Genomic DNA, 144,179 nt, shown 5'->3' with positions numbered 1-144,179 from the left:
GATTCAGTGCCATTCCATTTAACAGGTGTTTTCTGAGCACCTACACTATGCTAGGCATAGAATCTCGCATATATTGCTTCCAAACCTCAGAAAACATAGCCTCAGAGAGGTTGAGAGACTTGCTCAGGTTGCACAGCAAATGTGGGCCAAGCCGGATTTGAACCCAGATCCGGCTGACTGCAGAGCCCACATGCCTTCTGTGCTATGGTTCCTACCCATCAGGAACCTATATTTTAGTCAGGCCAGTGCAAAAACAAATCATCCCAAAGTAATGAAGAACTCATTCATTCATTCTTTAACTCAACAAGTATCTCGTTCATCCATTCACTTGGCATTTCTGGAGCACCTGCTGTGTGTGGGGCCCTGTGCGTCTGGAAGGCATGGAGCAGAACTTCAACAGCAATGACAAGGAGCTGCAGTAGGGTCCAAAGCCCCCCATTTAGAGAGGCAGAAGGGTCAGGTTTGCGTCTCGGCTCTGCCACTTGCTAGCTGGAAGCCATCAGGCGAGCTACCTAACCTTTTCTGACCCAGAGTTTATTCATCCCTAAAAATGGAAGATTGAATGAGATGGTGGAAAGAGGGCCTAGCACTGTACCTGGCACATGGTAGGTGTGCTATCGATGGAAGGAGAAAAGGAAGGTTAGTTAAAGTCCACATGCGGCACCTGGCTGGCTCAGTAGGAGAAACACGTGACTTTTGATCTCAGGGTTGTGAGTTCCAGCCCCACGGTGGGTGTAGAGATCACTTAAATAAGTAAAACTTAAAAAAAAAGGGAGGGGGGAAAGGGAAGGTGTCAGTTTTATACAAGGGTTGCTCATTTGCTTGTTTATTCTAGTTTAAACACTGGTTCTGCTAGAACAAGTTCACCAGAGGATTACAGAGCAAGAGATAGGATGGTTTCTTGTTTATTCGTGAAACGCACCAGCACCTAGCAAATGCCCAGCTTAAATGAAGTACGCTGGGAACATTTCCTAAATGGACAAACTAATGAGCTAATCAGCATTTATGGTTGAATAAACGAATGGATGAAATTAAGTAGGGGGCTATAGGAAGTGGAATGTCTCTCTCTAGCCCCCACACCCACCCCCTGGACTTACCTGCTTTCCTTTGCTGGTGAACACACATCAGGGCTGATATTTAAAATGAGTGAATGCCAGATGCTGGAACTTGACCTGTTGGATTCACTGTTTCCTCTTTGGTTCGGGGCTCCCATGGCGTGGGCAAGAAAAGGGAACTTGGGGGCAGGATTCCTGGGCCATTGCCATGCCCATATCACCTAGCACCATTTCATATTATGGGCAGAGAGACCCTCCCTCATAATGAATCATTGATTCACTCCAAAACAATGATGAAGCTCCTACCAAGAGCTAGGCACTGTGCCAGGCTCTCTGGAGGGTGAATACATCCTCACTGGGTCCTAGTTCCACAGGTGGGAGATGTACCCAGTTGATAAATGAAGATGACTATCACCCAATATTAATGCAGTACAGACCTGCACCATCCAATACAATAGCTGCTGGCCACATGAGGCCATTGAGCAATTGAAATATGGCCAGTCAGCACAGCAATCAGACAAGAAAAGTAAGATAAGGAAGAAGTTAAACTGGCCTTATTTGCAGGTGAAATAGTACATAAAAAACCCTAAAGACTGCCCCAAAAAACTATCAGAAATAATAAATGAATTTAGTAAAGTTGCAGGACACACAATTAATACCCAGAAATCAGTTGTGTTTCTATACACTAATAACAAAATAGTAGAAAGAGAAATTAAGAAAGCAATCTCATTTACAATTGCACCAAAATGGATAAAATACCTAGGAATTAACTTAACCAAAGAGGTGAAACACCTGTACTCTGAAAACTACAAAACACTGATGAAAGAAACTGAAGAGGACATAAACAAATGGACGAATATCCCATGCTCATGGATTGGAAGAATGAATATTGTTAAAATGTCTATACTAACCAAAGCAATCTACAGATTTAATCAATCCCTATCAAAATACCAACAGCATTTTTTCACAGAACGAGAACAAATAATACTAAAATTTCTAGGGAACCACGAAAGACCCCAAATAGGCAAAGCAATCTTGAGAAAGAAGAAAAAATCTGGAGACATCACAATTCCAGGTATCATAATCAAAACAGTATGGTCTGGCACAGAAATAGAAACAGAGATCAGTGGAATAGAATGGTGAGCCAAGAAATAAACCCGAAATTATGGGGCCAATTAATCTTCAACAAAAGAGGCAAGAATATACAATGGGGAAAACACAGTCTCTTCAATAAGTGGTGTTGGGAAAACTGGACAGCTACATGCAAAAGAAAGGAACTGGACTACTTATACCATATACAAAAATAAATTCAAAACAGATTAAAGACCTAAATGTGAGTCCTGAAACCAGAAAACTCCTAGAAGAGAACATAGTAATTTCTCTGCTATCAGTTATAGCAACATTTTTCTAAATATGTCTCCCAAGATTGGGGAAATAAGAACAAAAATAAACTCTTGGGACTACTTCAAAATAAAAAGCCTCTGCACAGTGAAGGAAACTATCAACAAAATAAAAAGGCAACCTACTGAATGGGAGAAGGTATTTGTAATTGATATATCTGATAAGAGGATAATATCCAGAATATATAAAGAACTTATACAACTCAATGCTAACAAACTAATCTGATTAAAAATGGGCAGAGGACCTGAAGACACCTTTCCAAAGGAGACATACAAGTAACCAACAGACACATGAAAACATGCTCAATATCACTAATCATCAGGGAAATGCAAATCAAACCCACAGTGAAATATCACTTTACACCTGTCAGAATGGCTAGAAACAAAAAGACAAGGAATAACAATTGTTAGGGAGGATGTGGAGAGAAGGGAACCTCGTGCACTGTTGGTGGAATGCAAATTGGTGCATCCACTGTGGAAAACAGTATGGAGCGTCCTCAAAAAAAAATTAAAAACAGAAATACCGTACAATCCAGTAATTCCACTATTGGATATTTATTCAAAGAAAATGAGAACACTAATTCAAAAAGATATATGCCCCCTTATGTTTATTGCAGCATAATTTACAAGAGCCAAGATATGGAAGCAACCCAAGTGTCCATCAATAGATGAACAGATAAAGAAGATGTGGTATATATATAAAGTGGGATATTACTCAGCCATAAAAAAGAATGAGGCCTTGCCATTTGTGATAACCTGGATGGACTTAGAGAGTATTCTGTTAAGTGAAATAAGTCAGACAGCAAAAGACAAAGACCATATGATTTCACTTATATGTGGGATCTAAAAATCAAAACAAGTGAAGAAACAAAGAGCAGAATCAGACCTATAAACACAGAGAACAAACTGATGGCTGCCAGGGATGGGGGGATGGGAAAAATGGGTGAGGAGGGCTGGGAGATGCAGGCTTCCAGTTAGGGAATGAATAAGTCACAGGAATGAAAGGCACAGCATAGGGAACATAGTCAATGATGTAATAGCGTTGTGAGGTGACATAGGGCAGTTACACTTGTGGTGTAGACTTGTTGAATCACCATGTTGTACACCTGAAACTAACGTAACATTGTGTGTCAACTATACTCAAAAAGAAAAGAGAAAGAAAAAGAAATATGGCAAGTCTGAACTGAGACATAAGTATAAAATACACACAGGATTTTGGAGACTTAGTGTACAAAAAGTAATGATTTTCAATATCGATTGCCTGTTGAAGTGACACTGTTTTGGATATAGTGGGCCAAATAAAACGTATGATTAAGGTCGATTTCACCTGTTTCTTTTTGCCTGCTTTAATGGGGTTGCTAGAAAATTTCAAGTTGTATAAGTGCCTTGTGTTCTGTTTCTGGCCAGAGCTCATCTGCGGACCTGGGGTGGGATGCGGGAGGGTGGAGGGGTCTGGGCCAGCTCTGTGGCCTTCAAGGATGGGCTGGAGGAGCAGAGAGAAGGACAGACAAGGTGGTCCAGCCCAGGGGCAATTTTAACCAAAGTCAGTCCCCAGCTTCCCAAGTAGACAAAACAGAGAGGCATCTCAAATCCAGCCCCACTTCTTTCACTGACGGGGGAAGACAGCAGCCCGCCCCCCCCAGCATCTCCGTCCTCCACAGGGAGCTGGGGTGCAGAATGCTTAGTCAGAAACCCATGCACGGCTGCCCGAGTCTCTTCCACACAGAGGGGAAAGTGTCTCCCGCTCCCCAAGCCCCCAGCTCCGTCTTGCTGGCCACCCCCACTTGCTTCTCTTCATAGGAAACTTCCACAGCTCCAGGCACGGCCTCCAGAAGGTAATTGCTCTTTCTGCTTCCTTTGTTGGCTGTGCCTCCAGAGTCTGATGAACTGATTTTAATTAAAGCGCTGATTGCATTGGGAGGAAATGGTGGGGGACAGTGCGGGTCCGCTGGGGAGGGTGGCAGGGCTGTGACGCCACAATGAGGATGCTTCTTCCTCCAGCTCTGCCTGCCCCGGCAGCTGCCGCCCATCCTCCCCCCAGGAAGCCACACGGACGGACGGTGATGATCAGAATCATGCTGTCACCAGGCTGTTCCCGTTTTTCCGTGCATCCATTGCCCAAGCCCCTTTGTGCCCACTTCTCGGCCACTCCAGGCAGCTGCCCTGCCAGGGCGAGGTGTCTGCATGTGGGAGGCACCATTCAGGGAGCAGAGCACCTTCCCCGAGGTCACGAGCTAAGGAGCAGAGGGGCGGGACTTGAACTTAGCATCTGGCCTGGTGATCTGTTCACTGCCCCCGCCTCATAGCCCAACCCCCAGGGAGTAAGATGTGTCCCTAGGGGACTTCCAGGGTCAGAGACCAGCCACATTTGGCCTCTGCCTCTACCTAGACAGCCGTGATCTCTGGGAGTCTCGATTTCTCTGTTCTGTCAAATTGGGCTACTGTCACCGACCTGACAGGACAGTGAGAACTGGAGAGAAATCAGCACCTCTAGTGGAGCCTGGCACACGCCCTCGCATGGCTCCTTGTGACATCCAGGACAGCGTGTGAGCTCCTCCGCAAGGCTTTCCCACCTCCCAGGTCTGCCCCTGCCAGCCTGTTTGGATTCCTCTTTCACATTTCCTTCTGACTTCTCTGCTCTGGTCCTGCTGAACTGTCTTGACAAATCCAAACGAGCCCCGTTCCCTCTCTCTCCCAACTTTTGTCCTGTTCCCTTCTGCCTGGAACCTGTCCCTCCCTCCTGTCCCTGCCCCCTCCTGCCTGCATCCTGCTCATCTCTCATGGCTGCATGCAGACACCCCTGCCTCCAGGAACCTGCCAGTGACTGGGTAATGCCCGGTTTCCATGCCCACCCTCATCAGAGCACTCATTGCTTACCTTGTGTCTCCCCCCACCGCAGAAGCTCCTGGAAGGTCCACACCCGGCTGCCTCTCCTCTGGGACCCCAGTAGCTGTCTCCCAGACCTGAGACCAGAGGTAACAGAGGACTCTGGGACCAGGCCTGGCTTGGATGCTGTGGGCTGAATTCTGTCCCCCCAAAAGATATGTTGAGGTCTTAACCCCTAGTACCTGTGAAAATGTTCCTCAAAGGGAGGGTCTTGCAAGATGTAATTAAGCTAAAGTATGGTCATTAGGGTGGGTCTTAATCCAACGTGACTGTCTTATAAGAAGAGAAGAGCCCATGGTCACGTGATGATGGGGCAGAGACTGAGACACAGCTGCAGGTAAGGAAGCCCAAGGACAGCCGGCTGCCACCAGGAGCGGGGAAGAGAAGGAGGGAGGTCTGCCTAGAGTCTCAGAAGGAGTACAATTCTGCTGACACCTTGATTTCAGGCTTCTAGCCTCCGGAACTGTCAGAGACTATATTTCTGTTGTTTCAAGCCATCCGGTTTGTGGTTCTTTGTTACAGCAGCGCTGGGAACCTAAAAGATGCCCAGCCCTACAACCAACGACAATGTGCTCTGTGCTCCAGTTTCTTATGGTCATTATGGGACTCACCTTGTAGAGTTGTGAGCCGTGTAAATGAGTTAACAGTGTGAAGCCTAGGAAACACTAGGTGCTGTAGAAGAGTTAGCTGCTCTTATTCTTTGTAATAACAGGTGCTCAAAAATTTCTGTTGAAAAAATAAGCTGATAAAAGCCACACAGTGGGGGATGCAGAATTGCTCATTCCCTTTTTCTGGCTGCTATCCAGGTACAGCTGCCATGAAAGTTTGGAAACTGAGAGGGGAGGTGTATTGTTTGTGTCTGTTCAGCAACCATTCTCTCTCTTCTGATGACAACATCCCCATTTTCCTTGGGTCATCCCTGTCCTTGTCTCTCTGTCCATGTGGCTCTGGCAGGACCGATGCCACCCCCAGATGCCACAGGAATTTGATTCAGGGGTGAACATGCAATCCCAGGTTGGTCCGATGAGAGTTAGCCCTGGTGTTTTACCTGGAAAGAGAAGCTGTCTCTCTGTGAAGTTGCTAAGCTGGTAGAATGCAGATCTGGAGGGGCCAGTGGTCCTCTTCCTGCCCAAGCCAACCCACAGGGAAGCAGAGCTGAGAGATGATGGGAGAAAGTTCCCAATGCCATCATTTGAGCACCTGGATCCTGTGGTGCCTGAAGGTGCATCTACCTCTGGACTTTGCAGTTACTGGAGAAAATAAATAAGAGTTTTGTGTCCTGAAACCAAAAGATCTGGCTCAGTATTGAAATTCATAGTAGAAGTGGGGTGTTGCAAGTAACAGAACCTAAGATGAGGAATCAGCTGAATGGCAACTGGTGGCGAGAAGTGAGAATTTTTAAATCTACAATGAGGAAGTTATTTGGAACCAACCAGCTGGTTGAGAGTCGCTTGCTTCTCCTGGGACAGGGGCCATGTACCTGCTGGTACTCGCTTTAAGAGACATGGTGGAGAAAGGATATTGGAGCAAGCTTGTTGTGGACATCAGTAAGTTCTTACAAGAAAGAGATGAGCTTTGCTGGAAGCTGGCCCACCCAAAACATGATGGAGAATAAAAGCTGCCTTTCCTTTTCTGCCCATGGTTAATAACACAAGTTGACTAAGAGGCAGGTAAGAGAACAGACGGAAGCCTATTTATCATCTGTAGAATTTCCCAAGCCATGGCCTGGCTGCAAGGACCCCAGCTCAAGCAGAATTCTAACTTCGGGTGCTGGTCTGAGGACTTGCCCTGAAACAAACAGACCAGACTCTTAATGAACTTGTCAGTCATTGGGCTTCTGGAGAAATCCCAGTAGCGGACAACTGAAAGCCTGAGTTACTCATCCCTGGAGGCAATCATGGGGCCTTGAACCTCCTTGATCAGAAATTGGATTATCAGGGACATACAGCTTTCAAAGGAGAATCCTTCTTCACCCAGCAATGAGGGTCAGCAGATGAGGAAGATCTCCCCAGAGAGCAGACTAGGGGCAGCCAAAAGTGACCACCAAGGACTTTTCATTGCCAGGAGGGAGTCCCTGTGATCATTCCTAAGGTAAACAATATGACCAAGTAGTAGTCTTATATTGTTTCTCCTTATCTTCTTTTCCAAAGGGAGTTTTGTTGCAATTTTTCTTTTTCTGTCTCCACTGTTGCACCAGATATGTTAGGAGAGAGAGTTAATTTATCATTCAGCTGAACGTTAGCTGGACATCTGGAAATCATACTCAGATCTAATCGAGATTCATAAAATTCACCCAGGGGTCATGGATTCAGATCTGGATCTGGACATGCCTTTAGGTTGTCTCTGGGGCCAGGGGAGAGGGCAGTGTTGGATTGTACATGATTTTGTTGCATCCTGTTAGGTGGAGACATTTTGAAGGTGTGGGAAAACTGTGGTATGTGCAAGTTGGGGACTCAAAGTGCAGGGTGGAGTTGACATGTTGTTTTTACCCTCCCTCCCCCCAATCCATCCTTGCCTTTTCTGCTCTCGGCACCCTGTTATTCCTGAGGGGAAAAGATCTCCCCAGCCTCACCCAGAGTGCTTGATCACATTGAGAGCTTCTCTACCACCCACCTTCTCAGCCTTAGGGGTCGCTCTATGACCCAAAACCTAGACAATCAGTGATTACATCCCAGAGCGCATCAGGGATAGACATATTATTCCAATAAAAGTCAAGCGAGTACTCTCGCTCTGAAACTACTAGGGAAAAAGAGGTTCCCCTTCCCCTGAGGCCATGAAGGCAGTAGAAGGCAAGTCTAGAGCTGCTGGTAGCATCTTCCTCCTATGAAGGGAGAGTCCGCCTGAAGGCGGAGGTCATCAGAATGGAAAGACAGAGTGAGACAGACTTAGGACAACAGCCTCGGAGCCCCCCGCTCCAGAGTACCCGGCAACCTGCAGCTAAGTGAGCCAGTAAACCTCTTTTGCTAGCCAGCTTGAATTGAGTTTCTGCCCTTACAGTGGAAAGAATCTTGACATAGAAGAACTCAAGCTGATTCTTGGGGTGAGGGCATTTGGAATAAAAGAGCCCTGGGGATTTTTAAAATTTTTTTATTGTTATGTTAATCACCATACATTACATCATTAGTTTTTGATGTAGTGTTCCATGATTCATTGTTTGTGCATAACACCCAGTGCTCCATGCAGAACGTGCCCTCCCCAATACCCATCACCAGGCTAACCCATCCTCCCACCCCCCTCCCCTCTAGAACCCTCAGTTTGTTTTTCAGAGTCCATCATCTCTCATGGTTCGTCTCCCCCTCTGATTTCCCCCCCTTCATTCTTCCCCTCCTATCTTCTTCTTCTTTTTTTTTCTTAACATATATTGCATTATTTGTTTCAGAGGTACAGATCTGTGATTCAGCAGTCTTGCACAATTCACAGCGCTCACCATAGCACATACCCTCCCCAGTGTCTATCACCCAGCCACCCCATCCCTCCCACCCCACCCCCCACTCCAGCAACCCTCAGTTTGTTTCCTGAGATTAAGAATTCCTCATATTAGTGAGGTCATATGATACATGTCTTTCTCTGATTGACTTATTTCGCTCAGCATAACACCCTCCAGTTCCATCCACGTCGTTGCAAATGGCAAGATCTCATTCCTTTTGATGGCTGCATAATATTCCATCGTATATATATACCACATCTTCTTTATCCATTCATCTGTCGATGGACATCTTGGCTCTTTCCACAGTTTGGCTATTGTGGACATTGCTGCTATAAACATCGGGGTGCACGTACCCCTTCGGATCCCTACATTTGTATCTTTGGGGTAAATACCCAGCAGTGCAATTGCTGGGTCGCATGGTAGCTCTATTCTCAACTTTTTGAGGAACCCCCATACTGTTTTCCAGAGTGGTTGCACCAGCTTGCATTCCCACCAACAGTGTAGGAGGGTTCCCCTTTCTCTGCATCCCCGCCAACATCTGTCATTTTCTGACTTGTTAATTTTAGCCATTCTGACTGGTGTGAGGTGGTATCTCACTGAGGTTTTGATTTGGATTTCCCTGATGCCGAGCGATGTTGAGCACTTTTTCATGTGTCTGTTGGCCATTTGGATGTCTTCTTTGGAAAAATGTCTGTTCATGTCTTCTGCCCATTTCTTGATTGGATTCTTTGTTTTTTGGGTGTTGAGTTTGATAAGTTCTTTATAGATTTTGGATACTAGCCCTTTATCTGATATGTCATTTGCAAATATCTTCTCCCATTCTGTCGGTTGTCTTTTGGTTTTGTTGACTGTTTCTTTTGCTGTGCAAAAGCTTTTTATCTTGATGAAGTCCCAATAGTTCATTTTTGCCCTTGCTTCCCTTGCCTTTGGCAATGTTTCTAGGAAGAAGTTGCTGAGCTGAGGTTGAAGAGGTTGCTGCCTGTGTTCTCCTTTAGGATTTTGATGGACTCCTGTCTCACACTGAGGTCTTTCAACCATTTTGAGTCTATTTTTGTGTGTGGTGTAAGGAAATGGTCCAGTTTCATTCTTCTGCATGTGGCTGTCCAGTTTTCCCAACACCATTTGTTGAAGAGACTGTCTTTTTTCCATTGGACATTCTTTCCTGCTTTGTCAAAGATTAGTTGACCATAGAGTTGAGGGTCCATTTCTGGGCTCTCTATTCTGTTCCATTGATCTATGCATCTGTTTTTGTGCCAGTACCATACTGTCTTGATGATGACAGCTTTGTAGTAGAGCTGGAAGTCTGGAATTGTGATGCTGCCAGCTTTGCTTTTCTTTTTCAACATTCCTCTGGCTATTTGGGGTCTTTTCTGGTTCCATACAAATTTTAGGATTATTTGTTCCATTTCTTTGAAAAAAGTGGATGGTATTTTGATGGGGATTGCATTGAATGTGTAGATTGCTCTAGGTAGGATTGACATCTTCACAATATTTGTTCTTCCAATCCATGAGCATGGAACGTTTTTCCATTTCTTTGTGTCTTCCTCAATTTCTTTCATGAGTATTTTATAGTTTTCTGAGTACAGATCCTTTGCCTCTTTGGTTAGATTTATTCCTAGGTATCTTATGGTTTTGGGTGCAATTGTAAATGGGATTGACTCCTTAATTTCTCTTTCTTCTGTCTTGCTGGTGTATAGGAATGCCACTGATTTCTGTGCATTGATTTTATATCCTGCCACTTTACTGAATTCCTGTATGAGTTCTAGCAGTTTTGGGGTGGAGTCTTTTGGGTTTTCCACATAAAGTATCATATCATCTGTGAAGAGTGAGAGTTTGACTTCTTCTTTGCCGATTTGAATGCCTTTTATTTCTTTTTGTTGTCTGATTGCTGTGGCTAGGACTTCTAGTACTATGTTGAATAGCAGTGGTGATAGTGGACATCCCTGCCGCGTACCTGACCTTAGGGGGAAAGCTCTCAGTTTTTCCCCATTGAGAATGATATTTGCTGTAGGTTTTTCATAGATGGCTTTTATGATATTGAGGTATGTACCCTCTATCCCTATACTCTGAAGAGTTTTGATCAAGAAAGGATGCTGTACTTTGTCAAATGCTTTTTCTGCATCTATTGAGAGGATCATATGATTCTTGTTCTTTCTTTTGTTAATGTATTGTATCACGTTGATTGATTTGCGGATGTTGAACCAACCTTGCAGCCCAGGGATAAATCCCACTTGGTCGTGGTGAATAATCCTTCTAATGTACTGTTGGATCCTATTGGCTAGTATTTTGGTGAGAATTTTTGCATCCATGTTCATCAAGGATATTGGTCTGTAATTCTCCTTTTTGATGGGGTCTTTGTCTGGTTTTGGGATCAAGGTAATGGTGGCCTCATAAAACGAGTTTGGAAGTTTTCCTTCCATTTCTGTTTTTTGGAACACTTTCAGAAGAATAGGTATTAATTCTTCTTTAAATGTTTGGTAGAATTCCCCTGGGAAGCCATCTGGCCCTGGGCTTTTGTTTGTTGGGAGATTTTTGATGACTGCTTCAATTTCCTTAGTGGTTATAGGTTTTCTATTTCTTCCTGGTTCAGTTTTGGTAGTTGATACATCTCTAGGAATGCATCCATTTCTTCCAGGTTATCTAATTTGCTGGCATAGAGCTGCTCATAATATGTTCTTATAATTGTTTGTATTTCTTTGGTGTTGGTTGTGATCTCTCCTCTTTCATTCATGATTTTGTTGATTTGGGTCATTTCTCTTTTCTTTTTGATAAGTCTGGCCAGGGGTTTATCAATCTTGTTAATTCTTTCAAAGAACCAGCTCCTAGTTTCGTTGATCTGTTCTACTGTTCTTTTGGTTTCTATTTCATTGATTTCTGCTCTGATCTTTATTACTTCTCTTCTCCTGCTGGGTTTAAGCTTTATTTGCTGTTCTTTCTCCAGCTCCTTTAGGTGTAGGGTTAGGTTGTGTACTTGAGACCTTTCTTGTTGCTTGAGAAAGGCTTGTATTGCTATATACTTTCCTCTTAGGACCGCCTTTGCTGCATCCCAAAGATTTTGAACAGTTGTGTTTTCATTTTCATTGGTTTCCCAGAATTTTTTTAATTCTTCTTTAATTTCTTGGTTGACCCATTCATTCTTTAGTAGGATGCTCTTTAGCCTCCATGTATTTGAGTTCTTTCTGACTTTCCTCTTGTGATTGAGTTCTAGTTTCAAAGCATTGTGTCTGAAAAGCCCTGAGGATTTCTTTTTTTTTTAAATTTTTTTATTGTTATGTTAATCCCCATACATTACATCATTAGTTTTAGATATAGTGTTCCATGATTCATTGTTTGTGCATAACACCCAGTGTTCCATGCAGAACGTGCCCTCCTCAATACCCATCACCAGGCTAACCCGTCCTCCCACCCCCCTCCCCTCTAGAACCCTCAGTTTTTTTTTCAGAGTCCATCGTCTCTCATGGTTCTTCTCCCCCTCCGATTTCCCCCCCTTCATTCTTCCCCTCCTGCTACATTCTTCTTCTTCTTTTTTTCTTTCTTAACATATATTGCATTATTTGTTTCAGAGGTACAGATCTGAGATTCAACAGTCTTGCACAATTCACAGCGCTTACCAGAACACATACCCTCCCCAGTGTCCATCACCCAGTCACCCCATCCCTCCCACCCCACCCCCCACTCCAGCAACCCTCAGTTTGTTTCCTGAGATTAAGAATTCCTCATATCAGTGAGGTCATATGATACATGTCTTTCTCTGTTTGACTTATTTCGCTCAGCATAATACCCTCCAGTTCCATCCACGTCGTTGCAAATGGCAAGATCTCATTCCTTGAAAAGCCCTGAGGATTTCTATAAGGGGTTGATCTTCAGCGTTCTTCCTCCTCTGACTCCATGTGAATGACTCAGAAAACTCCCCATCACCAACTGCAATATTTCCACAGCTGTGTGAACCCAACAGAAATGTGGACCTAGTTAGCCACCAAGGTGTGGAAACCGTCACTGTTTGACTGAATTTAGCTTTCCCCCCTCCCATATGGGGTGTATATGAGTGAACATAATTATCTTGCAGCTCTAGAGGGTCGTTCTTTATTTTGACATAATTCTAAACACCAAAGAGTCACAAGAATACTACCGTATATCAATTCCAAACACCAAAGAGTCACAAGAATACTCCCATATATCACCTGGATTCACCAATGATTAACATTTTGCTGCATTGGCTTTATTATTCCCTCTCTCTATCTATATCTAAATTATTAATTTTTTTCTGAACTACTTGAGATTAAGGTTGCAGATATTGTGCATCTCTAACCCACAAATAGATATCGTGTGTTTTTAAGAACAAGAATATTTCTTATAGTATGATCAAAATCAGACAATTTAACATTGATATAATATTATTATTTAATCTGTAGAATTTATTCAAATTTCATCAATTGTCTCCTCCTTGATGGTCATTTTTATTCTAATCCAGAACCCTGTTTTGGGATTAAGCATTGCATTTAATTTTTATTGCTTTTTCTTTTCCTTTAGCCTGGAATGGTTCATGAGTTTATCTTTGTTTCTCTTGACATTGGCATTTTTGTTTTGCAGAATGTTCCTTAGTTGGTGTCTTAGTCCGCTTGGGTTGCTATAACAAAATACCATAGACTGGGTGGCTTATAAATGACAGAAATGTATTTCTCACAGTTATGGAGGCTGGAAGTCCCAGATAGAGGTGTCACCTGATTCTGTCTCGGGTGAGGCCCCGCTTTCTGGGCCACAGATGACTGCCTTCTTGCTGTGTCCTCACATGGGGAGAGAGAGAGAGCGCACACAATTTGTGTATCTTTTTATAAGAGCACCAAGGGCTCTTGAGGGCCCGTCCTCATGACCTCATCTAATCCTGATTACCTCCCAAGGCCCCATCTCCTTGGTTTAGAGCTCTAATATGTACATTCAAGGGGACATAATTTTATGCAGAGCAACTACATTATTTTGATGTTCACATTGTCTCAGATTTGTCCATTGGAAACCCCTTCAAATTTGTTCACATTGGTTTCTGTGTCCTTTTTACATTTTCTCTTTCTTTCTTTCTTTGTTTCTTTCTAGCACGTATGCATTTTTGAGACACAATTTGATGTTATAGACTTACATCATACTTTTTTTGTCCCAGCCTGGGGCCAGACATTTTTCAAAGATTTGGTTTCCTTCAGTGTGACTGGGGTTTAGAAATCAAGGTCTAGCGGGGCGCCTGGGTGGCTCAGTTGGTTAAGTGGCTGCCTTCGGCTCGGGTCATGATCCCGGGGTCCTGGGATCGAGCCCTACATCGGGCTCCCTGCTCGGCGGGAAGCCTGCTTCTCCCTCTCCCTCTGCCTACTTGTGCTCTCTATCTCTCTGTCAAATAAACAAACAAACAAAAAAGAAATCAAGATCTAGCAATCATTGTGCTTTTGAACCCAGAGTGGGCAACTTTTGAAACCCTGATGAGCTTTCTAGAAGCTCAGAGACCTTGGGGAAACTCTTAGTTTCTCATCTGTAAAATGCAAACATTTTCCAGTTGTTTCAACCATTTTATTTTTAGCTATGGTGTGCTCTATTCAAAGAAGCCCGATGGGTAAAACAGATGCGACAGGGTGAGTGTTTGAGAGATTAGTTGATTTCTGGCTTTTTGGGTTGCTGGAGATACTTCAATAAGAGTGAAGAGGGATTTGATCCCTTCCCTGCCCCAGTAGGATGGGCAGCCAGGCTTTGAGTGCCAAGGTGGGGACTCTCTTGGCTCAAAGAGGATTTAATGGCTTTTGTGTTTCATAATTAAGTTGGTTCTTCTCATAGAGGGAGGAGTTGTTTATTTCTGAGCTTTGAGGAAGGGTATGAAGTTGCCATGAGATTGGAAAGGGGCAGATTTTGCATGTTCCCAGAGTGGAGATGCCTGAGTTCTGTTCCTAAAAGCAGCCTCCATCCATGGGGATGGTGAACACAGGTGCCACAAAGTAGGGAGCTAGGTCCCTCCCCAAATTTTATGGTCTGAGTAAGCCTTGGGGTTTCTGGTATAACCAGAGGGGGAAGGAAGGAGTCCTCCAGTATTAGATATCAGAAACTTCTTAAAAATTTTATGAGAAGAACTCAGAGCTGGATCTGATTTGATTTTTTAAATGTGGAATTTTGTGTTTATACGTGTTGGTTGGGGGCTATCAACACTTAGCATATAGATAATAAGAGAGTTCTCTTGTTGAAGGGGGATATCCAAGGGTGTATGGAATTTTCCATATTCTATCAACACTCCACTGAGATTTGACCTGTGGCATCACCGTGCCCAGTCCTGGGTGTTGCAGTGGAGACATTTCAGGACTTGGAATCCAAAGTTTTATTTGTAAAGTGAGAACAATGATAGTACATCGTAGGCTTTCTTGTGAATGTTAAATGAGAGGATCCATGAAAAGTGCTGCCCATAGAACATGCTCAATAAAATAGGCTGTTATTCTTAGTTTACTAGTTAACTGACTACTTTTTTATTCATTCATGGGGCTCCAGGTCCTTGTTCTTTTCAGTGTGTTCTTAAAGCTTTGGCCTGCTTGACTCGCTTCCTGGTCTTTGGCTCAAAGTATCTGATAGACAAGGGCCCCAAGTAAATACTAAGGCCATCATAAATTGTCCATCTTCCTTGGGGCGCCTGGGTGGCTCAGTTGGTTAAGCGACTGCCTTCGGCTCAGGTCATGATCCTGGAGTCCCTGGATCGAGTCCCGCATCAGGCTCCCTGCTCGGCGGGGAGTCTGCTGCTCCCTCTGACCCTAACCCCTCTCATGTGCTCTCTCTCTCGCATTCTCTCTCAAATAAATAAATAAAATCTTTAAAAAAAAAAAAATTGTCCATCTTCCATTTTTCTATAGGGAGTTATTGTCTCACACTCCACACATGTCAACCAACCTTGACATCAACAAGGTGGGAGGGTGGGCTTGGGCATGTATATTTGAGCCACTGGCTCCACCTTGCATTATTTGCCAGAAAGGAGCCACCTTGCATTGTTTTGGAAAGAGTTCTCTGCCCTCTGATGGGGCACACCTGGGTATTGTTGGCATCCTGCCTTCTCTTAAGGTTGTACACCCCAGGAGGCCCGGGAGAAGCAGGCGTGGGAAGCAGAAGAGAATCCCAGGAAAATGACCTTGATTCCCAGTACTGGATATTATGTTAACTAGGTCATTGTTTCTCAAGTGGAAAAATCATCACTTTGGGTATCTACTGATGCATTCAACCCAAGTGAGCCTGCATTATCACCATGGATGCCCTCATGGACCTGCTGACTGAGGCAGCACAACTGTCCATCCCACACTGGGGAGGAGTTGGAAGTCTTCAAGATGAGGCCCTGGGGAATGTTTTGCTTCTAATGAGGTGGAAGATAGTGATGCTGAGGGTCTGTATCCACACCACACCACTTGGACTCAACTGAAAACTATTTTTCAATTGCCACAGTGGTGACTGAAGCCTCAGAAGTAGCACGAGGGGCAAGAAAAGCAGCTGACATTGCAACAACTTTCCAGGTGTTTTCTCTAGACACACTCAGAGGAGCCTGGTAGAAAGATCACCAGCCAGAGGGTCAAGAGGCTTAGGGCCTCACCCTGCTGTATAGCAGCTGGTTGAGGGACCCAGACTCCTCTTTCTAGTAGGGCTGGGTTAGAGGTCTGTGAGCCTTTCAGAGGCAGTGCAGAGATGTGGTCAAGAGTGCCTGAGGTTGACTCAGCTGATCACGGTGTCTGCCTCTCTGCACTGTACCTTTCTCTCTTGTAAATGGGGATGATCACGGTACCTGTGTCATTGGTAATTGTAAGGATAAAATGAGATGATGAATTAAAGCGAATTGCTCAGACATAATTTTCAGGAGCTATTTCTGCTTTATTTCCTATGCTGCTGAGGTGGGCTCCACAAATGGTCTACATTGTTCTGTGGAGAGAGTCCTGTGCTATTCTGGAGTTGCTTACCATGTCCTTCCTTTCCGTATTTCCTTCCTAGAGACCCTATTCCATCCTCAGCTCTGGCACCAGGAGTCCTTGTGATCCTGCCCATAGCTTAATGGATATCTAGCTGGAAGTGGGCCCATTAGATGCTCCCTGTCTTAAGAATTCGGCATTGAGGTGAAGGCTGGGTTATCAGTCATGTGTGGGGGGAGGCTAGGTGAGTTAGCACTGAGCGAGAACACAGATGGCAAGCAGAGAGCAAGATATGAGAAACCACACAGGCTGGGAGAGATGAATGTAGAAATTGGGTTGAGTTAGAGGTAGAAAGAATAGGGAGTGCAATATTTAGGATGTAAGTTCAGCTGCCATTGTAGAAAACCAAAATAACAGTGAATTAAATAAGACTGAAGCATATTCTCTCTCACAAAGTAGTTCAAGTTGGTTGACTTGGCTTTACTCTGCAAAGTTACTTGGGTGTAGGCTCCTTCCATGTTGTTATTGTACCATCTCTTGGTACAATATTATTATGTTTAAGTTTTCTCCTTATAATTCAGAATCAGAAATGTACATGCTATTGTTAAGACTCTCACCAGAACTGAGCATCTCAGCTCAGACATCAAGCTCGTCCTGTCCATTACAAGGATGTGAAAACTGACATTATTTATCTTTATACTGTCAAAAGGATGGCAGATAACATTTTGAAAAAAAAAATTATATATATTTGAAACATTTGATATATATATTTTTTCATTGTAGTAATTCCTTTTTACCCTACAATCTTTCCACCCCTAAGAGTAGACTCAGTGGCTGAGGCTTATGGCCTCAGGGGAAATTATTGATCTGTGAGAGAACACATTTGTCAATTGCGTTAATAAGTACATTATTTTTATACTCCTCACTAAGGAGTACAATCACGAAAGCTAAGGTTTCAATTGATTGTAAAAGCAAGTATCTTGTTTAAGTTCCAAAGGCATCTTTCAAAAGATAACACTGCTTGGGCGCCTGGGTGGCTCAGTTGGTTGGGCGACTGCCTTAGGCTCAGGTCATGATCCTGGAGTCCCTGGATCGAGTCCCACATCGGGCTCCCTGCTCGGCAGGGAGTCTGCTTCTCCCTCTGACCCTCCCGACCCTCCCCGCTCTCATGTGCTCTCTCTCTCAAATAAATAAATAAAATCTTTAAAAAAAAAAAGATAACACTGCTTGCTAATTGGAAAATGGCATGAAGGAGGGCACAGAAGTTAAGAAAGAAGTTGGGAGCAAGTTACAGCCATTTTGGAACACAGTCTGAAGATAGCTGTGACGACATGATGGATAGAATCAGTGGTTTCCAAAGGCATTTATGAAAGATGGTTGGGAGGTGGAGTCAACAGGACTGGGCACTGATAGGGTATGGGAGACGGACCTAAAAAGATGATGCCTGGGCTTCTGGTGTGGCCAACCAAGTGGGTTGTTTTGCCATTTTTAAGGTGAGGGCACTGGAGGAGGAGAAGGGAAGAAACTAAGATTCCATTCATAAGCATGTTGTTGTTGAGGGGTTGATGGGCCATCCCAGTGACGATGGTAGGCAGGCAGACCTGAAGTTCTAGGGCTCAGGAAAAAATCCCAGAATGGAGAAAGAGAGGTTGAAGGAGGGCTCCAGCAGATAGATGTTTGATTCCAAAGCTTGTGAGCATAGATATTCATAGACTGGTGAGATGAGACTGAGTCACCTGGAGGGATTGTATATTTAACATCTACTGCACAACTCCTGTGTGCCACACTGAGTATTCCACAATTAATAACTTCATCCATGGTCCCTTCCTTTATGGATGTAGTGGGTCCTTCCTAGTTTCAAGACTCCATGGCTAAATATATGTTAAAAAAATATGTATGTATTTCTGTCACTTTGGGAAATTAATACTTCCTAGGGATTTCCAATAGGACAGAAAAAGCCTGCATGAATCATCTGTGCATAGTAAATAAAGCCACCAATTGTGGTAACAGGCTATCCAGCATTGCTTAAAACATAACAATGTTGCTGCCCAAAAAATCCCATGTAGCTTCACAATCAAATCTATCACCCACCTCATGAAAGACAGGATTGTTGGAAACAAGATAAATGAACCACAGAGGGGATATATATCAGCCCATTCAATCCACCAAACAGGGCAACGATGCTGGAGACAAGTCTTTGAGTAAAAAAGTAACCAACCCGGGGTGCCTCAGTCAGTTAAGCCTCTGCCGTCAGCTCAGGTCATGATTTCAGGGTCCTGGGATCAAGCCCCACGGCAGGCTCCCTGCTCAGTGAGGAGTCTGCTTTTCCCTCTCCCTTTGCCCCTCCACCCACTTGTGTTCTCTCTCTCTCAAATAAATAAAATCTTAAAAAAAAAAAAGTAACCAACCCTTAGACAATGAAACTGAGCAGCAGTGCTCAGTGTTCAGCCCCATATTGGGCTGTAGAGGAGAGGTTCTAGGCTGCCACTGGGTAGAAGAATCCCTGAGTGTTGTCTATGGTCAGCAGAGCACTAAGGGTAAGACGTGACCCAGGAATTCCATTTGTAGGTGTGTGTCTTTGAGAAATAAAAACATGGTGTAAGGAGGCAAGAACAGAAATATTTATGGAAACAATGCTATAAGAAGAAAGGAAAGGAAACACTCTCAGTGCTCACCAATTAAAGAATGGATGAATAAACTAGGATATATCCATAGTGTGGAGTGCTCTGCAACACTCTAAAAAATGAGGTGGTGTTCCAAACACTGACATGTAAGATTTCTAAGACATTAAAGAAAAATTACCCACATTTTGTATTGTTATAAGGCACATAAAGTCAAATTTATCCTTTTCGGTGTGCAAGTCTGTGAGTTTCGACAAATGTAGGTGGTTGTGTAACCCCCACCACTATCAAGATATGGAAGAGTTCCATCATCTCCCCAAAGTACCTCCCGCCATGTTCCTTTGCAGTTTACCACTTCCCACACCCTCAGTCACAAGTAACCACAGACCTGTTATCTATCTATACAATTTTGTTTTTGCAGGAAGGTCCTAGAAATGGAATTATACAGTATGCAGCCCTTTGAGTCTGTCTCCTTTCACTTTACCTAATTACCTAATTAATTTGAGGTATAACCATGGTGCTGTATTTCAGCAGTTCCTTCTCCTTTTTATTGCTGAGGAATATTCCACCGCATGCATGTACCAGTTTGTTTATCCATTCTCCGCTTAAGGAACTTGAGGTGATTTCCTTCCTTCCTTCCTTCCTTCCTTCCTTCCTTCCTTCCTTCCTTCCTTCCTTCCTTCCTTCCTTCCTTCCTTCCTTCCTTCTTTCTTCCCTTCCTCCCTTCCTTCCCTCCCTCCCTCCCTCCCCCCACCCTCCCTCTCTCCCTCCTTCTCTCTCTCTCTTGCTTTCCTCCTCCTCCTCCTGCTTGGCAATTACAAACAAGCCACTAGTTTGATTTTCTTTCTCCTGCATCTTAAGATGTAAGGTGAGATTCTTTTTTTTTTTTTTAAAGATTTTATTTATTTATTTGACAGAGAGAGACACAGCGAGAGAGGGAACATAAGCAGGGGGAGTGGGAGAGGGAGAAGCAGGCTTCCCGCTGAGCAGAGAGCCCGATGCAGGGCTCGATCCCAGGACCCTGGGATCATGACCTGAGCCGAAGGCAGACGCCTAACGACTGAGCCACCCAGGCGCCCCCTGTAAGGTGAGATTCTTGATTTGAGACCTCTTTTCTTAAATATAGGCATTTATAGCTATACTTTCCCTCTACCACTGCTTTAGTTGAATCATACTAATCTTGGTATATTGTGTTTCCATTTCTATTTATTCAAAAATTTTAAATTTTCCTTGTGATTTCTTCCTTTATCCATTATTTAAGAATATATTGTTTAATTCCCATATATGTGAATTTACCAAATTTCCTTCAGTTATTGATTTTCAATTTCATTCCATCAAAGCCAGAGAAAGTAATTTGTATGATTTCAGTCCTTTTAAATTTTTCAATATTTGTTTGATAGTCTAACTTATGATTTATTCTGGGAAATGTTCCATGGGACATTTGTGTTCTTTGGGGATAGACCTATTTGCCTTATAATATTGTTCAAGTCTTCTATCCTTGTTGATCTTCAGTTGTTCTTTCTATTATTGAAATTGAGGTGTTGAAATACACAACTATTATTGTTGAATTGTTTATTTCTGTTCTTAATTCTGTCATTTCTTGCTTTCTGTATTTTGGGACTCTGTTCTTAGGTTCATATATGTTTATAATTGGTATGTCTTCTTGATCGATTGACCCTATTCTCATTGTATAATGTCTTTCTTTGTCTTTAGTAATATTTTTTTTGTCTTAAAGTCCACTTTGTTTGATATTAGAAGATATGTATATATATATGTAGTAATCTAGTTCAAATTAATACCAATTTAATTTTAATAGTCCACCAAGTCTTTGCTCCTACATAGCTCTGTTCACCTTCCTTCTCCCTTGTGCTATTACTTTTTTCCACATGCTATTATTATCATACAAATTGCATCTTTATACATTTTATGTCCATAAACACAGACGTATAATTTTTGCTTTATGCAGTTTTTAAAATCAGATAGAAGGGGGCAAAAGTTACATATAAAAAATACATGTTTGCCATCTTTTATACTTACCATAGAGTTACGTTTACCAGTGCTCTTTATTTCTTCATGTGGACATTTGGATTAGGGTTATTGTTTATTGTCTTTTTCTTTCAGCCAGTGGGATTCTCTGCAGTATTTCTTGTAGGAAAGGTCTACTAGCAACTAATCATCTAAGTTTTTTATTTATCTGAGAATATATTAATTTCCATATCTATAGTTTGGGATTTTATAGCAAATTATACCCATATTTTTGCTGGATACAGAATTATTTGACAGGTTTTTGCTTTCATCACTTTGAATATATCATCCTACTGCCTTTAGGGCTCCATGGTTTCTCTGAGAAATCATTGGTTAATCTTATTGAAAATTACTTGCATTTTTGCTGCTTTCAAGATTGCCTCTTTGTCTTTGGATGTTGAAAGTTGGATTATGATATATATGTCTAGGCATGGGAAGTTTTGAATTTATCCTACTTGGAGTTTGTTAAGTTTCTTGGGTGTACATATTAATGTTTTTCATAAAAATTTACCAAGTATTAGGCCATTCTGTCTTGAAATATACTTTCTGTCCTCTTCTTTCTTTTCTCTTCTTCTGGTGCTCCCATTATGTGTGTTTTGTCACATTTGATGGTGTTCCACAGTTTTCTGAAACTTTGTTTATTTACCTTACTCTTTTTTAAAACTCTTTTTTATTTCTGTTCCTCAGAAAGGATAATCTCAGTGAAATGATCTTGAAGTTTCCTGTTTCTTCTGCCAGTTACTTGTTACTTGACACTTGTTAGCCTGGTGGCAGGATCAACTATGCAAACTGAAGTGAAAAATGAAAATGTGGGGCATTCTGGTAAAAAAAAAAAATTATTAAAAATTTTAAGCTGGCAACAGCAGAGTGTTAAACCAAATACAGGAACTTTTAAAACATGGGTCCTCTGTGACTGCATACCTCACATGCCTACAGTATCAGTCCTGCCTCTGGTGGGGTTTGGGAGACACTTTTTTTTTGTTCTGACTAAGCCTTAGTTTTAGGCAAAAGCTCTGTCCCTAGGTCTTGGGGGTGGGGCTTATCTTGCCTACCTCCACCTGTAGGTTTGGTCAGTGGACAGTGATCACGCACCTTCCCCAAAAGCAGAGGACTTTTTTTTCCTCTTGCTCAGCTATAATGGGTTTTCACCAGTGCCCCAAGGGTGATAAGCGTTATTGCCCTATGGCAATAATTGGTTGCCCTCTGACCTCAGCTCTTAAGAAAAGCTATAACTTACAGATTGTCTGACATTAAAACAATTTTTTTTAGAAATTTATTTGAGAGAGAGAGTGCAGAGAAAGAAAGCGAGAGAGGGAGAGAGCGAGAGAACACAAGCTGGGGGTGGGGGGTGGGGAGAGAGAGAGGGAGAAGCAGGCTCCCCACTGAGCAGGGAGCCTGATGTGGGGCTCGATCCCAGGACCCTGGGATCATGACCTGAGTGGAAGGCAGATGGTTAAATGGCTGAGCCACCCAGATTCCCTTGTCTGACATTTTTGATGTTGTAAAAATGGAAGCAGTGTTCTTTCCATTTTCCTATATCCTAAACAAAGGCTGGAAGTCAAGAGTATCTAAAAAACTTTTAGTATGGTAAATTGTAGTTTAATGAACCTTATCGCCCAGCTATAGCAGTTGTCCATCCAAGACCCCTCTTGTTTCATCTCACTTCCTCCCACTCCAGTAGAATTATTTTGCAGCAAATCCTATACCTTATCAAATTTTAAACATAATATGTCATTATAAGATATATTTTAAGTCAATAAGTATATCACAGCAATGACGTAATAATTCAGTGTGAACAAATTTGTGCTCAAATAAATATATGTTTGTAAATGCATGGATAGAAGTTTGGAAAGGGACACAGAAGATTGATGTAAGAGAGGGATGGGGGCGCCTGGGTGGCTCAGTGGGTTAAGTGTCTGCCTTCAGCTCAGGTCATGATCCCAGGGTCCTGGGATGGAGCCCCGCATTGGGCTCCCTGCTCAGCGGAGAGTCTGCTTCTCCCTCTCCCTCTGCCCCTCCCCCCTGCTCATGCTTGTTCTCTCTCGCTCTCTCTCAAATAAATAAATAAAATCTTTTAAAATAATAAGAGAGGGGGGCGCCTGGGTGGCTCAGTTGGTTAAGCGACTGCCTTCGGCTCAGGTCATGATCCTGGAGTCCCTGGATCGAGTCCCGCATCGGGCTCCCTGCTCGGCAGGGAGTCTGCTTCTCCCTCTGACCCTCCCCCCTCTCATGTGCTCTCTCTCATTCTCTCTCTCTCAAATAAATAAATAAAATCTTAAAAAAAAAATAATAAGAGAGGGATGGGATTGGGTGGGAGTCTAGGGTGACATATGTTTTATCTTGAATGTCTTTAATAACAATGAGAAGGTATTCTTGTATTGTTGTGTCATCTAAAAAGTATGAAAAGGAAACAGGAAAAGAAAAGAATAAAAACAGACTTTGGAATTTGACATGGGTTTGAATCCTAACTCCACTGCTGACCATATATGTGTGACTTTGGACATGTCACCCTAGGGCTTGGACATCACCTCTGGGGCTAAGAGATGGGGAGGGATGGAGGTGGGGGAGCTTGAGGGGCAGATAAGAATCCCTTACAGGATTAAGAGGATTTACTGACCCACCCTATGTAAACTTTCTGACATACAGTAGACACTCAATAAATGTGAAGAACCTAATTTCCTTCTGTGTCTCCACCTAATGTCAAATTAGGAACAGGTGCAAACTCATTGAAGAATAAAATCCTAGATATAATGAGCTTCTTCTGCCCCTGTGTGGCGTGTTTAAGTTATTGCTAGGATTTTTCTAACTCATGGAAAAATCAAAATGAACATTGTTTATTTTCCTCTTAAACTGGAATTCAACTCTTTTACCCCTTGGACTCCAAGACTGATTCTGCAGTGTCTTATTTAGGTTTCTGTTACTGACAAGGGCTTATGATATCTCTGTTTCCTCCAGTTGCTTGTAAACCCCTTGAGGGTAGGAACTTATTTAGTTCTCTCTCTAGTATCTCTCTAGATATTATAGTATCAAGCCTGCATGGCTGTTGTGATGATTGCATTGCCTCAAGTCTGTGAAAACATTTTGTAAATTACAAAGCACTTTCCAGATCTCTTCCTTTGCTCATTCACAACTTTTGCTAACGATGCCTGCCAGTTGCACACTGCACAGTTTGGAGGGCACAGCTCATATCCTTAAAGAATTGGTGGCCTCGTAGGTAGTACAAGAGAACAACTGCTGAAAACCATAGAGACCATAGTCCAGCTTGTGCAAAGTGCTGTGGGGACCTAGTGGAGGAAGGAGGACTTCTGTTGGGGACAGAGGACAAGCAAGAAGTTTACACAGCAGATCCGAGCTGCACCTGGAGGCCACAGCAGCAGTTCACTGTGTACAGAAAGATGATCAGTGGGGTTGGAGACAAAGAGGCATGCCAGGGCCATCTCAGGGTCCTGTTGTGGCGGGGGTGGGTGGTGGGGAAGGAATTTCCCCTGCTGGATGTGGCTGGAGAAGGGTCTGAATGGTAAGAGCTACACAAGAAACATGAAGAACCTTGAACTGTATCGAGAAATATGGACATAGATCTTCAAGCTTAGCCTGCTGCCTTCCAGAGGGTAGTCAACAGTTACCCATGCAGTTGAATTAGATGGATGTGAAGGTAGGAAGCTTCATTGTTTCTATCTTGAACTGTCTGTTGTCTTTTACTTAGAGGCAATTTTCAAAGTTTCAGCCTTACCATGCCTGCTTTAACAACAGCCTTGCCCCCAACACATTCCCTAAGCCAACGTGTGAAATGGATATTCATTATAAAGAAAAGTCTTGCGTCTTAGGAATCCATCAAAGTCTTAGAGAACACAGGTAGCAACCTCTTCGACCTTGGCTGCAGCAACTTCTTGCTAGACATGTCTCCAAAGGCAAGAGAAACAAAGGCAAAAATGAACTATTGGGACTTTATCAAGATAAAAAGCTTTTGCACAACAAAGGAAATGTCGACAAAATCAAAAGACAACCGACAGAATGGGAGAAGATATTTGCAAATGACATATCAGATAAAGGGCTAGTATCCAAAATCTATAAAGAACTTATCCAACTCAACACCCAAAGAACAAATAATCCAATCAAGAAATGGGCAGAAGACATGAACAGATTTCTGCAAAGAAGACATCCAAATGGCCAACAGACACATGAAAAAAGTGCTCAACATCACTCGGCATCAGGGAAATCCAAATCAAAACCACAATGAGATACCACCTCACACCAGTCAGAATGGCTAAAATTAACAAGACATGAAACAACAAATGTTGGCAAGGATGTGGAGAAAGAGGAACCCTCTTACACTGTTGGTGGGAATGCAAGCTGGTGCAGCCATTCTGGAAAACAGTATGGAGGTTCCTCAAAAAGTTGAAAATAGAGCTACCCTATGACCCAGCAATTGCACTACTCTATGACCCAGCAATTTACCCCAAAAATACAAATGTAGTGATCCGAAGGGGCACCTGCACCCCACAGTTTATAGCAGCAATATCCCCAATAACCAAACTATAGAAGGAGCCCAGATGTCCATCAATAGATGAATGGATAAAGAAGATGTATATATATATATATATATATACAATGGAATGTTAACTGAGCCATCAAAAATCTTGCCATTTGCAATGATGTGGATGGAACTAGAAGGTACTATGCTGAGCGAAATAAGTCAATCAGAGAAAGACAGTTATCATATGATGTCACTGATATGTGGAATTTAAGAAACAAGGCAGAGGATCATAGGGGAAGAGAGGAAAAAATAAAACAAGATGAAACCAGAGAGGGAGACAAACCATAAGAGACTTAATCATAGGAAACAAACTGAGGGTTGCTGGAGGGGAGGGAGTGGGGGATGGGGTAACTAGGTGATGGACATTAAGGAGGGCATGTGATGTAATAAGCACTGGGTGCTATATAAGACTGATGAATCACAGACTTGTACCTCTGAAACCAATAACACATTATATATTAATTAATTGAAATTAAATTAAAAAAAAGAAAAAAAAGAGAAAAGTCTCATGTCTTGACAATGTGATGATTTTTTCTCAGAAAGTGATCTTTAAAAAAATACGGCTTTTTATTTTTTTTATTTTTTTATTTTTTTTAAAGATTTTATTTATTTATTTGACAGAGAGACACAGTGAGAGAGGGAACACAAGCAGGGGGAGTGGGAGAGGGAGAAGCAGGCTTCCTGTTGAGGAGGGAGCCCGATGCGGGGCTCGATCCCAGGACCCTGGGATCATGACCTGAGCCGAAGGCAGACGCTTAACGACTGAGCCACCCAGGCGCCCCTAAAATACGGCTTTTTAAAGGGGCTAGTACACATGTGTACTTCTTGGGATACAAAAGATTCAGAAATCATATCTAGATTTTGCAACATCTAAAAGCAGAGCTAAATGCCTTTTTGCAGGAAGATAGATTTCTCTCAGAAGAACTTGAGTATTATTTTAACTGTTGACAGTAAGCTTTCATCAGATTCGTTGCCTTGAGGCTTTTAAGAAAAAGGAAGAGGATGGAATCCAAGCGTCAGACTCCATGCTCAGCGCAGTCTGCTTTAGATCCTCTCTCTCCCTCTGCCTCTGCTGCTCATTCTCTCTCTCTCTCTGAAATAAATAAATAAATCTTAAAAAACACATTTAAAGTTTTATGGTTATTATGGTAGAAAACAAGCCTCCAACTTGCTCCCACGTTACCTTTGTAGGTTGGTTATTATCCAAACTCCCACTTGATGGAGAAGCCAAGTTTAGTTAGTAGAAAAAGGAGCAAGGAAACTAGGCATGTCACAAAACATGGGGGGAAATCAGCAAATATATGAACAAAAATGTGTCCTAATAGAGTAAAACAATATTCAGTTTTTACCTGTGATCCTGGCAGAGATTTAAAAATATCAATCATGAATGTCACCCGGGGAAGGATGAAATGGGCACAAACGCTGGTGTAGTCAGTGGATGGTGTAGTGCGCCGTCGGATTTCCATGGAAGGACGGACGCACTCATGGCCCAGCTGCTGGGAGAGTTGGCGGCTGGCAAAAGGCTCACAACCTAGTCCCTCCCTGAGATGTGTCCCCTGGGACATCTCACAGCTCCTGACTGGTCCACACAGGGACACAAAAGCCCGAGCCCTTTGCCTGGATTCAGGACAGCTGCGGGTACTGCTTCAGCTCTAGAATTGCCTGGGAGGTCTGTTCATCACACTGCAGGTCAGCGTCCCTCTCTCCAGTCTTGCTTCTCCCACTCCCTCCCCGACAGGTGTCATTGTGAGAGCCCTTCCAGTAAAATCTCCGTCCTGTGTCTGTTTCCATCTAAGGAAACTGCCATGCGAAAATGAACATATTTCCGCTTGTCAAGCCTACTTGACTTGATTAATACTTTCCCTTATGAAATCTTATTTTGGTTCTACACGTATAAAGTGTTTTCCACCAGGAATCAAATTAATGTGCACCTGTATTTTCTTTGTTTTAGTAGTTCGTATTTCTATAGGTAACTCTAGAATTCCTATCAGTGTAGTCTGTGAAGTGGGATCTAATGAAATCTCCTTCCACGGTTGACTGCCAGCTCTCATTATCAAAGAAGCCACCTTATTCTGGGTTTTGTTTTTTGTTTTGTTTTTTTTTTAAAGATTTAATTTATTTATATGACAGAGAGAGAGGTAGCGAGAGCAGGAACACAAGCAGGGGGAGTGGGAGAGGGAGAAGCAGGCCTCCCGCCTAGCAGGGAGCCCGATGTGGGACTCGATCCCAGGACCCAGGGATCATGACCTGAGCCGAAGGCAGACGCTTAACAACTGAGCCACCCAGGTGCTCTTATTCTGGGTTTTGAATGGTGTGTGATTTGGTTTCACAAATAAGAAGTCTGCACATCTTCAATTGGGAGCTTTCCCGTTTAGAAGGTCAATGTAGGCAGGACCATCACTATCCATATACAGCCAGCAGGGGGCTCTGGTGCATAAGAAATGGGCCTCTGCCTACAGGCTAAATTCCCCCAATAAATAGTTTGCTTTCTCTGAACAAAAGGAATTCTGAAACAGGCAGCGCAAGACTCTTCCCAGCTCCTGGCTGGGGTCCACGGAGGCGAAGCCTCTGTCTGCTGTCAATGGTGTAGACAGCCTAAAGTCCAGGAGAGAAGGATTTGAACGCCACTCCGCAGCATCCCCACACAGGATATTCTGTCTTAAATAGTGCGTTTCCTGCGCTGGAGGGCTCAGACAGAAGCTCCAGAAACTATTTCTGTGAGCCTTCCAGAGACCCGAAGTCTGACCATCCACCTGCTCCAGGGTACCCTTACGTAAGCGACTGTACTTGACCTTAGAAATGCAAAGTACCTAATGATATTCTTTGATGACATTTTCTCAGCAGTGACCCAGTCACTGTTTTGTAATGATTCAAGACTTGGGAGAAAGACCTCACCTGCCCCCAGCTCTCTCTTGTCCCAGCCCCTGCGCTGACGTCACCACAGACCGATTCCCTTGGCTCCCAAGAGTGCTTTCTTTGGGGACTATGCTCTGTAAGAAGAACAGCAGGGCCCCTTGGCAGACAGGTCCTGGGCCCCGATGGTCAGCCGGCAGCCGGAGATGACTTTTCTTCCATCACAGTTTTGTGGAGATGTGGCCATGGCTGTGGCAGTGAGAGCAGGGTCAGAACGTAGCTTCTAATCCCCGCTCCGCCACTGGTGGACTCGGGCTGCAGGTGCAGGCAAGCTCCTCCCTCTCTGAGCCTCAGCTGTGAATGAAGGCATAGCACGAGCTGAGCCCTTGTTTTCTTGGAGGCTCTAAATCTGGATTTTCTGAGATGATGGTGTGAACACCACTAAACACCACTGAAACTCTGTGGTGCAGTTGGCTCTTTGTTTGGCGGGGCGGGGATGGGGGCGGTTGGGGTCAAGGTGCTGTCCACAGGCTCCCCCTGTCTCAGAGCAGGCAGGGCTCCCAGGACCCCATGCACAGGGCTCACCTGGCTGCCTGTCAAACATGCAGACTCTCCCCCCCGCCTCCTGCCCAGCCTGGCCAAGCCAGCAGTGCTGGTGTGGGCCCCGTGCCCTGCACGTAATTGACCCCTGGGGGATCCTGATGCTCAGTAAAGTGGGAGACCGCTGCCCACAGGATAAAGCCCAGCCTCTCTCTGGCTCGGCTGACCAGCTCTGCCGAATCGGGCACCTGCCTAGCACACCTCCCTGGGCACCCTTCTTCCAACAACACCCCCCCCCACACACACACACTGGAACCTGGCCATCCTCAGATACCTGGACTTTGAAGAATGCACCTGAATGATTCATACAGCTGTGATTTTGCTCATGCTAGTTCCTTCTTCTGAATGTTTCCCATGCCAACCCACCAACCCACTTCTCCTGGAAACCCAAGATCAGCTGCTCATGCTTCATGTTTAATTTGAGCTGTCACCTCCTTCCTGAAGCCTCTCTGGAGCCACATGCCCTCAGAATACATCAACTCTCTCTTCCCTTATAACCTTGTGCCATGTCCAGGCTCCTTCACCTCACCTGTCATCCTTTGGTGCCTTGTATCCATCCTTGTGTCCACCTCCCAGTTCCCGGCCTACAGTCCATTAAGGCAGCACCAGTGTATTATCTCATTGTAGCCCCCAGGGCCTACCCAATGGTGCCCAGCACGCTGAATGGACTCTTTAAGTGTCTGCTGGATGAATGAATGGATGAGTTGTTGTCTACAGAGCTCCTAAGAACAAAGAACACAGTGTGCAGGCAGCTGAGTTCCAGGAGACTAGGCAGTGCATTGGCCAACTTTGATGAGGAGAAGTGAGAGCCATATTGGAGAATGGTGGAGAATCCTGTGGGGCACCGTGAATACACTGGTATCAGAGAACAGCTCGAGATGTTTGCAAAATAAGGAATGTTTGTGGCTGAATTGGGAAGGGGACATTGACCATCTGGGCTTTTGTCTTTCATTCAATGGAGATCAGCCTTGATGATTTAAATGGTGCAAATTTCAGGAAGCTGATTATCTTGATTTTATTGCATACTTCTTGGTCATCCCAGACCCTCGCTAGCTAGCACAGTGCTTGGTACATGGTAGCAGAGGGACAACGATGGCCGAGCGAAATTGGAATGGTGCAGAGTTGACTTCTAACAGGGAAGGGACAGAGCAGCAGGTGCAAAAATAAACTGTTGTTGAAATCCAACAAATCTGGTTTTCAATCCCAGCTCTGCTATTTGCTGTGGATCTTGGGCCAGTCACTTAACCTCTCTGCGCTTCGGATTCCTCCTGTGTAAATGGAGGTGGAAACTTCAACCATAAATTGCTGTTGAGATGATTGGAGATATGTTTATGAAGTTCTGGGCAGAATGGGTGCTCGGTAAGCAGTAGGTATTGCTATGTGAAGTTCCTGTGGGGCATCCTTGGAACAAGGAACAGATGCTCCTCAAAGAGCTCTGAGTCTCAGAAAGGGTAAGAGTCTTCTGGCCTAGGTGCACTGGAACTAAGCTATCACGGTGTGGAGAGTGATGTTCCAAGAAAGCTGGCTCTGGTTGGAGCTGCAAACCCAAGGAGAGAGTCGTTGCCCAGGCTGATTGGGTTGAGAAAGGGTGAGGATCATTTGCTGGGTACCCATCACTCTTTCCTGGTGGGATGAGCAGTGAAAGAGGGGACTTCATGAGGGTGCTTTGGGCCACACAGCTTAGTGAAGGGCTGGAATCAACAAGAGGAGGGAGGACATCGGTGAGTCCTCCTGACTCTCCCTCATCCCTCAGAAATAACAGCAGAAAAAAATGAGTCTAACCAAAAGAGGTTCCAGAAGTCCAAGGAATAGCAGGATTCGAATTCTATAAGATTCTGGAATCTTTGTAACAACCTAATTGTGTTACTTTGTTATCCAAACTCTGTTTCTACTCAGTGACCAGAGGGAAGTGGCACATAGTAGGAATATTAGTCAGGACAGGGTAGGCCGTGCTGCAGAAACAAACACAATTCTCTGTGACGTGATGCAGTAAAGTGTGAAATGCAAGGAACTTTGTGTAAACATCAGTGTGCTCAGGGGGCCCTCCTGCACCTTGTAGCTATGTGACTTGGTGCACATTCCCTCTGCAAGAGAGAAAGACACATGTGATGTCATTTGCAGGCTATTGGTCAGAACTAGTCATATAGCCCCAACCTAACTGCAAGGGAGACTGAAAGATGTAGAGAAGCACACAGAATACCAGGTGAGAACTATCTCTACCAGGAATGCTCTCTGGGCTCCAAATGTCCCTTTGATCTCTTCCCCACTCCTCCCTTAACTCCTCCTCCAAAATCTCTTCCAGTTGCTACATGCAGTTTCAGACTCAGGATTTCCAAATGATGTTCAACCATCTTCCCATCAGGTTTACATGGCTCCTCTTGGTCTAGAGGAATCTGAACAGAAAAAAAGAAGTATCTTGCTTAATCCTACCCTCAATGTATTCTAATAGAGCTGGGAAAATATGACCTCAATGACATTACTCTCTGGGAGATGCTCCTTGTTAATTGTTCTCTGTTAGTCCTGATTCTACCCTTTGGGTGTTTTTTGGTTTTTTGTTTTGTTTTGTTTTTGTTTTTGTTTAATGCTCCTTCTTGGTAGCATGGAAGTTGGTCACTGAGGAATAATCCCTCTTTGGGAGACTGCTTGGCTCTTTGTCCCACTGGGTGTTCTAGACGTTTGGCACAAGGATTGTCTTAAGTCTTGAACTGTGAAAGGCTTGCTCAGTCTGGCTGTGTGGTTCCTTTGGTAATATGACCCTCACAAACAGCACATTTCTGATATATTAGCTTCCAGCTGGGTCCATGCATCAGTAACTGCAGCTAAACCTTGTTCTGAAACTAGTTCCCAGTCTGATTCTTTCTTTGCTCCCTTGCCCCATGTCCCTCCCTATTAATGGAGGTCCCATTGAGGTTATCTGGAGCTGTAGGTTGGCAACCTACACCCTTACCCTGATCTTGGCTGTAAATTTGATCTTTATTGGGAAGTTTGGCTGGACTTTGTAACTTAAAGCCTCTTTTGATTCTATTTCTTCCTGTTTTGCATCTAAAGAGAGTTGGATTTTTTTTTTTTAAATCCATGCAAAGCCCCAAATTTCTGGACTCTTTATTTCCCCATTTTTTGGTCTGAGTTCATCTCTTCTTATAATATCTTATCAAATCCAGCCAATAGCAGTGAGCACACAACACAACAACAATGATATTTTTCCAACCCTTACCCTAGAACTGCCAATTCAGTAAGCCCATGGTCTGCCTCCCACATAACTGCAGGCAACAGTTTCACCATATGTTGTGCTATTTTATAATAAGCTGAATTGACATATTTCCATCCTGTATTAATTTTCCTCAATGCCCATCACCCTACCACTAAGGAAGTATCATGTATATCAGGTTTGTTGCTCTGGCTGGATTCCACTCCTAATCCCAATTTCTCTTGTGATAATTAATGCCAGTTGCTACAACAAACCAACCCTGCAGTTGCTTGGCTTATGTGACTATTGGAAGGGTTTGGGCGGCAAAGACCAGAGTCTTAGATTGGGTTCCCTGGAAACAGGCTCTGAGGATTTGTGTGTGGAAATTTATTGGAGTGTTCTTGGGAGATACACCTGTAAGGAAACAAGGAAGGGAGGATTGGGTGGAGGGAGAAGCTGACTTGCAATGTGTTGCCTGGAGGCCTCAGCCAATCTAATGGGGAGCTCTGGATTTGGGATGGCCCTTCATCGTTGTCCCAAACTGGAGCCAGAGAGCCAGGCCTTTGTATCCAGGCATCAGTCAGTCGCTTGGGAGGATATAACCTTGGGTGTGGATTTACCGCACTCAGAGGGCAATTCCCAGTGAGACATGTAGCTGTGAGCTATCTGTCAGCAGCCAGGAATGTGTATATCATCCCCAAAGAGTGGGTTTGGGAGGGGACACCATGGTGCCCATCAGAGGTAGAATGAAGGTCTAGATGTTACAGGAAGGGAACCATCACTGACTCCCTGCCCACAGCACTAGAGCAACCCGACTCCAGTGGACACTGAGGTGAAGGGCATTTGGTACCGATAATCCCAGCCACCTGCTCCCAATTTCCCTCAAGTAATAATGGCTTCTTCCCTTTTTCCTTCCATTGTCAGTGGAGTCTCTCAGTTGCAAAAATGAAATAGGAACCATATTGGAAGAAGATTTTGGGAAATTTGGCCTGTGTATTTCCCCTGCAATGAAAGTAGAAGGAGGTGGGGATGCTGCCAAGCTGAAACAGACCCCCTGACTGTGTAGAGGTGTTCCATAAATGGTCAAAGATATGAACGATCCAAAAATTGGGAAAAGCTTTATGCCCAAAGATATTAATTCTGGAATCATTTACAAAAGGGGAAATCTGAACCAGCCCAAACATTCAGTAATGGAATATTTGAGTGAGTGTGGGTATGAAATCATATAGCCAGGCTGCACGCTCTTTGGAAGCCAAGACAGACCTAGCAGAGTGCCCAACTCTGACATGCAGTGAGTGTGTGACAGACGATCTCATGGCCCACTTTCTGGGCCTTTGTGGGTATCAAAAATAACAAGCAGCAACTAAATACAACTGATGATATTGAGTGGGCATGGTATTGAATGGGAAAGCAGGATTCAACATCTTAAGCTCACAGTGATTAAGATAGTTGAAGTATATATGCAGGGGAAGCAGGCAGGCAGTGAAATGGGAAAGAGAGCCACTCCAAGAGCTCTGGGCAGTGTCTTTGGAGGCGGAGAAGCTGGAGGAATCAGAGAAAGAGTCGGGGTGGCCTTCCAGAGGGAGGGGGCTGAGGGTGGGTCAGGGGAGCAGAGCAGTGAGCCCCGACACAAATGGTCAGCCTGAGGGGTGCCTCAGCTCAAGGTGAGTCAAGCCAGCTTAGCTCAGGAAGGGAGCACACTGGGGGTGGATGGGTGTACTCGCCTTCTTCATGGGTCCCAGTTGGTCATAAAGGCTTTTCTGCCGACTGTTCTCTGGGCCCAAATTTTCCTCAGAGACCTTATGGGGAGTGATAGCCAGTCAGAGGCAGAATTGGACGATCTCTTGGTTCTTGGGATGCATATTGTCTAAGTCTCTTGGATGAATAAAGCTCAGGTGGGTGAAACTACTTGCTATAACATGAGGAAAGCAGGATGAGAACTCGGATGTGATGACATCAGGTTTATATCCTTGTCACTGCACATCTTTGCCTCTCTCCCAACTGAGTATTGTCAAAGCAGCACCTGTGGGCATGTCCTGCCTTCATCATATCATCCTCATGCCATCAGTGTCCTCCTCCCACCCTTTTCATCATTATCATCCCATCAGTATCATCATATCATGGTCATCCCATCATCATCATCTCATCGTCATCCCACCACCACCACCACCACCACCATCATCATCATCCCATCATCATCATCATCCCACCACCACCACCACCATCATCATCACCTTCATCATCCCACCGTCATCATCATCCCACCACCACCACCATCATCATCATCACCTTCATCATCCCACCATCATCATCATCCCACTTTCTTCATCTTCATCATCCCATCATCTTCATCTTCATCATCCCACCACTACCACCACCATCATCATCATCCCACCCTCTTCATCATCCCATCTTCTTCATCATCATTATCTTATCATCATCATGATCACCATCATCATCCCACCATCTTCATCACCATCATCCTATCATGTTCATCATATTGTCCAATCAGTCAGAGGCCTTAAGAGTAAAATATTGAAGTTTCCCAAAGAAGAAATTCTGCCATCAAACTGCAGCACCAACTCCTGCCTGAGTCTCTAGCCTGCTGGCCTGCCCTACAGATCTCAACGTCCACACTCATGTGAGCCAGTTCCTTAAAATAAATCTCTTTATATCTATATTTATATCTGTAGAGATAGATATATAATAAAGATATATATAAGGAAATAGAGACACGGATATGTGTATGGATATATATATGGATAAGGATTTATAGATATATAAAGATATATAGGGATATATGATATCTCTATGTAGATATAAAAGGTATATGAGGATATATATATTACATATAAACATATATTAATATATAGAGAAGTAAATTATATATATATAATATATATATAATCTTACTGGTTTTGTTTCTTCAGTGAACCCTGACTAGTCTAATGCTTTCATGTGATGCATGAGAGACTAAGCAGCAAGGGGAAGTGACATGCCCAAGGTCACACTGTGAAGTGGCAGCTGGATCCTATGTTTCCTGGCCCACAGAGGCTCTTTCTTGCCCTCAGAGGACTGTTCCTGGGCTCTGTAGTGGTGAGAAAGCTGAGCCCCCCATTGCTGTCTTTCATCTCCTTTCAGCTACAGCCCTTTCATTATGTGCAGAAGCCATGGGGTTGGGTTAAAGTGGATTGGTTTTCATGTCTCAGAACCTCAGCCCCAGAGGAAAGGAGGGTAGCGTGGAGTGAGGGACATTTTCCCTGATTCTCATTTCCTTAAGATTTTGCATAATTTTGGTCATTAACTTAGGGGGGCATTGTCAGACCGTTCAGTCCCCCAGGGGGCAGTAATGGCGTCTGCGGTGCGTGAAATGCTGTTTCAGGTAGAAAACTCCAGGCAAAGAGAACGTTCTGCATCATGAGCTGACCCAGTTCTTCAAAGAACCCGAGAGGATTTGCTGTGCTTAAAATCCCGCAGTTCCATTGTCCCTTGTCAAAGAAATTTCCCCTCATTGTCGCTTCTGCCGTCCTTGCCCTGGACACAGCCCATCGTGTCTCGGGGTTTCACAGCTCCACTCCCAACCCACACAAGGGCAAAGAGCTGGGGGCCCATCTTTTGCTGATGAGGTGGGAGTACTGGACTGGGAGTCAAGGCACCTGAGGTTCAGCCTCAGCTCTCTTCTGCCTTTGCTGTGCAATTTCACGGGAGCCACTTACCCTCTCTAGTCCTCCCCAACTCAACCCGTTCTTCTTGAGTATCTCACCGGCCATGGTTTATGCTGAATAGTAGTTGCAGGGTCACATGGTGGAGAGCTCAACTCTGGGCAGAGAGATTCGGTCTGAGTCCCACATGGCACTTTAGCCTTGTGATCTCTAACTTGTTTCTAAACCTCAGTCTCCTCATTTGTAAAATGGGGATATCACAAGAAATGTGCCGGAAGGCTCTTGAGAGAAATGATATAATGCCCTGGTGACTCGGGAGCTTTCTGCACCATGATCAGTATTTCAGGTGTCTCTCTCTCCTGCTAAATCGTGGGCCCTATAGAGCAGGGCCTCGCTCTTTATGTTTTTGCCTTTGATGTCTAGCCTGGCACATATGGGATCTTCAAAAAGTGCGGAATGAATTCTTAGATAAAATGAAAATACCCATTCATGGATTAGTCAATGAATGAAAATAGGCATTCATGAACAAACAGAGCTGGATAGGAATATTCTTAGGAATACTTGCGACCTCTGGTTTTTAAACTCATGTTCAGCAGTGCTACTCTATTGAAATGAAATTGTTTGCAGAAATCTAACATATCAGAGGGGAGAGTAAAGTCCTGACGGAGGGGAGGCAGGGCTGCCTGGACCCTCCCAGCTCAGCCTACCTCTCTCCTCTCACTCTCCCGGGAGCAGCAGTGAGCACCATCTCTGGGTTTCCCTGAGAGCCCCATGAAGATGATGCTTATAAAACCCAGCTTTAGCCCAGCCTCTCCCATCCACACACCCAGGGACCTATCCATCCATCCTTAGGAAATACTCCCCAAATAGCAGAACCCTTCTTCATGAAAATGTTCTCTGTGCTGTTATTTATGGTGGCAGAAATTTGCAAACAACTAAAAAGAAACAGCAGTAGGGATATTTACACCACAAAGTAAATTAGGAAGTTCCACTCAGTGGAATAAACCCTGGCTGATAACAACCATAACTCTGAAAATAATCTGCAACACAGGGAAAGACTAAGTGAAAAGTGATTGGAGCTTTGTAAAAATATGTCTCCATCTGAATAAGGGTTGCAGGGGAACATGGGGGAATGAAGACAAAGTGTTGTCCTGGACTGGAGGGATTCCGGCCGAATGTTTCCCCTTCTTTCTCATTTCCTTTATTGCTAGCATAAAGCTGCATGTGCAATGTATACAAACCAGGAGCGAAAAAAAAAACTAGTTTTTTTTTTTTTATTACAAAGGCATTCACTGGGAAGTTCTCATCCTTTCCTTCCATGTTAAAGCTGTTTCGTGAGTCCAACATACATTCAAGTAGGAAAAGGTATTGTGCATTGTATGTGTGTGTGTATGCGTGTGTATTTTTGCATGTGTGTACATTTACATGTATGCATGTGTGTGTGCATGTGTATACGTGCGTGCATGTGCACACATATGCACACGTGTGTGCAAGAGGCTGTGTGCACATCGTGCGTGCCTGTGTGTATGTGTGTGCACATGTGTACGCATGTGTCTGTATGTACATGTGCGTGCACGCATGTGCGTGCGTGTTCGCGCGGGTGTGCATGTGTCCATGTGTGCATAGTGCGAACGCATGATTGTCTAACAGCTCTGATTCCCAGGTGACTCCCAGCCCTGCCTCGGCGGAGAGACCACGGGCCTCTCTCTGCCTCCCCTCTCCAGTCTCAGCCCACGGCCAGGGCAAGCTTCGCGAGGCTGGTGTTCCCAGCTCAGGGTGTCCCACACATCGTGCCTGGCCTATTCTTAGTTCAGGCAGATTCTAGAGGAAGAAAATGAATTCCTCCCCTGCTCAGGAACCGCAAGTTCATTCCAAGTAGTGTCACCACAGGGAGAAGCAAATGCTATCAAGCCTCATAAAATAACCAGACACTCCTGGACAGAGTGGATTGTTGTGGGTTTTTTTTTTCCTAAGAAAAAAAATTTTTTAAGGAATATCTGTGTTCAGCACGGTGCAGTGCGAAGATTATGACCCTTGGAATAAGGGAGATCTCATCTTTGCCGCTCTGGCTGTTGGACTTCGAGGAAAATATTTAATCCCTTTGAGTCTCTCCTCTATAACTGCTTTCTCATCTGTGACTGGGGGGGACGAACTTCATGTTTGTGTCCCCCCCAGCAAAATTCATATATTGAAACCCTACCCCAGCTCTGATGGTATGTGGAAGTGGGGCTTTTGGGAGGTAATCAGACTTAGATAAGGTCGTGAGGGTGGAGCCCCCAAGTTAGGATTAGTGCCCTCATAAGAAGAGGAAGAAACACCGGAGTCCCTCCTCTCTCTCTCTGTCATGTGGGGAACACAGTGAAAAGACAACCACCTGTAAGCCAGGAAGAGAGCTCTCGCTAGGAACTCATCAGCTGCCACCTTGGCCTTGGATTTCCCAGCCCCTGGAATGTGAAAACCAAATGTCTGTTATTTAAGGCACTTGGTCTGTAGTGTTATATTATAGCAGTTGGAGCTAAGACAACTGGGGATAACTACATCTGATTCTAAGGTGGATGGGAGGATAAAAATGACATAATATACAAAAGCATTGATGTCTGCCTATAGGCAGATGGTAGATGCTCAATTAATATCAGTCCCAAGTTGTTTCACATCTTGATCCATTTCAAAATGCTTCTCCTTTCTTATCTCCCTGTGCCATTCTCCCTCCTTCTAATATTTAATAAATGATGATAAGGAGGGAGGATCTGGAAATGCGTAACCTGAACAGGCTCCTGTCTCCCTTCTCCATTCTGTTGGTCACACCTGTGGGGTCCAGGGACAGCTGAGCTCTGGTGGGGCCCTGGGCTTTGTGGCAATTACAAGTGTTTCCCTTGTGGGATGGAGCAAGGACCCAGAGACCAGCTTCTGGGAGTTCCAGGGTGCGGGCCGGGTGTTTTAAGATGCTCAGGGGGAAGAACTTGGCCCTCAGAGGCATCAAGATTTTGGGAGGATAAAGGAGAAGCTGATGTTTGCCTGCATGAGTGGGCCTGGTCCCCTCGGCCATTAAGTGCTGAAGAATTCATGAAACAATGGGCTATTTTCCCCCTGCCCTCGATGCCAAGTTAGCACAGGAAGCCTTGTGGGCGGGGTGGCTTCTCCAGCTGAGATCCTTAGCAGATGCCTGTTAGTCTGTCACCGGCTCTACCTTCTTACCTGCAACACTGCTGTTGCTTTGAGCACATTAATAATCAAATTAAACTAGAGTCCTAGGGCGCCTGGGTGGCTCAGTTGGTTAAGCGACTGCCTTCGGCTCAGGTCATGATCCTGGAGTCCCGGGATCGAGTCCCGCATCGGGCTCCCTGCTCGGCAGGGAGTCTGCTTCTCCCTCTGACCCTCACCCCTCTCATGCTCTCTCTCTCATTCTCTCTCTCAAATAAATAAATAAAATCTTTAAAAAAAAAAAAATTAAACTAGAGTCCTAAAGGAGTGACAATAACCAATCTTGAGGTTTTGGAGCCGGAGGGAGGGAGGTAAGTCAGGATACAGAGAGCAAAGATCTCTGGCAGAGATAAATGACAACTTGAATTTTAAGATAAAAGAGTAACATAAAGTGATTCAGGTAGTAGGATGAATAAAACTCTCTGGGACTGAGATGTGTTGTCTCCGAGCTAAAAGAAATGAGCAGGAGATGTTGATCATGGTAGAGACCCAAATTATTGGTCTAGAGAGGCAAGCGTATGAGATAACTGAGATCTCAAAACAAAATTATGGAGATTTGGAATCATGAGAGAAAAGACAATGCAGGAAGGTTAACATGTGAGCAACAGGACTTTCTCTGCTCCAAATATTTTTTTAAGATTATTTATTTATTTATTTGTCAGAGAGAGAGAGAGAGCGAGAGCACAAGCAGGGGGGAGCGGCAGGCAGAGTGAGAGAAGCAGGTTCCCTGCTGAGCAGGGAGCCCGATATGGGACTCGACCTCAGGACCCTGGGATCATGACCTGAGGCGAAGGCAGGTGCTTAACGGACTGAGCCACCCAGGCATCCCTCGGCTCCAAATACTTTTAACAAAATATATACCTGATGAAGACAGCAGGCCAAGGGTAAGTAAGCACTGATGGAGTGGAAAAAGCTAAGAGAGTTTCCAAATTAATTTAGCTGATATTCGGGCCAGCCTTGGCCAGTGTCTTTTTCTGGGGCATTTGCCCTTTGCACAGTATAGCAGAGATGGAGGAGGGAGAGATATCTATGGGACCAGGGCTCCTCCTAGGGGACCCTGCCAGGGAGGTGGGTGTTGGCTAGCAGGGTCTTGCAAGCAGGGCTGTGGGTTGGATTCTGTCTGCAGGCAGCGAGTCCCTACATCCTTGTGATGAGAGCCACACTCTCAGAAGGGAGGGAGGGAGGGAGAAGGGGCTGGACTCGGGGAGATCACATGCCCTGGCGTTTTGTTCTCTGCTTTCCAAGCCAGTCCTAACCAGCAGCACCAGACCAGGAAGGCCCGCAGCCATTCCTTACATACAGTTGAATGGGGTATGTCGGCATGTGTGTTTTCCTGAGGACAGGGTTACTGTTCTCACTGGGGTCTCGGAAGAGTCTGTACCCCCAAAACGTTAAGAATCACTATGTTAAGGTAACATTTTTTTTTCTTTGGAAAAATTAATCCACAGTCATGGGTTAATGACCCGTCCTGTGTTGGAAAGCTCTTCCCCAGCATTAGAGGCTTTCTGTTTAAACAGAGGACTCTGGGGTCCCCCCTATGCACAGCCCAGTTTTCCCGGTGTGGGAGCAGCCTGCCTGCTACCGTGGCAGTGTCCAATCTAAGAAGCAGCTAGAAGCCGTCTCACCCCCCTCCTGGGGATTTGCAGACCGGTTTTCTTTTTTTTTTTTTTTTTTAATCTAAATTCAATTAATTAACATATAGTGTATTATTAGTTTCAGAGATAGAGGTCAGGGATTCATCAGTTGCATATAGTACCCAGTGTTCATCATACCATGTGTCCTCCTTAATGCCCGTCACCCAGTTACCCCATCCCCCCACCCACCTCCCCTCCAGCAGCCCTGTTTGTTTCCTATGATTAAGAGTCTCTTATGGTTTGTCTCCCTCTTTGACTTTGTCTTGTTTTATTTTTCCCTCCCTTCCCCTATGAACCTCTGTTTTGTTTCTTATATTCCGCATAGGAGTGAAATCATATGAAAATTGTCTTTCTCTGATTGACTTATTTCGCTTAGCATAATACCCTCTAGTTCCATCCATGACGTTGCACGTGGTAAGATTTCATTCTTTCTGATGGCTGAGTAATATTCCATTGCATAAATACACCACTTCTTCTTTATCCATTCATCTGTCCACGGACATCTGGGCTCTTTCCATAGTTTGGCTATTGTGGACATGGGTGGTATAAACATTGGGGTACATGTGCCCCTTCAAATCACTACATTTGTATCTTTGGGGTAAATACCCAGTAGTGCAATTGCTGGGTCGTAGGGTAGCTCTATTTTTGACTTTTTGAGTCCTTACTGTTTTTCAGAGTGGCTGCACCAGCTTGCATTCCCACCAACAGTGTAGGAGGGTTCCCCTTTCTCCGCATCCCCGCCAACATCTGCAGTTTCCTGACTTGTTCATTTTAGCCATTCTGACTGGTGTGAGGTGGTATCTCATTGAGGTTTTGATTTGTGTTTCCCTGATGCCGAGTGATGCTCAGCACACAGACTGGTTTCCAAACTTCAGGCGTACAGGGTTCCCTGAGGGCTGATCAACACGTCAACATTCAGGCCCCACTCGCAAGAGTCTGGGTCAGAAGGTCAGGGGCTAGAGTGTTTGCCTTGTTAGCCGCACCCCAGAAGGTTCTGATGCAGAAGGTCTGCAGCCCAGGTTTTGAGGGACAGTGCCCCCAAAGCTAGGTGGACAACTGTAGGGCTTCCTGTTCCAGACTGTCTTGTAGCATCAGGCTAGACTCGGAGTTCTCCTGAGACACTTGCTATAAATAATAATGATGTGCATACCCGCGTTCACAGCGGTGCTACTCACAACAGCCAAGAGGGGGAAACGACCCACATCCATCAACAGATGAATGGCGAAGTAAAATGTGTATCTTTTATATACATTTGGACCCATGCTACATCATGGATGAACGCTGAGGACATTTGCTGAGTGGATGAAACCAGACACAAAAGGATAGCTATGATATGACCCCACTGACATGAGATACCTAGAGTCGCCAAACTCATAGAGACGGAAAGGAGGTTCAGGGCCTGGGGAAGGGGAGTGGGGAGCTAAATGGGACAGAGCTGCATTTGGGCGAGATAAAAACACGTAAAGAAGGGCCGTACAACAGCGTCTACGTACATAGCATTACTGAGCTGTACACTTAGCTATGGTTAGGATGGATTTTATGTTACGTGGGTTCTTCTTTTTTTAACCAGAGTTTAAAACAATAAAATAAGAATGCTACTTACTGAGCATTGACTCTGGGCTTGACACTGACTGCCACGAAGTGGTCCGTGGGTAAGTCCTCTCGTCTTTATAGAAAACCAGACTGGGGCTATTAATACCATCAGTTCACAGGTAAGAGCACCCTGGCATTCCAAAATGTTGAAAACAGCATCTCACTTGATCCTCAGAAATTATTCATCCATTCCACACACATGGGATAAATGTCTACGCTGTCCTGGATGCAGCCTTAAGTAGGAGTGGACAAGGGGACCCCGGGCTCGCCGCCCTCATGGTTTAGGCTGTACGCAGGGTTAGGAGTCAGGGGACAGAGTGAGGACGGGACGGTCTGTGCCCGGGATGATAGTCTGGTGGCATCGCAGCCACCCTCTGTCTTTCGAGGGAGGGGGCCACTGTTCAGCTCACTGCAACCCGTATCCCCTCTCTGGGCCTCGGCTTCCACCTGCCCTGTGGTGGGGCAGGACCAGTGCTGTCCCTGCTGCTGCGGTTTTGTGGGGGGCAGGCTTTCATCCTGGGGGAGAGGAACCTGGTGCCTGCTGAAAACAGCATTCCTCGTAGTGTTAGTGGTCCCCTGGGTGCGAGTGGCAGGAAGCTCTCTAAAGAGTCTTCTTTTTTAAAGATTTTATTTATTTATTTGAAGATAGAGATACAGCGAGAGAGGGAACACAAGCAGGGGGAGTGGCAGAGGGAGAAGCAGGCTTCCCGCCGAGCAGGGAGCCCGATGCGGGGCTTGATTCCAGGACGCTGGGATCATGACCTGAGCCGAAGGCAGACGCTTAACGACTGAGCCACCCAGGCGCCCTAAAGAGTCTCCTTCCAGCGGTCTCATTTTCCCCTCAGACTTCTCCTCCCACCAGACCTGGGGAGAAATAAAATGTGCAAAATGAGCTGCTTCCCTCCTTCCTAAATACTGAGTAGGTTTGCAGTGTTGGTTAAATATGGCAAACATGGGTAAAAGCCCAGGAATGATGTGATGCAGCACTCAAGGGCTGCACCGAGATTTGGGGATGCCTCCTTCAGAGGAGGGTGCCCTGTGGCAGAGCAGGGGCCGGGACGCCTGGCCTGGGGGGACGCCCTCCTTCCAGCTCAGGAAGCCTGCCCCCCGCCGGGATCCATCCTCAGCAGCTTGGGAAGTGGTGCCAGCAGGCGGATTTCTGGTTTGGTTTCATTCCACTTCAATGTTTCTTCCTCTTTTATCTGTTCTTCCTGATCCAGTTGTCCTCTCCTTCCATACACACCACCTGTCACCTGCTGTGCGCCCTTCCAGACATGTATTTCCCTGTGTGTCTCCAGGAAATCCTATAGCATCATTTGGGGAATATATGTGTCTCATTGATAAGATGGATAGTAGATTAGATTCCACTTTCTTCGCGTTTGTCACTCCACGTTCGGGTGAGAAATCAAGCTGACAGCTCTGTGGTTGTGTCCGCCGCACGTCCCTCTCCACAGTGGTGGTGGCCCAGGCTGCTTCCAGTCCTTTGCTGCTGTGTGAGAGCAAAGTACTGTGTAAATTACCGTGCAATGAACATCTTTGACTATTGTCTCGTTGGGCGGTGGTGAGAATGTCTCCGAGGCTGGAGGCTGAAGCGGGAGTCGCTGCTCATCGAGTGTGAGCACACCCAGGATGGACAGCTTTAGGCCGCCGCTCTGCAGACCGGCTTCTCCAAGTCCATGCGCATCAGCACAGCGCGAGAGACCCCACTCTGCTCTCATCCAGGCTCGCACTTGCATGACCCAACAATATTCTCATTGTGCCCCTCTGCGGAAGGCAGTGTGGGAGCTCGCTGTCATTTGTGCTTCCTTGGATACTGAATGCTAGCTGTCTGGTCCCGAGCTGGCTCCTTCGTCCTTTGTGTCTCAATTTCCTCATCTTAGGAGGTTGTGGAGGTGTACTGAGTTCACTCCTATAAAATGCTTACACTATGCTTGGCATAGAGTAAATACTCGATTAATGTCAGCTAAGCAAAGTCAGTCAAGTGTTTCAGCTTGAATACATCCAGTGATGGGGAGCTCACTATGAAGGTACCATTTACCCAAAGTCAGAGAGCAGCAGGTGGTGGAGTCAGGTTCAAATCAGGGGGGCCTGCTTTTGAAGGCCATGCCCTGTCTCTTGTTCCGATCGAAGAGACAGAAGTCAGTGGGTAGGGTTATAACACATGACGCCCCCCGACGCCCCCCATCTGGCCATGCAGGAGCACCAGTGCCCTGGGAATTTCAGCCCAGGGGCAACTGATGATGGACATTGGACCAGAAGGACAGTGTGGATTTGGGGCTTGGTGGTAATGGACACTTGTCAAGAGATAGACAGAGACAGAGAGAAACAGAGACAGAGAAAGAAATAGAGAAACAGAGAGAGAGAGAAGTAGAGGCACACAGAGACAGAGACACAGAAAGAGACATGCAGACACGAAGAGCAGAGAGACAGAGAGAGGCAGAGAGAGATACAGAGACAGAGACAGAGAGACGGAGACAGAGAGGCAGACAAAGAGAGACAGATAGACATAGAGAGAGGAGAGGAGGAGAGAGACAGACAGACAGATGCATAGGGAGAACAGAAAAACCATAAAGAGGGTTCCTAGCTGCTCCCATGAGACTGGCTCTCTTGGTTCCCAAGTATCCCTATCCCTCTACCCCTACACTAAACTCCCCCTTTCTTTTTTTAAAGATTTATGTATTTATTTTAGAGAGAGAGAGAGAGAGAGCACAAGTGGGAGGGGCAGAGGGAGAAGGTGAAGGAGAGAGAATCTCAAGCAGACTCTGAGCTGAGCACGGAGCCTGACGTGGGGCTCGATCTCATGACCCTGAGATCACGACCCTGAGCCAAAATCAAGAGTCGGATGCCTAACTGACTGTGCCACCCAGACGCCCCTAAACTCCCCCTTTCTTTAGTTCTGCCAGCATGAGTGAGTTTCAGTCCTTGCAAATAGATGCACCTTGATTGAAGCTGAGGGGTGGAAGGAACCCAGGGTCTCTACTTCTCATTCTACCCTCTAGCAGTTATTTAAAAATAAAAAAAGGAAAGTCCATCTGGTTAGCATCCTGAGTAGCTGTTCTATCAGTACGAATGGATTATTCCAGTGAAAAATCAGAAGCTGTCCGCGCACCCAACCACCAGAGAGGCTGCAGAGTCAAGCTGTCTCTATGGCAGAAAGGGATGCAGTCATTTAAAATGATAAGTGTAATGATTACGCACACAAGGAGAGACCTGCCTGTCAATGAAAGAGTTAAGTGGAAAAATGTAGGAAGCAGGAAGAGATATTGATTACAAAAACATTAAAACAATGCTGATATGTTGATAATGATCAGCAGAGGCCCTGGAGAGATATCACTGGTTGTTTTGGTAAGATAATGGAATTTTATGTTTTTATGTAATGCTGATGCACAAAGAAGATATGAAATAATATTATCTGGGTCAGTATTAAAATACATCTTTAAAGCATTACCTGATAAAACACCTTGGATATGGAATACACAGTGTGCCCTGATAATGCCCTCCATGGGGTCTGTGCCACCAGGCAGGACGGGTGGGAGAGAAAAGCCAGGCGCTTGGAGCCAGGGAGACCCGGGGTGAGTGCTGGCTCCACGTTAAGCTTGCTGCGTGAGACCATTGTTATTACTTGCCCTTGGTCCATCCTAACCTGGTGGGTGATGGACTCACTGCTCTCAGCTGATTGCTCTTGTCTTCCTCATGCATTGTTCTTTAATCAGACAGAACCTGAGCAGCCAATGCTGACACTTGCTTTTCTGAGCAGCTTTCATGTTTCCTGTAGGGAGCTGGCCACGGGGATACAAAGGTGAATACAGAATGGGTTCAGGGGTTTCAACTGCGAGTGACAGACCCCGACGGACTTAGCAACCTGGAGCATACCTGGAGGATCCAGAGGTGCCACGGGGTCATTGGGATGCAGTTTGTCCCATCTCTCTCTTCTGGCATGCTCAAGGCTGCATCCACATGGAGGCTGGTTTTCCTCATGGTCAAGGAGCCATTGGGCTAGTGTTCTTCCTCATTCATGGCCAGTGGGGGGAAGGACGGGAGAGACACAGAGATTGAGAGAGAGAGAGAAATCTTTTCTGCCACTCTACAGGCAAAGCCCTTGTCTTCCTCTGACTGGATCAGATCTCATGCCTGTGTCTGAGCCAGCAACCATCTCCGTGGCGATGCTATGTGCTGATTGGCTTAGCCCTGGGGGCTCGACCATCACCACTGATGAGGATGTGGTGACTTCAGTAGCTTGGACTAATATGTGCCCATCCTTAGCCCTGGATCTGTTTCTCAATTTCCATTCTGCTCCACAGTGGGGCGATGGGGTGGGGAAATACTGGGCAACCAGTGCCCATCGCAAAGGCTCTCTGTGCTTGGGACTCACAGCTTAATGGAGGGAGTAAGCCAATCATCTGATACAGGAGCTAGCAGAGGTCCACATGAGGCTCCCCTCCGGGGCACAGAGGAATGATGGGTGACTCAGCCTGGGATCTGAAAGATGCCTGGGGGTCCCCAGCAGCGTGGGGCAGGGGAGGGTGGAAAGCCATTCCTGACAGGGAAGGGGCAGAGGCAAAGTACAGAGGTTGGAAACGCTCATGCTATGCGTGCCTAACTGAGCAGTTTTGCAGGGCTAGAGCAAAGGACATGGGTTAGAATGGTAATCACATGGAAGGCAAGTCTGGAGCACAGGGTGACCAGACCTTGGTGCCCTGCTATTCTGGGTAGGCAGCCGGGACCCAGCTGGTGAGGCAAGCAGAGCGTGGTGGTCTCCAGTGGTAACCAAGTACGATCAGACGGCACCCTTACAAACCACACTTCCCCTCTGGAGCCGGAGATCCCTATTCGGCCGTCCAGGCAGGAGTCTCCTAAGGGGGGGAGAAGGCCCGTCTCTCCCAACTTTATCGTCCTTCGGCGGGTCGGCTCTTACACATGTGCCCCAACGAGCCGGTCTGCAGGAGAGCCTGGCACCCGGGACGTGACTCACGGGGACGCTTGCACAAACCTGAAGCTTTACTGAGCAGCACGTTCCTCCACCTCAGCCAAGTGACAGCCAGTGACTAATGTGTGTGCGCAGAGGTGTTGCCCAGAGCATACACTGGAGGGAAGATGAATAGAATCAATACTTGTCCGCATTTGGGGTTTGGGGGTCAGGGAGCAACAGTGAGTCATGATGTTTGCTTTCACCTTTTGATCGGGCTAAATAAAGCACAGCCTTGATTCAGACTGGTGAGCCCGCCTGCTCGAAGGGCTCATCCTTTGCTCTGTGCGCCATAATTGTAGTAGTGACTCAGTGATGCAGAATGTTCTCGCTTTCCTGTTAGTGTCTGTGTCCTTAAGTCTCTGGCTTGCAACAGTTTCCTTCTCTCTCGGTCTCTCTCCCTGTCTTTCTCTCTCCCCCTCCCCTCCCCTCCCCTCCCCTCCCCTCCCCTTTCCTCCCCTCCCCTTCCTCTCCCTTCTCTTCCCTTTCCCTCCCCTCCCTTCCTCTCCCCTCCCCCTCCCCTCCCCTTCCCTTCTCTTCTCTCTCCCCCACCCCACTCTTGGCAGCATTTCATGTGGATACGCTACACATCTGTGCCTGATATTATCAAGGATTCAGAGAATATGAATTCATGATTCCCAGTTTTATTGTGGAGACAATTTACATAGCTGGAAAAAGTCCACAATAACACACAGAAGGCGTGAAATGAGGATGTCAGCTGTAAGTGCAGGCTGCTCGACCATGGCTGGGCCTGTGGGGCTGTGCCCGGGAGGGTTTGGATGGACAGAAGTCAAAACCGCGTCCACCGAGCACCTCCTCTGCGGCTGGCCTGTGTTGGCTTCTGGAGATACGGATGAGGGAGGTGCAGCCCCCGCCTTCAGGGAACCCAGGATCCAGGCCGAGGGACAGGTGCCCAGCATGAGTAGCCAGATGCTGCTGGTCCCGAGCAACTGGCCCTAGCTGGATGCTGGCAGCCCCCCTCCGTCCCTGGCACTCAGAGTCCTCATGTGCAAAGGACTCCATGACCTTGCAGACTGTCTCACATTTAGTGTCTCTGAGTCTCTGATTTCTGTTTTCTGGAATCAGAAGTAACTGCCGCTGTGCATGCTCTGACGAGTAAAGAACACTGGAAGCAGGATGGGAATTTCTGGGAATCGGGGGCCCCAACGTCTGTCTCAGATGTTCTCCGTTACGGCCCACCCCAACCAACCGACCTCTCGTGAGCCCCGCTGGGATGGGCAAGCCATGGAGAGGCTCCACTTGCCTATCAGAAGAGAAGAGCAGGCCCAGGACTCCGTTCTCCTCTTTATGCACCAAGGCCTGGGCTCCAGCAGCTGCAGGGCCTGGGGGATGGGTCAGGGCACGTGGCTCCGTGAGACTCGTGGTGGCTCAGTCTGAACTCCGCCTCAGATTCTTTCCCTGCACTCAGGGGACTATGTGGCAACCCCAGGGTTAGAACCCAGGTCTCCGGGTGGCACTGAAGCTAACTCCCTGCCCAGCCTCCTGCCACGTGCTAGCAGCATAACCACCCGTGGGCATCCTCTGTGACACACTCCGGGCCGGAGCCCTGTGCGTGAGCCGGGCTCAGGTTAGTGTACAAATCCAGACAGGACGCGATGAGGGGACCTGGGATTGGCGGGTCACATGCATGATGCCTTCTGGAATTTCTCAGCCTACCCCCCGTCCCCACTGTGTTTGTGATTTGGGAATTTCAATTTTGCTTCCATATTATGCACGCATTACCCGGAGGAGCATGGAGATGTTAGGTGTAATTACGGCGAATCGTTTAGCAAACAATTAGGGGATGAGAACAAACAAGTCCGTGTTTCCAAACCCCTCTTTAATCACTTTGCATATCCTCTGAACCTGGAGCAAATATTAAGATAATTAATCGTGGCCAGCCTGAGTAGTCCTAAGGACAGCACTCCCGATTAATTATGCAGAGGTGGTGCTGAGTCCAGGAGCGGAGCGAAGTTTTGTTCAAGGTCATGCTGAATTCTGGATCCCCTCTCTGTGGGCAGAGATTCAAGTCAGCTCTGAGGCTCCCTCCAGGATTATCTGCTCCTGGTGGGGCTGTCATCAACGGTGAATTCCGCACAGTCTCGCAATTTCATCCAAGCACCTTCCATGTGTGACCTTGTGAAACCTACCACGCTCGGAGGGGGAGGGAGGGACTTCCCAGCCATTTTATGGAGGTCGGGTTGTGGTGCTTTTGTGACACACGGGCCATTTGGAGAATCACATGGGTGTGGGAGAGTCAGAGTATTTGGAAGCAGAGTGAGGGGGTGCCAGGCAGTATGAGCACCCCCTCCGGCTCTGAGGCTGGCCTCAGGAAGCAGGGGAGTTCTCACGGGGGCAGTTGCAGAGGGCCGAGGGCACAAGGGCAGACCCCAGGCTGGAGTGGCGTGCTGGAGACTCAGCAGCACTTGTGTGGGGTCCTGCACATGGTGGGAGATAGTAGATGTTAATTTGGATCAATGGATGAATACACGAATTCAAACTTTATGCCTCAGTCCTCCGTGCAGAACAGGTGTAAGTTGAATCAAGCTGTTAGCTCCTTGGGGAGCTTGCAGTGACCTCTTTTTCTGCATTAGAGGTCCTCCCTGAACTTGCCCTTTCCCCCTTCCCCTCATCCCAGCTTGGACCACACTGCACAGAGACAGCCTGCTTATCTGCCTGTCTTCCAGGGACTGAGAGCTCCTGGGCGGCAGGGACTGCATTCCTGGGGTCCACTTAGGACTCGGTGCATAATAGGTTTTCGGTCAGTGTTTGTTGAGCAAACGAAGGAACCTGAAAATTAGAGACAAGCAAACAAAAAACGGTAACTGAGTGTAGAGTGGTTGCAGATATATGTGTGTGCAAACAGGAAAACGTCCTAGCAATGCCCGAGGGACCCTGGAAACGTCGGCTGGTGGGGAGGGAGCAACATGGAGAAGCCCCTGAGGCAGAGGTAGGCTGGGTATATTGCATGGGTCAGCGGGCAAGGGCAGAGCTGCAGGAGGCTGTGGCTGTGGGGGGGCCTGTGCTTGTCATGGTGGGTGAGATGGCTCACAGCGCTGTCTGCACTGGGCAGGGAGTGAAGCTGTGGATCTCCTCCTTGGCCACTGAAATCATTATGGCCCCAGGCCACCGCTACTGGATTGGGTGGCAGGAGCCAAAAGCCTTGACTCTAAGAGGACGAGCACACGGTCGCAGGTGCTTATCTCCCCCACCTCCTGGGCTCTGGACGCTGCCTGCCATGAGCCCTCGTCTGGCCGTTTTGATCCCAGCTGGCCTGTCTGGGCTCATCCCCCATGGCGGCCGCATGCCCCTGACCTTCTGGGCATGGCTTCCACTGCCAGGACTCACTCTTAGCTGTGGATCAGAACCGTGTGGCACAGGGGAGGGAGCCCTAACTCAGTTTTGAATCCCAACCTTACTGCTTACTGCCGTTGGGCTGTGAGATGAGTTTCCTCATCTTTACTAGTAAAATTTGAATTAAAGAATGCCTATCAAGGTCCAATAAAGGCTGGTGAACAAAGGCAGATTGAACAGATGTGTTCGGCGTTGCTCCCTCCTGAAATCCCATCAAAACCACAGCAAAGGGGTTTTTAAGAAGACTTAGCCTCTCAAGGCCAAAAAGGGAAGGAGAGGAGACAGCACATTCGAGAACTGGAACCACGAGCTGGAGAGCAGGTGGATGACAGGAGACGGCTGAGCAGCCCAGAGGCACGAAATCCTGAGCCATCTGGGCCTGGGAAACAACAGATAACACAGCTGAACCCCTGAAGACTGGAAGTGGTGTGCGGATTTGGGGCTGGAGACAGGAGAATGGGTTGAAAATTTGAGAAGTGGCTAGATTTCTAGGTCCCTCCACCACTTTGTTGGGCGTGCCCTGTCCCGCTCTAGCAGAGGATAAGAGCCTTGTTTTCTGGGGAGGTAAAGTGGGGGGCTCTGGACTTAGGGTGTCCAGGGCGCCACACTGGAAAACAGAGGCGTTTGCTGGCGAGCGCCACCTGCCGGAGGTCCGTCAAGTCCAAGGACAGGCGGTGGAAGGGTCTGCCTTGGACACAGGCAAGAAGGGCACACATTGTCTGTAGGGAATGTCACAAAAATTATAAAACTGATTAAAAGTTGGTCTGCTTCGCACACATTAGGATGGTTACTATAAAAAACAGAAAATATTAAGTGTTGGCAAGGACTTGGAGAATTTGGAACCCTTACACGATTATTACTGAAAATAAATTTTTCATATAGAGGAGGGGGTTGTAAATATGATCCATCCTGGAAATAGTCTGGGTATGGCTCTGCTAACAGGATTGAAAACGATGGTTATCTTCCTCCGTCGGCATCCGGAAAGATATCAGGAGTCTCTCTGGGAAATGTCACCAGTCTGATACTAAGATCTGGGATTTCCCAAGGAGAATGCCCAGCCAGATCACCCAATATGAGCACCATCAAGAGCTCACCCACCACCTCAGCTAGACTTCCCATCAGCTTTTTAATGACTACTTGTAATACCACCGATCAGCCAAGAAAATCTGAGGACGCGTTTAGTATATAAAAGCTATCAAAACAAATGAACCAAAGTCACTTGAAAGAAACAGAAGCGATGCAGAGAGGAGTAAACTTCAAATAAATTATCCTCTCTGGTCTTAACAATTAGTATCATTAACATCTTCTCTTGCGGGGAAGAATGCTTTAAGCAGAAGGAAATGCTATAAAAAGGACCATTCCGAGGCTGAAAGAGAACTCTCAGAAATTAAAAGATATGATTGCAGAAATAAAAGTTCCATTAAGGGGTAGCATGGTAAAAAGGTGAGAAATCTGGAAAGCAGAGGAAAAGACAGGGCTGGAGGGTAGTTCAATGATAAGAAATGTGAGGACTGGTTTAGGAGGTCCGATATCTAGATAAAAGCAGTGGCGAAGAAGGAAAAGAGGAGAGAGGAGGAATTCATCCCTAAAAAAATTCAGGTTGCTTTCCCAGGTTTGAAGGAACGGGGTTTCTGGTCTTTAGAGACCCATTGAGGCCCAGGCCAACGGAGGGAGATAGGCCCACCCACACTAAGGCACACGGCCCCAAGGTTGCAGAACGCTGTGGGCAAGGAGGAATCCCATGAGCTTTCAGAGGGGGCACAATTTCACGTGAAGAACTGAGAGTCAGGGTGGCTTCAGACTTCTAAACACCAGCACTGGATGGGAGGAGACAGTGGAGCCGAACCTTCCAAATTCTGCAGGAAGAGCAGATCCTCCTCACAATGTGAGGATGGACTAAAGACAGTTTTATAGGTTACAGCTCTTGTACCCCTCCTCGAGAAGCTTCTGGAGGATGTGCTGCACCAAATGAGGGGGTAAGTCATGGGAGAATGAGACATATAAACCAGGGAAATGGGGAGCAGCAAAAGGGAGAGGTGAAGTAGAATCCCCAGGATGCTGGTAAAGGGAGACCCCAAGAAGTCATCTGGTGGCAGGTGGAGGGAGGTTAAGTCCAGATTGGGGCAGGTCAGAGGTTCCAGGAGAGGCTACCTCATGATGAAACTGACAGATCACCTGGTGTGCTGGGACACATCAGGGAGAGACTGACCTATCAGGAGAGTCCAGGGTTGAATTAGTGATAAGCACATAAAAAATCTAGACAAAGGGTGTAGGGGGAGAAACAGTGATTGACAGGTCAGGTTTGATGAGAAGGACCCCGAGATGGAATGAGGCGTTCAAGAGACGGACTGGGGAGACCCTGTGAATGACAAAGAGGGAGGGGACAGAGAAGTCAGGAGAGCCTGCAGGACGTATGCAGGGCTAACCCAAGAATCTGGACTGCATGCATTTCCCTGAAAGAAGCATCTGGAGTGATGGCAAGTTCTCCAGCCAAAGATGCCCGTTGGAAGAGCTTTGAGTTTTGCAGGAACAGGCCTGTGCTCAGTCACTGGGCTGCAAGGGTATGGTCTGGAGCCCATGTGGCAATGGACCCAGAGGGGCTGCAGCCAGGGCTGCCAGCCAGGCAGACTCCCTTGGCAGCGAGAGATCTGAGAGGTGCATTCTTGGGGCCACCACACCCAGGAAAACCAAACGTGCAGCGTGACTCGGCTTGGTTTTGCCTTCCCATAATAATAATTCAACACTGGCTGCTGATCTAAACACAATGACGAACGAACCACAGGGAGGGTGAAGGCAGGAAGTGTGTGCATAGGGGGTGTGGGAGGTGGTAAGAGAGAGCCACGTTCTGTAGCAGAAAGTGAACAGATGATGCCCCAAACCAAGCATGTACCTGTGCAAGTGAACGTGCAACGGACCAGCAGACAGGATTGCAAACGGCTGGCTCCGAGCAGTGGGACAGTGGAGAAGGCAGAAGGGTGCCCTGGCAGCAAGCATGTGTGAGTGGGAGCTGGAATCAGGAAGCCCGATCAAGCCCCTGGCACGCAGGAAGTGCTCTCTAAGTCGTGGGCACGATGACAGCGACTTGGTTCGTGCACCCAGTGCCTGACCCGTAGAGGTCTTCACTTAAGCATTCGTCCCATCTGCCCTTGAAGGGTGAGCAGCGAACAATGGGTGCTCGCTTTTATGGATTCCTTATTGAGTGATCAGAGCCTTTTAGGATCCATCTGCCTCTCCAACCAGCCCCCTTATGGGGAGCCAGCCCTGATGTTTCCCTGCACATTAATTTTGGATGCCCTCTCTCCCTCCCTCCCTTTCCCGAGCAGGCTGAGTCTCTGCTGCTGGAGCAAACCTCTCAGTGGTGCAGGAGAGGAGGATGGCTCGTGTGTTTTAATGAGCAGAGAACACCGGGGTGGGGCGGGGGTGGGGGATCGTGCCCAGCTCAGGTGACGTCAGCCCACAGAGGGAGCTGGGGGGTAAGTCGAGGAGCCACACCTGCTCCAGCTGCGCCCGTGGGGGGAGCCAGATGGGGCACGGGGGCGGGAGAGATGCCACGCACACCTGGAAGTCTGCTGCAGTGGACTGGCCACGGCGGGGAAGGCCTGCCTTCACTGCACCGAGAGGACGTTCCTGAGGAGGTCTGGGCTCTAACCCCGCCAGCTACAGCCGGAGCAACGTGGAATCTTCGAATCTTCGGAAGACTGGCCAGCTCTACCCATCCCGTGGCTCCAAGGCTCCCCTGCATTTGCAGACCGAGGGCCTGGGCTTGTGTATGCCGGGTGGTTGGCAAAGGCTAATGCATACAAAGCGCAGTCCCTCTGCTGGGGTTTGAAACCGGCTCTGCTGCGATCTATAGAGACCTGGCAGTCTCCTCCCTTTTCTGGGCCTCAGTTTCCCCACTGGTAAAATGAGGGGTTCCTCCTCATGCATTCCGGAGCTGGCTCCGTGCGCACACACATCTGCGAGCGCATGAATGAAGGCTGTCACCTGCTCTGGGGGCGGCTGTTTGGAACAGTCCTTCCTACCTCTGGAGTGTGAGACACAGAGAAAGCGGGGAGGATGGGGTGCCGGCTGGGACATTTAAGGACAAACAGGGAAACCCGAAACGTGGCTTTACTGGGGCCTCCCAGGGTGGGGCGGGGGGGGGGGGGCGGAAGAGGGCCACATACCCAGCACGCAGGGGAGGCACAGCCCAAACAGGCAGGCAGATGCCCGGGCGTTACCATGGCAACAGCAGCTGGGGGGGGGGCAGGCAGCCAGAGGATGCCAAGAGCAGAGCGGCTTTTCTCCCTTCTTCTTTTAAATGACCAGATTCTTTCTGCAAGGGAGAGAGGAGGGGAGGTAACAGGGAAGAGGGCCCAAACAGGGGAGAGTTGGGGTGGGGGCAGGACTCACCTTTGAACCTGTAAGGTTCCTTTTTAAGCAAACCGGCTGAGCTTGCTTTGTGACTACATTCCAACAATGGCAGCTCCATGCGGCGCGCTTCCCGCCCAGCCCTTCCCCCCCCCCCCCCCCCCCCGTGATTCACCGAGGCCTCACCATGGCTGCCATGGAGGTAGAGGATGGGCCCATTTCACAGGAGGGGAGACTGACCTGCGGATGGGGTGAGCGCCTGCGCCCAGCACAGCACTCAGGTCTGCCCGGCTCCCGGGCCTGCCACGTGCCGTGCTTTAACGCGGCGTAGCTGGTGGTGAGCCGCAGTGACGATTCTCCGTGTTCTTTTCAGGGTGGGATCCTGAGCCCTGTGTCGTGTAAAGACTTTTGCTTCCTGCGCTGGAGTGCCCGGAATGTCCTCTTTTCTCGGAGTTCATGAGGTCAACGTGCGGTGGGGAGGGGCGGCATCAGCGGGGTGGGCAACGCACAGGCTCTGAGGGTCAAACCCTGCCCCTCCCGCTTAGCAGTTATGTGCCCCGGGACCATGCCTCAGTTTCCTCTCCCGTCAGTGGGGACAGTCATGAACCTTTCCAGAGGGCTGTCTCGATGACTGAAGGGGCTAATGCCCGTAGAACCCTCTGGAGCATCTGACCCACAGCTCGTGCTCAACAGACATCAGGCATTTTACTGAACACACTCATTTTAGGGGAGAGGGAAGGGAAGCTAAGAGGAAGGGTGATTCCCCAAAGTCTCACAACAAGTTAGGGCAGGGCGGGTGGCCTCAGCCTGGACTCAGCCTCCTGGTTCTCAGCGTGGGAGTGATGCCCACCCCACAGCGGAGCCACTGACCCGCACGTCCGGTGCACGCAGCCCCTCACCCACCATGAGCCCAGCTTCCGGTCACAGGTATAAGAAGAACACAAAGAACACAGCACTGGTTCTCTGGGAGCTCCTAACCAGGGAGGGGTTCTGAATACCTGGAACCATAAGCCCGAGAAGCCTCGTTATATCCCCTACAGCACCACCTCTCTCTAGCTAAGGTTTTGCAATGAAAGTTCTAGTAATTCATTGTGCATATGTAGTCACACTGGCATAATTCAGTCATCAGTTTGGACTGCCCTTTTGTTTCATTTAAACAGGCCACTGCTCGGAGGGGAAGAATGAAGGGGGGGAAATCGGAGTGGGAGACGAACCATGAGAGACGATGGACTCTGAAAAACAAACTGAGGGTTCTAGAGGGGAGGGGGGTGGGAGGATGGGTTAGCCTGGTGATGGGTATTAAAGAGGGCACGTTCTGCATGGAGCACTGGGTGTTATGCACAAACAATGAATCATGGAACACTACATCAAAAACTAATGATGTAATGTACGGTGATTAACATAACAATAAAAAATTAAAAACAAACAAACACACACACACACACACACAAAAGAAGCACCATAATGTCCCTCCTCTCTCTTGAAATGACAAAGCAGCTTTTGTGGATATTATCTGTCATAGATGACATTTTCCCTCAACTTCAGGGCTATTTTCCATGCATGAGGGAGAATATTCATCAATCCATCCATCCATCCATCCATCCATCCATCCATCCATCCAATCAATGGTTACTGTATGCCAGACACTCTTCCTGGTGCTGGGGCTCCAGTATACACCAGACATTTAAAATCTCTACCCTTCCTGAGCTTCTGGTTCAGTCACAGGACCTTCAAAATGCTGCTGGGGTTAGCGGTAGTAGATTGACAGGCTTCCAAGGAGCTCCAGGCCAAGGATATTGGGTGTGCTGGAATCTTCCACTCACCCCCTAGATCTGCTATCTAGCCAATTCCTTCACTGACCTGCCTGGACCATCAACAAATGTCCTTGTCCTCTGGCTTCCACTTGGTCCACCTCATGGGAAGTTCCAGCAGGAGACCAGGGAGTGGGAGAGGAATCAGGAGGAGGCCCACTAGCTCCCTCCCTGCTGTACTGCCTGGGTTGGCTGAGTCCTCACAGCTCCTGTCAAGCAGCCCTCCCTTGTGGCTACTCCACCTGGGCTCTGGAGACTTCCCCCTCCAGTGTGCTTTCAGGCTAAGGGAGGGGACAGCTCTGTACTATTGCTAGCTCTGGGCTCCTGCTCCATTCTGTTTTGTTTCTCTTAACTGACCCAGACCTTTGAAAGAGCTGCTTCGTGCTCGCTGAGCCTGGAAGATGTCTAAAGCTGATTCTTCCTCCCAGAGGACACTTCTGTGGATTCTTCAGAGATTCCATCCCGCTCCAGTATGAAGGACCACTTACTTCTCATTCCCTGGACCAGAGCATCTTCCTCTAGCTGTCCCCAGCCTCTATTTTTGGCAACCTCCTCCACAAGGCTCCCCTTGTAGAAGTCCATTGCCCCTCTAGGTGGTCCTCTTGAGCAGGATTGGAAATGGGTTCCCCTGGCTGTCACCCTGGTGTCACTCATGTAGCCCACGGGAAACATGGTTCCTATGTCCTGACAAACTCTGAGTGCAGCCAGTCCCAACACAGCCACACTGTGTTGGCGTGTGCCAATGGTCAGTCAGTTAAACCCTTGTCCTTAAGACACTAGTCCTCTAGTATTATGTTGAACAACAGTGGTGTGAGCGGGCATCCCTGTCGTGTTCCTGACTTTAGGGGAAAAGCTCTTAGTTTTTCCCCATTGAGAATGATATTCTCTCTGGGCTTTTCATATATGACTTTTATGATATTGAGGTATGTTCCCTCTATCCCTACACTGTGGAGAGTTTTAATCAAGAAAGGATGCTTTATTTTGTCAAATACTTTTTCTGCATCTATTGAGAGGATCATATGGTTCTTGTCCTTTCTTTTATTAATGTGATATATCATGTTGATTGATTTGTGAATGTTGAACCGTTCTTGCAGCCCAGGAATAGATCCCACTTGGTCATAGTGAATAATCCTTTTAATGTACTGTTGGATCCTATTGTATTTTGGTGAGAATTTTGGCATCCGTGTTCATCAGGAATATTGGTCTGTAATTTTCCTTTTTGGTGGGGTCTTTGTCTGGTTTTGGGATCAAGGTAATGTTGGCCTCATAGAAAGAGTTTGGAAGTCTTCCCTCCATTTCTATTTTTTGAAACAGCTTCAGAAGAATAGGTATTAGTTCTTTAAATGTTTGGTAGAATGGGAAGCCATCTGGCCTTGGACTTCTGTTTGTTGGAAGATTTTTGATTACTGCTCAACATCACTTGGCATCAAGGAAATATACATCAAAACCACAATGAGATACCACCTTACATGAGTCAGAATGGCTAAAATTAACAAGTCGGGAAACAACAAATGTTGGTGACAATGTGGAGAAAGTGGAATCCTCTTATACTGTTAGTAGGAATGCAAGCTGGTATAGCCACTCTGGAAAACAGTATGGAGGTTCCTCAAGACGTTAAAAATAGAGCTACCCTATGACCCAGCAATTAATTGCACTACTAGGTATTTACCCCAAAGATACAAATGTAATGATCTGAAGGGGCACCTGCACCCCAATGTTTATAGCAGCAGTGTCCACAATAGCCAAACTATGGAAAGAGCCAAGATGTCCATCGACAGATGAATGGATGAAGAAGATATGAGATATAGATGATGATAGATAGATAGATAGATAGATAGATAGATAGATAGATAGATATAGATAGAGAGATAGATAGATAGATAGATATAATGGAATATCACTCAGCCATCCATCAGAAAGAACGAGTACTTACCATTTACATCAACATGGATGGAACTGGAGGGTATTATGCTGAGGGAAATAAGTCAATCAGAGAAAGACAATTATATGATTTCACTCGTATGTGGAATATAAGAAACAAAACAGAGGATCATAGGGGAAGGGAAGGAAAACGGAATGGAAAGAAATCAGAGAGGAAGACAAACCATGAGATACTCTTAACTGTAGGAAACAAACTGAGGGCTGATGGAGGGGGACAGAGGGAGGGTGGGGTAACTGGGTTATGGACATTAGGGAGGGCACATGATTTGATGAGCATTGGATGTTATATGCAACTGATGAATTGAACTCTACATTTGAAACTAATGATGTACTATATGTTGGCTAGTTGAATTTAAATTTTAAAAAATGAAAAAAAAGACACTAATCCTCTGTGTTACCCACTTTCAACCTACAGGAGCCCCCCATTACTCTCTGAGTCATCTCCTTGAAGCCCCTTTTTAGAAATGAAAGGGGAGACATTGCCCATCCTCCAGAAAAATGGGATTCACTGCCCCTCGTCTTTTCCCTGCAAACTCTTTCCCAAGCTTCATGCTTGACCCTTTCATGCCCCAGTGTGAGCAAGGGGCTATCTCAACACCCACTTTGATATCTAATATCTGTTGTACCTTGGTGCCTCAGTCAAAGCTATTAGACATCCCATTATATAATTTTTGTGTAGTAGCTACAGGGGAAAGCTGGAAATGGAAGGCAACTTTAAGATAGCTTGACCTCAAAGCTAAGATACCTTAGAAAGGATCAGAGTGAAGGATGGAGATTTGGAAGGTCTGCCCATGGGAATGCGGGCAAGGGTACCTCATCCCTGAGTCCTTGTGTTCTCGTTAATATGACTTCGGAAGCACTTCATGGGGTGTGATTAAGGCTCAAGGAGGCCATGAATTGCACAGAGCCATAGCAGGCCTTCATCATAACAGCAAATCACTGTTCTTGGTTATTCACACGTACGAAAACTCATTTAATTTTCATAACACAGTTATACAGCAGGCTCTATTGTTAATACTCCCACCTCACAAACAAGATCATTAAAGCACAAAGAGGCTAAGTAACTTGCCAAGGTTTTCTGGTTAGTAAATAGTAAAGACAAGATCTGAACCAAGAAGTTGAACTCTAAGACGTTGGTCTTTTTTTTTTTTTTTTAATTTTATTATGTTATGTTAGTCACCATACAATACATCACTAGTTTTTGATATAGTGATCCACGATCCATTGTTTTCATATAACACCCAGTGCTCCATGCAGTACGTGCCCTCCTTAATACCCATCACCGGGCTAACCAATCCCCCCTCCCCCCTCCCCTCTAAAACCCTGTTTGTTTCTCAGGTCCATAGTCTCTCATGGTTCATCTCTCCCTCCAATTCCCCCCGCCCATTTTTCCCTTCCTTCTCTTAATGTCCTCCATGCTATTCCTTATGTTCCACAAATAAGTGAAACCATATGATAATTGACTTTCTCTGCTTGACTTATTTCACTTAGCATAATCTCCTTCAGTCCCACCCATGTTGATGTAAAAGTTGGGTATTCATCCTTTCTGATGGCTGAGTAATATTCCATTGTATATATGGACCACATCTTCTTTATCCATTCATCTGTTGAAGGGCATCTCGGCTCTTTCCACAGTTTGGCTATTGCGGACATTGCTGCTATGAACATTGGGGTGCATATGGCCCTTCTTTTCACTACATCTGTGTCTTTGGGGTAAATACCCAGTAGTGCAATTGCTGGGTCATAGGGTAGCTCTATTTTTAAATTTTTGAGGAACCTCCACACTGTTTTCCAAAGTGGCTGTACCAACTTGCATTCCCACCAACAGTGTAAGAGGGTTCCCCTTTCTCCACAACCTCTTCAACATTTGTTGTTTCTTTCCCTGTCCATTTTTGCCATTCTAACTGGTGTAAGGTGGTATCTCAGTGTGGTTTTGATTTGGATTTCCCTGATGGCTAATGATGATGAACATTTTTTCATGTGTCTGTTAGCCATTTGCATGTCTTCTTCAGAGAAGTGTCTGTTCATCTCTTCTGTCCACTTTTTGACTTGATTATTTGTTTTTTGGGTGTTGAGTTTGAGAAGTTCTTTATAGATTTTGGATACCAGCCCTTTATCTGTAGTGTCATTTGCAAATATCTTCTCCCATTCTGTGGGTTGCCTCTTTGTTTTGTTGACTGTTTCCTTTGCTGTGCAGAAGCTTTTTATCTTGATCAAGTCCCAAAAGTTCATTTTTGCTTTTGTTTCACTAGCTTTTGGAGATGTATCTTGAAAGAAGTTGCTGTGGCCGATGTCAAAGAGGTTACTGCCTATGTTCTCCTCTAGGATTTTGATGGATTCCTGTAAGACGTTGGTCTTAATCACTGTCCTCTACAATCTCCTGATCAGTCACAACTCCATTCGCCTGCTCCTTGAATTGAGGTTAATTGGCTTTTCCCAGACCTTCCTGCCATATTCTCTACACCCGGTTCCGTCTTCATTGTAGCTTGACGAGCTACACAGCCCTATGAGGTCAATTGTGCCAAAAATTTGGAGTTAGAGTCCATGGATGGATATTTATCAGGGTTTGCACAAGTCTGGGTTTTAGAACAAATCTGGTTCTTTATATACCTGACAGTCCGCATGCAGACTTAGGATGCCAACATATATTCTCCACTTGGATAGGGATTCCAGGGCATAAAACCTAGCAGCCAGCTGTTAACAAAGAAAATAAACATTTCACATTCTTTGGCAGGAAGGAGTGCCACATTTCCAAGTGGCATCAGGAAAATGGGTTGTGTCTTCTTCCCACCAACTGGCAGCCACATCCTCTACAGAGGTAGCCAGCCTGTAGCCCAAAGCAGCTTGCAAAGTAGGAGCCACACTAGGCCTGGCCTTTCCACCTGGTGTCATTAGGCAGGTAAGTAGTTCTCATCTGGTCATGCCACTTACTCAGAGTGCGACTTTGGGCTAGTCACTTCCCCTGCCTGAGCCTGTCTCCCCAACTGTAAGGGGAATACTAGAGAATGCTGAAGGTCCCCTAGCTATGTATGTATAGTTGTTAATTCATGTGCCCCTGTGTGCTGGACAGCGAGGGGTTCAGATGCTGAAGAAGGTCCACAGGATGCTAGCAAATGGAAATCAGCATTTTGTAATCAGATGTGTTAAGTAAAGGATGGTTGGGAGGGAAGGCAATGTTCAGGTTATCAGGATCCCAGGATAGGTTCATATCTTTTCTTCCTCCTATCCTGTCGTACATACACTCTGACAGAATGTGAGAAGAGATTTGATTGCTGGTGACAGGTAACACAAAATTTTTCTAAATTACCAGAACCACAGCCCAGGAAGGGAATGATGCACCTGAGCCTGAATGCCTCCTACTCATCTTTGTGTCCTGTTGCACGTGGGCTCTACTCTCTCAGATGGGCTCCCTCCCACAGCAGAAATCAAATAGGCAATGTAGAGTAGTGATGAAGCATGGGGGCCCTCATGTCAATCTGCCTGGACTTGAATTGCAGCTTTTCTACTTACTAGCTCTGTTCCATCAGCAGGTCTGTTGACCTCTTCATGTCTCAGTGTTCCCATCTGTATAATGTGGATGATGTTGGAGCCTACCACATAAAATAGAAATAGTATTGCAAATACTATGGAGCAGTCAGCAAATTTTGGTGACGATGATGATGATGACAATGATGTCTGCTGGCATCTCACGGCTTTGCCATCGAAGGGACGGATACTCTTCCTAATCTTTAGTTCTAATTGTCCCCACTTGGGTCAGGTGACTATCCCCAAACCATTCAATGCTGGGCATGCAGGAGGTTACTCTGATTGGCTCACCCATGATCCAATCAAGAATAAGGGGGAGTGCAGAGAGGTGGGGTCAGGAAGAAGATGGCAAGTCCTGCTAGACCCACATCAAGTAGGAGAAGAGCACTATTGAGAAGAATGAGTTGTTTTTGCAAACAAGGTTGTAGGTGTCTGCTGTAAGATCCAGTAGCAGATTCCCCATGAACTAACAAAGCCAACATTTCAGTTCATTTCCCCATGAACTAACAAAGCCAACATTTCAGTTCATTTCCCCATGAACTAACAAAGCCAACATTCAAAGCATTATAAATTTGGCCTTTACATTGGCCTCAGACTGACCTGAACAGACTTTTTACAAGGCCCTTGGTGGGGCACCAACAATGTGTTCACAGGGTCATATGTTTTTGTAAAAGTAAAATATTTTAACCACAATTGGTTAATACTGCTGTCTCTTTCCAATCTGACTTCCCCTCTGTCACATCCCCTTCTGTATGAGGTGACAGTGGAGTGGCTGTGAACATTTTTGGTATCTGGCTAAAAGGATGTTGAGCTAGGGCTACATTTATTTTTAGTTTGGTGAAATAAATGTATGTCATTCACAGCTACTTCCATATATAGTTAAGCTATTACTAGCTTGCCCAATGCAGGAAGAGCTTCCAGGAAAATTGCCTCTCATTTAACTGACTTAACTGGCATTATGACCAAAAGTGCAAGGCCAGAGATGGATTCCCAATATGAACATGATCTGTGGCACCAGCACCAGAAGCGTGTGGTTAATAATGGAGGAGAAATATGGTTTGAAATATATAAGAAAGAAGCTTCTCTGCAGAATTTCTGATTCTTTCAAGCTTCCGAAGTCTCATAGTTGAATGGTTTTAAGTGCACATGACAATTTGGACTTTAGGAGCAAAGAAAAAATCCACATTTTATGAAACTGTACAAGCCTTGCTCTGTGAGTGATATCTCAGAAAGCCTGGTGAATATTTTTGGAGGCTCAGAAGACACAAACAAGATGGGAAAACTTTATCCAAAACATGGGTGTGTAGTTGGTATTTTAAATTTGTATTTCCCTGATGATTAATGAAGTTTTTATAATGATTGGTCATTTGTATGTCTTCCTTTGTGAGATGTTTGTTCAAGGCTTTTGCCCATTTTTGAAAAGTGGGTTGTCTTCCTCTTTACTATTGAATTGTATAAGGTCTTCATATATTCTGATTACAAGTCCTTTGTCAGATTAATGTATGGTGAGTATTTCCTTTTAGTCTGTGTCTTGACTATTCATCGTCTAATGGTGTCTTTTGATGAGAAAAAGGTTTAAATTTTATGAAGTATAATTTATCAATGTACTGTTTTTTAGTAAGTGCATTCTGTGTCCTCCCTGGGAAATCTTTGCTTATCCTAAGGTTGAATAGATATTCCCTTGTGTTTTCTTGTAGAAGTATTATAAATTTGGCCTTTACATTGGCCTTTGACTCACATCAAATGAACTTTGTATTATTTGTATGAGATAGGAAGTCAAGGTTCAATTTTTTCCCTGATACGGATTTTCAATTGATCAAGGAGTTCTTGATGAAAAGATTTTAATCCCCCCATTAAACTGCATTGGCACCTTTGCAAAAAATCAGTTGGCCTATTAAGTGCGGCTTTATTTCTAGATTTTCTACTCTGTTCTGTTGATCCCTTTGTCGTGCTTTATACCAAGACCACAACATCTTATTAATTGTAATTTTGAGTGGTCTTAAAATTAAGTGGTGTAAATCCTCAGAATTGTTCTTTTAAAAATTATTTGGACTTTTACATGTCTTTTGAATATCCATATATATTTAGAATCAGTTTGTCAGTTACTACCCAAAAAGGCTGCTGAAATTTGATAGGGATTGTGTGGAATGCATAGGTCAAACTTAGGGAAAACTGAAATCTTACCAATGTTAGTTTTTGAATCCATGAATGTGGAATATCTCTCCATTTATTTGGATCTTTTAAAATGTCTCTTAGCAAAAATCTGTCATTTCAATGAGCAGATGTTGTCCATATTTTTGAATTTACTCTTAATTACTTCATATTTTTTGCATTGGCATTTTTCTTCCAAGTTTAGGGGGAAAGCATTCAGATTTTGGCCATTCATTGTAATTTTATCTATGGATTTTCTTATTATTATCCTTTAACACTTTAAGGAAGTTTGCTTGTGGCGCGCCTGGGTGGTTCAGTCAGTTAAGCATCCGACTCTTGATTTCAGCTCAGGTCATGATCTCAGGATCACTAGATTGAGCCCCATGTTGAGCTCTGAGCTCAGCGGGGGGTCTGCTTGAGATTCTCTCTCCCTCTCCCTCTACCCCTCCCTCTGTGCTCTTTCTCTCAAATAAATAAATCTTTTTTTTTTTTTAAAGAAAGTTTGGTTATGTTCCTAATTTGCCAAGATTTTTTTAAAAAAATATGAATGGGTGTTGAATTTTGCCAACTGTTTTTTCTGCATCTATTAGGATGTGATAATCGTTTGCTTTTCCTCCTTTATTCTGTTAATATGGTGAAGGACAGTGACTAACTTTAAAATATAAAACCAACCTTGCATTTCTGAGAAAAATTACATTTACTTTGTCATAGCATATTATTCTTCTTATATATTGCTGAATGTGATTTGTGAATTTTAGAAGGATTTTCCCATCTATGTTAGTGAGAGATGCTGTGTAGGGGCTCATCTCAAGTATTTCCCTTCTCTTGGGGATCGGTCCTGTGTTGTTTGTTGCCTGATGATGTTGGAGACAGTAGGTTCATTTATTTTGTCTAGTTTTTAATTGTTTATGGCAAGAAGTTGTTTACTAAGCAAGTAACTGGTACCAGTTACTCCATCTGGCCAGAACTAAGAAGTCTGATCAAATTTTTAAAATCCAGCAATTTGTTGTTATGTATTTATCATTATAAATAAGGGTTCACTTTAGCACCTAATTTTGTATTTGTAATTCTGTGTCCTTTTTCTTAGGGAGGGCCCCACATTGTAAAAACTGAAGACCCCCAAAACTGAATCTGTCTCTCATAAGATTATTTTCTTGAATTAAAATACGAATTTATACTCTCTTCCTCAGCGCTGCCTGCAGAGGTGGCGACCATCTGCTACTCATCATCAAGGCCTCCCTCAGACCTCTGGTGAAGCCCAAGATCATTAAAAAGAGGACCAAGAAATTCATCCTGCACCAGTCAGACTGATATGTCAAAATTAAATGCAACTGGCAGAACCCAGGAGCGTGCGCAGAAGATTCAAGGACCAGATCTTGACGCCCAGCATTAATTATGGGAGCAAAAAGGAAACAAAACCTATGCTGCCCGGTGGCTTCTAGAAGTTCCTCGTCCACAATGTCAAGGAACTTGAGGTGCTGCTGAGGTGCAATAAATCTCACTGTGCAGAGATTGCTCACAGTGTCTCCTCCAAGGACCACAAAGCCATTGTGGAGAGAGCAGCCCAGTGGGCCATCAGAGTCGCCAATCCCAATGCCAGGTTGTGCAGCAAATAAAATGAATAGACAGCTTATGTGCAGGTTATATTTGTGTTAATGAAACCACTGAAAAAAGTTTATTGCACAAATACAAAAAAAATAAAATAAAATAAAAGAGCTCCATGAAAACCCAGGAGGAGGAATGAGGACACAGCCAGGTTTGGGAAAATTCCAAGTTCAAGTGTCAGAAATAGAAGCTTCTCCCTGCCATGGTATATCCACCTTGCTCTGCCTTTATCAGTCAGCTATTGAAGAGAGACAACCACAGAAGCTCAGGGGTATACAACAGTAATGACTTATTTCTCATCGCATGTCTTCAGGTTGACAAGGGTGGCTCAGGCTGCAGGGTGGCCGGGGAAATTCTGATCCTGGTGACTCATTTTCAGACTCAAGTTGCAGTGGCAGCAGATACCCAGAGTATATTCTCTCATGACTATGTCACAAGCTCTAAAGAGAAAATCCAAACGCAAAAGCAAATTCTAAACCTCTACTGGGATCATGCGCACTAGCATTCCTTTAGCCAAAGCAAGTTACGTAGCCAAACCAAAGTAAAGGCTGGGAATTAACGATGGAAGGTGGGAAAAGAAAAGAGAGGGTATGATACTACCATATAGAAGTGAAGAATCAGAACCAGTAATTCAATCTATCACACTGTCCATATGTTTCATTTGCCTCTTCTGGTCACTGTATTCAAGCCTTCAGGCTGTGGACATGGTCCCTAAGATTTTCCCAGCCCTCTCTACGTCATGGAAGCTTTCAGTATATTTATCCTTCTGACTAGATCTTTCTTGCAAACTTCTATTTTTATGTCTTGGGAATTACATTGGCCCAGTCCATCTTTCTGAGTCAGGCTATGTATATCAAGGGTCCTGTCAGTGGAAAGGCCACCTTTGGGCCAATCATCCATCCCTGGACCTTTGGTGGCTATCCCTGAGCCAAGAAGAGTCTGGTATTGTTTCTTGCAGAGTATGATTGGTGAGGCATCCTCAGCTAGAAGGGGAAGTTGGGCACCATGATTAGCTTATCCTGTGATAGGAATCAGTGCTGGGTAAATCATAAGAACTTCTGCCGCAGATTTTTTCTCAAAGATTCTTCTACCTGGAAGGAAGCAGGTGGTGGGGGCTGACAAAGGCTGGGGGATAGTGGCAGAGGATAAAGCAAAGAGTGGTGTGTACTGGTCCTTTGTGGGAAGCCTGGGGATAAGGTAACAGATGGAGGCAAAGTGATAACTTAAAATATCTACTCATCCATATGGCATGGGAACTAGCTAATGAGAAGGGGCTATCGGCGTTAAATCTTGGTGTGTCCCTATCCATCCCTGAAGATTCTATTCAGGTAGCATTGCCTCTTCTAAAAAAAAAAAAAGTGCCCAGACAAGTCATTTGTCTCAAGGTCATACAGCTAGTAAGTAGTAAAACCTTTCAACTCCTTACATTTTCCAATGTGAGATCACTTAGGAAAAAGGGTCTAGAATGCTGTGTTGGAAGAGGTGGTTACTAAGGCTGACCTCAAAGGAGCTGAATCGAGTTCTTTACTTCTATGTCTTAGGGAAATAACGGTAATAACTCCCATTCAGTAAGCACCTTCTATGTGCCAAAGCACCTGCCAGGCACTGGACAAGCATGATCTATAAATCTTTACCAGATCTTTGCAAAGCATCATCCAATTTTACAGATGAGCTGAGGCTCCAAGAAATGACATACCTCAGGAATAGACATGCCATACACTATTGCAGACCAAGAGCACTATGGTGACCCTTTCTAGAAGCCATGACTAAGGCTCTGTCTTCTCCTGCCACAGTGAAGAGACAGCATAGGGGACAGAAGCACTGGCCTGGGGATTCAAGAAGGATGTGGCTAATTCTTGATTGAGGCTGACAGTTGGTCTCCTTCTGCCCCATAAACTCCACAAAGATTCTTCTGATGATCGCCTGGACCACAGGGGGTTAAGGTACACGACAAGTTCTATCTATACAGAAAACTTAAGCATTTCCCATCCTGTCATGTTATTTACAACACACACACAGCTTTGTCTTCCTAAACATTTTTCTGTGTTCGTTTTCTTCGTGGGTAGAAAACAGAGCTAGAATCTTGAATGACTTATGAAGAGCTCACTGTGCTCACATTTCAATATGCAGCTACTTCCAAGTGCCTAATATTTAGTTTCTTCAATTAAATAGACCTTTGCTACCATCCCAAGTGAAGCTACACAGTTACTTTTGTCCGTAAAAGGATTTTGAAACATTACTGAATCTGATTCTTATAACCTTATCATTATTCCTTAGTAGAAAAAAATGTTTTAAACACACACATTTTTTAATTGCTGTTCATAGCTCATAGAAGCTTATGTTCTTTAGTTCCCCAAATGGTATTACATAAAAATGTAATCTACATAATTACACTGAGGGAACAGATTTATTAAATTCATGACAAGAGAATCAAAGTTCAAAAATATCAAGATTCTGATCCAAGCTCTATGATTGATCGGTAGCAGACTGGAGACTTGAACACAGATTTGTCAGGTTCTGAACCCCATCCTCACTTCAGGATGACTTCCTGGCTCTCAGAAAAAGCTTGGGGGTAGTCATGGGCGAGGACTGAGTGATAAGCTTTCTGCACACGTTTATTGCTCAAATACCCAAAGCAATGCTTTGCCCACTGAGTTTTCTGGAGGGAAGTGAGATAGGAAAGAACTGTTGCCCAGTTCTGGTGGCCAAGCCAACATCTAACCAGAGCTCCCCATTGAAGCTGAGTTCACACATCTCTTTAATACTGAGGCAGAGTCTTAGAACTTCAGAATCCAAAGTTCTACAGCAGAGTCCTCAGAACTATAAACATTAACTCCTCAGAACTAAATACAAAGTTACCAAAGAAAAAACGTGGCCAACCTGGGTCAGATAATGACCTCAGAGGCTGGGACAACAGGGGCTCAGATGGCAAGAGGGTAGGAGGGTGATAACAGCACATGAAGGACAACAATGTTGTGGGGGGTCACCTGACTCCTGTTCTAATAATTATTAACATGAGTTTCATTGGGAGCTGACTAAAGAGTCAGGTAAGTTAACCATGTATAGTCTCCCAGTGGAACCCACAAGTTTCTTCTGGAATATGCAAGTTTGTGCAGAAGGGCCTGAAGTTGACCCTTCCTGGTCTGGAGGTCCCACAAATTTAAGTGATGTACAGGCATCTCAGAAGCTTGGATTTGTAGCTGGTCCACACCAATGGATCATCATCGGTCTGTGCCCTTGGCCTTTCACAACAGGAGTGACCCCTTTCTGATGAAGAAAAAGATGGCAGCTTAAGGGTAGGGAAGATTAGAGGAGTGAACTTTGGATCTTGCCAGAATCAAGGCTGACCCACCTCTCTGCTTGTTCTAACTTTGATTCCTTTAGTCCCAATGAGACAGATACTAGTTAAAGACATTGTCCTTTTGTTTCTTTACTAACTGTAACACTTAGGACTGTTCAGCCGTTACCCCACGGCTTCCTGCCCTTGGCTGGGACAGAACATTGAGTTGTGCTGTCCTCTTGGTGATCAGGACCGACAACAGAGTTGAACATCCAGGCTCTAAGGCCAAGTGTACGTACCTGGCAGGCTGCTGTCCTGGGCAGGGCAGTGCGCTGGCCCTTGATTACTCTGCTGTGGAGGCGTCCGATCTGACTCCTATTCTGCAGAATTCCCCCGTTATTGTCTAACAGGTACGCCTCTTAACAAAGAGTCTTGTAGGGAAAAGTTTAGATATTTTGTGATCTTGTTTCTCACAGCAGTATGTTTTTCTTCCAGAAGTGTGCACCATTTTGTGTAACTTGTTTATGAGCAACAGAAAATATCAGCGGTCTGTTCATTCCATCTTCTTCCCTCTCAAGGGAAGAATCATTATGTAGTGATGTCAGACAGTCCCCCCAGCCCACAAAGGGGTCTTTCTGGGGGTGTCCCATCATAGAAATTCTGCCTTTAGGGAGGCAGAAGACGCAGAGTCTTCTAGGAGAGCACTCTCAGAGGAAGAATCAGGAATTTGGCCTCTGGAATTTTCTCTTCCCAACGTGTGACATTATGGAAGCCAGTCTGGGCTTCTCATGTAGCTTATTACATCACGCATCCTCCTTAATGCCCATCACCCAGTTACCCCATCCCCCCACCCACCTCCCCTCCAACAACCCTCGGTTTGTTTCCTAGAGTCTCTCATGGTTTGTCTCCCTGATTTCTTCCCATTCGGTTTTCCCTCCCTTCTCCTAGGATCCTCTGTGCTGTTTCTGATATTCCACATAGGAGTGAAACCATATAATTGTCTTTCTCTGATTGACTTATTTCGCTCAGCATGATACCCTCCAGTCCAAAACTAAAATACAGGAAGCTCTTTTAAAAAGAAAAAAGTCTCTATCAACTTTCTTTCCCCAGACTTCCCTTGACATCTCTGGACTCCCGAGCTATATGACTTGGGGATTTGATCCTGTCTGGGTTTCAGTTGGCTTATGGGTTTAAAAAAAAAGGGGGGGGGGAAATCTTAGGGAAAGTGTCTCTTGGTCCTGCCCCTCCCCCATCCTGTAGAATCAGTGGGACCCCAAGCCTCTCCTCTGCCTTCACAGGGTCTGGGTCATCCACACTGAACCTGAAGGTCTTTGAGGCACCCTGTCCTCTCCACTGGACCTGAGGCTCCCTGGGGCTCTTTCTTTGGGGGTCTCAATGCCATTCTTGGGCTGCATGGGAGAAGGCAGCCGTCCCCAGAACTTCGGCCCAGTGCCTGGCTGCGTGAGCTCACTGTCCTTGGGCCCTTGACAAGTAACTCCCCATGCTGGTCACACTTTCTGCCTCAGTTGAATGCAGTAAACGCATCCACCTGATGGAATTTGGGGAGCATTATCACCCCAGTTTCCAGGTGAGGAACCCCAGGGATCATAGACTTTGGGTGGACTGCCCATGCAGAGGAGCCCAAAATGGGATTCGGACCACAGGCAAGCACTCTGCAGCTCCAAACCCCTGCTTCCAGGACCGGGCTTTCTGAGTTTTTTCCCTAGGGCAGAAGTGAGAGGCCTCGATTTAGCCGTGCTGCCCTGGGCCAGCTGCACTGAGATCAGGGAGCGGCAGGGTCGATGGGAAGCAGTGTGCTCTGAGCCCTAGCCGGCCAGATGCCCGCAGAGCTCACCCCCCCACCCCCCCACCCCCCCTCCACCCCGGGGAATCTGGGCCTCGCAAGGTGCTGACGGCGCGCGGATCCGGAGCCAGAAGGTCTGATTCTGCTGGCTCCTCACTGCAAACTTGGAACAATCAATCAGCCTTCTTGAGAGGCTTTTCCTTCTGCTTGTCAAACGGGAATAAGCACACACATCTCATGGCAGGAGGGGGGTGGTGTTGGGAGGGCCCCGCGCGGGATGGGTGCAAAGTGCTGGGGAGAGCACAGAACCTGCTGGGGTTGTGGTTATTGGTACGTTTCCCAAGGCTGGGCTCCGTGTGCTTAGTAAGACTCTGAGGACCCAGGGCTGTAGGCAGACTCTCCCTTCCCTATTCCCGGAAGACGCCTCCAGATCCTCGGGAAAGCCGCACTTGTGCCCCGTGTGCGTTCTTGGGTTCTCCTAAGTGAGAGTGGGAATAAGACCACGCATGCCAGAGACCCAGGAGACGGATGCCCCTCCACCCGGCATGCACTGACCGGGCAGCTTTATTTCCAGGCTGCGAATTAAGATAATCTAGAAGAACCATCGGGAGGCGGCTCAGAGAGTGGAAAGGCAGTTTTTCCCCTCAATAAATTTTGAATAGGTATACTTGAAAAATCACTGGGGCTTCTACGGCCCAAACAAACAGTCTCCGTTGAAAAGAGCCACATTCAGGTTTTTTTCTGTGTGTGCTTTTTAAATAAAATAAAAGTACAGACGAAGGAATGACAGCGAAGTTTTAAACTACCCCGATGTTAAAGAAAAAAAGACATCGATAGCTTTTTTTAATCCATTGCACCTTTATTGTTTACTCTGTTCACTGTTCAGAATTTTCATACAGTCTTTCTAGAATCACAAAGAACCTGGTAGATAGCTCCCTCCCCCTGACATCCCGTTTTATTTCTAGCCAGTCTCCTCTGGTCCCTCGTCATTATTTGTATGATATTCTGTCAGTGTCCAAGGAGTTCGCAAGGGTTATTTATTTTTATGAAGGAGAGGGGAGGGAGGTGTGCAGAGCTGGCCCTTAGCAAAGCCATCAGGTTTGTGACCTGACCCCGAGGGCCCTTTCCTGTGCCTTCCCCTCCTGCGCATTTCCTCTCTTTCCAGCAGCCCAGCGGGCAGTCCTGGCTGGGCTAAAGAAATGATCAGATCAGGGGTTTCAGCCACATGATCTCTCTGAGCCCTCCCGTCTTCTACAATACTGGGAAAAGACCCCTCCATCTCACAGGGTTACAGGGGAAATTCAATGACCTAAGGAATATAAAGTGTCTGGCACAGTGCTGGGCACACAATGTGCCCTAAATGCAAGTCTACTTCCTTCCGGTAGGGAAGAGAAGACACCTGATGAATGATGTCAGAGCCAGGCGCTCAGGGGCATTTGTTTTATAAAAGAACCTGGTCCCTTACAAGAGCACAATAAATGACTCTCTAATGGTGGAATTTCAGATACCACAACAAGGGGAGAGAGAGGTCTGGCAGTAGAGACCTGCTGGGCGTCATTTGAACCCAGCGAGGCTTCTTTACTGCTTCTTTCATCCAAGGACAAGTCTGGCACTGGCAAAAGGAATTGTGACCCTCTTTGTCACAGCCAGGCAAAGGCCCGTCTCAGGGAGCCGGGAGAACAGGGCAAATTCATATATATCCACCCATCCTACCAGGGAGGAAGTAGCTTCGTGTGGGTGTAAACTGGGAGCTTTAAGAAGCACAGCAATCTTTTGGGGGTGATCGTTCCGTCCCCTTCTTGTGCCCTTAAAAAGTCACCTGTCATAGGGGTGTCCTTGCAGCCTGAAACACCCAGATGAGCTCTCACGGTGGGGAGTGAGTCCACGAGCCATTTACACCCACCTACTTTGAAAAAGGTCCCAGGCAGCTCACTAAGGAATTATGCACCTGTGCTGGCCTCCACCCCTCGTTCTCCCTAACTTGCACGACATGTGGCCATTAAAATAAAAATCTGATCAACGAATGGTCACAAGCATGAAATAATAATGCTGCCACGAAGAAGCTGAATATTCCGTCCTAGAGTTGATCTGTGAATACAGCTGCCCTCTCTCCTTCCAGGACAGTCCTTTTTACATTTCTTAGAAGCTGATCTATCACTCAGCCCTTGTTCATGCAAAATTCTCAATAAGGATATGGTGCAACTAAGGTCCTCATGCCCACGATCGTTTTAGATTTCCCATATAACAATAAAAAGCCGCTCAACGGACAATCTTAAAACATGCATTGGCCAGGACCATGGCTGGTATTATGGGAAAATGTCCTCCAGACCAAAAAGGGGGAGAGAAAGAGAGGGAGAAAGAGAGAGAGAAGGTAGAAGATTGAAGATGTTCAAAGCAGGACTAGAATGGCTATACCACAGAGAACACCCGCAGCCTACGGGGCAAAGCAGATAAAACCAAAGAAGGCTCTAGGACTCCAGGAGCGCCTCTCCAAATATTTGGTTCATGCTAAAAAATAGAGCACATTTATTAAAAATATATATTTATAAACCTTGATATGAACAGATACACACGTCAAGCCAATGAAAAAAGAAAAATAAGTTATCTCCCCAGTATCAAATAGTTAGACACTTTTGATGTATGGGATGTGTGTCAAAGGGCTGCCCCTGTGGGTTTTTCGTCCTGAACGGCTCGTCGAGTGGAGGCCAAGCGCGTGTCCTGGGAGACGCACCCACGAGCCGTGCTGCCCTGTTCCTCTTTCCTGAGGCGTGAGATCCATCAGAGAGCTGGGATCATGAGTTTCTGCACCCATCTGCTGACCGATGGCATCAAAAGCTGGTCTTCCGAGCGGTCTCTGGGGCCCCGGGCCAAAGACGCTGAGTTCCTTGTTGTGTGAATGAGTTTTGTTGGATTCATTGTGCTTTAGTGTCTGCTCCTATCAGCAGGATTGGTTTGTTTGTGTGACCCTTTTATAAAGTTCGAAGGTGCATTTGTTCGAGCAGCGTGTGTAGGTCAAGCCTGCTTGTTTGCACAGCGTCCGATCACGGATCTGTCGACACACAGGACTCCCGTCTTTCGGCCAAGCACCCTCCGGGCCTTCACAGAGTGGTGTATATGTATACAAATATGATAACAATCAGGTTCAGAATGGTCCCGATAATCCCCAGCATGGCCAAGACACTCTCTTCCTTACTCTCTCTCTCCTGGCCTTCTCTGTCCTCCTCATTTCCACTCGTGATTACCATCTTGGTGGCAAATGTCTTTATCTTCCGCCCCACGCTAACCTGTAATGGGAAAGAGGCAGCACAAGAGATTATCAGTTCCTCTCCATAGCAGGGCAGACCCGCCACGGGAGGGGATTTCATGCCTGGGTACTAGAGCTTGTGTGGGAGCGTAAAATCCCCCACGGATCCAATCTTGGGACACACCGCTCTCGGCCGCGGAGGAAGAGCAGAGCGTGTGGCCTGTCGATTTCAAGGATGGCTTGACTGTCCTGACACTGGCAAGAAGAGATCAGCCGGGGGCTCCAGCTGGGGGGCCACCTACTCTTCTGAGCTTGTTCTCTCCCCGTTTCCTTGAAGCAGAAACAGAGGCCACTGCATAGCAGTCTGGCATCCGGGAATTTCCCATGCATTCACGTACAAGATCCCACCCAGGAAATGCACAGCACTGCATCCATACAAAGAAGATACAATAAACACAATATGCTACGGGAATGCTGGTTGCAGGGTGGGCAGGGGTGGCCGGGACCTGGGGAAGGTGATATCCTGGGACCAGAGGGCACGGCAAGGGGATGAGAAGACCACCATAAGAAACTTGCATAGCCTCTAGGAGGAGTATAAATTGGTACAGCCATTCTGGAAAGTTCCTTGGAATTACCTAAAAAATCCAAGAGACACATACTGTAAAACTGGGCAGGGCACCTGTTCTCCCAGGTGTAGACCCTAGAGAAATCCCTGCCCCTGTGCACCTAGGGACTGGATGGGACACGCCTACAAGCTTTATGACAGCAGAGGATCAGAAGCTACCCAAACGTGCACCAAGTATAGAACAGATGGACACATGGTGGTCCGGTCTTGAGACATGCCTGGACACAATGGAATATTACACAGCAGTGAAATGAACGAACTGAAGGTACAAGTGACAATGTGGATGAAACCCCAACACATAATGCAGAATTAAAGGGCATAATGCAAAGGACTTTGTATAGTGTGAGTCAATGCATAAAGGCTTAAAACGGGCAAAACCAAATAATATGGTGTTTAGAGACATAGATTTTTTTTTAAAGATTTTATTTATTTATTTGAGAGAGAGAGAGAGTGTGTGTGCACAGAGGGAGAGTGAAAGGGAGAAACAGGCTCCCCACTGAGCAGGGAGCCCCATATGGGACTTGATCCCAGGACCCTGGGATCATGACCTGAGCCGAAGGCAGATGCTTAACGACTGAGCCACCCAAGCACCCCATAGATTTGGTTTTTATAGAAAGCAAGGGAATGATTAATGATTAAATTCTGGAGACAGGCATCTCACAGGTAAGGACAAAGTGGGAGGCCATTTGGAGGGAGTACCAAGAGCCTTCAACACACTGGCCATTTCCCATTTGTTACCTGGGTAGGGAACCCTCGGGTGTTCATTTTTATCATTACACTTTGAACTATATTCGTAGGTTTTAGATTTGTTTGCATGATGAATTTTGCAGTCACTAAAATCTTTTCTTTTTTTATTCTCTAAGATAATAAACATGGTCGTCCAGGGGGAACTGGTGGGTAGCTGGAGCCTTCTACGCTTCCTCTTTCAGAGACAGAAAGTGTTTCATGCTCTGGGGTTGTGATGGTTAATTTTGTGTGTCAACTTGACTGGGTCATGGGGTCCCCTGGCATTTGTCAGATACTATTCTGGGTGTCTCTGTAAAGGTGTTTCTGGATGAGATTAACATTTCAATTGGTAGACCAAGTAAAGCAGGTGGCGGCTCTTCCTAAAGTGGGTGGGCCTCATCTAATCAGTTGAAGACATATATACAACAAAAGGGCTGAGTAGGAGGAATTTCTCTTACCTGACTGCCTTTGAGCTGGGACTTCAGCTTTCCCCTGCCTTTGAATTCAAACTGAAACACTGGTTCTTCCTGGGTCTTGAGCTTGCTTGCCTTCATACTGAAACTAAACCCATCGGCTCTCCTGAGTCTCCGGGTTGCTGACTCACCCTGCAGATCTTGAGACCTGCCAGCCTCCATAATGACATGAGCCAATTCCTTAGAGTAAATCTCTTTTTATCTATATCTATCTATCACCAATCTATCATCTTTCTTACTGTTTCTGTTTTCTCTGGAGAACTGACTAATACAGGGGTCAAAAGATATCTTGGGGCAAATATCCAGGAAGGATCACAAACAGGAATCCAGGAAGGTGGGGGGTGTGGCTGCAAAGTGAAATGTCTGCACACCCCTTCCTCTGGGCACATGAACCCCTGAAAGGGCTGGGTCAGGGCGTGCTAATCAAGTCTAGATTTGGAACACAGTATATGCAAGCAGACGTCTGTGTAAAGGAGAGACAGACAATCAGTGGAAACCGGGGGAATTAATGCAGCATGAATGTACGCACAAAGGAATGAATGAATGTCTTAAAGCGAAGTTTCATTTCGTTCACAGCTTTGGTATGCTAGACAGACCCAGAGTGGGATCCTACCCCTGCAGTTCAGCTAGGCAAAGCTTCCAAGGTGGATCTATTTGGTTTTCTTTTTCCTATTACAGTTTTTAATGATGCATAACACACATACAGAAAAGTGCACAGACCTTAAATGTACAGCTTGACCAATGTTCACATCTATTTAGCTAGCATCAAGATCAAGAAACAGAACCTTCCGGTACCCCAGGAGGCCCCCGTGGCACCCGATTTCATTTACTATCCTCTCTCCCTTCTCCCCACCCGGTGGCCCCAGAACCATTATCCTGACTTCTACACCTGAGGTTAGTTTCACGTGTTTGTAAATTTTGTACAAATAGAATCATACAGCATGTCCTCTTCTGAGTCTGTTTTTTCCCCCCTCAGTGTTCTGTGGGTGAAATTCACCTGTGGTGTTGTGTAGCTGCAGCTCCTTCATTCTTATTGAGAACAGTATCCCATAAACAGACTCACAATTTAGGTCTCTATCTACTGCTAATGGACATTTGGGTTGCTTCCAGTTTGAAGCCATTATTCTGCTCTGAACATTCTTGCACGTGTCTGTTGGCACACCTAAGTTTGCACTTTCCCCTATGTTTTAAACATATAAAATTTTTCAACATACAGCAAAAAAAAAAAAAAAAATTACAGTGAGCACCCATACACACACCATCTACATTCCACCATTAACATGTTACTCTACTTGCTTTATCAAATATCTATCCCTGTGTCTACCCATCCATCTCCTTTCTTGGGTGTGTTTCAAAGTAAATTGCAAATATTATTACACTCCCCCTTAAATACTACCGCATGCATATATTAACCAGAGTTCAGTATTTGTTTGCAATTTTTTCTTTTGACATAAAACTTCTATGTGTGCAATTTCCTCTCGACTACCTACACCCAGGAGGGGAACTGCTGAGGCGTAGGGGTGCATGCATACCCGTTTATTAGACAGTGCTAAATAGTTTCTCAAAGGGGTTGTATCGGCTTGCTTGTTTGTGAATGCTAGAAAGATCGCCTCTTTTCCTCTGGTGATTCCACGGCGCAGCCTCTGCAGGAAGTCATGAGAAAATACAAGTACTTCCAAATCCACTGCTTTCTCTGCTCTGGACAGACCTTATCCAAGTACCACTTATCTCTTGGTGGGTTTCTTGCTTCTTGTAGTCTCTTTAGCTAGACTTTGAGCCTCGAGAGGGCAAGCTGCTGAATGTCGGCCTCCCAGCACGGTGCCTGGCACGGGACAGGCGCTGGGAGAAGGGTGTGGAATGAATGAGTGGGAGCTGCGCAGGGACCTGGCATCTCCCTGCAGGGCAGTGAACGGATCGCCACGGTTGGTCTAAAGAGACGCAGTTAGTGCTGCCCTTAAAACCAAAGACCCATCATCACAGTCATTCAAGCAAAACCAAGTGCCTGTCACAGAGGCAGCTTGGTTTCAAGGCTTAATTTAGCCTCTTCCCTGAGTTAACCCAAGATAGCTCTGACTCAGGAGGAAGTGGAGGAGAATAATCAGGTCGACTGTGTTTACTTTCTGAGGACTCTGCGGCAGACCAAGGGCCTGGGAGAGGCCTTCTCCACCCCAAGGAAGTTCTACTCCTAAGCCTGTTTCTACAGTGCTTGACTCATCAGCCTCAAGTTCCCTGGAGGAACCATGTCGGCCACGTAGCTGGATGGCCAAGGGAGCTACCGAGGGCTTCCTAGGAGAGAAGTGGTCGAAACATTCTTTTCTTTGGAAGAAGTTGTCTGGCCAGAGTGTGAGGATAGAAAGCGGGAAATTAGCTTGGAAGCCATAGGAGTAATTGACGTGGGAGGGGAAGACAAAACCAAAATAAGACAGAAAGCCAAGGCTGGGGTTGGGCAACGTGTGATATGAAGCTTGCTGCTCAGGTATACATTCACTCCCTCACTCCCTCCCTCCCTCCATCATTCGATCCTCCCTGCAGGGACTCGGTGGGAGGGGAATGGGGAGTGACTGCTGATGAGAAAGGCACTTCTTTTGGGGGTGATAAAAAGGTTCTAAAACAGATTTTGGTGATGGTTGCACAACTCCCTGTAGACACTGAAACCACTGAATCATACACTTTAAACAGATGAATTTTGTGGTTTGCAGATTGTATCTTTTTTAAAATTTTATTTTATTATGTTATGTTAATCACCATACATTACATCATTAGTTTCTGATGTAGTGTTCCATGATTCATTGTTTGCGTATAACACCCAGTGCTCCATTCAATACGTGTCCTCTTTAATACCCATGGGGGGTGGGAGGGATGAGGTGGCTGGGTGATAGACATTGGGGAGGGTATGTGCTATGGTGAGTGCTGTGAATTGTTAAGACTGATGAATCACAGGGGCGCCTGGGTGGCTCAGATGGTTAAGCGTTGCCTTCGGCTCAGGTCATGATCCCAGGGTCCTGGGATCGAGCCCCACATCGGGCTCCTTGCTCAGCGGGAAGCCTGCTTCTCCCTCTCCTTCTACTGCTCCCCCTGCTTGTGCTCTCTCGCTCTCTCTGTCAAATAAATAAAATCTTAAAAAAAAAAAAAAGACTGATGAATCACAGACCTGTACCTCTGAAACAAATAACACATTATACGCTAAAAAAAAAGAAGATAGTAGGAAGGGAAAAATGAAGGGGGCAAAATCGGAGGGGGAGACGAACCATGAGAGACTATAGACTCTGCAGATTGTATCTTAATGAAGATTTATTTTAAATTATTTATTGAAAATATAAAAATATCTCAAAAGTCTATTTTATTTTATTATTTTTAAGATTTATTTATTTATGGACTATAGAGACAGGGAGAGAGAAAGGGAGAGAGAGGGTGCATGCACACACAAACAGGGGGAGGAGCAAAGGGAGAGGGGGAGAATCTCAAGCAGACTCCCCGCTCAGCATGGAGCCTGAGGCGGGGCTCAATCTCATGACCCTGAGATCATGACCTGCTGAAATAGTCAGATGCTCAACCGACTGAGCCACCCAGGCGTTCCACCAAAGTCTATTTCAAAAGGTTAGCATTTGCAATAGTATCTGAAAGACAAAGTATCTAGAAATAAATCTAACAAAAAATGTGTAAAATCTTTATAAAGAATATCAGAAAACTTTACTAACAGACACAAAATTAGACCAATATAAAAAGGGAGATGGGGGCGCCTGGCCGGCTGTCGGCAGAGCATGTGACTCTTGTTCTCGGGGTTGTTGAGTTCAAGCCCCATGCTGGGTGTAGAGATTATTTAAAAATAAAATCTTTAAAAAAAAGGGAGCTATACCATCTTCATGGAGTGTAAGATTCCCTATCATGAAAGCACCAGTTCCCTCCCAAGGTGATCTACAGATTCGCTGTAATTCCAGTCAGTTTCTTTGAGGTTTTTGATGTTACTTGGACAGGCTGATTCTAAAATGTGTATCAAAGTGCAAAGGGACTAAAGAAGAATGAGGTAGGGGGATGTGCCTCAAAAGGCATCAAGAATTATGATGATGCTTTAGTAATGACATCTTAGACAAAGAGGCCAAAAGAACAGAAACAGAGCTTCACGTGCATGGACAGTGCTGATCAGAGGGAGGAAATGGGTTTTTGGATAAATAGTGCTGGAATAACTAAGTATCCGGGGGGGGAAATGCAGTCTCGAACTAGTAGTTCATCCATTCCCGATGGATTACAGACAACTATGAAAGGGAAAACTGAAGAACTTTTAGAAGGCAATATAAGTGACCATCTTCATGATGTTGTGGTAGAGGTTATCTTAATAAGACATAAAAGCTCAAGCTGTAAGAGAAAATATTAATAAAGCCAATAACATTAAACTGAATGTTTATCAAAAATAGCATAAAAACGTGAAGAGTTAAATCACCAACAGGGATATACACGTATCCTATATATACCATATATACTATGTATATCATACATGTCATGGTAAAGTCAAGTCAGTAAGAAATGCTAAACTTCCAGTAGAAAACTTGGCAAAAACCATGTTCAGGAATTTCTCAAAAGAGTGAATAACTATAAAGAAGCTAAACCTCAGTAATGAGAAAAATATAAGGAGCTACCACCCAACAGCCATCAGATTGGCAAGAACGAAAAGATCCAACAAACCACGCAACGCTAACAAGACTAAGACTCTGAGGCAAGAGAACAGGCTGGTTGCTGTCACTCTGGACAATAGGATGACATCATCTTGCAAAGCTGAACATACTAAGACCCTGTGACCCCCCATCCCACCTCTGGGCACCCACCTGCACCTATGTACCAGGTTATGCAGCCCAGAATGTTCATGAACAGCGTGAGTGACATGCTGGAGACGACACAAATGTCCATCCCTGGGGGCCTGGACCTACTGTCTTATTTCATATATGGGAATTACGTACAGCAGTGAAAATGCCAGAACACACATGCATGGGTCGTTAACACAGCATGGCAAGAAAAGGCATACCACCAAAGATGCATGAAGGGTGTTGCCCTTTATAAGAAGTTCAGGAACATGCAAAATCCAAAAATACGTTGTCCAGAGATACAAATGTGATAAAATTACAAGGAAAAGCGAGACACTCATAAACACAAAGGCCGGGCAACCAGTATAGTGAGTGGAAAGGGGCAGTGGATGGGGTTGGGGAGGGGCACTCAGGGAACCCCAGAACTACTGGTAATAGTTCTTAAGCTGGATAGTGGCTACATGAGTATTTGTTCTTTATACTTTACATTTTTAAAAGATGCTTCTGTTAACTAATAATAATAAATCAATTAATGAAATCATAAGTATGACAGTGGAATAACTTATTAATAGTAAAACAATACTGATGAAAACAGATTAAGAATTAATCCCCGGTGTACAACCACCTTGATAAACAGCGCAGTTTCACTGAAGGCAGTCAGAACCCATTTCTTATCGATATCTGCCGTTTACAACCACGGAACTTTTACTCACGTGGAAGACACATCCAAGTGTATTTTGTTTGCTTCCTCATTTGGTCTTTGAATCCCCCCTAGACGCGCTCCATTAAGTGCTTCCCGAATACCTCCCGTGGCTCTGGGACTTTGCACGGTCAGGACAGTTCATTCCACCTGCTGACAGCTCCGATTTATTTATTTTTTTAAAGATTTTATTTATTCATTTGAGACACAGAGATACAGAGAGAGAGAGAGAAAGCATGAGCAGGGAGAGAGGCAGAGGGAGAGGGAGAAGCAGGCTCCTTGCTGAGCCAGGAGCCCGATGTGGGGCTTGATCCCAGGACCCTGGGATCATGACCTGAGCCGAAGGCAGACGCTTAACCATCTGAGCCACCCAGGTGCCCCAACAGCTCCGCTTTAAAATGGCACATCCTTGCTCTAGTCTGTGCCCGCTGGAACCACGGGTATAACTTGGAACCAAACAAAAACACATCACCGTTGTCGTCTGCAGGCCAACACTCAGGTTTTGAAAAGACGAAATGATAACTCTGGCCTTAAATACATCAGAGATCTCATCCTGGCTCCGGGAGGCCCCCCAGCTGAGTGACTGGGGCAAGCCGCTTCGGCTCCCTGTGACTCTGTCTCCTCATCTGTGAAGTGGGAGGAATCATTAGCTTGTAGGATTAGAGATAAAGGCTGCAAACCACCCAGCTGCTTTTCACCAGCCAAGCACCCCCATTCCCTACCTGTCCCTGGGGCCCTTCCCCAGCATGATCCCCATCCTGGAAAGGCCCCTCCTAAAATCCCAGCATGTGTAAGGGAAATGTTACTCCAGGAAAGGCTTCCCCACCCCAAAGGGGACAGGCCACCCCCTCCGTCATTCCGCCGCAGCACGCCCACTGGCGCTGCCGAGAGCCACATCGGCTTTGGGGCCCCCACGCCGTGCTGTGGATGCATGATGCTATAAAGCCCTACCGTGCACCCTTCCTGTTGGAGGAAAGTGAGTGTGTTTCGAAGCCCAAAACAGGACGGTATTTGGATCATGTTGCATTTCTCCTGGCTGACTTCTGCCCACTGTGCCACCCTTTCTTTTTTTAAGATTTTATTTATTTATTTGAGAGAGAGAGAGCACAAGCAGGTGGAGAGGGAGAGGGAGAAGCAGGCTCCCCGCTGAACAGGGAACCCGATGTGGGACTCGATCCCAGGACCCCGGGATCATGACCTGAGCTGAAGGCAGACACTTAACGACTGAGCCACCCAGGCGCCCCCAGACCCTTTGAGATCATCTTGGCTCCTAGACAAACCTGCCTTCCCACAGTCCCCTCCTTCCGATAATCCGCACACTGGGCGTGCACGTCCTCCCTATGGCTATCTGGGTGACCCCCTCCTGATTTTTGACCTGGTGTCCAGGTAATACTAACTTGTTCATTAGCAAGCTCCTGATGCCATCACTCTCTTGTCTGCCTTCTCCTGCCCACATTCCTCCGTCTTTTCTACGAGGTGTCGTGAAGTCCAGCTAGGCCTTCCAGGTCCACTGGGCCAGTGACTTTGCCAGGGATGGACATGGCTGAGGGACGTCCCGTCTGGGGAATCCCCGCAGGGTCCTGGCACTGAGCGCGCCCTCTACTGGTGTGTGGGGTCCCCTCCTTGCTTCTCTCGACACCAACTTCCCCGAGCCATATTTACTAAGAGCCAAAGAGCTCCCTTCAACAAGCTACCCCGTGGTCAATAAGAAACAGAAGATGAAAAAATCATGGGATTTTGACCTACTGAACATGGCACTGCAGTTAGATGTGATGGTGACAGAGCCCGAGTGGCAGGGAGGAGGACGCCCGCGCTCTGAGAAGGGCAAAAACCGCAGGTTACCGTTCAGGTCCGCTTAGGGCTGGAAATCATATTGTTAAAGCCTCACTTCGACAGGAGAAAATCCAGAAATCTCCTGGAAAGCAGTTAATGTTATTTTACTTTTCTCATGCCCAAAGCACACATATACGTCCATAAAAATAGGAAGACTCCTAATGCTTCCTCTCTCCTACGGTCCTTGGAAAACCTCACCACCCCAGGGCCGAGAAAAGGCGTCTGATGTCAGGGTGCTAGGGGGCATCTCTGGGTCACCTCCTGCTGCTCGAGAAGTGGGAATTCGAGCCGGAGAGGGGGCGCTGCCGTGTGTGAGAAGGGTCCAACGGCCTTTCTGTAACTGAGCAGAGACCTTCAGGCAGAAAGGAGTCAGCTTTCACCGAATTCTAGTAGAAACTTATTTTTCAAAATAACGCCAGTCTGGGGGTGCCTGGGCAGCTCAGTTGGTGAAGCGCCTGACTTTTGATTTCGGCTCAGGTCGTGATCTCAGGGTCGTGAGGTCGAGCCCTGCATCCGCCTCTTCACTCAGAGGGGAGTCTCCTTGAGGTTCTCTCTCCCTCTCCCTCTGCCCCTCCCACTCATGCTCTCTCTCTCTAAAATAAATTTTAAAAAAAAAAAAATTTTTTTTAAAGATTTTATTAATTTATTTGACAGAGAGAGAGGTAACACAAGCAGGGGGAGTGGGAGAGGGAGAAGCAGACCCCCCGCGGAGGAGGGAGCCCAATGTGGGGCTTGATCCCAGGACCCGGAGATCATGACCTGAGCCGAAGGCAGACGCTTAACGACTGAGCGACCCAGGCACCCCTAAAATAAATAAATCTTAAAAAAAATAACGCAGTCTGGGGACTACATCTGTGCTGAAAGGCACCACACAGGCAAGACGAGGGAAGAGACCACGCCATCCAAATTCCTTCCACGACTCGCCAACCGTGTTCTTTCTCTGGAGCGGCTCAGGCTCAGCTGCAGTTCCAAGCGTTTCTCCGTCTCGAGAACACTTCCACCTCTGGGATGAAGAGGATGCACTCTGATCCTCTTTATGAGGATGAGCTCCTGCCTAGAAATCCAGAAACCCTGGGTGACCAATCGAACGGATGTAGCAAGAACTTCTTCCCAGAGAAGAGACCTCAGTGGTCACCTAAAACACAGCACCACTCGGGAATCTGAGGCCCGGACTTCCAACAAATATCCCCGGAGCACTCGTGCTGATCCAAGCTCCGGGCTAAGCCCCAGGCAAACGCCAGTAGAAGATAAGGCCTTTGGCCCTCCACGACCCCACGGCCCCATCACTCTGGCGATGTGAGCCCAGGGCACTGGGGGGCACAGAGAATGCAGGAGCCCCAGATAGAGGGGATTGTTCCTGGAAGATGGGCAGCGTTGAAGTTGAGATGTGAAGGTCCCGCGGGACTCGCTCAGCGATGGTGGCAGAGGAGGGGCGGGCAGTCAGGAGGCGAACAGGTGCAAAGGACAAGCAGAAGCGTGGAAGGCAGCTGCCAGTCGGGGCAATGAAGTATCATGGCAAGCGTGCGCAGAGCAGAGGCTGCAGAAGGAAGAGGAGGCTGGAACGGGGGCTCTTGCAAACCACGCAGAAGACCTTTGGTATTTATCCAGTAGGCGAGATGCGCTCATGACGCGCACTTCATATTTATTTCCTCGATGGTACCCGTACACGGGTAGACTCTTGTATGCCTCAGATACCTCAGCCTAAGTTTAAAAAACCCATTTAGCCCCTAAAATACCAGGCTGCACTAAGTAAAAGCTGGTGACCTGCTCTCCCAGAAGGAACATTTGGCTCCGGTGGCCCTAGCTCTACCACCATTCCACAGGGAGGCCTTGCTCCTTGCCATCTGGGGCCTTGGGAGATCCGCTGGGAGCCTCCCTCCAAGGAACAGGTGCCCTGCCCCGGGGCGAGGTCCTGGGCAGGTGCTGGGCTTGTCTTCAGAGCACAAACTCCTCCACATGTCCCCGTGCCCAGCCCAGGGGGCCACAGAAGACCTGGCTGCCCCTGATGGCTACTAAGGGGGTGGCAGCCACGACAGCCCCGGGGACCGGAATTTACTGCCATGAGTTCCAAAGAGTCACTGAAGACAAAGGACACTGGTAAAGCATTTAATTGGCTCAACAAAAGTTCATGATTCTTCTTCGTAACAAGTAGAGTGCTGTCCCCCATGAATTGCCGAGATGTTGCTGGATCTACCTGGGCACGTGAGGCCGATCTCTGTCATGCTGTGGCTGGTACATGGCTGCTAATGAGTAAGCACACGGTATGGGCCAAGCCCCAGACCATTCAGCCAGCCAGCCACTCTCTAGATATTTATCCAGCACCTACTATACTCCAGGGCCTATTCTAGAATATTGGGATATTGGAATACAGATAAAAATGAGTGCTCTTCCTGCTTTAGAGATAAGGAATTAAGACTCAAAATAATGACTGAACACCTATAAGACCCCAGGCAGTATTGCAGGGAGCAGGGAGAGAGCAGTGAATAAAACAAAGAACTCATCAAAAACGGAGTCGGGATTGAACTCAGCAGTCGATTCCGCTACTGACGTGGCCCATCTCCTGCCCGCCCTCGAGGGTCCCCCACACCCCGTCTTACCACCCTCCCACCCCCCACCCCCGCTGAGCTTCTGCCACAGTGCCTTTGCTCACGCTCCCTTCTTGGCTTGGACAACTCCCGCTCATCCTTCCAGTCTCAGCTCCGTCGGCAGCATCTCCAAGGACCCCCCCTCTTGATGTTGGGGGGCTTGCGCAGGCTGCATCTGAGCATCTTCTGACTGATGCTGTAACTAAATCTAGAGCCTTCCCCACCGAACTGTGAGCTCCTCAGGAGGGACAGGCCTGGGTCTGATTCATCTCCATGTCCCCCTGCCCCCGTGCCTGGAATACCAATGGTGCTCAGTGTATTGAGTAAGTGAATGAATGAAAAGAGGGGCCTCAAGTGAGCCTGGGGAGCCCAGCTTCCAGGTCAGGGGAGGGAAAGTCGTGGGAGGCAGCAGAGTGGATGGCAGGAACACTCCAGACCACCCAGCTGGGCCTCACAGGAAAGAGACAAGAAGTGAGCGGAACCTGTGTCAAACGAGACACCCTCTTGCCCGACTCTCCAAGCAGGGGTAAGCCAGAGCTGACAGGCTGGGCTAGTTAGTGGGGGGGGGGGGTGGCTGGGGGTGGGGATGTATGGTGGGGAGACCAAACGTTCACCAGCCCTGAGGCCAGGTCAGAAGGACCGCTCCTGCCCAGCAGCTCCTGGCCTCTTCCTTCTCTTGAGTGCCAAGTGTCACACTCAGAGCCCTGGACAGAGTGCGATCCACCTTCCTGCTCTGCTCCTACATGTGAAAGAGCCTGGGTAAACCTCCCTGGACTCCATTTGTCCATGTGACCAAGGAGAGCAGGGACCCAGATGAGAAGGTACAAGGACCCTCGCTAGACTTGCTTCTTTCTTCCTCACCTTGAAGTCCGATGCAAAGGAGGCTTAGTTTACTGCGTGTGGAGTAAGAAAAGTTTAAATACTGATACAGAAAGAGAAAAAACAGCTCCCTGTGCTAACACTTAAGGGTAAATGAATCAGTATTTCCCTTGCTCAGATGAAAACACATTTTTTAAGTTTTTGGAAAACTGACTTATATTAGCCTAGTCTTCCCCAAGGCGCACAAGTCTGAGGGAGCTCTGTGGCAAGGCTGCTGAAACCAAGCAGTGAAAACAAGGCTCAGGCCTGTGGCCTGGTCCTCCAGCCCCACCACCAATGTCACGCCCGCCTGCTATGCACCCACTTGGCCATGGACCCCACTCCATTGGCCAGTAGACTCCACCCCCAATTCCCAGGACCAGCAGGAAGTAGGGAAGGAGCCTGGGACTCTGGAGAGCTAGATTTGAGTTCTTGTTGGGCCCCAGGGCGTTGCCTCACTGAAGCACATGATCTCCCCGCCGCCCAAGTCCTCACCTGTAGTTGACTGAGGATAGACACAAATTGTTGACTTTCAACAAGAGACAAATATTTTCCAACAGTTGAACAAAAAGCTTACTGGAAGGCAACTGGACAGCACCCAACAAAACTACGTATGTGTTGCCTGCCAACGTAGCAACCCCACTCCTTGGACTCTACCATGAAGAGGACCCCCAGCTCTACAACAATACACCTGCAAGCTTATTCACCGAAGCATCATCTGTAAACGAAAAAATACAGGAAGCAGCCCAAATGCCCAGACATAGGGGAGTGGTTGAATAAACTCTGGTCCTATACACAATGGAGCACTCTGCAGCTGTAAAGAAGGCAGGTGTGATATGAACAGATTTGGAGAAAATTCCACGACACACCATTCCATTTGAAAAGCAAAGAGTGAAGAGTATTTACGGTACTACCATTCACATAAGAAAGGGCGACAAAATATATAACTTGCTCTGTGTACAACAAGAGTCAATTAGATATGGAACAGACTGGCTCCCTAGAGGAGGTGAGTGATAAGGGGATGGGGTGAGGGGGGACACGATTGGGACAGCAGGGACAGAGGGAGTGACACGTCTCGGAGAAGATCTTTCAGTACAGATCTGACTTAGAAGCATTGCAATGTTCATGTGACCTTCATTTACCCCTACACACAAGATGATTATCACCAACCAAACGTGAGGGAAACCCAAAGTCAAGTATAAAGACCAACAAATGGACCAAACCATTACAAATACATGGCATGCCCACACAGAAGGGGGTGGGAAAGAAAAGCCCTCACCTCAGAGACTCTGGAAACAGTTATCTTGACCAAATAGGGGAAGGCCAAAGAAAAACACTGAACACAGATGCGGTCACCGACGGGGCAAGTGTTTCTCACAAGGGTGTGGGTTAGCAATTCGGAACTCACGCATACTTGAATTAAGTGAATATATTTTAGCTACTGAGAGCTGGTCTCTCCCTGCTGGAGAAGGAAGTTACAAATGTGGAAAGGGGAGAAGGCTAACATGGAGCCCCTGTTGTTGAGACTGGAATTTGAGATCTCAGAGCAGACTCAAGGTTTTCAATGTTCATACAGGCAGGCAGGCACAGAGACACACATGATGTGTCAGTACACACCCATGTCATCCCAGCTCTGTCCCCTGAAGAGGCCTAACAGCAGCAATGCCCCAAAAACAATGAGCACCCCCAGCTCCCAGACCTTGGTTTCTATGCACCACGCCCCAGTGATAGGACCCAGGACTCCTTGGAGAAGTGGCTGATTGCGGGGCTGGGGAAATACAAGATGAGCCTTGTACATCTTGTGATTTGAGAAAGCAAAGAAGTGCCCCCCAAAAAGACAAGGGGGCATGGGCTGGCCAAATGCACAAGCACAAAACTGAAGGAGCTCCTAATATTAGGCCAAGCCTGGAATAATCTGAGCCAGAAAATAAATAACCTTTGTATCAGATTGTAATTCATAGAATAAAGTAAATACCCAGCCGTCTATACTGATACAAATAAATAATCATAAATACATAAATGGGGGAGAAGAGCTAGTTCTTTCTTACCATAGAATTCTAAGCAATAAATGCAGAAGGAAAGCAGGAAATAAGAAAATCACCATCAGGCAAACTTCACAGCAATAACTGTTGGAGGCAAGATCCACCGACATGCTAAAACTAATGGGTGGAAATTTAAGGAGAAACAGGATTTGCATGGTCTCAAAGTACCTTCCCCAAGGAATTTGTCTTCCCCAAGGAATTTGTCAACACCAAGGAAAGATGGAAGCTTTATGGTGGAGAAGCCTGGCAGATGCCACAGTGGTCAGTGAACAAGGTCAACATCACCAGTGATAAGACATGGACACCATGACATCCTGACAGGAGGCGTGACCAGGACACAACATCACCTCTGTGGGGTTCTCGCCAAAAATGCACACCCTCGGGCCACTCCTGACGAAACCCCAGACAAACCCAAACTGACGGACAATCTATACAAAATAACCGATGAGAACTTTCTAGTAGTGCCAGGGGGCGTGAAGGACAAGGAAAGAATAAGCAAGCCTTCCGGACAGGAGGGAACCAGGAGCCCTGGGTAAAGCAACATGGGGCCCATGGGGTCCTGGGGTGGAAAGGACAGGAGCGGAGAACCCGGTAACGTCTGAACAAGGCGTGTGGTTGTAGGGGCTCCCTCTCTGGGTTTGCTGACCGCACTCTGGTCATGCACGCTGAGGACCTGCGGATAACCTGGGTGAGGGGAACCTTCTGAACTGTTTCTGCAACTTTCAAGTCTAAATTAGTGTGTTTGTTTAGAAAAGAGAGGTAAGAGTTATTTCACAAACACTTATGCCAACCCACCAGGCCTTTGCCAGGCCCTACTTAGGGTTTGCTTCAGTGTGAATCCTTTGTGGAGGTGGGAGGGGACAGATGTTAAGGGGTCTTAGCTTTGAACCAGAGCTTCCAGGGGCCTTAGGTCATAGGCTCTGGGTCACTCCTTAGTTACAGAGATCCCCAGAACTGAAGGCAACTTCTGGAACATTCTGTCTAGTGTCCTCAGCCAGGACTGGAGGGGTCTATAGTTAGGCCTTGTGGGGTTCTCTCCAATTCCCGGACTCGTCTGCAGACCCTGCCCACCCTGGTTCTCAGAAGGATTCAGGATCCGAGCTGAGTCTCAAGGGTCCTGGGTTCCAGTCACCTCAGATTCTGTGTTTTGGGGCTAAAACCCAGGCTTTGCCAGCACACATCTGTGGCTTTCTTCCTGGGACCAGCCTTCTGGCTATGCAGGCCCTGTGAGTTCCCATCTCAGAAACCTGCTTGGCGACCCTGGGTCTGGGCTGTTGACTCTTGTGCCTGTCCCCTATCCTCCAGGGACACATGTCCTACTCCACAACCCTGCCTGTTCTGCTCCTGAAGCTGGGGGTTCAAGCCGCGTGCCTTCCCGAGTCCTGCCCGTGTCCACCTCACCTCTCCCACTCCTCTCTTCCCCTTAGCTCAGCACATCTTCTGGCATGTTCCCCCTTCTCGGTGTCCTGCGGACCCTAAATGTCAACTGCTTGCCTGGGCTCCATCTGAGTGCCAGACTTTTTCCCAGCTTCCAAAAGAAGCAGATCCCCGTCTAAGCCAATCCCCGAGGCCACGTGGCCTGTCTCCAGGTACGTGAGGCAAGGCCCCAGATCTGTTCTAACGGACTTAGCAGAACCTACATCACATGGGAGTGAGCTGTCAAACGCATTCAGACCCCACAGAGCCTGCCAAACCCCTCCTCCCCAGCTGCAGTGATGACAGAGGACAACAAATCTCCTGACACTCTCTCCCATCGAGAGGCAAGCATCTGCGTCCCCTCCCCTCGGGTGACAGCATACAGGGGCAGTGGCCCTGGGCAGTGTCTGGGTCTAGCCGGAACAGGTTGGCAACTTTCACCTCCTGTCTCTCAGAGCAGCACACTCCGGGGGGAAGCCCGTCACCACGTGAGAAGTCCGCCCACCCTGGGACTGCCTGCTATGAAGAAGCCCAAGCTGGCCACCTGGACAGGAGCGTGGAAAGAGAGATGTCCCCGCGGGGAGTCTTCAGTGCTCCTGCCCCAGCCACCGGCTGCCTCCAGGACAGGACGGCCCAAGTCAGAGCTGCCCAGCTGAGCCCATCCACCCCCCAGGACCAGGAGAGAGAAAAATGACTTTTGTCTCAAACCACTGAGTGTTGGGTTGGCTTGTTAACACAAGAGGGAATAGGACCCTGACTGAAAGAGCCTTTTGTTGGAGATGCTGAAGGAAAGGTTTTTCTTCAAGCAGAAACAAGCGCTTCCAGCAGAATGTGACAGATAAACATGCAGACAGACCCTTTTGGGGGAACAGCAAAGATTATGAACATTCTCATCTGTAAAATGGGGGTCATGATTCCCTGAGGAATAGGATGAGCCCTGTGTGAGCCCGACAAGGGATCGAGTTGGCTGCATCTGTGATTATATCCCCGTGTGTCACTCTGTGTGTGTATGGGGGGGGGTCACTGCACCTCAGTTCCGAGTATTGACAGATCCCAAAAATCAAGCAAGGTCTCTGGATTTCAGGTCTGGTCGCCCCTCACACAGACGACCCTGCTTGGCTGTGTCATCAGCCCTCTCTTCCTGCTCGTGAGCGATCTGGGCCACAGTGGAGGCGGTCCGAGGAGCCTTTGGGCTACTGGACACTTCCTGGGGGGCAGGCAGTGTTCAGAGCACTTCATATGCACAGGCAATTTGAATCCTCACAACAGACGAAGAGGGAGGGGATGGTGCTATCACCACACTGGGGCCAAAAGGTGGAGGGAGGGACCTCCCCTGGCAGGTCCCACAGCCGGCAGGTGTAAGAGAGCTGGGATTCGAACCCGCACATCCAGACCAGGCCCACACTCCCAGGGGCCCTGGTGTATGGCTTCCTGGCGAGCAGCCACAAACTTCCCTTCTTTCATCCCTGAGCCTGCTTCCTTGCCTGCAAAATGGGATGATAACACCCACCTGGTAAATGCAGTATGGACCACGTGAGATATTCACGGTGCCTGGTGCATATTTCTCCCTCTCTCTCTACCTGCACTCTTTACAGCTCAAAGTTGCAAAGGAAGCATATTTACTAAGAAAATGTACGGTCCTTTTTTTTTTTTTTTATTTCCAAGGTCCCACAAGGGAAAGGATCATCCTTTTTAAGGAAATCCAACTTGAAGACCTTGATCAGATCAGAACTAGAAGCTGAACAAGGGTGAAGGAAGGCAGACACCCCCCCTTAGCAATATGGAAGCATCAGTTTTTATTTCTTACCCCCAAGCTCCGTGGTGAGACGTCCAACTAGAATATGGAAGGGACGTGGCCAGAAAGTCCTTCCAAGGAGCCCGTCCCATGATTCCTGGTACTCTTGCATCCCCGTTTCTAAACACCCCTGGGGAGATCCCAGGGTTTCGGAACAGCTCCTGTAATTGAGATTTCTTAGCACTCATGTCTTGCTGAGCAAATGGCTCAGCTGGCTAGCTGTGGATCGACAGTCTGTATTTCATGAATGTTTTTCTTTGGAGGGCTGTACCCATCAACGTTTCACTTACTTGGGAGCATTTGCATTTTAATGTGATTTTTTTCGACACAACCAGACAGCTGGATGGGTTTCCCCCTCTCCTGAGATCCAAAAACCTCATCTCTGCATATGGATCTCTCCAAGTGTGTTTGTGTCCAGGCTGGAGACAGGATTCATCTGAATGATAGCATTTTTGAAGAAACAGCTACTGACGTACAGAGAAAAATCAGGGTTACAATTTCAATCCGATGCTTGTCCAAAATGAACGTGGGGAAAAAATTGTTTTAAATGGATTTTGCTATAAGGTTTCATTTCTGAAAAAATATACATGATGCAGCTTCTGCCTACCTATCCACATTCTTACTTCCCTTCTCAGTCACTCCCGTACCAACTAGACCAGCACCCTCTATCTTTTTGGAAAATACCACCCCAGGGCCTTTGCACTTGCTGTCTCCACTCTGAGAATACACGTTGCTCCAACTTTTGTGCTGACTTGCTCTTTCCTAGCATTCAGGCTTTGCTCAGACATCATTATCATCAGAAAGCCTTGCTGGCCACTCTGTCGATAAAGGTCCCCCTGTTCTCACTTTCCATCCACGTGCCCTACTTCACATAACTTGAAGGTATATTATTTTTTTCACCATTCCTCCCCCCTTTGAAAATAAGCCACAGGACGGCAATCTTGTCCTCTGAGGAAGACCCAGCACCATGCGTACTGCAGAGACAGTAAGCTGTTTTTTGAGGGAATGCATAAGTGCCCATTTTCCAGAAGAGGAAACCGTGGCTCCCTGAGGGCAAGTGATTTGTTCACGATGGCACAGCCAGGAGCGGGGGGCGTCAACTTGTGGGGTGTCTTGAGCTCAAATCGATCAGATTAACTCCTACATTCTACATTTGCCTAATTTACTTTTCCTGACTCCATCCAAGCACACTGGCTCATCCGATGTCTCCCCTACCATCTTCCTGGGGCCTGGTGTCCAGAAGACACTCGGAAAATGCTTGCGGAAGGAGGTCTCCATGCATGAACAGAACCCCTCACCCCTGCTCTTCCTGTCCGACTCCTCATGGAACGCTCAGCCCGTCCTGTGACGGTCCTGCCACGTGACTGCCCAGATTTTGGCCGGGGCACCTCGGGGGGCTGCTCGGATCCCTGCCTCCCGCAAAGCAGGCTCTGGTCAGCGCCGGCAGTGGGCAGGTTCTCAGCCCAGCCAGACAACAGTGCATGCTTATTTGTCCGCTAAGCACAAGCCTTCTGGAGCGATTTCTTGGATCACCTCCCAACATCTCAAACATTATGTCAGAGAATAGAAGAGAGAATCGATAAGTGATCATTGAAATAAGAAGGGAAAAATATGCTCTTCAAAGACAGGTAAATAAAGAAGGCCAAAAAAAAATTAATAATAATAAAGAAGGAATCACAAAGCACTTATAAAGCACATGTCCTCGTTCTTATCTAACTGCACAGAAACAGGCCACACTTTCCCTCCATGAGCCTCTGTTTGCCTGTCCATAAAATGGGGATTTGCACCAGGTGGGCTCACTCTTTCTAGGGGGCTGCTTCTCTCCCTTTTGCTATTGTCTGTTAATGCCAACGGGGCAATCCGGCACCACTCACCCTCCGAACCACTCACTACCTGGGACCCTTAGCCACCTTGTCATACGTGGTAACAGGCCACCTGGATTAAGTGCTTACTGTGTCCTTGGCACTGTGCCCCCAACCTGTCCTGGCCGGCTCATTTACTCACCGGCACGGCCCTGTGCATGAGGTAGGGACTGTGCCCTGCACCAGACAAGAAACCCATCTGCCCTCTAGTGGCAAACCCCCTGCTGCCCCGGGCTCCTGCCCCCTCGCAGGCTCCACCCAGAAACACCAACTCCAGCTGCTGCCAAGACTAAGACTCAGCCGAGAGCCGCAACTAAGTCTTAACCACTTCTGCATCCGCCACACCCCCAGCCCCAAGCAGGTCTATGCTTACAGGAAGATTTCATATACGTTAGCTGAGCAAATGAGAAAAACCAAGGACAAATAACAGCTCCCAGTGAATGCCTCAGTCTCAGATCCTGTGGGATCGGAGGGGCTTCCTGAAGCCGGGGGGACTGCTCTAAACGTCTTTAAGTGATTTTACGGTTTCCTCCCTGTAAGTTGGAATGTTCAAAGGAGAGAGTTCTCAGGAGCAGAAGGTGAGCGTAAATGAGCTAGAGTACCCATGTGAATGTTTATTCCACATTTTTTCTGTTTGGCACCTGTCTGAAGTCACAGACCTACTCGAATTCTGTACGCAGGCGGAAGCTGCCCCTCCCCCACCCCAGACCCAGGAGTCCCTCTGGGGTTTGTTACTCCACAGGCAGACGGTGTGAGTACACTGGGCTCCCCCCATAACAGCTCCCAGGTGGAGGCTCTCCTGTCCTGCAAAGCGTCTTCTGTCCACGTCTTTACTGGGAACTGTGGAGAGCCCCTGGAAAGGCCACTGGGCAGGGGAGAAGCAACCATCTCAGGAGGGGGCTGCACGCCCCCTGACAACCAAGAACTCAGAAGGAACTCCAGCATGACCTCCTGCTGGGGCAGCAGAGACAGGTGGATAGGAAATCCGAAACTAGTCAAAAAGGAAGTCAGGGAAAAGGAGAACACCAAGAGTCTGTCCCTGCAGGGGGCATGGAAAGAGCACTCGGTCTGCTCGGCGGCCAGCTCTGGGACTCCCAGCACGCCACTCCCTCTGTGGGCCTCACCATCCCCATCTTTCAATCGGACAGGAGTGGACAGAATACCAGACCATCTCTGGGGTTTCTCCCTGCTCCTACATCCCATTATTCAATAGCCTAAGCCGGGAAATTTCTGTGAGAGTAGAAGGGGATCTGAAAGCCAGGCATCTATTGGAGCCACTGGGATCCGCCTGCAGAAAGAACTCTTCCAGGGCACCTGGGTGACATCTGCCTTCGGCTCGGGGTCCTGGGATCGAGCCCCGCATCAGGCTCCCTGCTCGGTGGAGAGACTGCTCCTCCCTCTGCCTGCTGCTCGCCTTGCTTATGCGCACTCTCTCTCTCAAATAAATAAAATCTTAAAAAAAAGAAGAAAGAAAGAAAGAAAGAATTCTTCTTCCTTTGCAGAGATGCTGAGCCAGTTGCTCTCAGCTCCTACTGCACCGAGCGCACTGCATCCCGGTGACACTCTCTGACCACCCTGTGCCTCTCCAGCTACACGCTGGAGGTGCATCTTCCTGCATCCCCGCACCTGGCCCGGGGTTGGCATGCCGTGGGCATACCACAAATGCTGGCTGGTGGGCTGGGGCCGTGACAGATCTCCCAGGGTGGCTGCAAACGCCCTCCCGCTACCTGTCCCACCAAACCCACACTCCACCTTCCGCTGGCACACAGCCAGGCTACATTTCCCATCTGCCCTGCAGTGAGGTGTGGCTGCACGGCTGAGGTCTTGACAGAGGAATGTGAGCAAAGTGCTTTGGGTGGGTAAGTGGCCAGTTGCTCTTTCCGCCTTCCCTCCAGCCTGGAACAGATGACAAGGATGTCAGAGGACCCGGAGCCTGGTGGAGCCAAAGGTGGGGAAGCCGAGTCCCTGCATCACTGCATGGAGGACAGCTGTCCCCCGACCAGGGACACCTACCAAGACTATTTATGTGTGAGAAATAAACCTCTATGGGATTAGAGCCAGTATATCTCGGGGATGTGTCTGACAGTCACGTTGCTTGCTCTAATTAATACACATTAGTTCTACCTTTTAAAAAATTAAAAAGAAAACGGTTGCATTCTGAAGGAGGAGGGTGGTTAAAAAGCTTAATGTAGTTGCCATTTTTCCTTTGGAACTGGTGTTTCTAGAGCTTTGGGGATCAGATCTCACTTGTCCCACTACTTACTATTTGCAGAAAATTCCAGTCTTCACACAGTCAGCAAAGCAGATCAACCTGGCCTTAAAGTCTACCTAAAATCAGTCAAGTCTTTGGGGCAGAATACAGACACGGAGGGCCTACTAGGTAGAAAGCACCGGGCTGGTTGCCCTAAATTTGGTGTCTGTTTTTCTAAACCTTAAAATCAGGCTACACGGTCTGGGAAGCACAGGTCAGAGGGAGCAGAACAGAAAAACTGACATGCAGAGTCCCAGAAACCTCCAGAATATATGGATGCCAGAGCAAGGGCACTTAGGCATGAAAGATGTAGCCCTACCCCACAGTATTGGTGGGAGGTGTTCACCTGTTTGAGAAGAAAGTATCATAGGGCTACTGAGAAGCAGAAGCAGCAGGTCAGAAATCCAAAAGTTGGGGTTCAACTGCTGTGCTATTTCTACTGTGTGACCTTGGCTGATGACTCAGTCCTTCTGAGTCTGATGACTTATTGGCCAAGGAAAAAACTCAAGAGCAGCTGGACTATCTCAACTCTGGATGAGCAGGCACATGAGGAAATGAGCAACATGAAGGGAAAGATCAAGATAAACACACACAAAAGTGACCTTCGAGAAGAGGGAAATAATTCATGGATGAAAGCAAGCAAACAAACAAAAACTCCAATATTTCACTACTCAGGATGTTAACAGCTATAAAACAAAATGAGATTCTAGGGAAAGGAGCAATCAGAGAATGAGAAAAAAGCTCTTGGGGGTCCCTGGGTGGCTTAGTCAGCTAGGCATCTGTCTTCGGCTCAGGTCATGATCTCAGGGTCCTGGGATCTAGCCCTGCATCAGGCTCCATGCTCAACAGAGTCGGCTTCTCCTTCTCCCTCTGTCCCTCCACCTGCTTGTGTGCACACACTCTCTTGCTCTCTCAAATGAATAAATCTTCTTAAAAAAGAAAGAAAAAGCCCTTGGATATTAAATACACTAGTGTTAAAACGTTTTATAAAAGTAAACAAACAAAAAAGACTGGAAGATGAAGTCTACAAAATTTAGAATAAATAGCAAAACAGCAATGAAACAATAAAATAGAAAAATGCAGAAGTAAATAGGCCCATTCTGGAAGGTAGAAGAGCCAACAACTAGAAGATTCTGAAATGCACAATGGGAAAAAAATGGAGATTTTTTTTTAAAAAAATCAAATACATTAGGATCTCCCAGACCGTAAGGATTCATCTTCAGATTACACTAAGTATCCAGAAGAGTGGATGAAGACTCCCCTACAGAGTATCTTCATGTAATATATGAATGCCAAGGATGAAGAAAAATTCCTAAAATCTGCCAGAAAAGGAAAAAAGAAAACAGAAAATCTACAAGGGACCTAGAATCAGACCTCTCATCAGCAACCTGGAAAGCCCCAAAGTCTTCAAAATTCTGAAGGAAAATGATTTTGAACCTGGAGATCTACCTTCAGTGTGAGTATAAAATAAAGATGTTTTCTGACAGCTTATTATCCATGTATCTTTTCTTAGGAAGCTCCAATCCAGGGAAGCAATGAAGGATGAGCCCAGGATGACCTCTGCAGAGCAGGTGTGCAGAGGTGTACAACTTGGTACAGGAACAAAGAGGGTCCTGAGAGGACAACAAATCAAAACCAAAACACACACACACACACACACACACACACACACACACACCAGGGAGGAGCTCAACAGAACTGGTGGTATGAAAAAAGGGAGAATATGATAAAGATAGATGAAGCAAGAAGAAAAAAAGAAAGGCAATTAGAAATTCCAGGAAACACACACACACAAAATCCCACATGATCAAGTCATGATCCAAACACAAAGGAAACTAATAAATGGCATGATTTTAAGCAACGGATGGAATGCAAGCAAATAGAATGCATTTGACTCTGTTCTGGGACATTCTGCCTTGAGTGATCCAGGGGCTGAGAAGATGATCTCTGGAGAAGGAAATGTAATCCCAGCATACGGTTTCATGTAGCATTAGACACTTCTGATACAGCAGTAATTAGATGACTGTCGCCTACCGATTCTGATTCCTAGAGTCAGGCTCTGGACAAAGCATATGGTAGAGAGTACAGGACAAGATGTAAATATAACCAACTCTGATGTAAGGTCAACCCAAATGCTGAAGGTGCATGATGCAGAAGGCAAGAGGAAAGGCAGAAAAAATAGTAGGGCTCTAATCTCCTCTTCTTACAAAATGAAGAGACAGAAGAACCGTGAAAGGGTGATGGAGAAAGGCACTTTTAAAGATTAAAATGGGGGCGCCTGGGTGGCTCAGTCGTTAAGTGTCTGCCTTCGGCTCAGGTCATGATCCCAGGGTCCTGGGATCGAGTCCCACATCAGGTTCTCTGCTCAGCGGGAGGCCTGCTTCTCTCTCTCCCACTCCCCCTGCTTGTGTTCCCTCTCTCACTGTGTCTCTCTCTGTCAAATAAATAAAATCTTAAAAAAAAAAAAAGATTAAAACGTAGGGGTGCTGGGATGGCTCGGCCAGTTAGGGGGTCCCTTGATTTCAGTCCCTTCAACTCTTGATTTCAGCTCAGGTCATGATCTCAGGGTTGTGAGATCAAGCCCCACATGGTGCTCTGCACTCAGTGGGGAGTCTGCTTGAGAGTCTCTCTCTCCCTACTGCATACACACACACGCTCTCTCTAAAATAATAAATAAATCTTTTTTAAAAAGTAACCGATAGAAGCACTTTAATAAAAATAAGGACTGGCAGAGGAGGAGTCACGTCTTCCTTACTCATTTTAGAACACCCACAGTTATGGCCTGAAGGTGACAAATTCACTATCTGGATGGGAATCGTGGCTCATGCAAAAAATGGAAAAGGGCCACGTTGAGGATTAAATGAGCTTAGACGAGGAATATCCGCGGGGCTCGAAATACATCAGATATTTTATTGTGCCTACCCCTACTTTACAATGTGCAAATATTAACTAAAAAAGAACTTTAAGGGTTGAAGTAAAAAGATAGCCAAGCAGAGCAATTTGAAGAAATCTATGCAAAAGTGAACCCAAATCAGGACGTAAAGTATGACAACTATTTTAGAGACTCTTAAGCAGGGCAAGGCAACTTGCACTGGGCTAACAGGTGGCCCAGAAAATGGGGGGGGGGGGGCTTTGGTGAGGAAGACCTCCCAGAAAGAGCCTGGAAAGAGACTCTGCTCTGCGCACCCCAAGTGTTTGCAAACATCTCTACCACTGCATTATATTGACACGATGGAGTAGTATTATTATTTTTTTGCAAACACAAAACAAGTCTCTATACTTTTTGGGGAACTTGCAAGCAGGTTCAAACTGCTACTCTACTGTTTACATTATATTGCAGGGGAAAGCAAATGCTGTATGCAGACTTTCTCTCAGTTTCCAAGAAAAGAGAAACAACGGAGGCTCAGAATGGAGGCCAGAGGGTGTGATGCAGATCCTGGCTTGACTCTGGCCCACCCCAGGCCTTTCCCCAAAGTCCCAGCTTTATTCTGAGCCAAACAGGGTAGGGGGTACCTGGTCCCAGGAGGTGGGGCTGGAATGAAACTTGGTGCCCAAGATTCCATCTTCAGTGGGCCCAGAGTTAAGGCGTGATGCTTCCCCAATTAGTTGGATCAGCCCGCTGTCTATTTCTGGGCTTCTGCCTTAGTTTCCCCATGAAGCCCAAATACGGAGGCCCTGACACCGTGCCTGGCTCATCCAGTGCCTTCCCTCCACGAGCCCAGTCTCTCTGAGCCCCCTTTCCTCCCACTGCTGGCTGCAGGACTGTTCAGATTGGCAAGGGAAGCCAAGGCTGGGTGTGCAGTGGGACCCGCACAGGTGTGGAGCCAGAGAAACGACAGCCGCATCCCAACTCTGCCACTTACTGGCAGTGTGACCTTGGGAACATTCTGTAACCTCACTGAGCTCTGGCCTTCTCAAGGATTCACTAATTTACTTAGCAAATACTTTACGAAGCACCTACCTGGGGCCAGGTACCATGCTAGGTGCACAAAGCGCATGGCATGCTTGCGCGGAACTTAGCAAGTGAAAGGCCACGTTGCAGTGGGTACTCTGAGGGGCACGTGCTCTGCGCAAGAGCTGCCCAGAGAGACAGGAGCAACAGCTGTGGTGGGGGGGCCGAGGGGACGGAGAAGGGGACACCTGAGCTCAGACAGGAAGGAGGAGCAGAAGCAGAAAAGTGGTCCAGAGGCGCAAACGGCAGGTGCAATGGCTCAAATGAAGGGCAAAAGGATCTGAAGGAAGTTCTGCAGGTTTGGGGCACTGCATGGGCCAGATTTCAGAAAACCCTGCCAGAAAGATCTGAGGCTCGGTAAGCTCCTGATGGTACCTTGTAAGGATTCTCCAGCATTGGTAAATGCAGATGATCATTCCCACTTTGCAGAAATGTGAGGTTTAGGGAACCAGGACCCTGGGGCAGGGAACTGAGCCCTGGGACCTAGTATTAGTACGTATTGCAAAGCACGCTAACTAGGTGACTTGACCATCCGACTGCCTGGATTTGGGCTTGCTTCATCCTGTAACGGCTCTCCACCCGACCCCGACACGCACTCACGCACACGCAGGTGCACACACACCAAATGCAGGCACACGCACGCTTTGCTGGAACTAAGCTCTCTGGACACTGAGCTAGACTGGGGGTCCCAGCACTTCTCCCACCAAGCAAGCAAACCTGTGTGCGAATCTCTTTGTCGCCCCAGGCTTAGTGTCCTGTCTCCTGCCGGCCTGTGATAAGTCCCAGAGTGTCTTCCCTGGCGCTCTCTTCCCAGTTAAGACACAAGAGCTGTTCTTCGCGCCTGGACCACCCTCCTTCGAGGGGCTGATGGCTGCTCCTCAAGACAGCTCGGAGGTGCCCTCCCCAGGAAGCCTTGTCTGACCCTCGCCTGCTCTCAGGGCGGGTTCTGGGCTCCCAGCACTTGCCCGGCTGTCAGCATTTGTCACGAACCTCTCAAGACACTGCTGTCTGACCTGACTCACAAGCGTGGGGACGGCCTGCCCGATCTATCTCGGGGCCTGCGCTCCAATCCAGTGTCAGCAGAGAGGAGGTGCTCGGCAGAGCTGCCCATGGTTGAACAGTCCACCTGACGGGGACGCCACCTGGCCCCCCCACAGCAGTCCGAGAGTACCCCCCTCTGAGTGAGGATACCCCGGGAGTCCAGGTCCTCCGGCCACCCTACGCCCTAACTACGTCTACACCTCGGCTGCACATCCTGCCGAGCCCATCTGAGGCTTGCTGAGGGGCCCCGCGGATCGTCTCTGAAGATGTCTTAAGGCTCTTCAATGGTGCAAAGAGAAGCAGGTCAGTTTGAGAGCCTTGTTGTTTCTTTGAGAGCCTTGTTCTTTCAGGCATGGCCTTAGGGATTTTTTTTTTAAATGTAAAAACCAAAGAATCTATAGACCCACAGCTCAGCACCTGCAGAAGGTCACTGGCTTGATTCCAAATCTCCCCTCTCAGTCGACTGGGAACCGTTTACACCAAGAAAAAAAAAAATGTTTCCATGAGCACGAGATTGCACGCCCTCTCCCTCTCTGCCTCGCGCCGGCCCCTCACAGAACTGGGGCGCCACCCTCCCTCCCCAGCTCTCCTGCCACCCTGGGTTAAGGGGAGGTGGCAGGAGGGAGCCCCAGCATGTTGGGCTCCAACGGGGTCTAATTCATTTAGAGGTCCCCAACCCCTCATTCAGATGCGGCTCCTTAACAGGTACAATGCCACCTCGTCCCCAAGCAGAGAAGACAATGACAAAGATGGCACTGGTTTCACCCAAAGGAGACCCATTTCCCTCAAACACCCTCAACATACGGCAACATCAGCTTTCTAGGTGCCCAGGCCCCATCTCAGACCAGCTGAACCATAATGCACGGGGTGGGGGGGGATGGCTTCAGCATTTTTCAGATGCTCCCAGAATCCTGGTCCTTGAGCATGATGCCTCAGGCAACAAAAGGGTCTTCCAATCTTCTTAACTACATACCTACTATGCACCTGACCTCCTGCGGTCTTTCTGAAGCAATCTCTGCCCTCGGGGAGTATTCACGCAGCTTGAGAAATCAGGGCCCCACATGGGGTGAGAGCGGACCGACCCACACCTTCAGAGCTATAAGGAGCTCCTAGAGGATGGCCCCTTCCCTGCAGGCCCTGAGTAACTTCCGATTCTTCTTGGTAGCAAAAATTTCCTTAAAGGGCCAAGCAGATGATATTTTCAGGTCTGCTGACCCCCTGCCCACCCAGGGTGCTCCAGCCTCCCATCTCGAGACTCCAAATCCCCATCCTCCAAACTTAACCTTCCCAGGGTGGCTTCGGTGCTACCCACAAGACAGACTCCCCCTGCCCAAGCTCCTGTGTGGCCTCCGCCCCTTCCGCTGCCCCTGGTCTCCTCCGGCCCTTGGCAGAAGAGCCCCTAACCAAACTTTCAAGAGGATCCCTGTTTCCCTTTCTCCAGAGAAAGAGAATATTATTCCCCCCACACAGGCCACAGTCACTGCAGACCTGACAGGTCATGCATTCACTTGCAGCGGCAACACGTTTTCACAGGGGACCACCTCCCTGGTCCAAACCCAGCGTCCACTCCCATGAGCTGTCCCCACCGGGGCCACCCTACCACCCATCCCCGCGGCCAGCCAGCCAGATGCCATCTTTGACTCTGCTCTGTTCTTCCATCACGCCCTGACACTTCTTCCCTAAACCGCCTTCCAGATTATAACCAGAGCTGGCGTCTCTCAAGTGCATGGTTTTAATTAATATCCACGATCTCACTGAATCCCACAGCAGCCCTGCGATGTGCACAGAGACTCGCCCAGGCGACTCTCAAGAGTCTCCAACGAGCAGCCACGTGGTGACTGGATCGGAAAGCACAGGGCAGCGCCCACGCGTCCGAAACTGTGCTGGAGCGAAGACAGAGATGGCCAGACAGATGTCCCGGCCCTAGAGAGGTCTGCGGTGTGCTGGGGGAAAGGAACCAGACTGGCTGCAATGTCTCAGCTCGGCGCCGCTGCCCCGGACACGGCTGTCCCCGGGCCGCCCTGCGGTCGGAACGATACCTGACCGAGTCACGTGCCCCGTGCTGTCAGGAGCCTGAGCAAGGCTTCCACATCCGGCCGGGGGCTGCCCCGCTCCCCAGAACACGCAGGGTGCCCAAGCCGCCACCTACTCGCTGCATCCAGCCACTGGCAGCATCCCCAACGGACGCCACAGCACACAACCCGTCCCCAGGAGCTCGGAGCCGACAGCAGCTGACTTCACGCCCACCCTGCCAGAGGGGCCAGAGGACACCGGAGCCCACTGGGGGCATGTGCCAAGCCAGCCTGCGCGGGGGACCGCTGAGATCCCCACGGGCGGGCAGCACCCACGGCTCACAGGACCTTCCGGGTGAGGGTGTGGTCCACGAGGGACCCGCCGCTGGGCAGACTGTCGGTGCGATGGGCTGAACTGTGTCTCCTCACGGGGTAAGTTCAAGTCCTAACTGCTGCTCACCTGTGACCTGAGATGGAGCTATAGCCTTTGCAGAGGTCATCAAGTTAAAATGAGGTCGGACTGGATGAGGGCGGGCCCTGCATCCAACGAGTGGTGTCTTTACAAGAGAAAGGAGATGCGGTTTGTACACAGAGGCGGGCACACAGACACACGGGGAGAAGGCCACGTGAGGAGGTGATGTGTACATTGCAGAGATGCAGCCGCAAGCCCAGGAGCACCAGGGCATTGCTTGCAGCATCCCCAAGCCAGGAAGAGGCATGGAACAGGATCCCCCTAGAACCTTCAGGAAGGGCCCGGCCCTGCCAGCACCTTGATTTCCCACTTCTGGCCCCAAGAACAGCAAGAGAAGACGTTTCTGTTGTTTTCAGCCACCCAGCTTGTGGCACTGTTCTGCAGCCCACGGAAGTAAGCGCTCGGCAAGGGCACATGACAACAGGGAGCCGAGACTGGAAAAACCCTCCCACACGCACATGTCTTGCATAATAACAGGGCATGAAGTCCTCGGGGGGTTAACACTGGCAGCAGAGAGACCCTGGTCCATTCTCCTGCTCCACCTGTGTGACCTTGGGCTTGGTCCCAAGGCCGCCTGAACCTTTTTTTCTCATCTGTCATTTCAGGCCATGAAGCCAGCCCTGCCCCACTACCCAGAGTTGCAAACTCGACTGCATCTGTAATAGGGCTTCGTACAGAAAACTGGTCACTTGAGTCAAGGGACCCTGTGGAAGAGGGTAGAAGTTAACTCTAAAAGCCAGTGTTTGGGGCGCCTGTGTGGCTCAGTGGGTTAAGCGTCTGCCTTCGGCTCAGGTCATGATCCCAGGGTCCCGGGATCGAGTCCCACATGGGGCTCCCTGCTGAGCGGGGGGTCTGCTTCTCCCTCTCTTTCTGCTCCTCCCCCATGCTCATGCAAGCTCTCTCCCTCTGTATTTCTCTCAAATAAATAAATAAAATCTTTAAAAAAAAAAAATGAAAGGCCAGTGTTTTCTCTGAAAAAGAAATCAACCTTCACAAGTCCAGGGCACTGTCATGCCACCCCTGTCCGTGTCTTTGGAGACGACAGGGCTCCGCTCAAGCTCCACAGAAGGCCCAGAGGAGGTGGGACCTTGGTGTCGCTTCCAAACGGGAATGTGTTTCCAGAAATCAGTCAGCTTGACCGTATCTGCATATGCCAGACATTTGCTCTTTTAAAAGTGTCTGCCAGCACAGATTTCTAATTTGCAAATGTTCATTCAACCTCCGTGTTGCAACAGGGCTGTCTTTCTAAATCTCAGACTGGATTATGTCCCTTCCCTGTACCCCAACCCTACTCGGCCCTGAGAGGAAAGCCTGGCCTGGGCTCTCCACGCTCGCTCAGACCTGCATCCGTGCTTCTGTGTCCATCCCTGGCCTAGATGCTTCCATCCTGTTTCAGTCCTGCCTAAGCCAACACCTCTTCAGGGAAATTTCCCGAGTGCCCCCCTTACAGTCTCCGAATAGTGGTTCATTCTGCTGTGAGCACCCCCACATCACAGCTTGCCTCTGCTCTAGGTGACAGGACCCCACTCATGTCCCTCCCCTAAAGGGACACTTTTGGAGCAGTCAACAACTTGGAATCAAATCTCACTCCTGCTCTCGCCGACCGTGCACCCTGGAGAAGGCAGGCGGCTTCCCTGAGCTACATCATTTCCAGCTTACAAGGAGCAGTGGCCGGTGGGAGACTCGGGACTGCACAGAGTCCGTGAGGCTCAGAGCCCAGTGCTGACATGTGTCAGCCCTTCCTTCTGCTAAGGGTGCTGGTACTCCCACTAAGTCACCTCTTCGGACTCCTTACTGCCCATGGGTCCCCCGTGTGTGTCCCCAGACCACATCAGGTCTGTGACCAGAGTCTTAATTGCATTTGGCAAAATGAAAAACCCAAGAACAATGCACACTGATTGGTGAATTAAACTTCGTTAAATGAATTAATTAAAAGTAACTAATTTGGGGGGGCGCCTGGGTGGCTCCGTCAGTTAAGAGGCTGACTTCAGCTCAGGTCATAATCCCAGGGTCCTGGGATCGAGCCCCACATTGGGCTCCCTGCTCAGCGGGGAGCCTGCCTCTCCCCTCTGCTGGTGCTCTCTCTCCTCTTCTCTTTCAAATAAATAAATAAAATCTTTTTAGAAAACCTTATTTTGAAAATTCTAATACTAGGGTCTTCCTATTTTTCTTTCTCTTTTTTTTTAAAAGATTTTAAGATTTTTTTTAAAAGGTTACCTGATGCAGCACTCCAGCGCACAACCTCGAGATCAAGCTCACATGCTCTATCAGCGGAGCCAGCCAGGCGCGCCCCCACCCCATTTTTCTTATTATTTATCATATCATGGTGGTAACACAGGCCAAATGAAAGTTTCGCAATCTCATGCAATTCTTCGATTCAACACACTTCCTCACCTCCATACATCAAAAGGCTGGCAAATGCAACCCTAACGGGAGCCGGTTTTGAGACACAGTAGAGTGAAGGTGCCACTTCTCTCCCCCACCCCGCACGCCCTCCCTGGGCAACCGTCCCAACTGCCTCTGAGGACAGGCAGCTCACCCCACCACGAGACCCCACCTGCCCAGCCACAGCTATTGAGACCAGACGGCCCCTCACCGGAGCCAGGCCACTCAGCTTCCCTTGAGGGAACCTAGGCCCCCAGCAGAGGGAGTGAATTGGGCTGAGGCTGCCATTTGGGGGTGAGCATCAGTTGGCCCTGTGCTCAGAGGAGCGGGAAGAGACGGCCAGCGGTGAGGGTGAGGGTGGGGCGGGCAGTGCCAGGTGATGAGATGCGGCGCTCCAGATGGACAGGAAGGAAGGCGTCCTGGCTGCTTCTTCGGATTCCCTGTGACCGTCTCTCCTTTGTGAAACCAGACTTCCCTGCTCGCTTTGGTTCCCACGAAATGCTGACTCCTTCTCAAAAATCTACCATTTATAAAATTCATGTGTTGATTTTTCTGTCTTCGTGCCCCTCTAAGTTCCACGAGGACAGAGACCCGGGAGGTCTTGCTGGCACAGGTGCTCAACGAAGCTTCTAGATGGATGAGAGGCTGATTACAAGCCGGCCGGGGGCGTCTGAGGCTGGCCACCCCGCATGCCCGAAGCAGCCTTGGGGGAAGGCTCCTCTCTTGAGCCTTCAGGGAAAAAAGTGAGGAGCTCCCCGGGCTCAGCTTTCAGAGACAAGCCAGAAACCAGATAGGGATGCCTCTGTCGAAGTCCTTTCCCACGAGAAGGGTCCAAGCCCAGGGAAGGGCCAGGAGAGAAGAGGCCCAGAGGCAGTGGGGACACTCTGTGCCCACTGTGGAGACCAGCCCAATGGACACGGACAAGAATCTGGGGTTCACAGTCCAGGAGAGGAGCCTGTGAAGTGACCAGAATAAAGACCAAAGTAGTGCAGGGTGGGGAAGCCAGACAAGGAGAGGGTGGGGGAGACAGGGGAAGAGGAGGAAAGAGGGCAGGGGGGCGGGGGAAGGAGAGAGAGAGGAGGCAGGGAGAGGAGGTGCCAGCAGCCCTGTCATCTCCACTACGGGCAGCAAGGACAGCACCCAGGGCCCATGAAGAAGATGCTTCCATTTCTTTTAAAATCAGAAGAAAAAAGTAACTTTAGTTAGAAGAAAATGTTTGAACACATACTATTAAAATACTCACCTTTATATCAACTCAGTCATAAGATAATAATTTTTAATACTTTCTTATGGAGGAAGGGGCCCACAGAGGCAAAAGTGCCTAAGGCCCAAGAAAGTGAGGTCACGGCCCTGGTGAAGGGCAAGGAGGCAGAGGGGAGGGGAGGGGAAGGGAGGGGAGGTCTGTACACTGGGGTCTGTACTAATGCCTCTTTGAACCAAAGGAGCAGACATCTGTGCTCTTACATCATGTTGCTTACTTCTTCCGGGGAGGATGCCTGGCAGGTGAACGGGAGATGTGCAGGGGTCTCCCACGGGGCAAGGTAGTCAAGATGTTTATAAATGTCTGAGGGTGACAGGACGTGCTCTGACCTCCAGAGTCACAGCCCACTCTACTGCCATCGCCTACCCAGTGCAACCCACCAAAGTGCTCTGTGCTGGCTTTGCACATGCTGCAAATACCCTAAGGCTCCCCCATTCAGAGACAGAGTCCAACTACCCTCCCCCACAATGTGGGTGCCTCAAGAACTTGCCTCTAAGGAGCAGGATATTTCAGAAAGGACGTTGTGTGATTCTGGAGGCTGGGCCATAGAAGGAGATACAGACAGACCTCGAGCTCTCTCTTTCCTAGAACACCCGCACTGGAGCCTGCACCACGACGTGAGAAGTCAGGCTGGCCTGGCCAGCCATGCTGGAAAGACCCCACAGAGATCAAGGAGCCTCTCCATGTCCCCAGGCTGTGTGCATTTTCCCAGCCACCCCCCTGGGGGGGGCAGATATGTGAGTGAGGAAACCTTCCAGATGATTCCAGCCCCAGCCCCAGTCTGAATGCAATCTCATATGAGGCCTCCCACAAGAACTACCTACCTGAGCCCAGGCAGCCGCTGGACTCATGAGCAAAACAGAAGATGACTAGTGTTTGAAGCCACCATTTGGAAGTATTTTATATGCAACAAGAAATACTCTCTAAACCTTAGCTTGCGCGTCTATAAAATGGAAACGATAAAAGCAACTACTTTATCACGCTGTTGCTCAGATCCAATGAAGCAGTCCCCGGAAAGCCCTTATTTAGCACAGAGTCTCCACCCAGAGGAAGCACCGGTGTATAAAAGCTCCGATTATCACTCGCTGTTACCATCCTGGCCATTGTCCATAAGATAGAACGGGGCTCAGAAAGAGCAACGCAAACTGACAACTGCAAATTGTCCAAGAATCACACGGTGAGTGAGATGCTCCACAGTCTGACCCTGAGAACAGCTTCAAATAAAAATGCATGGCCCTGGCAGCGACCATGACCGTCACCACAATGTCGCTGAGGAAGGGTCACTCCAATCTGGGAGGCGCTAGGTCCTTGACCAGAAAAACAAGAAGGACTGAGGTCAGGCACTCCAAGTGTCTTCATAGGCGGCAACCCTGCCCCCCTGCATGGCAGCCTGCCACCTTTTACAGCTCTGTTCTCCCCTTTCATCAAGAGTAGATGAGGTGGTGATGTCCACGAAATGGGCCAGTAGGCAGATGACTTTTGTCTCAACTGCAGTAATGTGCGGGCCTCCAGAGATTATTCACCTAATGCGTGTACCTCTAAGTTTGGGGGTAATGACCTGGGGAAGTTTGCAAACAATCCTGCCACATTTGGCAGGATGGTGACAGATGCAGCTTAGGAGCACGAACTGCACTTCTAGATCTACCTAATAAAGCCTTGAAGGTTTTACAGTGTTGGAGGCAGCCCGCAGGACTGCCGTTGGCTTCACTCTCGCATCTGGGAGAACCCACTTGATAACGAGAAGCAGCCAGGAGAGCCGGGGTGCCCCCAAGCTCGGCTGATAGGCGTCGAACAAGTCCCTTCCCACACGGCAGCCCTCGCTCAGCCGCTGAGACGCTGGGAGCAGCCAGTGCTGAGCCAGCTCCGTTCCCGGTGCTGGGGATCCAGGGGACACATGGTTGCAAGAAGGAGACAAGAAACACCGATGGTGACGCCGAAGGGTGGTTTGTGCTATGCCCGCGTACGACCAAGGGGCTTGGAGAACCAGTGTGACAGGCTTTCCTGGGACATTTGATGGGGTTTTTCATGATACCCAGAGCTCCGGAGACCTCAGCCTCATTTCTTTCCCTGCCCAGACCCTGAGAACCATTCTAATTTGCTCCCTTATTGCTCTTTTCTTGCATAAAACATCCACATAAGCTTCAGAAACCAAAGGAGTGAAGAAAGGGTCAGAGATGTAGGCGGCGCGCCCAGCCCCCTCCAACGCTGGTCGCCCAGGACCCTGGCTCTGGCCCTGGCTTCCAAGAGGAAAGGCACAAGAACAAGGAGAAAGCCACTTCCTCCGTGCCTGGTTGGCAGCAAGGCGGTGCGAGTACAAACTGTCGCCTGCCAACACTGGGCACTGGCCAGTCTCGGAGATCATGACTGACTCTGGAACGATGTGATGCCCTGCTCGGCGACAAGCCCACTGTGCAGCCTTGGGCCAGCAGCCTCACCTCTCTGGGCCTCGGTTTGCTGACCTATAAATGGGACCAATGTGAGGGTGGAGCTGGATTCCCTTCCTGGGCCCACGTTCTGGGGCAGGGAACTCTCCAGCCCACGGCAGCTCTTCGCCCTGCCTGGGATGCTTTGCCCTTGGCATGATTGGCAGTCAGCCTGGGCCAAGGAAAGGCTCTTGGCCAGGGCCCAACTCCCCAGAAACAGCTACGAATTTACCCACTGGCCTGTGGGCCATGCTTTTTTTCCTTCTCTCTCCTCCCCTTAACAACGAGAAGGTGGAAGTGGAGGACAGAGGTTGGATAAGCACCAGTGACCTCTGAAACCTTCTTCTTCATGTCCCATCTGCCCCGCCAGCTCTGCAGAGGTCAGCGCCCTGCTGAGCACGATGATCTCAAAGCAAACGGGCAGAGAGTGGTCCATGCTTCGGCTCCTGACACTGACTCCGTCTCCCACCCATGAAGCCCGCTGCTGGGGGAAGCTCGGGGAAGCTGGCCGGCGAATGTGTGCCCTGGATTCTCTCAGTGGTGGACGTAGGTCTGGGAGCATTGTTTTGAGGCCAGGAGCAGCCTGAATGAGCTTGCAGAGGTGCAGGGAGACCCACAGCTCGGTGAACCAGGCTGGGACACCACCCGCTCCATTTCCTGTTGGCCAGAGTCCACCACGGCTGGGCAGCAAGTACCTGAGCCAGCGGCTTCCTCACCTTCCCTCTGAGCCCCCGCAGGGTCGGCAGAGCTGGGGTCTGCGCAGCGGTGCCTGGAGGATCACTCAGTAACTACAAACAAGTGAAGTGCAATTAAAGTAATGGCCTGGAGATCACACCCCAGAAAGTCATGCTTATATCCACACAGTGTGTCCTCCTGAGCATCTTCTACATCTTCACTGTAATATAGAAGTTACAGAAGGCGCACGAGACGGGACCACCAGCCAGGTTTTTAAAACCCGCACCCTTACTCAAACACCTCCCATGGCTCCCCATCACTTATAAGACACGAAACACTCCTTCTGCTGGCATTCAGACCCACTCCCATCAGGCCAAGATGGATGCACCTGCTTCTGCAGCCTGACCCCGCCCCTGTACACCACCCCTTGTTCACCCGTTCCTAGAGGTCCAGCCTCTGCACATCTGCTCGTACTTTCCCTCCTGGAATGCCCTTCCCCCTCATCTCTGCTTGACAAGTTGCTGCTCATCTCTCAAGGCTGACGTCGGATGGCCCCAACGTCCCGCATCCAAACACACCTTTCCCACCCCTGCCTGCTCGCTCACACCAACCCCTGTACTGAGCTACAGGGTGTTACATAACACGTTTCCCGACTACCTCCGGAGTCTGCTGAAGACAAGGAACACCTTGTCTACCGTCATCCCCCACACTACCCTGCCTGATGGACTCTCAGTAGAGGCTTGGTCAATGTTAACACAGCAGGGGGCGGCAAGAATACCAAAGCTGAGAGTGAAAATTCCTCCTCCTATAAGGTGCTCTGGGAGCTTTGGGGTGGGCAGAAGAGGGAGGATGGCAAGACCACTAGGATTAACGGCAAGGCAGCTGAAGGAATTGAATTGTCCAGCCCAAGGTGGGGGTAGATCCAGCCTGTTTCTAAAAACTTCTTCTGAAAGAGATTTCTAGACCCACTTTGATAACCCTGTCCAGTGATGAGTCACCCTAAAATATGGGGCCCAGTTAAAGCACTGCTCCTAAAACAACTTATACTCTAGTGGAGGGGCTGGAAACAGATTCGCCCCAGTGCACTTAAGCGTATCCACCTGCACGGGTTTTCACAGTAGGGGTGGGTCAGAAAGCAGCAGCTCCTCAGGGCTGTTCGCCGCCCTCCGAGCACCCAGCCTCGTCAGTCCCCGGCCCCCATGGGGCCGTTCCTGTGGTTTCAGGAATGGCACAGAAGGGCAGAAGCGAGGGGCAGGAGGTGGGAGAGGAAGTCAGACCCAGGACCAGCGCGCGCAGGGCCTGGGGCCTTCCCAAACCACTGGCCACCGCTCTCGGGAAGACAGCGAGCACCGGAGAGCTCTGAACAGAGGAGGGTCGTGACGCTCTGGGGCTGCTGGAAAACAAACTGTAGAGAGCAGGAGGGAAGCCGAAAGCATGGCTAGGAGAGAGGATGGTGGCCCGGGTGGAGCCGATGAGAGTGGCCTGCGCGGGAGGGGTGCCTTATTCTGAGGATTTTGCAGCAGGAAGGGCCATTAGTGATCAACCAGCCCTGAGAACCAGCGGGTCCGGAGCATCGTTGTGCCTGAGAGAAGAATTACGTGGCGGGTGTTAAAAATACAGATTCTGGTTCCAATTCAACAGATTTGCAATGAGGCTCAGGCATCTGTACTTTAAGAAGCTCACGGGTGCGTTCATGGAAGTGGTCCCCCAAACCACACTTGGGATAAACCCTGCACGACTCAGTCCTTGCACCTGACAGCCCAGAAGCCTGGACAGGGACGGAGTGCCGCAGAGGCTTGTCCCCAGGCACCCAGGTGATGCAGAGAGAAGGCAGGCCTGACCGACGGGCCCGACACCCCCCCCCCCTTCAGGCTCTCCCCACCAGCCTCCTTGCTCAATGCACCAGCCACGTCTCCCAGATTTTGAATGGACTTCTGAAGGGCGGGGTGGGGGGGTGGCATCCCAGGCCTCAGGGAGCAGGAGCGGTGCAGGGACACACTGCAGCTGTCTGCCCTCTCCCAACGCAGCCCCCCTCCCAGCAGCACCGAGAGCCGGTGCTCAGGGCACTTGCGATCTACTGTTGCCACCACCTGTGTGACCGCAGAATGATGGGCCGGGTTCCTGGGCTCCGGCAGGACCGGGGGCGGGCACACCCGATGGCAGAAGCTGCGCCTGGCCTGGGCACATGGACCGAGCAGCTCTCCGACTCCACAGCAATGTCCTGGGGCAGGCCTGCCAACAAGCAGAGGCAGCAGGGAATTTCGGGACCGGGGCAACGTCAATGCCGTCAGTCAAACGGACTGAGCACCGTCTCAACATTCCCTTCTAGAAGCCGACTGTACTGCTCCCCTCCTGCTTTCTGGGGGGCTGATACGGGGTGCAGACTTCCATTTCCACTGTTAGACTTCACACCGCAACAGCCCAGCTTACTTTTTTCGAAGTATTCGATAAAGCCCTCTCAGCAAGTTAGCGGAGCTGAGCTCATTCATAAATCACTTGCAGCCTGGGCATTGTGCTCTCAAGCCACATTCATTTTATTAAAAAATGTAAGACTTGTCAATATTGATCATGAAGACAACGTCGATAGCTGTTATCACCTGCTTTCTGAATTAAAAGGAATCGAGGATCCTTTGGGGGTCACGTCAAGGCCACTAGGAACTGGGACAGTTTACCTGTGGCGGAATGAAGCGGTGTGTTGGCCACGATCTCGGACGTTAGCAGATAGAGCCTGAGACACTGGGGTGACCAAGGCCCTGGACATTCCCTATCTGCTCGTCTGCTTCAGGATGCTGAGGGAGGCACACATCAGCTCATCACAGATTATTAAGACCCCAAACCAACGAGGAATACGCTGAGCCTCCCAAACACCACCAGGGACCCCATGACTCAGGTTTCATTTACGCCCAATTGCAGCAGCACGGAGCCTCGCAAATACAGAGACGCCCCCTTCTCTGCCCACCAGGAGAGCCTGTGAAGGTGTAGGCTTTAACCCCACGTAAAGCACCCCGTCATCCACGCTCATTGTAAGCCACACACAGATGGCACAAAAACATCTACAATTCTTTAATGAGTTCATTCCAGGATTCTTGGTGCTGTAAACAGATGTTAAATCATTTCTATGACCGTGTCCTAAATACCGTTCATCGTAATCACAGATCACAAATCACAGATGTCGGTGCCCTCCTGCCTTACCCCCGATGCCTCTGTATGGCCACTTTTGCATTTTCTGCCACTTAACAGCCATATGTAGTGGTAGAGATCTGGCCCGGAGCTGCAAATCCTGGGCATCTGTTCTCTCAAGGTTTGGGGGCAAAAGGTACAGACTCTATGGGTCTCACGGGGGCCGTGCGATGTTATTTCTAATTCGCCGAATCAAAAAATTGTGCTGGCCACGAAGATGTTTTGGTATCTTGCAGATGACAGATGAATCCCAGTTGAGTTTTCCAATGCCTTCTGTCTGCTTTTTCTCGTTAATCACCTATCACGAAACTTGGAAGCTCTGGCAGAAAAGCAGTTTAGGAATCTAGGAGAGGTAGATCGAGGGTCTGGTTTGTTAAGACCCCACTCACATGACATGGGCAAGGCCCGTCTCAGAGCTGGCAGGATTTTAAGCTGCTGGCAAAGAGAACCAGCCTGAGCACTGTTACTAGAACGTAGGGACAGGTGACTTCTAGCTGCAAAATGTGTGTCTGGAATCTCCTGTCCTGGGTATGGATGCCACTCATCCAGATCTGCAGGCCGATCAGCAAACAATAGCAGGAGCTCAACGCGTGTGCGTGGACCTCCGCTGACCACTGGCAAAGCCCATGATGATGGCATCTCTATGCAGTGGCTTGAAAAGTTCTTCAAAACCTGCATTTCCTCCAAGTCCTGAAAATTCTTTTTTTTTTTAAAGATTTTATTTATTTATTTGAGAGAGAGAGAGAGAGAATGAGGGGGGGAGGGGGAAGAGACAGAGAGAGAGAGAGAAGTCAACTCCCCGCTGAGCAGAAAGCCCGATGTGGTGCTCGATCCCAGGACCCGGAGATCATGACCTGAGCTGAAGGCAGATGTTTAACTGACTGAGCCACCCAGGTGCCCCAGTCCTGGAAATTCTTAAAAGCTACAGCTGAACCTTGAAATTCTGGTCTATGTTCCTCCTATTTCCTTCTGGCTTGTTGTTTAGGGAGGATTAACCCGTGGGGCATCTTGGAGGTGCAGTCACGCTCCTTTGGAAAGCTTGTTACATAACTGTGATTCTGAGGCCCTTTTAGGAGGTGCAGGCTCGCAATGCCTTCCAAAATGTCCCAAGTGCCAGGGTGCGCCCACTTCCCACAGCACCCCCGGGTGACATGGGACCTAGAGGAGTTATTTTAGCCTCCCCGGAAGAACTACGAACACTAACCCTTTTTGGGGAACCCTTGACTTATTTCGGAACACCTCCGGAATCTAATACCTCTGGCACAGAGTTAAAAGAAATCCAACGTCCTAACAAAAATCCCAGCGAATTCAAAATCCTCGGGATAGTCAGATCACCCCCACAGGTCACCCGCGTCAAATCTCCCGCCTGCTTTCTCGGTGCCAGGGTGCTGTTTAGAAATCTGGGATGAAAGGACACAATTTGGTTGCCGGGCACATCGCAGTGACGGTGGCAATGAGGTGTGGCGCGGGTGACTTAATTCGAAATCCTGTGTGGCTCTGCCACTCACTGACTACGCAGGTCTGAGCAACACGCTCTCAAGCCCCCGGGCTCCTCATCTAGAACGGGAGGCTGGTGACGTCTCCTCTGCAGAGAAGACAGCGTGTTTAAGGACTGCTGGTTCCCTTCCCTGCCGCTGTCCTCTCCCGACCCTCCGTATCTGCCGGTGACTGAGGCTCAGCGAGGGAGCCTGACCTCAGACACCAGACGACTTCAAGTGTTACAAGGAAGCCCGCGCAGAGAGCCTGACAAAACACCACTGCCAAATCTACGGACTCTTCACCATCTTTCAGCTTCGGCTGAGTTCAAGGCTCTAATTAAAGTACTTTCCATTTTCAAAACAACTGCAAACAGTAATTACATACTTCCCCTCCTTACCTTCCAGGAACAGCCTGAGATGACGGCAGAGCCTCAGAGTCCCCAGGACCTCAAGTTGCACACACAGAACGTCATGTTCTTCCCACACCAATGACCCAAATTACATACAAGCTCCTGTGGCTCCAGCCACACGGACCCTAGAGAGTGTCACAGTTCACCCTAGCCCTCCTCGATGCGTGCCAAGACTCCACCGTACCGGGGACACCAGCATAATCACCTTTAGGATGAAAGCCCCATCCTCACACGTTCAGGGCAGAGTCCCCGCTGAGGGTAATAAAGAGCATGTTTTATAATGACCGGCTCTCCTTACTGTTTATATGGATGTCTAATTGAAAATGTTATGTAACCTTAAAGTACGGAACATTCCGGAGCTATTAATAACCAGCTGCATCCCAAGCCGAGGACTCTTCAAGCTTAGAATTGGAGAGATCACCTTTTACTAATACACACACACACACACACACACATGGGCACACTCGCTGCAGGTATGCCCACTGATGCCTAGAGAACAGGAATAACTTGTCCAAAGTCACAGAGCCAATGAACAACAGAGTCAGGAACAAATCCCACGCTTCCCGGCCTCTGGAGATGTTCCTTTCATCTACGTCCCATAAGTACCTTCGTACACCCTTAATGTTGCACAAACCCCGGCAGCCCCCCGGTTCTCAGGATGCTGGGCATGTCAGCTCCAAGCAAGACTTCATGGTCTAGACTCTCGATTCAGAGATGGGATGCCAACAAGGGAACACCTCATTGTTGTTATGCATTTGTGATACAAACCCGTCCTGTTATCCCAAAAGAAATTGAAGGCACCCAAAATATATTTGTACACGAGGCCACTATACGTATGGTGCGTATGAGCTCAGCTTTAGAGATCTCCCAAAAAGAGGTGGGTTTAAAACAAACCCAAAATTGAAAAGGGAGAATTTATTCTTGATTACACATTTTCATGATCGGGGTGGGGGGGAACAAAAAATGGGAAAGAAATGATGAATTAAAAACTAAGTTATCAGGCACGGGAGTAATGTTTTACTGTGTAATCTGGCTTTGGATATCAGTAGTATGATATACGACATAAAAATTGTTCTTTCATAATTACATTATCATTTTCAAAAGTAACTCAACGAAGATTGTTTCTCTGCATTCGTTTTTATACAAAACCTGACCAGTTAACCAAAACAAGCTGAAATACACAACACCCAAGGCGGGGAGATTAATATGCCCACATGAGATGCATTACTTGCTGTGTGCAGACCCTATGAGCTTGTCAAAATGAAAGCTCTGCTCTGGTTTTGTGAATTTCAAGCAGTCACAAAACCTGCTGGGAGCTTAGTTTTCTGGGAAAACTAAGGTGAGGCATGCCCATTTCACTTGGGATTCAGTAACACTTTAAAAGGTTCATTAATCCATGTCTTAAAAGACCTATGACAACACCATTAAAGGCCCATAGGTCAAGTTGATGGATTTAGCTGCAACAGGCAAAGAGCAAGTCAGGGTCTAAACATTCTTATGGCCACCTTTTTTGTCACAGTTCCTCTGTGTCTCTGCTTCGGTGGGCTGCACCTGTCACTAATATAACCAGCAAACAACGCGGGGTGGGGGGCGGAATTCTAAAAATCACTTTATTTACATGTTTAATTGTTTAGGTTGAGCAGACTTTACCTATTCAACTATGATAGATTCTTTCCGGAAGGGACAGGCTCACCAGCTTGCCACTTTCTAGCCGGCTAGACATCTAACTGATGCATTGTATTTTATCAGTTCCTAGGGGCCGATGTCATTTCTCCCAGTGAAAAGCCTAACCTATCCCATAACCCCAATCTGGCACCTTGGGACATTTTATAGCTACCATGCTTTAGACCGATAAATAATCCATCCACCAGAGCACTGCTCAGACTTCCCCTCCTTTGGGTGGAACCTGAATCTTGCAGCTTCCCCCTTCGACCACGTCCTCTTCTTGGAAATCAACAGCTTATTCAGGGCAGAGCTGTTAGTCCAAATGTATGTGTCTGATGAGCTCACGCAGCCTGGCTCAGGCCAGTAACCCACTCTCCTCCCGATCCCAGGATTGTTTAGTTGGAAAAGAACTGAAAGGTCATCCAGTCCGGCTCTGGGAGTCGGGAAACTGAGGCCCCTTCTTGCTAAGGGCTTTCCCTGCACTGACACCAACACTACACATGTCGTGGAGACAAGCACCCAGCCCAACACTTGGAAACTCGATGGAGTACACGAGCCGCTCAGACCGGGACCCAGTGATTCCCTTCAGGGTCGGCCTCAGTGCATTCAAGCAAACAGTGAAAAGCAGCAACCCGGAGAAATGGGCACCAGCAGAAGGCCCCACGCCTACATCAAACGCCCTCCCCCTTTCTTCTGGGCTAGCAAGTGTGAAGTTTGGCTGACAGGGAGCATTGGCAAGTGTGAGCCAAGATAACGTTTCCGACAGGGCCGGCTCCTGAACGGGGGCCATCTGAGCTCAGCCCCAGCGCTTGTGAAGTAACCATTTCCAAGACCTACACAACCAGGGGCAGGTATCCTTGATTAGCCCTCGCCCCACAGAAAGGTTTAGGACAGGGCTTCCGAGGCTGAGTGTGTGCTGGCAGGCAGAGCCTAGGAGGGGCTGGAGAGAGGAACCAAAATCTGCCCTTTGCATCCCTGAAGAGGCCCGAGAGAAACAGGATCGCAGGAAAGGGAGCACCGAGGGGAACATGTTAACCTCCCCCCTTAACTAAGAGAAGTAATCTTATGCTTCCAATTCACAGGAGGGGTTAGCAGCCACGTTATGGAGGAATGAGCAAAAAAATACATGCTATGGGCAATTTATTTCACCGGAGCAGCTCTTCCCGGGCACAGGTGCTTCCACACACATGAAATGACCCCAGAAGGAGGCAGTTAGTAGAACCGGAACAAGGGTGTTTGCTACAAAGGGGTCAGCCTGGCGGAAAGAGGGCCCTGGTTTCCAATCCTGGTCTCTCGAAGTCTGGCCCTGTGACCTTGGTTAAGTCATTCAACCTCTCTGGGCCTCAGTTTCCAAATCCGAGCCATGGAAGAAGGGGGACCTACTTCCCTGGGTGTTTCCGAGGCACGCTACCCAGGACAGCTTGGACACCTATTACGTAGTCACTATATGTGAGTCGTCTCCCTCCACAAATGAGTCTCCCCGCACAGATCAATCTGAGCCAAGATACATGTATCCTTATCTGGACCAAACAGGTCTCCTGCCTGCGTGTCAAGCCCGCATCTGCCTCCCCGATGGCAAAGGAAAGCCCAGGGTCTCGAAGACGCCCGGGCGGTTCAGCCTCCCAGGCAGGGTTTGGGAGTAGAGGAAACGGAGGGATTCAATCGGGAGCCCCGCAGGCTTCCAGGCTCTCGGTGGGGGGTCGGGCAGGGGGCTCAGAGGCGGCCTCCCCGCCCGGCGAAGGGGCTTTGTTCCCGAGGCGGAGGGCCTGGCTTACCGAGCAGCGCATCCGGAGGCGAGCGGGGGGCGCGCGGGGCACGCAGCAGAGCCACAGCCCGGCCGGGGCCGGGGCGCCGGAGCCGAAGGAAGGCGAAGAGGAGGAGGAGGAGGTGAAAGAGGAGGCTGCCGCGGGCTCCTGCCTCATTCTCCCGGGCAGCGCCGACCCGCTGGCCGCCGCCGGCTGGGGCTGGCCGCCGAGCGCCGGACCCCGTGCGCGCAGCTCATGTCCCCGTCCGCCGCTGGCGAGGTGTGCGCGCAGCCGGGTCCTCTCCGGGCGGCGCCCCGGGGCTCCTCATGCCCCGCGCAGGGGCTCGGCGGCAGGACCTCCGGGAGGCAGCGCGGCGGGAAAGAGGGAAAGAGAGAAAGAACGTGAGAGCGCGCAGAGCTGCACTCCGCAGGGCCCGGGGCGGCGGGAGCCCGGCAGGACCGCGCCGCCCCACCCACCGCGCCGCTGCGCCCCGCGCTGCGCGCCCGGTGGGGCGCCGAGCCCCAGAAACTTTAGCACATGGCCGGTCGGCGGCCGCGGTCGCGGGAGGTGCCCGGCTCCGCGTGCGTCCCCCACTCCCTGCCCCAGCCCCGGCCCCCGAGCCCAGCTTACCGGCGGGGGCGGCGGCGGCGACGGTGACCGCGGCGGTGGGGCGCCCACCCGGCCGCGCGCAGAGCGGTGCGCACCGGCTGGGGAGGAGGAGGGGGCCGGCGGCGGCGTCGGGGTCCCTTCGAGGGAGGGGCACCTGGGAGGTGGCGATCGGCGCGGGTTAAGGCATGCTGGAAGGGGGCCGCGTGCGAGTCGGGGTCTGCAGCCCCGCTGGGAGAGGGTCCGTGAGCCCCCGCCCGCGCCCCGCGGCGCGGCTGCTGACGGCGCGCGCGGGCTTCCCCGGCCGCGGGTCTGCGGAGCCAACCCCGTTACCTAGCGACTCGCTCCGGGGAGCCCACGCTGACGCGCGCGACGAGCCGGGCTGCGGCAGCCGAGGGGAAGGGAGGGGAGGGGGAGCTGGGGGCGGGGGGAGAGGGGGAGGGCGGGCGGCTGCGGCCGGAGCTCTTCCCTCCGCCTCCCGCTCGGCGCTGGGGAGGGGGCCTCGGGGAAAGACTTGTCCTCAGCCTGGCCGAGGAGGGTGGGGAGGCTGCAGGAGCGGATGGGGGAGGCGCGGAGACGCTCCTTCCCCTTCAGTGGGGACGCAGCAGCAGGTGGTGGCGTGGCCGGTTGAGGCCGGGCGCCCACAGGCGCGTGGAGATGGGCCGGGCCGGGGCGGGAGCGCGACGAGTGTGGCTGTGGGCGCGTGGGTGTGTGTGACACGCTCCCACCCACGTGGCGTACATGGGGACCTGAGGACGCGGGCGAAGGAGGAGCCTCCTCCTTCCTTGGTCTCCCTCCCTCCTTCCTGGACATTCTGCTCTTGCGATGACTGCCTCTTCATCATGGAAGCCAGCTCCTGGCTCTGAGCTCCTCCTACCTCCTGAAAACAGGAGGTTGGGGAAGCTGCGTTGTCCTGATCAAACCACCACCAGCACCTCTCCTCCCTGACCCTTGGCGATGCCTCCCCACCCCACCTCCCGGTGTCCCCTTGCCTGCCTTGGGGACCCTATAACGTGCTGCAGGGTGCCTTCCTATTTCTGCATTTGGGGCCTTGCAGACTGGGGTTCACATTTGGGCCTTTTCAATTGTCTGCAGTATGTAGGGTGCTCCTTAAGTTATTTAACGTCTTCACTAAACTGGAGTACTTGTCAGGGATATACAAATCAAAACCACAATGAGATACCACCTCACAGGGGTCAGAATGGCTGAAGTTAGCAAGTCAGGAAAGGACAGATGTTGGAGAGCTTGTGGAGAAAGGGGAACCCTCTTACACTGTTGGTGGGAATGCAAACTGGTGTAGCCACTCTGGAAAACAGTATGGAGGTTCCTCAAAAAGTTGAAAATAGAGCTATCCCATGACCCAGCAACTGAGCTACTGGGTATTTACCCCAAAGATACAAATGTAGGGATCCGAAGGAGCACCTGCACCCCAAAGTTTATAACAGCAATGTCCACAATAGCCAAACTATGGAAAGAGCCCAGATGTCCATTGACAGATGAATGGATAAAGAAGATGTGGTATAGATATACAATGGAATATTACTCAGCCATCAAAAAATGAAATCTAGCCATTTGCAAAGACATAGATGGAACTAGAGGGTATTACGCTAAGCGAAAAAAGTCAATCAGAGAAAGACAATTATCATATGATCTCACTCATATGTGGAATTTAAGAAACAACACAGAGGGGCATAGGGGAAGGGTGGAAAAAATAAAACAAGACGAAATCAGAGAGGGAGATAAACCATAAGAGACTCTTAATCATAGGAAACAAACTGAGGGTTGCTGGAGCTGGGGGGGGGTGCGGGGATGGGGTAATGGGTGACGGGCATTGAAGACGGCACATGATGGAATGGACAATGGGTGTTTGATGCAACTGATGAATCACTGAACTCTACCTCTGAAACTAATAATGCAATATGTGTTAATTAATTGAATTTAAATTAAAAAATAAAATAAAATAAATAAACTGGAGTGCTTGTCCCCAAAACTCCTAGCTAAGTACTAGCATCTAAGGTGCTCCATGAATGTGGACATGCCTTTCCTGCAAGGCATGCAGCCTATCTCTTGATCCTCTGGGATCTCACCAAAATACACCCATGTGCCCAGGAAATGGTGCTATGACATATGAAACCTGTCATAGCAGGCAGGGACCACTGCTTCTACAAGGTAACTTGCCCAGGTCCACCAGGTGCTTCCATGCAGAGCTCGGCCCAGAACTTAGGCTTCCTGGTTCCCAGACTCTCATACCCCACCATTGCCCCCTCTTTAACAGCGGGATGCAGGGAGTCTCACCTCTCCACTCCTCAGAAGACCTCCCATTCCTACAACAGAATAGGAGCCACCTGCCGCCTCACCCATAGGACCAGGCTCAGGCCCCTTCCCCGCCCTGCTGTCCTCTCTTTCTGTCTGGTATGGATGTGAGGAGAGGCAGAAGACGGACCCTACAGAGGACACAGGGGATCCTACCTGCCCAAGAACATCCCATACACCAGCTGTGGATCTCCACAGTGCAGATCCCCTCCCTCAGGGGCTTTGGGAAATAGCAGGGTGTGAGTGGGTTTTGTTGGCCCAGTGACAGGACACTTCCTCCAATCATCATCATCATCATCGAGAGGCCATAACTCATGTTGAAAAACCCTACAATCCCATCCAAACAGAAACTTGGATCTTAAGAAACCGAGGTCAAAGGCAGCACTTTTCTGGGAAAACCACTTTGCTGCTGAGCCCACATGCAATGGTTGAGATCCGACATTTTCTAGTGAAATTGGAAGCAACACCTCTGAATCCCCAACCAGATTCTTATGGTGGGCCACAGCCAGATAGGTGGCCCATGGAGACTCTAGGAGGACTATGTTCCAGTGCTGTGGTGGCAGCCTGCTCCCTCCTCAGCACACAAGTCCTAACGTGCAGGTGTAACTGATACCTAATTGGGTCAGAGAACCCAGGGCTCCCAACAAATGAGACCTCAGAGCTTGTATTCCACATACAACCAGTATCTGGGCCCCCCTATTCCAGGAAACCAGGCAGCCTGTGGGGGAAATGGGACTTGATGGTACAGGCATCTCATTTACAGGACACGAAGATTTGAAAAATGGTAGCTTATGCTGTAGCCAAAGCGAGCATGCTCATCCTTTACGGGTCTGCGTATGGGGTGGGGCTGGGAGGCAGAAGGTAAGGTTTCCACTACGTTGCATTGTTGTTTCTCGTGCTTTTCTCGATAGAGGTGAGGAGTGCATGAACAGGTTGGGATTAAGGAGGCCCACGCATCCCTAGGGCCACCTCTTTCCAAGATGTCCATCTGCAGTGCAGTGGAGGAACATCCCCCCAGATTTGTAAGCAACATCCGCTGAAGTCAGCACAGTGCTAAACGCTAGAGATGCAAAGATGAATCAGATAAGCCCTCTGTCTCCTGGGTCCTCCTAGGGACATTTATGGAGGGCCATACCCGTACAGATACTCCGGGTGCCAAGGGTTTTACCGACAAGAGCTCATTTTAACCTCACCGAAGCATGTAAGGGAGGTCCATTCTCCCTTCTTCGAGGGAAGCTTTAAAGGCTTACATAGGGTCCCTAAAGTTGCACAGGTGGCAAATGGCGGACTTCGGAGTTGCAGCCTGGTCCCACTGACCCCAAAGCCCACGTTCCTAGCCATTACCCTATTTTGTCTGCCAGGCTAAAGGAAAATGGGGACAATAAAAATATAGAAAGTGCCTACCTGACATTCAGGATTACAAATGAGATGTGTGGGTAAAGTCCCCAGGGTAGTTCCTGGAACAGACTAAGCTCTCAACAAAAGATAGCTGTCATTGTCATTAGACCCTCAATTTTGTTTTGAAGTGATAAGCTCTATCTTATAAGTCTTACCAAGTGATACTTTTGGAGGCATAGACAAAAGCAACTCTGCAGGGGACTCTGCTGGCTACACGGAGGTGGCATCTGAATGGGGTCTCCAGGCATGAGTAGGTGTTGGGTAGTGGAGAGCAGGAACAGGTTGATCAGGAGGCATGTAGAAGGGAGAAGCACAGAGTTGTGAACAGGAGCCCACTTGGGCTGGAGCTGAGAGAGACCCAAGATGGGAAAGCAAAAGGTTGGACAGGAGTGAGGGGAGGTCACGGCCTCTGTTAGTGCCTGAGGGCGCAGGCAAGGCCTTCTACTGGGCTGGTCTCTTGGGTGGCGAGTGGAGAGACAGTAGGCAAGGATCTAGAGGATAGGGCCCAGCCTGCAGGCAGCCGGATTACCAGCTTGGCTGTGCTCGATCTCCTATCACTCATAGGGACGAGGGAGTCATGATTCCTGCCCACCTCGGCACTTTGCAGGGCCACTGGGAGGGACATAGTCCACCACAAGGCTCACTGTGTGTGAGACAGGACTTGGCGACCTATGCTGAGTACTTGTACGCATGGGAGGCCTGACTAGTTCACCGTACTCAGGTTTTTTCCCACACCTCATGCATTCCTTGTGCATTCATTCATCCGATAAATGTGTATTGAGCACTTACTATGTGCCCCGCCCTCTGTTGCCTCTAGGCATTCAGCCGTGAACACCCCCCACCCTCACGTTACTCGCAGTGTCACGGGGAGAGAGACCAGTCAGCAGGATGTGTGACAGGACCCGGGGTCAGAGCTGTGGTGCCTGTGGGTTGTGTGGTCATAAGGGGAGCCCTTCCCCAGATTCCTGGTGGAGAATTTTCCAAGATGAGTGGGAGTCAGCTGAGTGGAAGGCAATGGGCAGGGGAATGTTGCACGCACAGGGACCTGTGGGGCACTCCAAATACTAAACCTTAAGGCCCACTGAGAAAAGTTAAACCTAGCTGTAACTTGTAGAGAACCACTATGTGTAGTCCAGCCAGGTAAGCATTTGATGTTGGGGTGGGAGAAGCGGGGTCTGGGAGGGAGGAAGGAAGGAATTTCTTAGAAATGGTTCAGGAAAAGTCAGAAACATACCTCCTCTTTAAAAATGGGTACTGGGGGGTGGGGCGCCTGGGTGGCTCAGTCATTAAGCGTCTGCCTTCAGCTCAGGTCATGATCCCAGGACCCTGGGATCGAGCCCTGCATCGGGCTCCCTCCTCGGCAGAGGGCCTGCTTCCCCCTCTCCCACTCCCCCTGCTTGTGTTCCCTCTCTCGCTGTGTCTTTTTCTGTCAAATAAATAAAATCTTTAAAAAAAAAATGGGTATTGGGGCACCTGGGTGGCTCAGTTGGTTAGGCATCTGACTTCAGGTCACAATCTCAGGGACACAGGGCTCAATCCCTCTGCTTATGCCTCTGCCCCTCCCCTTGCTCATGCTCTCTCTCTAAAATAAATACACAAAATCTTTAAAAATAAAATAAAATAAATAAAAATGAAAACGGGTATCTCTGCTTGTTAATGACTTCCCGGCTGTTTACAGTGCTTTGCGGTTTTCCAGACCCTTCCACATCCCCTGTCTCACTGGCCCTCATTGTGTACAAGGGAGTTTGGTCAAGATAGTCCCTCAGCTTCAATGCTGATACCTGGCAGACCCCCTGACTTGAAACTGGGGCTTCCTCCTGGGTGGTCCGGTCCTGATAATCTCTAATATTTTACCTTTCTATGGTTCACCAAGCACACCCATCTCCTGCAGTCCACATCACCTGACTGTGTTAGCACCTCCAGCCTCAGAGGAAGAAAATGCCAGCCCCCTGGTCAGCAAGGGGGCTGGTCAGAACCATCTACATTCTGTGAACAAGGCAGCCTGGGGAAGGGACAGGGCCTGTGTGTGGGGGGTGACACAAAAGACAGGTAAAATGAAACCAAGAGGACTGTAACACTATTTTTGTGTAGGGGAGGAGGCTTTGGAGTCTGAAAGCTTCCTTTGCAACACCCATATTAAAGTGGTTATCAAAATGAGATAATCCAAGTGACCCTACTCAGGAGGGGGTGAGACACTTGCCCAGGACAGCTGAGGACAGATGAGACAACTGGAAACAAGGAAACAGATAACTTGGGAAGAGGGTATCATCAACTTCAAGAAGCTGAAGGGATTCCTCAACAGAGACAGTTTCATCAGCTCTTAGGTGTGGCCCCAGAATGTTGATCTAGGCCACCAGGGAGAATAGCACTTAGTAGCAATGATCAGCGAAATCTGGCCCACTGATTACTTCTGTAACCCAAGTTTTGCTGGAACATTGCCTGCCCATTCCTTCACGTATTGTCTACAGTGCTCTTGCATTAGAAGAGCAGAGTTGAGTATTTACTACAGAGACTGAATGGCCTACTAAGCCTAATGGATTTAGTGCAGAACAGTTTGCCAGCCCCTGAATTAGAGCAACCCCAGTACCCAAGGGGCTGCCTCATTATGGGGTAAGCTCCCCATCTTTTGTAGTCTTCAAGCAAAAGCTGAGTCCTGTTAAGCAGTGATGTTGCAAAGTGCCCACGTGACCTTTAAAGTCCCTTTGAGATGGTAAGAGTCCGGCGGTTAATGACTCAAATGACTCAATTAATTATTCAAACTTCTTCGTTGCCTGCTGATCCCAATAGTCAAAACCACAGGTAGGTCATCCCTCTATTGAGCAGCCTCAATAGGACCGCATGGGGTAAGGTTTTCATCACTGGACTGAAGTCCATCAAAGAGAGCGATAGCTTTCTCTGCCTGTTTCATCCGAGATAGATGGTGGGCAAATTCAGGCAATCCCAAGGGTGAACATCTGCTGGAAATCTTTATACACCCAAGCCTCTCCCACTGGGAAAGATGCACTCACATGCCAATTCATTGATGAATCACTGCGAGGATCATTTCTGGGCCACCAACATGCCACGAGGCTCACACATTATTGTGTGTTTAGAAGGGATTAACTGTGGTATAACCTAACTTAGCTTTCATCAGCCTTCTGTCGGGGTCTCTGGGGACGTTTTTCAGCAAACTCAGTGTCAGACCCTGAACCGGGCAGAGCACCTGCCCTTGAAGAGCTGGTGGCTTAGGCCCCAGCTAGCTTGGCCAGAGTGAGAGGAGAATCTGGTAGATCCCAAAGGCAGGGAGAGAAACTTAACTCAGCCAGGTGCATTTATCCAGCAGAGCAACATTGCTGCTCAGCGCTATTAACAGAAATGTGCTTTCTTTCCAAGTGGAATTACAAAGAAAAGCAAAACCGTCTCAGAAAAGTGAAAGTCGGTGGCCATTTCACCATCTGCTTTTCTCAGCCAGACTGGATGCAAACAGGTTCAGGGTCCCCACCCCAGACAGTCTTGCAAACACTGTGATGGAAACAAAGAGAAATGTTCCCATGCAGTAATCCACAGCCTGCATGCAGAAGCAAAGCTTTTCCAGCCATAAAAGGAGCACGTCCCCTTATGAACAGCACCGGCAAGGCCAAATCGATTAAATACTCTTGAGTGCCTGAATGGAGGACCGCGTCCCTGATCCTAAGTGGCCCACTCACACCACGGTGAATTCCAGGTACTGCTCTCCCTGAAGCCATCATTGCTCGGAGCTTTTCTTCCTTTCCCCTATCAGAGTATAATGACAGCAGCAACAAGCCCATTTTACATTTTTACATTTCCTATTTTTCTTGCTGCTGCTTTTGTTTCCAAGTGGCAGATAATCAAGGTATTTGATTGCAAGTTGCCCTTGGCAGGATTCCCCGGCTGACAGACACCCCGAAGAGCTTTTCTCCTGAGAAGCATTCGGATGTTATTCGGACCCTGATGCATCCGTTCTCAGCCACATAATCATGCTCAAAACCTATTTCAACCGAAGTTATGCTAGCTCTCCAGCTAGGGGAAATCTTGGTGTTGCTCTGTGTTGGCGCAGCATTTAAGAAGACCATGCAGAATGCCAGGGACTTCCACCTGGAGGTAAACAAAGCAGCATCCTGCAAAACGTTCTAAATGTTCCATGCCTTCAGGGAGGGATCCCCAAAGCAGGCTACCCCGTGGTCTTCCCTTCCCATTTGTGGTGTGCGGTACGGATCCTCTAATGTCCGTGCTGACACCTCCTATCTAAACCTCTCATCCATACCACAAAGTGCCTAACCCTTCACTGTGGTTTATTTTTGCCATCTCTCTCAAGCATAGCTTGGACGGTGTTGAATTCTTAAATGAGAGTTAATTCCTGTGTGTGTGTGTGTGTGTGTGTGTGTGTGTGTGTGTGTGTGTTTTAACAACTTACAATGCAAGGGGGCAAGGGAATACTAGCCTGGTCCCCAATTAATTACAAGTGAAATGATTCCTAGATATTTTATTGATAATTACCTGGTGTCAGCATGCTTGGTTTCAGTTCCCAAGGTAAAACTGGGAAAGTATTGTTAAATTAATCACTCTGTGTACATCCAAGTACACATGACCTTATTCCAAGGATTAATATTAATGTAGTAATTCAGTTCTGCCGAGATCTTCCCGTAAAATAGACATTTCCCTAAAATTACTAAAAATGCGAAGGTTTTTGAAGTCAGTCATTCTGCCTTAGTCTCAACTATCCATAATGTTAATTGCTCTAAAAACTGACAAATATTCTCTGCTGACAGCGAAGCCATGGTAATTAAGAGGTAACATGCCACAGAACTGATCTATGATCAGAGACCGTTTCTCGAACCTGCCCCCTACCACACACAGCCAGTTAATCGTGTCATCTGCTAACACTAAACAGACTGTCACACTGTCACCTCAGTCGTGTGTCAGGAATGAGGCTCTTAGCTGCAAAGAAGACGAGTTTCCCCACCTTGTCTTTCCAATCAAGGTCCTTGCTAAGACTTTCATTTGTTCTAACAAATCAGCCAGAGCCTGATCTGCCTCATGAGACTCTGCATAGAATCAAGTCCAGTTTGGGACTAGGGACGCTAGTTTCCTTGCACTTGATTCCTCTAAACAAATAAATGAATAAAGAGGGAGGGGTTTCGGGTTGCTTATGAAAAGGTAACATGGATGTTGAGTTGCTGGGGCAGGGGGCTTCCATTAATAAGCCATCCAGGAAAATTTCCAAAGATGCTTCATTGAGTTAAGAAACTTTAAATAGGGATATCTGGATATACAAGTCTCTTCGATAATGCCTTCATCATAGTCATCATCATCATCATCCCTGCCAGCATTATTATTATTGGACCTTACTCTGCAGTAGGCACTTTCACGTGCTTTATTCCCACCTAAAATTCATAGAAACACTGCAAGTCCATATCATTATCCCCATTTTACAGATGAAGAAGCAGCAGCCCCAAAAAGCCCAAGGCTCTTTTTAATCTCCAAAAATCTAAACTCAGCTGATGAATATTTCAAACTGTTAGAAGTCATTAATTTAAAAGTCACCGTAAAATATATTTCTATCTGACCAGCCAGAGGCTATAACTAAGAAAATGCAATGCATTCTGTCACATCAGTGAGCATAAATGCAGAACTTTCAAGAACTAATTTCTCCCCTTTCAGAGTAATAAGACATGCATGCAGTGGCTGAAAGACTTACCTTGTCGCCTTCTAAACAGCTATTATTTTAAACTACTGTTATTTTCAGACTTGACCCACTCAACACACTCAGTCACTGCCCATACTCTGGAACAAAGAAAGAAAAGTTCTTCCCCCTCCTGTTTGTTTTCTCTAAACCATTAAGGTTTAAGTATCAGCAACCTTGTTAAAACATTGTAATCCATTATGGTTTTAGAGATCATGGAATATACGAGTGCAGAGGGTACCTCTCTGTTTGCTTCCAACCCACTTCTGTCTTCTCGGGTCCTCTCAAGGATCACTCTAGCTGAGGTTCCTAGCAGCTCTTACGTGATCAGAGCAACCCTTCTGCTGCTGGCTTGGGTAGGATGCAAAAGGTAGATGGAAGTGTAGTCAGTACAAAAGATTATGAGTTCCCCATTCCCCAGTCACCTTGTTGCCACCTTAGAAGTGAGTGGCATCCTCTGTGTGTGTGAGTGTGGAGGTGCTTACTCAAACGGGGGAGAAGTTATAGGAGAAGAGAGATGTAAGTGGTCACGCAGAAAGCAGCAGACAGTGATGGGTCTTTCGTGATGACTTTGAGCTAATATTCCTCCTGGGGAAGGCGGAACAACAGAAAAGAGAAAGCACTAATACAGCAAAATCTGTCCTACGGAGTTAAAATCTGTTGGATCAGCCAAGCTTTTCTGGCAAAGCAGTACAGAATATATGTTTACCCTGTTAATTTTAAGTATTACAACTAGAGAGTGACTAATAGCCAAAGGTTATAGTCTGCAGTGGGGGTTAAGTATGATGGAGTAGTAAAAAAATGCAAACTTATGTTTTTTACAACAACTTGGGTAAAGTCTGCCTCGAAAAACTAGCGCAATGTTGCCCTTCTCCCCCACCACCCCCGACACAAGATAAACTAGTAAGTATCGTAAATCCAACCATAGTCCTGGACCAGGAATTTCTTTGATGCAGTGTTTTTGAGAAGCATGTACATTCAAGGCCAACCCAAGGAACCGAGGGGGTTAAGCATCTAGAGATTTTTTGGGGGGGGGTCTTTTTATTTTATTTATTTTTTTGCCCTTATTCTGGAGATAAATTTCTGGGAACAGTTCATAAGGACATACATATTGATTCTTCTGCCACGTGACAAATACGCACAGCTTGGAAAAATTTGTTGGGGGTTATTTCTCCTTCATGCATGGTTGATGGTGCCGCCAGCAGTAGAGGCTGCCATTTACTGAACACCTACCATGAGCCTTGCAGATTCCTGGCACTCCGCATCTTGTTTTATTCAGTCCTTCTGCCAAGCCTGAGAGGTGGTTCATGCATTACCCACCCTTACAGAGAAGAAAGCCAAGGGTCAGAGATATCAAGAGCAAACCTCAAGCCATCAGTTATCCACTGCTTCATAACAAATTACCACATCACTCAAGGACTTAAAACAGCACACATTTATGATTTGACCGTTAGTGTGGGTCAGAAGTATGGGCATGGTTTAGCTGGACCCTCCGCTTCATAGTGTCTCACAAAGCTGTAATCAACGTGTCAACCAGGGCTGGGGGCTCATATGAAGGCTCAACTGGGGAAGTATCTGCACTAGGCTTTTTTGCACATTGTTGTTGGCAGAATTTATTTCCTTCAGGGAAGCTGGACTGAGAGGCTCACTTCCCAGTTGCCTATTGGCCAGAGGCCACTCTCAGTTCCTTGCGCCATGGGCCTCTCCAACATTGCAAGTTGCTTCATCAACATGTACAGGTGGAGAAAGCATTAGAGAAGGTCTGCCAGAAAGACAGAAACCACAATCTTATGTGACCTAATCATAGAAGTGACACCCTATTACCTTTGCTGTATTCTGCTGGTTAGAAGCAAGTCAGAGGTCCTGCCCACACTCACTCAAGAAGAGGGGATTATTCTGAGGTGTGACTACCAGGAGACAGGGTTACTGGGGATGTCTTTGAGTCTGCCCATCACACCAACCATCTAGTTATAGTTGCCACTAGACTGGCATCTAGTCTCTAAGTTTTTTCTCATGTCCCTTTCTTCTCCTCACCAGATCTTTCTTGTCCTTGGAGGTTCTGCTGCCGCCACACCTTCCTCCAAGAAATCATCTCTGGAAGCTCCACCCTTCCATTTCCTTTCTCTGCCCAGTTAATTCCTCTAGCATTGATAGCAGCAGACATAGTATTCTGATGCATACCATTTTTCTGTGTAAGCCATTTGATGGACTCTTAAGGCACACTTTCAAGGGGCACATAGCCTTAAAATGTGAACTGTGCAACCCAGGGTTCTGCAGAGCTTCCTCAGGGCTGATGTTTTGGGTAGACATGGAGGGCAGAATGTTGAATCCAAAGCCGCCTTCCACATAGCTGAATAGCTACTGTCCTCTACTTTATATTAGATTTCATTGGAAGAAAGATTCCATGCTGAATAGATATTTGGAAGCCATTTGTCAGAGAAGCGGTGTTACAAATGATAGTTTCATTCCCCAGATAGCCAACCACTTGTAATATTGTTTCTTTGGGAAAATACGTTTAAAAATCCAAATTTGTGGGGCACCTGGGTGGCTCAGTCGGTTAAGCATCCAACTCTTGATTTTGGCTCAGGTCATGATTTCAGAGTTGTGAGATTAAGCCTGGTGTCAGGCTCCTCACTGGGTGTGGAATCTGCTTGGGATTCTTTCTCTCCCTCTCCCACTGCCCCCCTCCTCCACTCTCTCTCTTTCTCTCTCTCTCACACACACACACACACACAAATCCAAATTTGACCCTAGATACAGAAGAAGATCCTCAAGAGTTGCTAAGATGGAGGCCGGGAAGGGCAAGGTAATTTATTATTTTTATCTACATAGGAGAAAGCACTTCTCTGAGTGCCTTCTAGGACCCACCTAAAGATGTCCTTCTCTCCATTACTGCACTAGCTTTAGTTGAGGCACTCATACTTTCTCACCTGGATGCCTGCAGCAGGCTCCTACCTGGTCTCCCTGCCTCCAATCCATCCTCCACCCTGGAGGCCAAGTGAACCTCCTAAACTATGGCAACCATGCCATTCCCCTACTGAAACCCCATCAATGACAGCCCTCAAGACAATGGCAAAATTCCTTCATTGGCTCATGAGACCTGTCTTGAAGAGCTGTCATTCATGGATGGGTCTAATATCTTTTGACAAATTTCACTACACTTTGATAGTTCCCACACATGATTCCCACATTCCCATGGCTGAGTGAAAAATAACATTAACAGTCACATTACCACTAAGCATGTGACTTGGTTCTTCCAATCAGAGCCCTCCTGGAAGAATTGGATATGGAAGTGTCTATGAGGCAGCAAGACCAGTCATAACCCAGGAAATGGTCTTTGTCGGGCACAACAGTGGAGGAATCTGGGGCAGTATCCTGCCCAGGATGATTGGTGCTAAGTGGTGGGTATTGGCAACCGTGGTGCTCAGGTGTGCTCAGTATTAGTCATGGCTGCATAGTTGCTGACTGCATGGTTTCTTAACCCTGTGGGTTTAACTATTGGAGTGGAGTCTATGATTTATCAATAAGAATCCTGACCAATACAGGGCCATTATGTCCCAGTTCTGACAAATTTCTTCAGCCTCTCTCTTGGTATTTTTCTCACACCCTCCATGCTATGATGTGACTTCATTAAAAATATTTAGAGTCCACCGAATACTTCATTCTTTCTCTAGTTCCTGGGTTTTTTCACGTGCTATTTCTTGTGGCTGAGACATTCTTACCCATCCTTTAATTACTTGCATTACTCCTATTCAGTTTTCAAGTTCTTTTGTAGGTGTCACTTTCCTTGGAAATTCTTTCCTGACTCTCAAAGTCTGTGTTAAAGGTCCCTCTTTGACCCGTACTTCCTGTACTGCAGCACACAAGTTATTGCAAGGTCATAGGCTATTAACTCATCTACATCTGCCTCTAGATTATGAGCAAAGAATGTATTTACACTGTTCACCTTTTGCCATGGATAGCTACTGTTCTGCCTGCACATAATTGCACTCCTCTTACCGTGGAAAATATCTATTTAATTCAGTTAGTTAGAATGCAGCTACTATCTTTTTGCTGATGCCAACCTCCTTGGCCACAGTGATTAGTAAGATGGAAACCTGACACAAGCTGGGCCAATCAAAGCCCTTCCTTGGGATTTTTGAACATGCAAGGAGAAAATGTGATCTTCAGATCCATCCAGGTTCCAAAGTTTGAGATGTGGGTCTAGGGATTTTAGGGGTTATGCTCCTTGTATTATTAGTCTATTGCATAACAAAATACTAACCTAGTGGCTTAAAACAACATTCATTTATTATCTCACCATTCCTCTGGCTCACAAATCTGGGCACAGCTTTGCAGGATCTCACTTGAAGGCTATAAATGAGTTGTCACCTGGTGTTCCAGACTCATCTCAAGTTTTAAATGGGAGGGATCCCCTGCCACGTTTACACGGTTGTTGGCAGAACTCAGACCTTTGTAGCTTGTAGGACTGAGGGTCTTAGTTTGTTGGTTATTGTTGGACAGAGGCCACCTTCAGTTCCTGCCTGGCTACTGGCTGGAAGTTGCCTTCAATTCCTTGCCACATGAGCCTCCCCAGCATGTCCATTGGTGTCATCCAATACAGCAAGGGAAAATGTGCTAGCAAGAAAGATGCTCCAGGGGCGCCTGGGTGGCTCAGTCGTTAAGCGTCTGCCTTCGGCTCAGGTCATGATCCCAGGGTCCTGGGATCGAGTCCCACATCGGGCTCCCTGCTCGGCAGGAAGCCTGCTTCTCCCTCTCCCACTCCCCCTGCTTGTGTTCCTGCTCTCGCTGTCTCTCTCTCTGTCAAATAAATAAATAAAATCTTTAAAAAAAAAAAAAAAAAAAGAAAGAAAGATGCTCCAATCTTATGTAATGTAATCACAGAAGGGACATCCCATTACCTTTGCCATAGTCTGCTGGTTAGAAGCAAGTTCAGATCTTGCCCACATCCAAGGAGGAGGGGGGAGTTTACACAAGGTCATGAATGTTAGGGAGCTGAGATAACTGAGGGTCATCTTAGACTGTCTGCCACACACATTCTGAATAGAAGAACTCATTTTGGAATAAAGCAGAAAGAATAAAGAAAGAAGAACTGAGTGTTACAGATCCTCATTCCAATTGTTCCTTAGTCCCAGCTGTAATCCTACAAGTTGCTCCATCATTATTACCCATTCTTCACAGAAGCTGGTGTGTTTTATCTCTATATCAATCAAAAAGATTCTAACTAATATACCATTGTATATTTAGTGCCTAGCATAGTACCTGGAATATAAGACATGACCCTTAATAACATTTCATTGAATCATCGAGAGCCCTGCAGCTTGTTCAAATATGTTGGCAATATTTGGCAAAATAGTTAAAGTCACCAAATCCTAGGATGTTGGTGCTTAGAGTCCTCTTGTTCAACCTGCTCATTTTACATTTGGAAGAAATCAAGGTTGACAGAGAACAAGGGAGTAATCTGTCCCTTATCATGCACTTAGTCATACAGTTTAGAATGAGAACAGGGTTTCTAAACCCCGACTCTGAATTTGGCCCTCCTAGTGTGAGGCAAAACAACCAGACCCTAAGGTGAGTCGATGGGTGATTCAGGACCACGGACAGCAACTCACATGTCCAGGCCCCTCTGCATTTTCTCTTTGACTGGCCAATGGTTTCCTGGATCCATGAATTAAGGATTGATATAAAAATACCTGATGTACCAAGCAAAAACTTAGCTGAGTGAAATTATTAGTTTTTATGTGATTTACAGTTTCAATATATGTGAGAATCATATAGCATATCCCTCTTGCGGCTATGAGTACATAATTTTCCTTGATGCTTGACAAGGAATTTAGATCAGTTGCTATTTTTTAAGTTTCAGTAATTTTTGATAATCAATTTGTTTCAGAAAGAAATCAGCATTCTTGCAGTTCAATGATCTAAAAATATGCTCTAAGAAAAAAAATTATTTTATAGCCTTATGCAGAATGCATGTCCTTTTTGCTGAATAATGTTCTTTGTTTCTGCAAAGTCATGTGCATTCCCCACTGGTTTGTTTCACATAGTTAAAATAGTTGAAATGTTTTTGCTTGCTCTTTTTAATACTTGAAGGGTGTCAGCATGCATTTTGGCATAGCTGGAAATGGTCCTCCAGGGGTTTTCTTTACAATATCTGCAAAAGGTAATCTCTCAAATTTGCTAGTTGTAGAAAATTGAACATAAATACTTTCAACTCAAAAAGATTGCCTGACTTAAATATTTCTGATTCTGTGGTTTTAAGGCACACTGAGTGGGAAAGTGTTTTATAAACTTTAAAGTACCATGCAAATGTTTGTTGCCCTTGTTAAAAGTAACAGTATTATTGTGGTAGGATTTATTATTAAGACATGTAGGCAGAAGATATATCTTTTCTCTCTGACACACACAAAAAGGCAGTTGCAAATGGGGCAAAAAACTTGGACTTGAGTCTAAGGAGAGGCTGGGAGGGGACTGTTGGAGAACCTGCTCAGTGGGGTTCACACTCAACTTAGTGGTGGCTGGGCTTATGTCTCTGGCAGATGTTGAGCTCCTTGAAGCAAAAAACCATGGTATCCATCTTTCTGTCAGCCCCTTCCCCATGCCCAGTGCCACACTCTCAACAAATGCTCCTTGCTTTGAAATGGATGCCTTTCTAAGCCAAGTCACCCAAACCAAGCAGTTACACATGTTGGTAAAAATTGAATTTGCATTACCTACCAAATTATATCTTGTGTCTTTCTTTCCCTTTCTTTTTGGCTTCCTGGGAAATATCCAAAGTTGTAAAACTCCAGAAGAATTCTAATTAAAAGTTAATGTAACTCACAGAGAAAATTCTTTAAAATGGGAGCAGTGAAGATGAACCATTATAAAGGAGTTTGCAAAATGAGTATTTTACCACAACATTTGGCGTTAAGTTAAATTCTTTTAATGGAACCACATCTTTCAAAAGCAGAAAGCCACTGCTAGCTGTTTTCCTCGTACTTCAGTAAATTGAAATTGTTGACCCATATTTTTGTTCCCCGATAAGACAGATTCACCTCACTTTGTTTTGGAGGAGAGAAATGGTCTGCATGGGGCTTATCCTGGGGCTTTATTCTTTCTCCTTCCCACCATGTTGTTGGCTCTGTAGAATGGAATCCCAAGAAAGCCACGAGATTTGTTGGCTGTCTTTGACTTGCAGTGTGACCTTGGGCAAGAGATTTATGTAAGTCTCAGTTCTTTCACCTGTAAAATGGGGACCATAGGCTTCCCTCAGGCTTCTTAAGAAAATTAAATAAATCTACATGGAAGCACTTTGCAAGTTTGGTAAGGGACTTATTTCCTTGAAGGGATAACAGAAGAGAGAGCTTAGAAGAAAAAGAGCAAAATGGAAGAAAACCCATGAATTTGCAGATTTTCCTAGTTTGCTTTTATAGGCAGCAACAGAGTAGGTTGGGGAGGAGTCGAGGAAGGGGGCACAGGTGCACTGCAGCCTGCAGTGTTGAGGGAAGGCATTCTCCCTCCTGAACTGCAGGCCTGGCTCAGCCCCTGACCAACTGTGAGACCTTGGGCTGGTCACTTTGCCTCTCTGAGCCTTGGTTTCCTCATCTGCGCAATAGGGATAACCTGCTGCTTCACAGCACATGAGAAAGTGGATGTGAAAGTCTTACATAAACCATAAAACTCTACAAAAGTACCTGTAATTATTTTACTGTTAGTTAATAGTGAATCTAAAAGCACTTGGAAGTTTTAAACCCCACACTTAAAGGGAATATTATCAAGCTAATCCTTTCATTTTAAAGGTACAGAACCATGGAATACAGTGCAGTGGCTAAAAGAGGTCTCCTGTATGCTCAGGTAATTGGGAAGAGCTGTAATTGAATTTCATGGTTAATGAAACTGACGATTGTGAGTTCCCTTTTATTTCCTTAACCTGTGTTTGTTGCACATCTACTATTGGCTAGATTTGGGGGTGGGTTCCTGAGATAGAGTGAGCCAGGCATGTGCCCCCCACTCCCCACCTCCTCTAAAAGCAAACTGGCAGGAAGAGTGTTTTCAGTAGAGGAAGAGATAGGGAGCAGAAGCAGAGGGATCTGTAGGTAACGGGTGGTCTATTGCTAGGATATTACTTGTAAGTGAATTTATTCTACATTGAATCTAGTAGGTTTGCTTTCAGAAAACCTTCTGAATTTTTTTACTTTTATTATTATTTTTACTCCATGTGTCACTGATTGTTGAACACTTGGAAAATACACCTACTACTTAGCACTTTATTGGAAAACTCTCTTCGTTGTTAACCTCTGAGTCCTTTATGTCTTTCCAAATGAGCTCTTCAGATATAAAGCCATAGGACCTGAGAACTGGCACAGACCTTAGAGAAAATATATTCTCGTTCCCTCATTTTACAGAGATGGGATCCAAGACCCAGAGAGACCATGCAATGCGTTCAAGGTCACACAGTAAATTAGCAACAGGGTTGGAATATAATCCAGGCTCCTCTCTATAGCTCTTCCCCCTGCCCCAGACTGCTCCCAGCTCTGAAATGTGCTCTCATCTTCCATGCTGCTGACGGCCCTCATCCCAAATCACTGTTGCCTATTTTGTGACTAATCATTCAGGATACAAGGTTAAACTAGCAATGCCCTGGGCGCTTTTCTTCCAGAGAGGAAACCACTGATGAGAGATTGAGTCTGGCATCACAGATGAACATGTTCTGGTTTGGTTACTTTGGGATGACTCCTACTGACTGGGTGTGCTTTGTGGCACTCCAGAGCCTCGGAAAAAATTCTAAACTTAGTGAAATCCCCAAGCTTCTTATCTGCACTAAGAAGCATTAGAAAGAAAAGAGAACTGGGAGCCTGATCACCAGGATGTATCCCCAGCTCTTCCCCTTAATTCCCCAGATGAGCATGGGGAAATGTCACGGGACTTTTTCATTCATTCATTTGATCATACAGTTATTGGGTTCATTCAGTCATTAAAGTTTAGGGCTTCATGCTACACCCTTGGGATAAACTCACATATAAACATGGTCTCTATCCTTGGGGAGGACAATCTAGATGAGGAACTGACACACAGATAGTATATATTGTGCTGTTGTACCTGGGCTCCCAGAAGGCTTGATAAAACTGTACCTGATGTAGCCTGGGGTGAGGTCCAGGGAAGACTTTACAAAGAGGTGAGGCTGAGGGTAAGGAAGGTCTGAAGGACTATCTGAAGGTAATACATGGGTTCCAGAAGTGGAAAATAGTATTCATCCATTCATCAGTTCATTTCCCTGATAGGTGTTAAGCCTCTTTTATAGATCAAGGAATAAGGAGATGATAAGATACGGTCTCTGTCCCCAAGGGGCTCTCACAAGCTTGAGCAAAGACTCTAGGGCCTCAGGAGAGCATTTGGTTTCAGGAAACAGGAAGTAGCTTGCTCAGGGGGGAGCAGAAGCCCTTGTAGACGAGCAGGAGGAGGAGAGCTTGGAGAAGTGGCCTTACAAAATGTCATAGGAGGTTTGTGATCCACCTAGAGGACCAGGAGGAAGGTTCATGGGAAGGAGGGTGGGGCGCAGGGCAGCAGCATCCAATTTTAGCATTTGGAAGATCTTTCTGGTGAAAGAGTGTAAAATGAACAAGAGTGGGGAAGGAAGGGGCAGCAAAGGAGACAAACCAGGGGACTGTTGCTGATGTCCTGTTGGGGTGGCCCAGAGAAGTACAAAGGCAGAAAAGAGAGAGGGGAAGCTACTAGGCAGGAATCACAAAGTTGTGTTTTCTATGCCTAAGTTACTAAAGAGAAAGTTGAAAGAAAACAGGCCTGTGTGGTTTATATATATAATGGAATATTACTCAGCCATTAGAAAGGATGAATACTTACCATTTACATCGACATGGGTGAAACTGGAGGGCATTATGTTTGAGTGAAATAACTCAGTCAAAGAAAGACAATTATCATATGGTTTCGCTCATATGCAGAATATAAGAAATAGCACAGAGGATCATAGGGGAAGGGAAGGAAAACTGAATGGGAATAATCAGAGAGGGAGACAAACCATGAGAAACTCTTGACTCTGGGAAACAAACTGAGGGTTGCCAGAAGGGAGGTGGGTCAGGGGATGGTGTAACTGGGGGACAGGCATTAAGGAGGGCACGTGATGTGATGAGCACTGGGTGTTATACACAACTAATGAATCATTGAACACTATCTCTGAAACTAAGATGTATTATATGTTGGCTAACTGAATTTAAATTTAAAAAAAAGAAAAAGAAAAAGAAAACAGGCCTGTCCATCATTATGCCCCTGCTTGGCATCATCCTCCACTACCCATGATGCTCAGTCTCAGGAAAGCTGAGCCCTGGTCCCACTGGACCCACTACTGGCCAGAGAAACACGTTGCGGTGTGCTGGGCCTGTTTCTTCGCCATCATACCTGGGGCTTGAGCTCAGTTTCCCCCGGCTTCAGCTCTGCGACTGTCTATGCCCACGCTTCTGGGCGCCAACAGCGGATCCCTGCAGCATCTGCTGTTCCCAAGGACATTTAGGGTATTAGGATTTGGGCCATGCTAATAGCCTGGGCCTCTAGGGAGACAGGGGGCTGGATGACAGAAAGTAGTAAGCACCAGAGTAATCAGGGAAACATCTGCAGAGGAGGTGGGGCGGTGCGGTGCGGAGCGGTGAGGTGCAGAAATGGGGAAGGACTTGGCTAGGAGAAAGAGAAGCCACCTACTGGGGCCAGAACAAGCCTGCACAGTGACTTTGGTGGGATGGCCCTGGCGGTCTGTGGCCAACCACTGTCCTGATTTGTCAGGGCATCCCAGGCTGGCTGGCAGATGCGGTAAAAAGCACCCCTGACTGTAAGGTGGCAGCTTCCCGTGCTAGGATGTGTTCTGTATAGGAGAGGAGAGGAAGGAGAAGCTAGAACCAGAAGGAGGAGGTCGTGCTGCAGGAGTCAGACAGAGCCTGATTACAGAGACCTTAAAAGACAAGCAGCAGACAAGAGCCCACGGCTCTTCATGCCCCCTTCTCCCTACACTCTGAAACCCTGATGCTGGAAGCCAAATCAGTGTTTACACATGTTGGCTCTCGCTCCAATTCCAGGTCTCCCCAGACCTCAGGCAAGTTCCTCGGCCTCACCGGGCCTCAGTTTACCCATCTGTAATACGGGGTCAGTTATAATAGTACCCACATGCTCTGTTGAGTGATAAAAGGAAATCATGTGGTTAAGTCCCTAACACAGTGCTGGATATAGGAAGCGCTCGCTGCAGGTAGGCTGTTGTCAGTGTTTCCGAGAAGATCATGGGTCCTGGGGCTTCTGGCCTGTCTGGTGTGTTTCGTGTTGACTGGCTTTGCGTGGCTCCTCCATTGTCTGCCTCGCTGTTGGTCCCTCAGAATCCTGAGCTACTCCACAACCAGCAACGGGATTCTTTTCTTCTAAAAGAGTGCTGTCAGTTTCATACATTTTGCATGAGCCCCTCCCTCAGAAAGTGGGTTTTCAAAAATAGATGCAATTTAGAATGACATACTTTTCCCTCGCCTGCCGCATTTCCATGAGCCTTGTACAGCTGGGAGGAAAATCAGCCAGGGGTTCTCAGGGAGGATGCTCGGCTGTGGAAATCCTTGGGCTATAAATAGTGTGTGTGTGTTTTTTTTAAATGATGGACTCATTTTCTCTGATCATAAAATCCATGGCATCTATTTATAGCCACAAAGTTGCTCACTAGTACTGAGAGATTTTAAAAATAGGCTTCAGATAGGATGTGCCCAGGCAGCTCTCACAGTATGAAGGCAGCAGAAGGGGCCGGGAGATTTGGGACTGCGATTTAGGGTCTTTGCATTAACCCCATGCTGTCACGGAGTCCTCCGTTTTTCCAGGTTCCCTCAGGCTTTGTGCCTTCAACTTGCGTTACATTTGCTCTCGTGAAGAAATTTATTCACTCATTCATTGAGAACCTGCTCTGGGCAAGCCATGACGCCATGCTTTCAGGAAATAAATAGCGAGCTCCTAGTATCAAGGTATTCAGAGCCTAATGGAGGAGAGACATGTAAATACATGCAGGATTCCACGAAGAGTCTGCGACAAATGCCACGGTACAGGGCATGGGGCAAGGTACACTCCATTCTGCCCAGGGCAGCTGGAGAGCCCCCTCTGGTAGGTTGAGTAGTGGCTCCCAAAGATATCCAGGTCCTGATCCCTGAAACCTGAGGAAGTTACCTTACATGGCTAAAAAAGACTTTTGCAGATGTGATTAAGTTAAGGATCTTGAGAGAGGGAGATCTCCTGGTGTCTGGGTGGGCTCAATGTAATCATGAGAGTCCTTGTAAGAGGGAGGCAGTGGGGTCGGATATGAGACAGGAGGAAGAGGAAGAAGATGAGGAAGGAGGAGGAGGAGGTGAAGGTGCAGGAGGAGGGGGAGGAGACAGGACCACAGAAGCAGGGAGAGATTCAAAGACGCCTTGCTGTTGGCTGTGAAGATGGAAGAGCCACAAGCCAAGGAATGTAGCTCGAGAAGCTGGAAAAGGCAAAGAGAGGGACTGTCGCCCTAGAGCCTCCTGAAAGAGTGCAGTCTTGCAGATACTCTGGTTTCAGCTCAGTGGCACTGATGGTGACCTGTGGCCTACAGGTGTGTTGTTTTAAGCCATCCAGGTTGCGATGATTCTTTTCAGCAGCCATCAAAAATGAATGCCCCCCAAGGTGGCACTCTAGCGGGACCACTGTCATGAAGACCCGGTGTTCGGGGCCATTCCCTCCCGTTGGCACCTGCAGCTAGTCACTGTTTGACTCTCTCCTTGGTGCGGCTTGTGCGCAGCTCCAAGGTACAGAGGGTTTGGGCCCCAAATCATTAGCATAACCCATCCCCCGGGCCATAGAGTTGGCTCAGGATGAGCATATGACATACGTTGATCCGGTTAGATGATAAAAGAGTCGCTTTCCCGGGGTGCCTGGGGAGCTCAACAGGTTAAGCATCTGCCTTCGGCTCAGGTCATGATCTCAGGGTCCTGGGATCGAGCCCCGCGTCGGGCTCCCTGCTCAGCGGGGAGCCTGGTTCTCCCTCTCCCTCTGCCCCTCCCCCCTGCTCATGCTCTCTTTCTCGCTCTCTCAAATAAATAAATAAAATCTTTAAAAAGATAAAAAAAGAAAAGAAAATATAAACATAAATGTAAATATAGATAGGTCTCCTCGCCTACTGGTTCTGTTTCTCTGGAAAACCCAGACTACTACAACTATATGTTAACCAACTGGAATTTAAATAAAAACTTGAAAAAAATTGCTTGATTGGGGTTCTCGGTCACTGGCCCCTGAAGTATCGAATACAAACGGACAGGTTGTGTTGTGAGCAGCGGGAAGCAAGAATGACAGGGGGTCGGCAACAGGTGCTGTGCTTGCAGCCTGTGTCTGGGGTACGGGAAAACGAAGGTCGGAGGCAAAGGCCAGGATCACACTGCCCAACAAGAGCCGACTGAGGGTTAGACCAGTCTGTGGAGTTCAGAGCTGAGAGGAGCGTGGCCAGGGTGGACTGCAAACCCTTTGCTTTACATATAAGGAGAGTGGGGAGGCTCACTGGAGGCCATACTGTGAGTTACCGGCCGGCGGAACCAGAAGTCATGTCTCTCCAGTCTCTTGTCGTGGTCCCCCTAGGCTCCACTTTGCCCTGATGCTGCTGTCAGGTGGGTGAGTGGGCAGCCTAGGTCTGGGCCAGCCACCTACACACCGGTGCCCAGAACCGCCATCTGGGCAGCCTACACCCAGGGTTTCTGGATGCGCTAGGCTCGCAGGGGAAAGCCCTTTCATGCTTTCTCTCTGTATGTGGCTCATTGAGCAAAGATGGTTACATGGGGCCATAGCTGGTTTCCTGTAACCCCCAGCAGTTTGGTGTATGGGACAGAGCAGGAGAGTCGGAGTCTCAGAACTGGGGCTAGCCAAACTCTGCCTCTTAGAGCTCTATGTCCACAGACAGTTATATAACCCAGCAGACCCACTGTTATCCCACGAGATCTTTCTACCTTTCAAGGGCAGCAAATGGGTAGAGATATTGGAGGTAAAATACTTTGTGAATCATAAAGTGCTGTGCATCCACCAAGATAGTTAATGCTCAGATTTTCCCTTTTCCTATGAAGGATGCTCCATAGAGACTGGGAGCCCTGACAGCAGACCCATACTGCACTCCAGAATGGAGCTTGGTCCCCGGGACAGCCTGTAGTTCAATGCCTTTGATCTAGAAATAAGCCATGTAGGAATCTGCCTTAAACTGAGCATGGAGAAGTACGCCAGCGACTGTGGGAATACTCCACAGAGTCTCATTGTGCTTCTTGGTGCAAAAAGAAAGTGAGGTGGTGTAAGGGTTGGGGGAGATGTCTTTAAAAAGAAGAAAAATTTCTCTTCCACCCGCTCAACAGAAGAATGTCCATTTTTTATGCAACCAAAGTGGAAAGTCAGCAAGTGGCATAAAAATATAAGTCATAAAATATAGAATATGGAAATGGAAGGAACCTGATAAATCATCTAACTCACCACACTCATTTTCCAGATGAAGAACCTGAGGTCCCCAAAAGGAATGCAACTTGCCCAAAACTACAGAGGAAATTCATAGCCTCGCTGGGGCTGAAAGGCGTTTCCGAATCCCTGTTGTGTGCTTTTCACATAATACCACTGGGATGCCCACAGTCCAGGCCCTGAGCCCTGGAACCTATGAAATGTGCCAGTTGTCCTCAGTTGTGTGTATCTACTGGTCATCAAACACCATGTCAGTATCTCAAATAAGACAATGATATTTATTTGCTAAGCTTTGGAGACATATGAAAATCTTTGTGTGAGATTTTATAGCATCTAAGAGGTTTCCTTCTAGAAAATAGTGTGAGGTTATAGCTAAGGGGTGCATTTCAACAAAGGTGAACCCTCTCTTTCCAAGCTGCCATTATCTCCAGGTCCCCACTGAACATCTCCA

The 144,179-nt window shown here is 47.8% G+C and overlaps 1 protein-coding gene and 1 long non-coding RNA gene across 8 annotated transcripts; one reads left to right on the top strand and one right to left on the bottom strand.

Moving 5' to 3' along the window:
* Window positions 1–61,254: 61,254 nt before the first annotated feature.
* Window positions 61,255–66,310, top strand: LOC118543566 (uncharacterized). The gene is made up of 3 exons (XR_013450208.1): window positions 61,255–61,343; window positions 61,736–61,900; window positions 65,868–66,310. It is a non-coding gene; the product is annotated as an uncharacterized LOC118543566 (long non-coding RNA).
* Window positions 66,311–72,204: 5,894 nt separating this feature from the next.
* Window positions 72,205–120,228, bottom strand: LOC118543568 (protein TUNAR). 7 transcript variants are annotated; one of them, XM_078054169.1, is made up of 4 exons: window positions 119,902–120,228; window positions 119,302–119,627; window positions 75,117–75,245; window positions 72,205–74,650 (listed from the first exon to the last, which is right to left on the bottom strand). In XM_078054169.1, exons 2-4 carry the CDS (start codon window positions 119,446–119,448, stop codon window positions 74,465–74,467), a joined length of 462 nt encoding a protein of 153 aa, XP_077910295.1. In that variant the 5' UTR covers window positions 119,449–119,627; window positions 119,902–120,228; the 3' UTR covers window positions 72,205–74,464. The 7 variants fall into 7 exon arrangements, with proteins under 7 accessions (XP_077910295.1, XP_077910296.1, XP_077910294.1 ...); XM_078054170.1 differs by lacking the exon at window positions 119,902–120,228 and adding an exon at window positions 92,750–92,895 and having other exon boundaries at window positions 119,302–119,432; XM_078054168.1 differs by lacking the exon at window positions 119,902–120,228 and having other exon boundaries at window positions 119,302–119,745.
* Window positions 120,229–144,179: the final 23,951 nt, after the last annotated feature.

This window comes from Halichoerus grypus, chromosome 8 (genome assembly GCF_964656455.1).
Source record: "Halichoerus grypus chromosome 8, mHalGry1.hap1.1, whole genome shotgun sequence".
Lineage (NCBI taxonomy): Eukaryota > Metazoa > Chordata > Mammalia > Carnivora > Phocidae > Halichoerus > Halichoerus grypus.
Note: the sequence above shows the minus strand (reverse complement) of the source record. Positions and strands in the feature narration are given on the sequence as shown.

Excerpts from the sequence above, each read along its gene's own strand:
- LOC118543568 (XM_078054169.1), bottom strand. The coding sequence starts at position 119,448 with ATGAGGCAGGAGCCCGCGGCAGCCTCCTCTTTCACCTCCTCCTCCTCC. Across the intron at positions 75,246-119,301 it reads GCCTCCGGATGCGCTGCTCG|GTAATTCCAAGGAACTTTCC; the intron begins GTAAGCCAGGCC and ends TGGATTTTTTAG. Across the intron at positions 74,651-75,116 it reads CAGGATATCACCTTCCCCAG|GTTAGCGTGGGGCGGAAGAT; the intron begins GTCCCGGCCACC and ends TTCCCATTACAG.